The sequence below is a fragment of the Anguilla rostrata genome, chromosome 7 (assembly GCF_018555375.3).
Source record: "Anguilla rostrata isolate EN2019 chromosome 7, ASM1855537v3, whole genome shotgun sequence".
Taxonomy (NCBI): Eukaryota; Metazoa; Chordata; class Actinopteri; order Anguilliformes; family Anguillidae; genus Anguilla; species Anguilla rostrata.
In genome coordinates this window covers 41,824,015-41,949,502 of record NC_057939.1, presented here as the reverse complement: position 1 = coordinate 41,949,502, position 125,488 = coordinate 41,824,015, and the positions used below count along the sequence as shown (strand labels likewise).

Here is a 125,488-nt window from a genome sequence, read left to right as displayed (position 1 = left end):
TTATCAAGTCCGTCATGTAAAATGAAAGTTTTTCAAAAGAAACCTGCCTACACAAATAGTCCTGTTTGCTTGAAGGCTGTCAGAATTACAATAGTGGCCTGGACATTGAATGTGGTTCCATGTCTCCTCTGTATGCCTGAATGGACCACAGCATGGTGTTGCACAAGTAAAATTATTTAAAGTGAAGATGTAATACAAAAGATTTAAAGCTATAGTGTCATTTAGATTACCAGTATAGGCCCTGATGTTCTGGCAGCATACTGACTAATCAAAAGCTGTAGCTGCAGAAGTATATGGAGCAGAAATCTTAACCTGGCAAGCCATGTGCAACGCTCCCTTTGTTTCTCTCCGTGGAGTCATCAAGTCTGGGAAAGCCGCCTTTCAAACTGTTTGAACTATGGGCGTCGCCAATGGGTGTTGAAAAAATTGACTTTGCCTCACATTGTCACTGTTATGGTAATATTTGCCTGTTTAGCGATAGTCCACACAGACTTGATGGAAGGGTTGGGCTCAATTCTAAGCTGAATTGAGAACTCCGAATAAATCCACATTCAATTCTTGAATTTGAAATTGAATTGAAAATGGTGACAGGGCATCAAATTTTATTTTGAATGTAAACTAATTGAATTTAATTCCATGGAATTCCGAAGTGTAATTGTTTTAATGTATCACTTTAAACAGTGTTCAATTTAATGTATATGACATATTGTTACAAGGACTATGTTTAAAACATGATTGAAGCATTTGATTTTTAAACACTCAGTATTAAACTATGTTTGAAGCACAATAGTATTTTATTTTTAAAGATACGTTTTTATGTAGTTTATGATAATGCATTTCTATTTCGTTAAATAACTGAAAACAGCATTTCCCAGAGGTCATTTAGAAGATGACTAAGGAAGTACAAACTCAGGCCTTCTCTATCCTTTTCTTGTTAATCCATTAGGTCTCCATGATTCAAGGCCTGAAAAAAAAATCTAAAACGTGAAAACATGAAGTGAGGGCCAATGAGTTCTTGATTTTGGCACATTACATTAGCCATAGGCACTTGTGGTTTTTGAAAGACTTTGTAATGTCTGTTGAACACATTTTACCTTTGTCTGTGGATGCATTTCTGCCAGCATTTGTACTTCATTTTACTTGTTATCATTTAGACGAGCAACAAGGATGGCAAGGCTGCTTTCTGATATTGCTACAAAGCACCGTGTCCTGTTGGTCGACAAGACTGAGCTGCAGTAAGATGTCTGGACTGAGACTCGGTGAGTGAGAACTATTGGACAGCATTCAAGAGCCTGCACGGTCATCAGCTCCCACACGGAATGTCCTGGATCAAATGAACTGCTGGCTCTCCCAGGTCTTACTCATTTCATTCTCTCCCACAAGAATCACTGCTCCCCAGTCAGCGCTGCTATTGGCACGGCACGGGGTCTATGTGGGCTTCTGCATTTTTATACAGTGAGATGATCCCTTGGCAGGCCTGCGTATAAAGCACTGCGCGACTGTTCCCTTTTTCTTCTTCTTTGTCTCCGTATCGTATCGCTTCCTCTTAGGTATTCTTATGCTGGAAGTTGAATAATGGAACATAACCTTTCTGAGCAGTTATGACACACCATGGGGACATCATCAGAAAGTACAATTTACCGTTCTGTCATTGAGCAGACGCTTGCAGCCAAAGCAACATACAGAAGTGCATTTCATGTATAAGTAAACACCATACAGTAAGTTAGAGCTAGAGAGAGGTACAGATACAACCATGGAAGTGTTGCTGTCAAGGTGATTGCCTCAAGAACTGCAAGATAATAGGAGAGAAGCGTTAGAATTTTATTTTGTTATTTATTTATTGATTTATTGATTGATTGAGAAACATGAAGCTGTAGTTTGAAACGGTGATTGAAGGAGGTGGTTCCACCGACAGGGGGGTGAGAGCAGAGAAGAGCTGGGTCTGTGAGGAGGAGCTGCCGGGAGATCGAGGGGGCTGAGACAGCCTGCTGGCAGCACGTTGAATGGAGAGGAGTGGCTGAACTCTATGGTGTACTCGTTGTCTGAAGATAGGAAGGGGCAGTATCATTTGCAGCTGGATATGCCATGGGATGGGAGATTTGAATTGAATGCAGGCAGCCACCAGAAGCACATGAAGTGTATGTGACTTTTGGTAGGTTTTGTTAAATATTGCTTTATTTGTTAATTAAAAAAAAAACATTTCAATGTACCAAGGTTCGGCTAACATGGCGGAACACTTGTAATCTATTTATTAGAATTTGGCTTGGGGCATGAAAAGACAAACATAAATGAAACAAAACATAGAACTTCACGCCCCCCCCCCCCCTCCCACCACCAACTCCAGGGTCTATCATCACTCCAGAATGAATTGGTAACTTTTTTCTTAAATAAAATAAAATTAAATAAAAGAATTCTCATTCATTCCACCCTTAACTTCCTTACAGTCTGAATATTTTTTTTTTGTATTGATTTACAACTTTCTCTCTCTCCCCTGAAGGAGTTTCTTAAAGTGTCAAGGAATGATTTATTTAAAAAAGGAGGTACTCTGGAACTAGTATTGCCTGCAGTGGGAGAACGGCACTGTAAGTGTAAGATTCAGTAGGCGTCTACAGTAGAGTCAAGCACAGCAGGCACATACAGTTCCGGCCAACTATGAATAAAATGGGCTGTAATTACTACATGGGTCACCCGATATGGATGGAAACACCCTCACATTAAAGTCTCCACCTTCAACCTCGTATTCATTGTTTCATTTCAACTCCGATGTGCTGGAGTACAGAGCCAAAACAACAGAAAATGTGTCACTGTCCAAATACTTCCAGATTGCACTGTATGTTTGAGATGATGTGTTTGTGTTGTAGACTGTGGCACCTGTAGTGGTATAGATGTATGTTCCGAGATGTGGTATCTCTGTGTATTTAATTTCTTGGACACAAAACTTGATAACTCTGAAAACATATTTTTATTATGAAAAACACCAAGGTTCCACAGCCTCCATACCTTTGTCTGATACCATGAACAAGCAGAAATTCTTAGTAGTATTTGTTCATACATTTTAGGTTCCTTAAATGTAAGGTGTAGAGCAGTTTACAGAAGTGTGCCCCTTATCGGATCCCCCAAAGGAAAACAGATGGTTTACTGTGCTGACAGGGAGTCCGCAGGGTGTGATAAAGAGACAGTATTCAGTTGCAAAACACCCTACAGGATAAGCATTATGTAAACCTCAGGTTCTCCATAATACAGTGTAATCATGTTTGGTATTGTTGGAAAGCCGATGTCATGGGGAGAAAGTTGGTATCTCAGCTACAAAGGTTAACCCGGTGTGATAGGCTTAAAGAGGTAGCGTAAGCAGGATCATTGGCGTACTGTTTTGTTTTGATTGTGACTTGGGGATTCAGGGTTGGTTCAGGGAGACTCATCAATATAGTCATTTGCATACAGCCATTGCACTACGCACACCTTTACACCATTGTGTATTGCCATTATTGAACACAATACAATACTGTACAATAAACTGCATTCACTTTTACCTGGCATTCCTTTTTGACCGTTATGGCTGCACACCTAGCAGTTTCAGGGTCCTTACATAAATATATACACTATACACTAGTGCCACAGCAACATACACAATTGTATCTATGCAGGCTACACACACAAGAGGCACGTCCGCATCTACCAAAATAGACGGCGATCCGTAAAGAGACACTCTACTGGCGGGTCATCTCTTTCTGAGTAAAACATTTAGCACAGCGGAAAGGTTAAAACATTATTTTTGGGGTCAGATAACCGAGATATCATTGAATGAACCCCGTTCCAGCGGCAGCAGGTAAGACTACACACAATCCTATGCCGTTCAGATACTTTTGCTGGTTGGCGTAAACGTACTTCCTCGCGTACACCTAATGTTTGCGTTGTCTACGTACTCTATTTAGAAGAATACACTATAAAATGCATTTTATCTAATGTTTGTTTTTGGTATGGGTAGCAGAGGAAAGAGAGTTCCCCAGAGAGAGAGAGAGAGAGGTGGCTCAAGCATGTGACGGCCCTGTGGCAGCATATTGTCACTTGCTAGGAGGCACAATGAGATGCATTCCAGATGCAGGTTTCGCCCCGATTGTGTAATGGGCCACACCCGTAAGACTAGCTCCCGACTCAAACATGTTTCAGCTGCAGCGTTAGGAACAGGAGTTTCTGTGTTGCCATATATCAAGAATCAATAAATCACAGAAGTACTTTCAGGCATAATCATGTTCGCCATAAAGCAGCCAATGGTAATGTTTAAAACAAGCAAAATATGAGTCATTGTTTTTATTATACAATTTTTTTAATTCAAAATTTTGTCACAAACTTTTCAAGACCTTCAGCAACTTTGCACATTGACAGAAATGGTTTGCGCTTTTGTAGAGCTGAGATATGAGCTCACAAACACAGTATAATTTTACTGAATCGCAGAACTGGACATTTTACCAGCTCAAACCTCCTTTTGATTCTATGAGACCAGATTAGATTACATTTTGATGAAATGAGTTGATTGTAAGATACTGATCAAGTTCAAGAGAAGGTGTGGTTGTGGTAAGTAACTGATACTTTCTTCTTATGAAAAATTCCTTAAAGCAGGTTATTCCTATACCTAGGAAAGGACAGTGAAAAGGAAAATCCATGCGAAAGATGGCCTTCTCCTTCCCCACAGGTCACCTAAGTAGATTACTAAATGTCAGGACCATCAGGATAATCCGTGAAAACTGTAATCCATCCCTAGTACCATGAACACGGCTGGCTAGCTGTCTTATTTTATCACTCTGCTCCACCTGCTCACCCAAACATCCTTAGATTAATCTTTTACTTAGCCCTTTCTGCTCTCACTAGGTTCCCTTTGGATACAAGACGTGGAAACAAGAACAAAATGATTTAATATTTTTCCAAAACCCCAAAAACATTTTTAAGACGTTATTTGGTTAACTGATTACTGTTACATTGCCTCCACTCGAGTTGAAATCTCTTTTTTTATTGTAATCCACATAAACCTAAAAGAAGACTGTATGGTTTTTACAAATAAAAATGCACAGGCTGAACGCATTTGGACTTAAATAATTTGAAACACAATCATCTAGCGATTCGTTCCTAGTCATGTTGCTGTTGTTGGAAGTAGTTGTACTGATCCAGTGCGGAACCAGGTGTAACTGTACCTGTCTGGACCCACAGTGAGTTTCCTGTGTCCGAGTTCCACGAAGCAACAATAACAGATGATAATTTCATTGCAAGGTCAGCCGCAGAGATCTTAAAGAATGACTTAACCACTTTAGTTAAAGTTTAATGTAAACAAAAGATAATTAGCAGACAAAAAGTAAACACTGTCTTTGTAAATAACCGATATCTACTGGTCTCCCTAGCTGAGAACAGCTTATCCAGTGGTGACCCGAGGGACCGTGGCTCAATGTAAACCCACCCTTCCCATGACAGGATGAAGACCATTGTTTTTAGCAGTTGTGGAATTCTGGTCAAAGTTGGATAGTGACAGAGTCAAAGGTTTTAACCTGCTATGTCCAGATAGCAGGGCCTGGCCTTAGCTTATGTATTTTAACTTTAACCTTCCTCCAGTGTTCGGGTCAAATCTGACCGATTTACAACTTTCCTAAATCATAAATACTGTGTTTTTCATCTGATTGCCTCAAGACCTTATGTTTCCTCCACACTAGGCATTTGAACATGTAAAATTGCCGATCACCACTTTCACTGAATTTTGACTGGTTTAGTCAACTTTGTCACGCCTGTGGTGTTCCGGGTCTAAAATGACTGCCATAAGAAATGAATGGGTAAGACTATATTATGTTCATCCAGCAGATGGAAAACATCCCCATACACACACCCACTCACCCACACATCAACAACCACAACGCCCTCACCCCCCACCCATCCGCCCCCAACCCTTTCATCCATCCCCCCTCCACCTTCCTGCACACACACACAGGGGTTGGTTCTCAATGCGCTTATGTGCCCATCTCCCCACGTGAACCACACCTTCCAGACTATCTCATTCTCGTGCTTATGTGCCCATCCCCGCCACGTGAACCACATGGACCGAACATTTTAATTGTTCAATTAATACGCTTCCTTTTCCAAAATACAGCGCGGACATATTTCCCCATTAAACAAGGTGAAATTGTTTACGTGCAGTCATTTTGATTCATCATATGAAAGCAGAAGAGAAGACGGTTGGAGGGGTCTCCGTACGGCCAAGATTTTGAGATCCACCAAATTGGAAATTTGTCAAGGCAAGCAGCATCATGAAATTTAAAACATTGTACAGCAATATCAGGATAATCCACCCCTTCTCTACCCAAGAGGCTGTACTGTGCAGCTTCTCTACCAGGTCCTCGTAATCTGTCATCTAGACTATTTTACCTTTGTAGCACCTTGCAGGCTGGCAACCAGTCCAGAATGCAGCTATCTACAGTACCTGGTCTTCAACCTGCCTAAATTCAAACATGCTATTTCACTGTTTAAACACCCTTCACTGGCTTCTGGTGGCTGACCACATTCAGCACTGTTCATTTAAACCATTCACACAGACATACCATGCTGTAAATGGTACTGCCCCTTTCTATCTTTAGACAATAATCACACCATACACTCCAACCAGACCTCTCAGTTCAGTATCCTCCTGCCAGATAGCTGTCTCATCCTTAGACTACAAGCTTTTCTCTGTTTGTGGAACTTCCCAAAACAGTCGGTAAGGCCGAATCACTGGCTGTGTACCGCAAAAACGTCTCAAAACTCACCATTTCAAATGACACCTGAATGTTTCTATTTAATTCAATGTTTTGATCTAAAAAAGTATCACCTTGCCAGCTGGCTGTCCAACATATTTTTGCACCTGGCAGCTGCTGTTTTGGTCATTTGGCAAACATAGTCTAAATGTCTGCCAAATGACCAAACTGTAAATTGCAATAAACAAATGTTCTCTAATGTGTTGTTTGACACATTGGCAGATGTATGTATTCTTTAATAGTGCTAAAAGCTGGGTAGTAGAGAGTTGTTTGTGAATGAGTGAACAACTATTTTTGGTGAATGCACAGTCTTCTCCCTGAAAATCTGTTCATTTGTCTACCTATTTTACATGTTGTAGACACGCTTATTTATGTGTTGCCCAATGCCTGTCCCTCCTCTATTCCTCCAGTGTCCTAAATGATGTTGATGGCATACACAAAAACTATTTCAAACTCAATTTGAATATTTTATGTAAGGTTGTATTGTCTGTTTGAGCTAATTACTGTCACTGAGTCAAACAAATTATTCCAAAAGTCTTTCAATCATAATTTCACTTGTAGGTAGTTCCATGCTGCATGACTCCAATTGAATGAACATAATGAATGAACATTGAGTGTCAGGCTCAGTGTAGCTAGTAGAGCAGCAACCACAGGTTGGAGCAGCAGCATGGTGTGGTTCAGAGCAGCAACAACATGCTGTGCTGCTGCTTCAGCCTGTGGTTGCTGCTCTGAACAACAGGAAGGAGGAGCAGCACAGGCTCAGTTCAGAGTAGCATAGTCACCATCCAACTTTTCTTTCTAATCTTGTCCTACCATCTGCATTCTCAGGACAAATATAGAATTTTTATTTAGCGGCTATTGCTGCATACAGAGAAAAGTGTTCGCTTGTCAGCAGACGATTCAGTGTTTTCTAATGTTTAAAATGTTTAACATTAATAAAAATCTTGTTTTGGTTAATTTATTTAATAGAAAAATTTAGTATAATCATCCTCTCAATGATACAGATGATAAGGATAACTCACTAAAGAAAGATTCTTAAAAAATATCCACACTTGGGTATAGCATGACCAAACATAGCTACCTCCTTTTAGCATTAGAGCAGGCCAGGCCATGCCAACAGACAATTGGTGCTTACTAACAGGGTTCTTTGTACATACATTAAATGGAAACATGCATTCCAGGCTATCTGCTTAAATTTACTGAAAACTACATGCATCTGGTGAGGGTTTTCAATTCACTGCAAGTCCTGTAGTCGGACACCGAGAGACAGCATTCCTGTAACTGTGCTGATGATAAAATTTTCCTGTCACCCGATGCACTCAAGAACATTACAAATGTTAAGCCCCAATAGTCCACTGACAGTGTAGACTAGCTTGTTCTGCTGGAACAGTGGAGCGGCTTTATTGAGCCCAGACAGTCACAGATGACGCAACAGTGGAAAGAATAATGCAATGAATGATGACGGCATGCTATCCGCTGCCCGTGGCAGAAGGAGTGGCGTGCCGCATAGTTGAGGTTTGGGAGAAATGCAAGAGAGCCAAAATGGTCGAAACGCCAATGCTGTGTTTAGCTAGTTTTACTTTCAAAGGCGGTCACAACTGGACATTTAGCGTTGTGTGTTTCTGAGGGCTCAGACATTCCTTAAACTTTCCCAGATAGCAATGACAACCAATTCAGCAAAAAAAGAGATGCCTTTGAGATTCTGACTTGAAAGGTGATGTGTATTCTATCTCAACAAAAAATGTTTTCAACATGCAAAAATGCCAAGTTACTTATGCATACTATACAAAACACTGTCTATAAGTCAGTAATTAAAACTTACAAAATCTAGGCCTATCGTTAAAAGTATTGATATCAAAATGATTCCAAGTTGCAACAAACAATACTGGCTATTTTAGCTCAGACATATTAAGCAAGGCCTATTCCAAAACAATGCTCACCAATGTTTCCTAAATAATAATAATAATAATAATAAGCATTATTATTATTATTATTTATTTTTTATTTAATATTTTGTTAAGAAAATTGTGTTCACAAATAAGATTTTTAGAATTATTTTAATATTTGCTTTAAAATAAATAAAATTATTAAAACATTTTTGCTTATTTGTCTAAACTTTGTGTGACTCACAAACATACAGTCCATTAATGGGGAAAACACATGTCTGGATAGGTTTGTAAGATTCAGTGTTCATTTAATAGATCTAAATATTTGAGACTTTTATCTGTATTTAGTTATTCATCTCTGCATTTCTGAAATAGAGCAAGATGATGAGAACCCCTCCCCCACTCCCCAGTCAACAGTTTGTCTGGCAACCCTTCCAGCCCTCCAGGTAGACAGTTTCTTGGCATCCCTCATTTTAAGTGCAGATATGAATTATTGTGTTGATGGAGCAGAAACAGACACAGAAAGTGTTGTCTCTCCTAACCCCTTTATTATTTAATACATATTTTAATTTCCTGGTATCTGCATAATGGATGTGTCATCAGATAATTTATATTCAGCTTTCAGAATGTGCTAAAACTGGATAAACAGCACCACCAATTCCTCAGAAGCAGAAATGCTTACTTTGGTCCTATTCACCGTGCGCCTGTCACAGACACCCTGCCAAAAGTTTCTTATTAAAACAGTTTAATTACGAACTTGGCATAGAGATAAAGTGTTTCGCAGTGTGCTTTTATGAACTTTGAAAATGATTGACTGAAAAGTTTTATTTGCATCAGATCAGATCAGTGATGTTTCAAATAGCCTTTTTTCATAATGGTGGACAGTTCGATAGGGCAGACCACAATTAGGCCAACTGGGAAAAAATGTGCATGTACTAGTACGTTCAGGGGACATTGTAGTTTTAAACAGGATACCTCATTGTACAGTTTGCACAGGCAAGGTCTGAGGACCAATTTGGCAGGTCTTTGTGTTTGAATTTAAACTCTATTTGACTGTTCTATTGTTTTTACTGCAGTTAGCTATGGTATGAGGGCAATCAAACACTCCCCCACGTTGCAACTGTGAAAATTAACACCTCAGGACTGTGTCACTCCACCCTACCACGGTTTGTTTTCCTGCTACACTGTCCTTGGTGGTTTACTCTCTACACTCCTTGCAGTCATGTGACTCATAGTACGATCACCTGCCACATCTGTTTCATCTTATCTTTCTTCGCCCTTCATTTGCATGTTATTTGAGAGAGCCGCTTCCCTTGAATGCCTGTGTTCGTGCAGAGTGCATTGTTTGCGCAGGGCTTCTGCTATTTCTCGAAAATGAATAACTTCAGATAACTGCCAAGGGCCACTTTACGCTGAGTCACGCTCGTGCGTGAGTTCAGATACAATTATGTGCTTATCGTCATTTTAAGTATTCAAGCCTTTTCAGTTTACATGGATGTCCTTATCCAGGGCAACATTAATAGCCTGAATTTTATACATTTACCCTTGTATACATCTAGCTAAAACATTTTTTTAAGCCATTCATGTTGAACACATTCAAACATTCAAGAGCATTCCCCCGCCTGAGATTTTGCCGATGACTTTTTGGTCTCAAAAGCGAGTTATCTGATGACCATACCACTCAGCTGCATCCAAGAGCAGAACAATCTAGCAAGGCATTACCTCATAGCTTCCACATTTCTGTGGAGTTACCTTCCACAGGGTGTTGGAGCCAAGTGGAGCCTCACAGTCCTTAAAAAAGTATGAAGTAGAGGTGGGGGGGGGGGGGGTGGGGGTGCAGTACAAAACAATGATCACCAGGTCAAGGGCAGGGGAAACACAGCAATAGCATAGTAGATATAATGCCATCACTGCCAGACACCCACCAATTAATCTTTTGATAATTGATAATTGATTTTGACCACGTGACCTTCCTTGGCGATCTCATGTCACATGTGCAGCCATGCACCTGTAGCTATGAAAACAAAAGGTTTTACATAGTTATGGGGATAATCTGTCAATTATTTGATAGATTTTATAGACAATACTATTCATTAGATGCCATAACAGTACTGCAAAGAGAACTTGTCCATGGAAAAGGCTTGAATTTGGATTAATGTCCTTCATTCTTCATTTTCATGAAAAAGCTTTGATGAGCAAGACCTTGCAGCTTCCATGTGACTGACTAAAACACATCACATGATCACATGGAAGCGGTATGGCCTTTCTGCTGATTGGCTATCTTATCAACACCTAATAAATAAAAGTAATGATGTTTTGTCCCTGGAAAATTTCACAGAAAAGAAAAAAATATGAAAAGAAAGGCAATAGACCACATGGTGGCGATGATCATTATTGCATTTCATGTAATCTCTCTGCCCTATACAGTGTCCATAGATACACTACATGCATTTGGACACCCCTTATAATTAGTGGGTTTGGCTACTTCAGCCCCACCCATTGCTAACAGGTTCATAAAATCAAGCATACAGCCATGCAATCAAAGTTTGGTGTGGAAGAACTTGACTGGCCAGTTAGAACCCTGACCTCAACCCCACCAAACACCTTTGGGATGAACACCAATTGTGAGCCAGACCTTGTCACCCAACCTCAGTGCCTGACCTCACTAATGCTCTTGTGTCTGAATGGAAGCAAATCCCTGCAGCCATGTTCCAAAATCTAGTGAAAGGCCTTCCCAGAAGAGTGAAGGCTATTATAGCAGCAAATGGGGGGACCAACACCATATTAATGCCCATGGTTTTGGAATGACATGTTCAACAAGCACCTAATGGGTGTGATGTTCAGCTGTCCACAAATTTTTGGCCATGTAGTGCATGTCACTTTTCATTTGAACACAAGAAGTCAGAATGAATTAACATTGCTCGCTTGCAGATGTGCCAACACTGGCTGTGTATTGGTATGTAGCACATTCTTGGCCTTAAAATTTCCCCTTGTGGCCATTTAGTATAAATGCACTCTTTATGAAATGCATTTTGGCTAAGATCTTGGATAAAATGAAACATTCTGTCCAAAGTTGAATAGTTAAGCACTCCTTAAATATACTTCTCTTGAACTGGTCTTTAAAAAAAAAAAGACTCCTATTATTATCCCCTTCTGAAGTTTTAAATCACATGCATGCATTAGCTCTGTTCAATGCTCCAACTCAAATATAAGGGTACATTCAACTTTTCAGGATAAAAACTAAATAACAAAAAATAACTTCAGCGTTGGTAAATCATACTCTTTCAACAAATTGACAATATCTTGATTTGTACAAAATTTTGTGACTGATACCTTAAAGCTATTACAACTTTGATCTTTGAGATTATATATGAAGTTATTTCTTGACACTGCTATATTGACATATGTTTCCAGAAAATTAAGCAGTTAAAACACTGAACTGGAATTTGTTTACTTGCGTCAGAAACTGTTGAGATTGCTAAACTATTGTAAATAACAAAATACTGTACACGTACAAGGGTTCATGAACAGTGCAGATACATAAACGGGCTATAAGATGTCAGTATAAAAGCAATGATTACATATTGTGCTTATACATGACTGGTGTTAGTGCATATCCATACAAGTGATATGAATTTTTTCTAACTTTCTGTGTTCAGCTAGAAATTGATAAATCTATACAATATGTATTTATACACATATGTGGGTTTCAATCAATATAATACAATTGCAATATGTCGGAGTTTCATAGCTTATAGAAATAAACAATTTGATCTTCAACTCTTACTGCAATTAAGTTCTTCACAGTAGTGTATAGTTACATTGTGTTTTGCTTCAAAAGTAACATGATGCAATGTGATCACAATATATTTAGCCAAATGTTGATGGATACCAAATGTTGACTAATCTAAAATAAAAAATAAATGAAAGACTTCCACGTGAGACCACTGGCAGTTGGGCGTTCCTGGTTATGAGTGCGTGGCCCCTTAATTGCTGCTTGCAGCTATATTGTTATTTATGTATGACTCATGGTGTCTTCAATCTGTGAAGATTTAAGCATGGAGGGAAACTCCACACCCACTTTTTTCAGCAGCAATTAAGTTTTTGGTGTGCCTTTGGGCAACATGAGATCAGCAGTATTCACTGTTAGAAAATTGAAACAAAGAAAACTAATGAAAACTGCAATATATGGAGAAAGATGCTGAGGCCTTTTGTCTTGGTAATCATCTGCAACAGAGGACAGGAGAAGTGCCCAGGGCACCTCTACATGTTCCCATGGCACTCACTAGCCAATGGCTGAGCTACTTTCTGCCAGTGGCAGGCAGAAACACACAGAGACAGTGCTGCGAGCCAATCACAGCTGCCTGTATTAATTGGAACTCTAGGACAGGAGCGTCAAACTTAAGTCCTGCAGGGCCGCAGCGTCAGCAGGTTTTTGCGATTTTCTCTCAATCAGCGTCCAATTAAGGCACAGAGGTCAAGGTTTGTGGATTCTTTAGTCAATAAACAACTTCAATGAATATTGGTCAGGAGGCACTGCGGCCCTCCAGGCCTAAATTCTGACACCCGCGCCCTGCGGTATGGTTACAGTCACTCAGAATCTCCTTCGATCCTCAGATTAATGCCGACAGAACCTTGTCGTCAGATTTTTCAGAAACCTCGTCTGTCTTTTGCCCTTTTGTGGCACATGCGCATGGGAGACGTATCTTCAGGTTCATGACTTTTGCAGTTTGGGAAATGACATCAATTGAATAGATTTTCATTGTTGCGACAGTCCTGCCCTTCACACTGAGCAGCCATAAACTGGCTGTGACCTAAGGTGCAGCTACACATTGGCAGTTTGTGGTGAGGTGGTGAGAGGGCGGGGTCAGGCGCCACATTTTGGGTGTGTCTGGTATAGCTTGTCAGCATGACTGTTTGTGACTATGGTCTCTCTCTTCTCACTTTTTTCAGAACTTTTGGTTGTGGGGTATTAAGGATTGCTGTGTATTTAGCAAGTTGGCGACTTGTGCTTTATCATTTCTACTGTTCACAGTCCCTAACTTTGGGGTTTCCTCAGTAATGCAGTATTATTGGACAGGGTTGCTAGACATGCATGACTGTGATCTTCAGTATATTCTCAAACACAATATTTTGAGAAATTTGGACGAAATGATTTGTTCTGGAACCCCCGAGGGTGACAAATCCTCTTCCACAGCCAATGTGAATACTCATGCGAATATGGTATTTGGCTGCAAACAATATGAGCCCAGTTACATAACACGCGCATGTGTTCCATCAGAGTGGTCCAGAAACCACCACAGAATTCATTAATCGGGGATATTAGAAATCAAGCTGTGCCTTGCGGTGAAAAAAAAAAAAATGTTGAAAGCTGAGAGGGACGTGGAAAACGAACTCAACGGGAAGTGCTGGGTCAGACGAAGCTAGCATCTGCGAAACAGCCGAGTCGAGGCTGTTGACCTTGTGTGCTCCTGCACATCCAACCCAGCAGTCTCCCTCGGGCTACTCATCAAATCCATATTTATTTCCTCCCAGAAATCTTTCATCTCGGCTTTTGTTTCAGTGAATGGATGAAGAGTCATTTTGAATGAATGCCTGTCCTTAGGTAAACTGTCAAAGAGTTTCCAGACTAGATGCCCCTTAATGCGTAGGTCACCCAGAGGAGGTATTTCGTTGGCAAGAATATGAGACAGTGAGGTTGAGACAATGTACACCGGTAGACAGAGGGAGTGTGTGGTACACTGTAACAAGACTACAGTCTGTTAAATGCTTCAGTATCCACCCCACCGCCTCCTCTCTCTCCCTTTTTGACAGAGCAAAATAAGTGTAATTCCTGGAATGTTACCTTATTTTTAACTCAAATTATTGGCGTTTCGGGGAAAGGTTGAATGCCTTACAAACCCACGGCAGAACTGCACACAGTACATTTAGGAAATGCTTAGTATGAAGGTGGAGGTGGAGAAAATGTCTACAAATGTCTAGATTTGCATATGTAGCATTTTTTTTAACTGCCAAAACAGCCAGAGCACTTAAAATGCTTCAAAACTATGTTTTAAGGCATTGCTGAAAATACTGAAAAGCTCCTTAAATTTACTGGCTTCTATTTTCCTCACGTCTGACATTTTCAGTTTTATTGCCAAGGCCCAGTTATTGCAGTACTACTCCAGATGATCACGGTTCTGCTATGACAGCTATTCGCTGGGTGACAGAAAAACTGTGTTATCTGCATAGAACACAAATCAGATTTTTCTCATGATCTCTTTCTCAAGGAAATAATTATACATCAATATCAATAGAAGAAAAAAAAAACATGAAAATATTTTGGCATAATTTCTACCGTATATAGCGGTATACAGTATCACGTATGAATGTAATACACATATTTATATGTGATAGATTGTGGATTCTCTCTCTCTCTCTCTCTGTCTGTCTTGCCCCCTCCCCCCCTTTCTGCTTTGGGCTGTTTTGCTGCCACAGTTGGATTGATTCCACACAAATGTAAAAAATGATTTGTGAAGCCTTCGACTGTGTCTTGTATCTTGTTAAGTCTTCTCTCTCTCTCTCTCCTGTGACAGAAAATTATATCTGATAATTAATCATTGATTGACAAATCAGCACTTGTTGTTCAAGTGCCTTGGTTGGCAGATGTTCTGAATGTTTAACCACAAGCAACTTTACAACTGGGTCTGATAAAGAAAAGAAACAATATGCAATTAGCAACCACAAAACAAAATTGTTACCATGATTTCACTAATGAAGTGTGTGAAATGTATACACATTTGTGTACTACACTTGAGGCAGTAATTAAAGACAAACTTACACATGTTTTCCAAGTCATACTTCTACGGAACTTTTAAAGGCTGCATTGTTGGGGAGAGGACCTAATGTCTCTCAAACAAATACAATCACATACGTTGGAGAAGGACTGCTGCAAGGACAAAAAAATAGCCAAAAAGGTCCTCTTTGGAAAGAGGAGCAAATACCAATGTATCCAAAAGGGTTTAGTTCCCCAGTCAAAGTTGTGAAAAGTAAAAATGACAAACAAGTGGGAGTCTCAAGGAACTCTTAATGGTAAAATTAAAAGTCTTTATTTGAACACGGCGAGGTAGATTTAAAACATGCTGGAACTACATGTTGCGGTCTCTCACAGCCTTCATCAGGGTTTCGGAAGCACAAGGAGCGCAATGTTACATATTTACCACCATCTAGTGTCATTCACAAATTAGCTGAAGGAATAAAAAAGATTCAAAAAGGCAGCGGCAAGTGAAAAAAAGTGAAGTTAAACAAACGGATGTTGCAGAATAAAGCTGTGTGAACACGTTTCTCACCGACGTGGTCGCTCACGCACACACAGTCGCGTGCTCGACCACAGGACCCGAGCGGTTGGAGAGAACGGCTAAATATGACCAAGATAGTCAGCGTACAGCTGTGTGTGAGGAAGAGAGGAGGGAGGTCCAGTTGGAGGTTGGATCATTTTTTTTTTTAAACAATAATATACGCCTGTACACGCCTTGGCACTCTAAGGGATATATATTTATTGTGCATGTGCTGTAAACCAGAACTGAGGCGTTTAGTTCAGAACGGTTCATTAAGCCTACGTAATAGGCCTAATGGCATCGACCTTGACTACAGAGTATCAAAAAGGAAACAGTGGGGCCTCACCTACAAGGGTAGATCCACCATTCAGACTCCACTGTGGTTTAGATGCACAAAAGATAACTGATTGCAAATATCGGTTGCACAATCTGATCTGACGACAAGTCCCGTTTCCCTGGCACCCTATTCTGCTGCACAGTACGTGAGACCAGGAACTTGTTTGTGAGAGCGGTGTGCCAGGAATGCTTCTATTGTGCCGAGACAGGTTTTCTGAGCCGCCTGAACAGACAGAAATTAGATCTTAAGCTAAGGGAGGACGAACATCGAAACATTTTAGTTTTAAGAAAACCCCAGCAAAAATATCTAGGGAAAAAAGAAAAATACATTCATGTTTTATGGTCATCCCATTAAAGATAAAAAAATAGATTTAATCCCTCTTAGGAATTTTGGCAATGATGATAACATGATGGAGTTTTAAGCCTTTGAAGAACTGTTTTTTTGGAGTCTTTTTTTTTTTCTTCTTCAAAATTCTAAGTCAGTGTTCTACAACTCCATTGCTTTCACAATTAGCAGCATTGTGATTATTACATCAGCATTAGAATGTTCTGTGAAGAACATTTTAATAACATAGTTTGTGATCCAACACCTTGAAGGTGATAATAGTACGAGGGCGAGTAGGCGCCCGGGAAGATGAAAGGACGTCTGATAATTGGACAAAGGAACGTGGCGTGTTTGTGACCCACGCGCCTCAGAAGTCCCGGCTCTGTCACCTCAGCGCCTGCCCTGCCCTGCCCTGCCTTTGTTTTCAAGTGGCTTTGCACCGCTTGCATGCAATACTCCACGCGTCGTTCCCCACCCTCACTCACGCTCATCTGTTCATCTCTGAGGGTGTGCCCATTAACGGAAACTACCCTTCTCACAGCTTCTCGCGTCTTTCCCTTTGCGCTGCGCCGTCCCGCCCTTCCTCCGAACGTCGGCTCGTCTGTTTGTCTCAGTCCGGCCTCCAGCGCTCTCTACCTACCACCTGGTTCCTCATGGGGTCAAGGGGGAGGGGGGAAAAGAGAAGATAGAACAATTTGCTAATGCTTCCCTTTTTCCATTAAATGCTATCAGTGTGGAAAACAGAGAGAGGAAGATGGGGCAAAATAAGGGAACAAAACTGAACAGCACTTACCGTGACCCAGTGAACATTTTCCTGGTGAAAAGTCAGTGAAACACCATCTATGCTTTCAGGAGAAAACCTGGTTACATTTGGTTGAAATGCAAAAGGTTTCTGGCTGACTAGAGTGTAGTCAGGCCATATCTGGGTAGAGCCTGAGCTATATTGGGGTTAACATGGTCTGTTTATGTCGAAACCTCTCGCAACCTAGATTTCCACCCCTCTAGGTGTCTATATTCCAGCTTTTGCGCAATGGGGAGTTATTAGACTCAATTACAATTCCCAACACAAAATCAAATATTCAAAATCACTGCTTATGAACCAGCAGCTTTCCCAAGATATTAATTGAACACATTCCTTTTCTGAGCCTTCTGAAGGCATTTTATTAACTACTGTAACTAACTCCTTCCACAACAGTTTACATTATCCTTTCTGTAGGATTCAATTACTTGTTTTCCCCTTCGCGCACGAACAATACCTTTGGAGTGTCACTGACAGCCAACTAACACGAAACAATTTTATAATGAATTTATCATCCATTTACAAACAGCAGATTGACTTACTGTAAGTGTGTCCATATTACAGCACTACCCAGTTGAACACATCTACTGGAACAACAACTGTTTCACGACTGGTATAATTTATATTATGTCCAGTCTCAATCATTATTAAATACAATGTCAGCACAAAACAAAACAAAATTATTTAGCAGGGAACGGGAATTGAAGGTTTTCTTATTCTGGAAAACACATTGCAGCAAAATGAATTAAAACAGCAGAATCCAATGTGGGATAAGTCAACAATTTCTGCAATATTTCTGACTGAAAATTCTGATTGATTTCCAAAATGCATCCCACAGCAGGATAAAAGTTTGGAGCTGATTGACTAAAGCTGTAAAATCTGATATGTGTTTTCCCAAAGATGGGCCCAAGTGTCTCTAAAACCTCTCCAAACGGCAGCAAACCTCTCCAAATTGGAATATTGTGCGTATTTCTTCCCAGCCATATTCCGTTTCCAGAAGATAATTCTATTCTACTCTCTGGAACCCCACAAAACAAATATTCTTTATTTACCTGTACTCTCATTTTGGCTAAGCCCTGTATTTCAGACAAAAGGTCTCCTTCTGGAGAGATTCTGTGTACAAACTGTGTTCATAATGGTTACATATCACCCAAACTAAATTCACTTGGAAATTCAATCAAACCACCTGGTTTTACCTTGCTGTTCATTCTGACCAACACTTAGCTGTCAGGCTAATATGCATATGCAAACAGTGTCTGTATGAAATTAGGCAGAGCCTCCTAGAGCTTACAAAAGACTTTCACAGAGAAGTGTGAAGTGAAGGAACTGATGTCTTTCACCAGCAGCCTCACACACAACAGATACACAAGCACACACACACAAGTACGTGAGCAGACAGTGCTTTCTACAATAACAGTTTATTTGACTGTGCTGGCCTCTCACAGTGTGGTTAAAAACCTGCAAGAAGTTTCCTCCCTCTGGTGTGCCTCATAGTTTATAGCGTCCAACAGGTACACAATCCTCCTGAACACAACAGGGTGAGAGCCCAAAAGGAGGAAATATAAAATCAATTTGTGAATGATTAACAGTAATATAGTGCCCTTTATCTGTACCATGGTACCATTTATGCAAGCATTTGCCAATAAACAAAGCTCTGACAATCGATAATGAATATGCTAAGCTTCTGCTTGTGTACTGTGTGAAAACAGAAAGTGAAAACAACTTGCTACATAGCAGAATAGCTAAGGTTGAATTTCTGTAAACTATGTTTGAAAGCTATGCAAATAAGCTTGAAGAAAGTTATGATGGGCATGCAGATCACAGAGATGGTCAATTTTTTTCAGGTAGTAGCTTCATTTTAAAGCACAGGGATGTATAACTGAGATTATTGTTTGTTAGGTAAAAAGTAGCTTTTTTTTTAGAAGAACAGCACTTTTCATGTTTGAAATTCTAATTATGTACATAGGCTTACTCATTTTCAAGTGCTCCTAAAAACTCAGCTCAGTGGAAAAATGCATTGACCTTTCCTAGCCTAAGAGTGGACAGGCTGCTTCTACCTCAGAGAGTTATTTTTTAAGATGTCAATACAAATGTATTAGTGTTTTTTTTGGCTTGATGCGGACCATCATTTGGTTATTAAATAGCATAATCGTCAACCTGGGGTGTAAATTTCAGCCCGCCTTTGGGGAAAGGGGACTGCATTGTCATTTTTTTTTTTTCCTACAGTGGTTTTACTGATCAAGATGGAGTTTTTTGCATCAAAGTGCAAAGACCTTGTGCTTTACAATGGTATATGGGTCATAGCACTGCACTTTGAATCAGTAATAGGTAAAATAAATAATTTCAGTCAATGTAATTGTAGATGCCGGCATCTAATGTCAAGGCCATTGGCCTTTAAGGATTTAAACCCTACGCACATGTCTGTGTCTATAGGTTATTTTGTGCAGAAGTTAACTACAGCGTGTAGCTACTTTAAGTTTAATCACCTGAGAGAATAGGGGACTGCTGACTGAGTCATGCCCATGTAATTGTTGACCGACATTTTCTTCTGCCTGTGTCCTCTTCACATGAAGCCACGGCAGTCCGTGTGTGTGCGTGAAAGAGCAAAACAAAGCAAAGATGACAACAAGGTCAGGTGTGACATCATGTTATATAACTACCCGCTGGTGCCCACACAGCAATATGCGTTTGGCAATATTTTAGTCATCTTCCTTCACAGTCACAGCTAAATTGGAGACAAAAATGGGTCAAAAATGCTAAAAGGTCTATGTGCAAAAATAGGTCAGCTACTACGCAATGCGAGTACTCCACCCAAACTCTGTTCCATTCTGTACAAACAAAAATGTGTTATTTTAGCAATGACAGTTCAGCTTCATTGCGTATGTGAATTCCTGTGGCTGTCCGAAAAGAAAATGAAATCGCTCTGCAGTTCAAAGGAATTCTTTTAAGTGGTGCTTCGTTGGAAACGGCTATTGCCAGATTGAGGTAATAGAGTGTGGCAAACCTCTTCCAGAGAAATGATTACTTCCTTCTACAGAATGAGACAAAGGACAGAACACTTCACATTTTATCACGGACCATCCTTGTTCATGAATGGCAAATACGAACGCTGAGTACAACCCAACATTAATTTTTTTATGTGGTTACCCATGGCATGATGACACACTTGTTGAAGAATCTGTTCCATTTGTAATTGTCTACACACGCACACACACACACACACACTATTTACAGTAAGCATGTTTCTTTTTTCTATTTTTTCCTCTTGTGTTTTCATAGATGCGGACACAAGCCTGTAAGAACAGGAAGAAGAAAGTATTTCAAATGCCATCTTAAAAAAATGTTCTGACTAGACTGTGCCAAATAAACCATTGATGGTCATTTAAATAGACATTTAAAACAAAGTAAATATTTACAGAACAACTAAAGCCTTGTCCACCAGCACTGGTATTTTATAAATCCAAAAAAAGTGGGGGTATTTTTTTTTTTTTAGGTGAAATGGAAGACGGATTGATCTGTCAGTTGCAAGCAGTTTGGAGATATGATCTTGAATAGAAGTCCAAATGTCTCTGTTGACATCATAAGGCATTACAAGGAACTTCTTCTCTCATCCACCCAAAACAACTGGCCTCACGCCAAACGAGACAGTGACGCAAACCACTAGGCTCCGAGATCCGTACCACTCCTTGAGCAAACAAACAAAATTGACTCAAATCGGGTCCACAAGGAGTCATGTTCCCGCCCTTCTGTCAACATGACCCAATGAACTGCCACTCCCTAGGCCTAAAACCTGATCAGCTGCTTGATCGACCCATCCCTGTCCACATTCACCTGCGGCCATTACTGTCACACTGAGGGCAAGTTATTCAGTAAACAGAGCAAAATTTTGGTATAATTAAATTTGGTATAAAATCCGCCATACATTGTCATTTTGAATATACACACCATCAGATATTGTTGAGTTTTTGTTGTGTATTCCTAAAATACATTTTATTTTGTTAAAAAAAAAGAATGAGTTGAGCCTTTGTGTTTTTCTAGAATAAATCACAATGCTCATTTCACTTTCAAATGCTTTCATGTGAAGACATCTATTCATTTCAAGTTGTACTTGCACTTTTATTCTTTTTCATCCCTTTTTATGTATTTCATTGTACTGGATTTTATTTTCTCATTGTCTGTGCGTTTTATTGTATTTTATTTCTACTCCATTTTATTTAAACAGACTATTGCAGTTTTTTTTTTTAAATTGATTCTTGTTTTAATCTTTGTGAACCTCTTTGAGGCTTGCTTTGAGATATTGGGCTTTAAATATGCTTGACTTGATTTCTTTCTAGCTGATAAGTGTGATCTTCAATATTGAGCTTTTTCAGACACCCCCCCCCCCAATGTTCTTTAATGTGAGTTAAATGTTTGATTTTGTCTTTTATTCTTTTTCGTTGGAATAATGTATTCATAATGAGATGATACTGATGTAACTATTATTATGAGAACATAAGAATATTTTTCCCATGAACAGTACATTTATACAGCACTGTTTTTAACATGATTCTATTAAGAAGTCACCTAAAGTTAAAAATCTGTGCAATGATTCAACATAATGTCCACGATAAGCCAGGAAAGAAGGCCTTCCTCTTACAAAGCAAAAACATTATTTTTTTAGGCATTGAAGAGAAACCTAAATACTGACTCAGATTCAATTGTATACTTTCCCCCAATTCAAAAATTTCTCATTTTCAGGTCAAAAATCTGAAAAGGCAAGAGACTCCAAAACAGCTATTTTTGAGAAAAATACTTCTAAACTAACCTGCTAACCATCGCACTTAGCGAACCGGTATTCCTCCTAAGCCCATCCTTAGATGACCTGAATGATATTCTTGACCCACTTTTTTCCCTCTCTTACCCAAAATGAGGTAAGTGTTGTGTAGGTCACAGGTATGAACACAAATAAGGGTGGAGTAGGCATTCCCAAACAGTCTCTTTCAAACAGCCTTAAAAATCACTAGACTCTTCTTCCGGGTCTTATACAAACAAGTCCACCATTTCAACACTAATCCACAACCTATATGTAGTCACACTCATTGATTTGGTGGAACTCTACGTAAAATGGCTGCATGTTTACATATTTATAGAGAGCAGAACAGTCAGGGGTGCTCTGTCTTATACCTTAAACCAAATTTAGTTAAGTAAGCTAACAATGAATTCAGACTGCAGGGCAGTGTATGATTTCTACTAGACTTGTCAAAAAATTATATGTCCTAAACTTTTAATGTCATTCACTGAGAAAGTAACCTGTTTGTCCACTAACTAAGAGGAGCAGTTGATCTGCAGAAAGATGGAGGTGTTTCCAAACCAATCCACAGGGTTCAAGGAGCCAGGCTGCTGGCCTCATTCCAGCAACCCAATCAAAACATCTGTTCTTTAGTCACAGGTGCACTTACATTAAACGACCAATAATTCAGAAGTCAAAATAGTGAGAATTGCACCCTCTCACCGAAGGCAGGTGAGTCACAACTAAGGTCTGGTCCGGGCAGGGATTGCTATGATAATGGTAGAGTGCTTGACCTACTTTTTACAAAAGTGCCGTTTCTGTTTGAACAAACATTAGGCTTTTTTGGGACTCTTGCCAGCTAGATGTAACCAGCAATTTGTCAGAGGTGAGTATACATGTAGCAGTGAAGGAAGACGAGGAGCAACAGCTTGCTCAAACAGGTGTATTCTTTGAAGTCCCAAAATCTATGATTGAATACATGATGGCTTGCCCCACAGTGCACATACAATTTCGACACCTTTTAAAATATGCTGCAGTTAGTTCTAGAACAATGACATCAAGCAAAACTTCCCAGATCTTGCCATATTAAGACTGCAAGAATAAATAAATAAGTTAATTAATTAACTTTCCATTTTCACTTCATGAGGGGTCATGATGCAGGACATCTGAACAAACATTTGCTTAATGTATGAAACATTTAGTTAAATATTTAGATAAATGTTTCATGCATTTAGATAAATGTTTTGAACATTTAGCGAAATGATTTATTTCATACATTTAGTTTATGCTTTATTTAAAATGTCACCTGTGACTCCACATACTCAGTATGTTTCTTTTTTAAGCAGACCTATTTGTCTTCTTTAATTAAATAGATACTACTATCAGTACAGGGATAGAGGGTTTACAACAGCATCTTCACCTATGATATCATAAAAATAAAAATAATTGTATTGGAACAATTCATCTCTGCCAGCAGGCTTGACCAATAACCCAGTGAGCAAAAGCATAAACACAAACATAAGCATTTGGCATAAACAGACTAGGTTAACCCCAGTATAGGCTAGGTTTTACCCAGCTATCACCTGGCTATGTCCCGGTCGCTTTTCAATCAAATGTAACCGGGTTTCACCTGAACGCCTAGACGGCATTTCACTGTCTTTTCAGTGGAAGTGTTTGCTTCAAGTAACTGTTAACACTCTGTCATGTTCACTTAATTATAAATATGGTCAACATAGATGTTTATCATATTTTAAGAGAAATGTGCCCAGCCACTCCTAAGTGATCCGCAACATAAGCATAGTTTAAAGGCCTTCGTTGCACTGAGAAATTCAGAGATAAGTAAACCATATGGCATAGAAGAGAACAGCCATCGTCTGCAAATGCAGTTCAAATCGAACAGCGTCCTGCACTGTTAATGAGTAAGTACAACCGTCAACGTGTGAAACGACGCAGTAAAATGCATGCGTTATTGTAAATGAGCAGCTGCTGTTTTGTTTTATTTTGCCACTCCTTTGGAAAGTAGAAAACAAGCTGATTTAGTGTTGGAATGAGGATGTATTTTCCTTTTTATTATTATTCTTATCATATTTCACAATTTCTAGAACTAGAAAAGTTGACAAGTTTTTTTTATTAAATGCTCACTTCCATGCTTTTTGTATCAGTGATGATAGGAATGGTAATCTATGTGTTTAATAATAAGGTGCCTTAAAAGCATAATTGCAAATGGTACGTTCAGGTTTATACCATTTTTTGACAAACCAGCCGGTCTGTAACTCTGTTGCATGTATGCCTACGGCTTTCTTATACATGCCTTTATGCTTTCATTTTTAACTGGAGGGAAAATCTGGGGTGGTGGCCGTGCGTAATATATAATCTGAACTGTATAAAAGGAACAAAGCACACCCCTGGAGCTAATACCACGCGTTTTACATAACGCCGCTGCCACTGAACAATACCAGCTCATTGCTGAAATGCTATAACACACCCTGCCCCCGCCCCTCACCCTCTCCCCTGCCTGCACCTGCAAGAGGCATTCCAGTCACACCTTACCATCCAATCTGCCTGGGAAGATGCCACTCCCTCTACAGAAATTAGCCCATCCTTTTAAAAAAAAAATGACACTAGCTCTTATTGCTACCGTACCCACGTACACCTTCTGTATTTTGGCGGGAGAGGGGAGCTGTGCCAGAGGTCCCATGGGAAATGCCCGAGGACTTACAATCTCCAGGAGTTTTTTTGTGGCAAAGCGGGACCAACCCTTGTCGACCACACCCAGAGATCACGCATACACATATGTGCACACACGTGCAGGCAAACACGCTTCCCCCTTCACATGCAGAATCTAACAGTTTCAAGCCTTCTGCGAACCCTAACCATTTTATTACTCTTCTACTTTATTAGTAACAGACAGTGGTCATTTTAAGAGGCGAATTTTAGAGGTAACATTCATTATTTAATGAGCTCGTTCATGCATCATAAAGGTCTATAGACTGCCTCCCACATAACCGAGGGCCTCATTTAAATATTAACGTAATTTTCCTTGATCCAGACTCTGACAGTCTGGCAAAGTGCCAACTTTAACACGAGTGCAGTACAGTACATTAAAGGTATTTTCATACTTGTGATTTTGGTGAAAGCTAGGACTATTAAACATTCTCCACCCTATGTAATTGTTGGCCTATATTCTTGATCGTGCTGTGAAATGGAAACAAAATCATTTGAATTAAAAAAAAAAAATTTTTACATTTAGAAAAATGGCGTCAGCTGGTTAGCCTGACATGCCAGACATCCAACATCTCATTCAAAATTATGGCCTTTAATATGGAGTCAGTCCATCCTTTGCTGTTATAACAACCTCCACTCTTCTGGAAAGGCTTTATACTAGATGTCAGAGCATGGGATTTGCTTCCATTCAGCCAGAAGAGCATTAGCGAGGTTGGGCACTGATTGGGAGAGGCTGGCTTCCAGACTGACTTTCCAATTGATCCCAAAGGTGTTGAATGGGGTTGAGTCCAGGGCTCTGTGCAGGACAGCCAAGTTATTCCACACAAAAAACATTTCTATATGGACAGCACTGTGTGCCCAGGGGCCTTCCACAAACTGTTGGGGAAGCACAGAATCACATAGAATGTGATTTTATGCTGTAGCACTAAGATTTGCCTTCACTGGAACAAAAGGGCCTAGTCCCAGACCAAGGGGTGTCCAGATACTTAGTCATATAGTGTCATCTTAGAATGCACCACTATAATCCACATATGAGCATGTGCTTCTGAAAAATGTGTACATGTGCACCAGTGCCTTAACCATCTTGCTCCATCTAGTGGCCATTGAACTGCATCTCCTACATGACATGCATGTAGTGAGTGTCTATGACAAACCAGCTTTTAGGGTGTTTGTTAATGTTTTTTACAGTGCTAGGCCTATTAGCATGCCAAACATGTAAACTGATCATTGAGGACGAATCCAATAGTTTTACCACCTGGAAACACACGTGACATACTGTGCAAACCCCCAAAGCTTTGTTAATGTTTACAATGTATTACCTTTAAACAATGTCCCTCAGGTCAGGGCTCCCAAACCACGTTTCCGGAGATCCACTGTCCTTTAGGTTTTCATTTCAATCCTAATTCAACAAAGCCGATTCCAGTTAGCAGCTCAACAAGAATCTCTAGCCGTTAAATGAGGTGAGCTGCATTGGGGTTGGAGTGACAACTTACAGGATGGTAGATCCTCAGTAACAGGGTTGGGCAGCCCTGCTTTAGGCAAAGGAAGATGTAGCATTACCATAGGGTTTCCGAATCCTGTTCCGGGAAACCTAGCCCTGTTGGTTTTCAATCTAAGCCTTAAAAAAAAGCACATCTCATTCTACAGCTAGAGGCTTTGTTCACCTGCTAATTAGTAGAATCAGGGGTGTCAAATTAGTGTAGAAAAGAAAACACACAATGAAGTGGACCACCAGGAACAGGATGGGGCAGCCCTGCCATAGGGACTTTGTTTTAATACACCCATAATATTGGCTTTACATCAAAGATCAGCGCTTGCCATCAGGACATCTGGACATATTCCCTGACATTCAACATTGAGACACCATCCAAGTATTTGCTCTGCAAATCATTGCGAGATTAGAGTTCTTAAATTAAGAATTTCGATTTTTGTTTCACTGGAATTGAGTGGAAAAAAGTAACAAATGTGCAAATGTAACATAGAAAGCCATGGAACCAAGAATGAGACACCACATTGCCACCAGTTTTGCTTTTGTCATGAGTTGAGCAATGAACACCTTGGAACAATACCTGCTAGCATTATTTTTTGGCTCCTGGTGCCTTGGAGTCCAGTAGCTTTAATATAGCAATCATTGCAGATGTAGAAAGCACACGACTTACCATGCAATGTAAAAAAAACCTTTCGTCAGCCCCATTTAGAATCTTTGATCTAGTCCACATTACAGGTGCTACAATTCTGTAAAAGGACAAAATCCAAACTTATCCACCCTCCCATGCTGAATTCCATAATCACCATTTTATTCCTGTCACCATACCCACACTTGCCAAAATAAGGCAGACCAACAAGCAGTACTAATGACTACCATGGAACACATGGTCATGAGACATCCCCCACCTCCTCACCGTGCTCTTCCTAATATTCAATGGGTATTGAGTCAATAGCAACTAGAATGTTAAACTTATCCAGGGTTTATGCTCAAGTCTTCTGGTTTTATGCTTTATGACCATATCTTGAACTCTTGAAAATGGGTCACTATTACAGAGCATGCTAGCTCTACTGAATTTGACTGAGCTTAGTCAAAGCATAACTTTAGACTCATTGTAGCATGGCTCTTGAAGACGATCAATGAGAAGTGCAGAACTAACAAATCAGCAAACGATAGACTAGAGCACAGCTGTAGCCCTCAACACTACAGCCACCCCCTACCTGTAGCAAACGTGTCTGAAGAGAATTGTGTAGTCGGTCGATTAAGACCAGATTTTCATTGAGGATCAAGCTTGCCATCATTTCCTAGCCCCAGCAAGTCTACAGAAATCGGTTCTAGCTCGAGCCTGTGTCAATAAATTATAGGCAAATCTCAACCATTAAAATTAATCAATTTGGCAGGTGGTTCGTTTTAGCATTTGCGATATTGCCTTTAAAAATATCCTTCAACCCCGTGACATTCATTTCACAACATTTATAGACATTGCTTTCGATAATACGAAAAGATACTGTAACAATTACTGCATAGCGCATGGTCCTTGCACGCCTCGGCCAACGCCCCCTTTCAGCCACTGGAAGTGAGCACTTGAACAGGAATTGCATTCATAGCTTTATTAGTTTGTGCACTCAAGCATTTGTACAACTCGGAAGCCTTTAGAGACCACGAAGACCGTGAAGCGATGTAGCGAACTTCTTGTGAACTGGCTCGGCGTGGCGATTGCCCTTGTATCCATGGGTGTGTTCGGATGGTACACGCTCCACGGAACAAAAGATCTTCCGAGATGCACTCTATGCATCGGCTTTAAGAGGCCTTCTCCTGCTCTATAGCTACAAAGACAATGAGTAAAGAGAAACGAACGTTGAAGTTAGTTGGTGATTAATGTCATTAACGCAGATTCTCCAATACTAGCAAAAAGACCCAAAATTCCCTTTTGCTTTTTTAAACATGGTTACAGACAACAGTTCGACTAGCTAGCCAACATCACAACCTTTAACGCCACGGAATTATGAACTCACTCTCTTTGGTCGGCAATGTATTCTTTTCTGAGGTTTCGGTCTTCTTCAACTTGGTCTTGTCAAACGAGGTGACTTCACTGATGTCGGGTTTTTGATCCGACATGGTTGTAGTGTTCCTATGTAGAGGAAACGGACCCTCGTGAATTGTAATCATTTCGTATATCAAATAAACCGATGGTCAAAACTCCCATTTCGGACTCGGTGGAAAGGGGTAAAAATTGGGACACTGTTCCAACTACGTTCTTAAAGATGGAGAAAAAGACGACAAGCGCTCACTCATTAGGACAATCACGCATTTAGAAAGAGCTGCAGTTCATTCTATGCATTCATGTCAGTTGCCTACAATCGCACGGTCATATCATACAATATAGCCAAAGAGCAAATATTGCTTACTGCATTTGCGAATAAAACGTAAGACGGTACTATCGGAAACCTTAACAAATACAAGACAATAATTAACAAAGGATAAATAAAGCAATTACAATGTTGCAGGGTTGAGTTCAGCTCCGAAATGCAGGTCCACGCTGGTGTTGCTAGAACAATAGACAACCGTCTTGCTGAAGAGGCGTTTTATACAGGGGGAGATTGCGTCGTGACGTAATTCCTCTGCAAATTAGGCGCGGGTACAAGCCAACTTTCGCATTTTCAGTTTAATTGGTTGTCTTGTCGGCGCTTGTCAGGGATTTTGCACTTGAGGGACAGGAACGACTGCATGTCTCTCCGACGACAAAAATTCGTTTGTCAGTTTTGTCTGTTAGCCCGTTTAGTAGAAAACAGTTTTATGGATATGCAAGAAAGGTCTTTTTGAGGCATTTTGAACAATGTATGAATCAATACAATGTGTGTATTTAATCTTATTTTAGGAGGCACGGTTGCACTTAATTGTTGTTGTTGTTGTTGTTATTATTTATTAATGAATGAATTTATTTCTTATACTCTTTCTAAAGGGAACCACACTGACGAAGGAATTATCTTTTACTTTACAAGCTTGCAACTTAATATACAGTGCAGTTTGACCTCATATTCATTTTTTTATTCGAAATCCAATGTGCTGGGGTACAGAGCCAAAACAGCAAACATTGTGTCACTATCCCAATACATTTGCTTTTAACTATGAAACCAAGAATAATCTTTCAGCTAGGTGAATATTGACTCACAATGATAGGGCTCCTATGATGGATATATGTTGTATTCAGCATAAAGCAGCTCATTGAACAATACCTGTGAATGTTCAGTGAATGTTTCATTATGTCATTTTTGATGTACATTTCAGAATAGAAGAGAAGCCTTTTCTCCCTGTATAGCTACTTTCAAAAGCCCCATGTGAATGGCCAGTTGGTTAAAAAGCCTCATTGGTGGACCAAGCACACTGACATCAAAGGGCTGCATGATTTGAGTTTCAGCTAACTCCACAGTAGTTAGTACGGTGATGTCATGCTTCCAGAGGCTAGGCTAGAGATCTGAACCTAGGAACACCAGCATGACAAAAAATGTCTCGAGGGACAAAGCAAAAGGGAAACCTTGATTGCACTTTTAATGTGCCGTATTTAACAGGCAGCGGTGTCGAGTAATGGTAATTCATACTTTAACAGTGTTCTAACAATATACAAGCCCTATTCTGTACAATGTGGCCAATGAACATAGTGGATTTAAGATTTGAATAACTGGTTTTCAGGTTAGAGTTCAAATGAGTTGAATGTTTTTACTCCATGACAAAGTTCCAGGCTTTTCTTGAAGGATTTTCAAACCTGTTCTTCTGGTCTGTCATAAAATGTAACCTCCGAAGTGGCAGTAACTTGGTAGCATTTTGGACAAAGGCACATTTTTTCTTGAACTGGCCCTGTACTCCACAATTTTAGATTTGTAATCAAACATGATTAAAATGTGCCTTCTCAGCCCCTAATTAAGGGTATATTTTTATATGCTTTGGTTTCGCCATGCACTTTTAGAGCCCTTTTGATACGAAGTCCAGCGCATTTCAAGGCACCATAATGTGTTGGACATATTGACATTATGTAAAGGAAAGTAGTCATGTATAGTACTTTGTCGCATGTCCTTTGTATGCAATGACTGCTTGAAGTCTGTGGCCCATAGACATGACCAGGTGCTGAGTATTTTCTCTGGTGATGCCCTTCCAGGCCTATACCACAGCCATCATCAGTGCCTGCTTGTTTTGGCAGTTAGTTGCCTAGTATTCTATGCAGCATATGACACACGTGTTCAATTAGATTAAGATCGGGTGAATGACTTAGACAGTCAAAGATTTCCCAGGTTTTGGCTTTGAGAAAGTCTTTTGTTGCTTTAGCAGTATTATTTCGGATCACTGCTTGCTGTAGGATGAAGCGCTATCCGATGGGTTTGGAGGCATTTGCTTGAACTTGAGCAGATAGGATGCTTCTGTAGACATCTGAATTCATTCTGATGCTGCCATCAATACTTACAACATCAGTGAAGACAAGTGAGCCGGTACCTGGATCAGCAGTAAGAAACCCCTCTCATACACCAAACATCAAATAAACACAATCATCACAAAACAGTACATCAACAAACCTGCTTGCACTATCTCTGAAAGCATACCACACCGGGTTAACCTTTGTATGTGGCTGGGCACTGACCCATAGGTATCAAGATCTTCAGCACCCCACCATCAAAGACACCAATTTGTTCCCCATGACATTGGCTTTCTAAGGGGCACACTTCTGTAAACCACCCCACACACCCATACATGCCTAAATCATAACATCCCCACCACCTTGTTTCACAGATGACGGGGGGTGCTTTGGATAATGGGCAGTTCCTTTTGGACTCCACACTTTGCTCTTGCCATCACTGTGATACAAGTGAATCTTGGTCTCGTCTGTACACATGACCTTGTTTCAGAACTCTGCAGGCTCTTTTAGGTACTTCTTAGCAAACTGTAACCTGGCCGTCCTGTTTTTGCGGCTATCTAGTGGTTTGCCTACGGTAGTGTATCCTCTGTTGTTCTGTTTGTGAAGACACATCCACGCCTAACCCTGAAGCGTGTTTCAGATCTGTTGGATAGGTGTTTGGGGGTTTTTCGTCATTATGGTGAGAATTATTTGGGCTTCAATTGTAGAGGCCTTCCTTAGCCGATCAGGCCCTTTACAATTATTGAGCTCACCAGTGCTCTCTTTCTTCTTAATGATGAACTAAAAATGCTAAGGGTACATAAGGGAGAATGATGTTTTCTGAACCCATTTATGGGTGGACCTACCATAAACTGTCATTCACAAATTGACAGTAAAATACAATCCAATAAAATCACAGTCTGGGGATTCATTAAGATTCAGTTCATGATTGTGGCTCTACCTATAACGTTTTACTCACCCTGTTGCTGGCTCAGGGCTACTATCCAGGGTGGAATAAGACACCGCCTCAGAAAGTGAATTATGAGGTTATAACATGTTCGGTGTATTTACATATATTTAATAAAAATGAGGTCCAGAGGTTTTTTCTCAAGAAACTCTGAAGTGAAGATACATTTAATTATTCAATAAAACAGTGATGCGAAGACATGAAGACATGACAGTTTGAAATAGTTGCTTTGCCTCGTATATGCTATTCAGCTGGTTTGTGTCTGGCGCTGCCAGTGTTTCCTGTAAGACAGCTTCTCAGAGCTAAAGCATGAAATAATTAGTTTTGCTACAGAGGAAAGATCACTTTAGTTGATTTGTGGCTGTGACCCTCCCTTGTGGGTGGGGGAACACTTGAGCCCTGCGAATGAGAGTTTTCAAGCCAGACACTTTCAACCATCTGATAGGACTGGACCAATCACAAGGCAGCCTGGACCAGTCACATGGGCGGTCTTAGCCAATTCCTGGAAAGAAAGGAATCGCTTAGGGCTCATTTCAGTTGCTCAGTTTATCTGTCCTTGTATCCCCAGCCCTCGACTGACCTGGAAATCGATCAAGGTCCAACATCTTCAAGGACATTCCAACTCGTTAAATGCTCCTTGAAGGGGTTATGAGTGAGGATCTAGGAGGTTCCTGAAGGATGCTTGAACAAAGCAGCACGAGTGCATATATATATATATATATTTTGGAACATGTGATGTATAAATGATCAACCTACGGATCCACATCTTCCCATCTACCACTTGACACTGACACTGACTTGACAGCCTCACACATTTCCTGCAGGTTTTGCAGCCACACGTTCATGCAGCAGACCTCCCATTCCACCTCATTACAAAGGTACTTCATTGGACTGAGATCTGGGGACTTGGCAGGTCATTGGAGAGAACTGAAGTCACCGTCATGATTGCGGAACCAACTTGACATGACGTGTGATTTCTGACATGGCTCATTATTGTGCAGGAAGTATCCGTTCGATAAAGATTAGCCTGTGCCTATGAAGGGATGCACATGGTCAGCAACAATGCTTAGGTATGCCGCGGATTTCACGTGATGCTCAGTTGGTATTAATTGGCCTAATGTGTGTCAATAAAACATTCCCCACGTCATTACACCAGCAGCAGCAGTTTGTTGAATATTTCCCTAAGGGAACCCTGAATTTCCCTAAGGGAACTTCCCTACGGGATCAATAAAGTTTCTATCTATCTATCTATCTATCTAGTGTGCCATTCACGATCTGTAATATTCATCAGATTTTGCATCAGCTTTTGCTCACTGAGATTTAAGTTTTAAAAGTAAATTAAGTTGACATGTATATTCAACACATAGAGATCCAAGTGATTCATATCCAGGACCCTCATATGAAAAGTAGTAGCATTAAAAAAGTAGTAGTAATGACAAGGTCCAAGCTTCGATCTGCTCTAAACTAGATAAACGAGGGGCGACATAGCTCAGGAGGTAAGACCGATTGTCTGGCAGTCGGAGGGTTGCTGGTTCAAACCCCGCCCTGGGCGTGTTGAAGTGTCCTTGAGCAAGACACCTAACCCCTAACTGCTCTGGCGAATGAGAGGCATCAATTGTAAAGCGCTTTGGATAAAAGCGCTATATAAATGCAGTCCATTTACCAGATACAGTCTCTGCTAGACTCTTTTCTATTTCATCAGTTCACAAAGACACCACACAGGGGTGCCCTTTCCTTTGAGGACAGCTGACATGAAACACACAAATAAAAGAGATTTAGGGGGTGTGGTCTTCAGCGTTTCAAAAAAAAAAAAACCTGTGACAGATAGTGACGTAGAACTCTTGGCATAAAACAGCAAAACAAAATATTCCAGATGGTGAGCTATTCACCATTTTAAAAATACAAAGGTATTTACTGGGGAAGTTTCATTAAAAAATGTTTTATCCAGTAAGAGTGGGTGTCTTGCATGGGGAATATGAAAAAGGTAAGGAATTACTAAAGGGAGAAATACATGTACATTTATATATTTCTGTTTTGCTGAGGACCTGCTGCAAGTCCTTCACAGAACCCAGGTTGGGTACCCTGGTGTAACAGGCCAGATGGTCATGGGTTCAAATCCCAGCAAGGAAGACACTGTTGGCAAAGGCACCACCAGAGAAAAAAGCTGGCGTAAAAAAAGAGGATGCTTAGTTACTGATTGAAACCTCAACTGAATTTCATCAAAACAGTAGTAGTAAATTAATGAGAATATTGATGAACTACCCATTCGGTTTGTTTTTGTCGACAAAAAAAAAAAAGAAAGAAAACTGGGAAGCATGAGTGGAAATTGTAGAGGAAATATGCATTCAGACTAGGAAGTACGTAATAACTTTTTATGACACTTATTAGAAGCTTAGACCTTTGGGGTGATCAAAACAAGGGTTATTAGGGGTAGGTGCATTAGTTCATTAGACTGGATGTAAAGTTACTTGACTTTGTAAAAATGGATTGTAAGAAATGGCCTGTTCCGGTCATCAAATCCGTGTGTTCTTTTAAACTCATCTAACATGTGAAACACTGAGAAAGACATACATTTAGAGAAGAATTAGCAATACATCACTCTGTATGAAGACTACAAAACAAGCCAGGAACCTGGGTGTAATTATAGATTTAAACCTAAACTGCAGCAGTCACATGAATTCCGATACAAAATCAGCCTTCTATCAACTCAAAAATATAGCAAATACTAGATATCTTATTTTTATTATCATTGTATCTTATATTTTTCTTTTTTAAATAAAACGTTATTTGTTTTTTATGTTCTTATTAAAACTCATTGAATTGTCACTGGATATGGAATGTGCTTTATAAATAACCATGCCTTGCCTTGCCTTACAGTAACGTACTGCATGTAGCTGGGAGGGTTGAATACACTTCCGTAGACTGCTCACTGCAATACAATTAACTCTGTGTGTGTGTGTGTGTGTGTGTGTGTGTGTGTGCGTGTGTCCTGCACTGTGTGATGAGGATTCCTGTCCTTGATCTTACCAAATGTACAGTGAACAGTGAACCTGTAACCAGCATGCCTATTCAACAGACCTGGGTCAAATACATATTTGTTTTGGATTCAAATACTTTTCTATGCTTTACTGATCTTGTCTAGTGTATTAGAACCAATGAAATACTGTCAAAAGGAGCAAACCCCACCTTCTGGTCATATTGGCAGGCTCAATTACACCAGGCAAGATCAATGGAGCACAGAAAAGTATTTAAATCCAAAACAAATACGTATTTGACCCAGGTCTGCTATTTAATCATGTGCTCAAAAAAATACGCCAAAAATGACAACCACAATAATTTTTTTCATTAAAATTTGCTTTTCATTGTAGGAATACAGCAAAAAAGGCATGGTGATTGTCTTTAAAAAATAAATAAATAAAATAAAATCAATTCGATGAAATTTTTTCTTAACCGGGTATGGCTTTCAGCAGGCATTTAGTGTTATAAATGGTCACACCCTTCAGTGGAAAGTAATATTCAATTCTCTGCACATGCTCAGATCACCTCTCCCAATCAGTGCAGTATAAGGAAAGGTTTAGAAAATAATCGTCTGTTAACATACATTTAGTAGAATGTAAACAGCTCAAAGCTCAAATGACCTCAAGCATGCAGCATTTTCCATCATTCCAAACACCAGACACATGGCAGAGATATACCAAGTTATATTTAGTATAAGCACACAGTCAAAATCCTGCACCCTCTGATTCAGCCACTTTTTCCTGCTCGCTTGCATGAAAAAAAAAGAAAAGGAAATTAAGGAGAAACAGTCAAAGCCAAGCACAAGTGTGATTCCACACAGCTTTGAGGGAAAAGGTCACCTGAATTAAATTTATGGGGTGTGAGTTGTGCACAAGCTTGTCTTTGGGACAAATAAAGAAATCAACAAGCCAAGGGTAAGGCCTTACTTTTGAACTGTTGCACCCAGCAAGAGGTTGACCCAGATAAAATACAAACAAACAAACAAAAAAAAAAACATTACAACTGCCATTTTCAAAATGGCAGCAGTTACAACGCATTAATTTTTCAATCCAGAGAGATAGTATGTATCACCCTGACCATTAAGTATCCTTGAAATGACCTTTGTGGCCTGAGACTACCCTGGTCCATCCACCCGCAAAGGGTCAGTGAGCGTGAGACAGCTTCAAGGCCGTCATTGTGCTTCCTCTGGTCCCTTTCATAGTACCACTCACTGGGATTGTGCTTAACTGAGCCAATAAATCTGTATTCTCACATTTCTTGGACATATATCCCAGGATTTTAAGACTTGTTACCCTTCAAAACAGTGGCCATGCCTGAAACAGATAAAAAACATACTTCCAAAAGCTCAAAACTCTGATAGCTAGAGAGAAAATTCTACAACACCTTACACAGAAGGCACCATCAGCAACACGTGTTAGCATATTGAACCCAAGACACGTATACCTCCACTATTAGTACAAAAAGGTCATAATGGTACTCCAGAACATATTTGGATATACAGGACAGAATACAATACTTCTAGGGCCTGATCAAGAACTTCATAGGGTTTCCCTATTTTTTTCATAGCACATTTGCTGAGACTTGGATAGGTAAAACATTTTTTTGCTGGATCTGGTCGCTATAAGTGCATACTTTTAAAGCATGGAAATAACACACGGAATGAGACACTTGAGTAAAGGATGGCCGGATTTCAATGCCACACCATTAAAGAATCACTATGATGCCACGGTCACAGAATCTTTTTCTACAGGACACCAGTGAAACACCATACACAAAGCTACAATTTTGGCATAAGTCCGATAGATCCCATGGAATTAAGAGATGCCTATGAAAATGAGAAAATGTTTAGCACACTCAGAAAGTGAGTGATTTAACATCTTTCAGGGCTGACATTGCGCTAAAATATCTAATAATATGGAAGCCCACTTCACTCTTGGTTTATCAATTTCTCAGTCATCATCTGCACACATTTTACAGCAACCTAAATGTGATGGTAGCCTCAACCAATCTTGGCAAGGTCCTATGGATCTAGATGGACATACTCTAGCATGAACAGCCAGCTGCAGATACTTTTCACTCGGCAACCCAACTGCTGTGCCATCAACTGCACTGGCGTGCTGTGTAACTGAAGCAGGCTGGATTGACTTCCGATTGACTGGAGGAGCTGCCAATCAGTGATAAGGTGAAAGAGACTCTAAATATAGAAACCCACCCTCATTGGGTGATGCTGCGGCAAGTAATGCTCAGCTATGCTCGACTTCTAGCCACGGCCAGGACTACCTAGATCAGGAACTGAATTACACTATAAGGTGCATTACCGCCTTGTGATACACAGTGCTAGCTCAAAGGTCCCTTTGGAAAGCATAGTGTTTGATCCTAACCATGCCATCTTCAACTATTATATGTACTTGAGCCTTTTTGCTATTTGAAAAGCATATTAGCACTAAAGTCTGAAATAAAGTTCAAACTGCAAGTATATTCCCATCTAAGATATTTGAGAAGAGGTGCACACTGCCAGGTAATTGGGTTTTAATGAACAATATGCACTTTTGAAACAGCTGACAGCTTTACTTGCAAAAGCTATTTTGCAGTATTTTGCAGTGGGGCGGAGTGTGGCACAGTGGGTAAGGAACTGCGCTTGTAACCGAAAGGTCGCAGGTTCGATTCCCGGGTAAGGACACTGCCGTTGTACCCTTGAGCAAGGTACTTAACCTGCATTGCTTCAGTATATATCCAGCTGTATAAATGGATACATGTAAATGCTATGTAAAAGTGTGTAAGTCGCTCTGGATAGAGCGTCTGCTAATGCCTGAATGTATTAATGTAAGTAAAACTTCATGTGAATCAGGCAATGAACCAAATGAAAGTAGCACACATTTTATATCAATACGTTCTCACATTGAATTCCCTTGCTAAAATGGTAAGCTCTATAATAATTCAGGTAAATCCTATGGATAGACAGGTCATTTGGTGAAAACAGTTAAACTCCCAACAGTTACAGTAGACATGTTAACAGTCAGCAGTAAGATGACATAAGAACCGACTGAGGTAGTGTTTCCTGCCGTATATTTAGTGTTGTTAATTCATGGTTCTTCACTAAAACCATAGAGTACCTCATTGTTCTGGAGCTGGGCATCATAGTGACTTTGCATAATTAACTTCAATGGCTTTAGAGTGCACCAGGGGAAAAAACACTTTCAGTGCCATAGAATGTTACTCTTTATGAAACTAGATCTGCCATCGCAGAAATATTGCCCTTTAAGCTGAGGGAAATTAAGCATGGCTTTACGTTATGTCCGACCATCTTACTTACACTACAAAAAACTTTATTACTGGTGTGAGTGAAATATAACCCAAAAAACATAAACACTTTGACAATGAACTAAATTAATCAAATGTGTAAAAAGCCCTTCAAAAACACTCAGGACAGCATAACCCTTTTCTTCAATAAATATCCTGTTGTATTTAGAAATTCACGTATATACAAACGAGATTAGCTACATATCCTTCATCTATGATTAGTAATACTGTGATATAGAAAAAAGAAAATTTTTTCCACCGCAGTGCGACTTTTCCGGTGACGAACCGGCGCTCGAAAGAACAAACAACGTTCAGTCTGAGGCGGGAGGTAGAGAGCCATGCTTGGCAGACGCGTCGGCCCCAAAGGACAGTCTCTCCGACCACCATCGGCTTCAGCTGCTGGTTTCCCCAGCAACGGAAACCACAGAGCGATAAGTGTACGAAAGCAAAAATAAATAAGTAAATAAATATACTTTCAATTTTAATACACTCATAAATAAATATTCTGGTTTCAAGTGTGGGGGAGAACATGCAATTGCCTTTGTGGACAGCAACATCTGCTTTGCTGTGCACAAGTCCCTTGGCATATCAGTCTGTTCTTAAATGAGTTTTTGTCTGATAGTGCATGTATGTGCAGGTTTTTGGTATTGGTATGGCACAGTGCATGCATGTGTTTTGGCGCACATCATTTCTGGCTATGAATGGCTGCTCTCTTCTTTGCCAATTACAAATAAACCTGGACATGGCATGTGTAGCCTCCCCCATTGTAACAGGAAAACTTAAAGGGAGCACACTTCTTTGACAGCTTACATCACTAAGCAGAAAAAAAAAGTCTAAGTTAGGCTCCAAACTTGCTTCCATAGACAAGAAAGGCCTTTAGCACTCAGTGGCACAATTTTATTGATGCGACAAAGTGCTGTTTCAGAAAAAAACAGACCTCGGTTCGGGTGCACATGCGCACGAACACAGATTATTGCAAACTACAAATCACACAGCCCCCCACCTGCCAGATAATACCCACACAAACTAATTGGGTCAATAGAAGGCCTCGATCCTGGAAACAAATTGGAAGTAGATTGAGTGTTTCAGCTGAGTTACAGCTTGAGGGGACATGAGCCCCTCCACAAAACAGATTCAAAAGTTCCCTACCCCAATGGAGGAACTAACACATAGTGGTCTGAGTGAGGTATAATGGCCTTTCTCTGTTTCACAGATTGGCTACCGGGGTTCAAAGGTCAAAGGTCAGAGGCGAAAGCCAGAATCATAGAGAGGTGATGGTGCAGTAGAGCTGCGTGAGACAGAAGATGGAGGTGGTGAGGGCGGTGCACTGCCTGGCCAGGAGCTTGACGCTGAGGTCCTGGCAGCTCTCCCTCCCGCTCGCCCTCTCCGCCGCCCGGGCGAACTCCCCGTACGCGGCGGCGATGTCTCTCAGGGCGCCCAGGGCCTGGGCGCGGCTCCCCGCCCCGCCGGGCGAGCGCAGGCAGGAGCCGGCCAGGCGCACCAGGGCGCGGAAGCCGTCGGCCAGGCACTGCAGCGTCTCCTCGGGCGTCTGGCCCACCCGGGTCACCTGCTGGCAGCCCGACATTAGCCGGCGCGCCTCGGCGTGGAGGAGCCGCCCGCTCTCGGAGAAGAGGCCGTCGCGGGAGTCCCACTCCCACCGGTCCCAGGGCGGCCCCTGCAGGAGGGCCAGGAGCTCCTCCACGTCCCGCTGCAGGGAGGCGAACCCGCCGGGCAGCCGGTAGCGGCGGGTCCGCAGCTGGGTGAGCGCCTCCTCCGGGGGCGTGGGCGTGGCCGGAGAGGCCAGCAGGGGGCTGGTCTCGGTGCTGGCGGAGTGAGAGAGGACGCCCGCGCTTTGGAACGAGAGAGGGGAGCCAGCGGGAAAAGAGGGGAAGGAGGGGGAGGAGAAAGAGGAGGGAAGCGGGGACGTCAGGGGGGCCCCCTCCGCCCCCTGCGTCCTGCGGGAGAACTCGTGCACCGTCAGCTCCTCGTCGAACCCGCTCCCGTCCGCGTCCCCGCTGAAGCAGTTGGCGTAGACCGTCCGGCACCCGCAGGCCTCCCGGTGGGCCGGCTTCTCCGCCCCGCCTGACGCCGAGGCGCACCCGGGACCGGCACTTCTGCCGGGACAGGGGTGGGGCCAGGGATGAGGGAGGGGGAGGGGCTGCTCAGACTCGCACTGTCGGACGGCGCCGCACGCTTGCTTCGGGTCGCCGTTTTCCGCAGTCCTCGCGAAAGAGTTGCTGACCCCCGCATTTGACCCCTCCCCCGGCTCAAACTGTGACGCTGGCCCTTGGCATCCGAAACTTGGATCCGGTTGCGCCCGAGTCTCCGGTTTCAAATCCGCAGGGGAGGAAACCACGGCCGAGTCATCGTTTTTGACGCAGAGACTAGACTCCGACAAACGAGCGTCTGGTCCGAGGTGGGCACGGTCCTCCGAGCGGTTGCCAATCTCGCCGGCCTTCGCTGCAAATCTGCCGCCCCCGTCCACGGCCGCCGTGACCTCTGCGGTGCACAGGCTCGGCTCGGACGACCCTGACGAACTGCGGCCGTCGTTAGGGTTACTGTTGCCCCTGTGGGCGCTGTGGAGCTCCTGAGACCGGGACAGGTAAAAGGGGAGCTTCTGGATCTTACCCCGGAGCATGGAGGAGGAGAGGCGGCTCCCCAGCGTCGAGGAGCAGCCCTGCAGGTCCAAGCCCCTCTTCGGCTCTTTGGCCGAAGCGCCAGGCCCCCCGGCGGCGCCGGCGTCTTTAACACCGAGGGCCTCCATTTCGGAGCGCAGGAGGTTCTCGTAGCTCGGCGAAACGCCGTTCCTCAGGAGCAGGGCAAAGCAGCTGTTTCGCTTCCTGTGGTCCAACCGGAACGGGGGAGGAGGGGCGGCGGCCTGCTGGTCGACCTCCTTACTGCTCTTCCTGTCGTTCTCGGGGCTGGGGGTGTTGGGCGTGGACAGACGGGGACGTAACGACAGAAGGGGAGGTCGGGGCGGGGCAGGTAGCGTCGAAGAGAGGCCGCCTACGGGTTCCCCCGGCCGACGGGGACGCGAGGGAGACCGCCGCCCCGGGTTTCCTTCGAGGTGGCCCGCTTCCTGTTTTTCGACGAGGGGGGCCCTGGCGGCGCCTGCCCCCGAGTCCGCGGCGGCCCCCTCTCTCTGCCGTTGGTCGGCCGGCAGACCGTCCGCGGCCCCGCGAAGCACGTGATCGGAGGCGGGTCGCACCGCAGCGGGAGCGTCGCGGCGGTTTTCCTCGCTCTCCCGCCCGTCGGCGGCGCGCGTCTCGCCGCTCTCCGTCTCCGCGGAGCGAGCCACGGCCGGGGTGGAGAGGGAGGGGGAGGCCGCGGGGGGCCGCTCCGTCGCCGACCCCGCCACCGCGCCGGCCCGCTCTTCGCCCGCCGTTTCTGCGGGGATCTGTCGTGCCTTGCCGGGCGTCCCGTCGCCGCGACAACCTGCCAAGCGAGAGCAGGAGCTCGGCGCGGGCCTGGACGCCGGTGCCGCGAGCTCCGTCGCCGAACCGCTCGAGGAAGCGAAGCGAGGACGAGACGGCGAGTCCGAGGGTTTGCCGTCGTAGCGGCACGCGCCCTCCTCCCCGGCCGTCGGCCGATCCGACCTTGGGAAGGACGGCTGGCGTTTGTGGCACTTTTTCACGGAAGGTTCCAGTTCCGTCTCCTGCTGCCCTCCTCTTCTCTTGCTGGTCCTCTCCTCTTCCCTCGCTCCGCCGCTCAGACCCTGCGTCCTCACCCTGCATTCTGGGAGCATTTCTGTAGAGAGAGGTTCACACAGATTACTGCAATAAGCCCCCCCCAATCCACTCTAAGAGTTTGTTCAGTCCCTGATTTTTATTGGTTGGTCTGCTCATCATGTTTTGCTAACTTGTCTGTGATTCGTGTTCCTCTCCTCAAAATAAGACTGTTACAGGCTAATGAACTGAAGCGGCTCTTGCACTTTCTCCTGCACTTGTCATGTTGCACTAATCATATGTATAGTTTTGTGGTGTTCTTGTACTGTACGGTTGGGTTTGTTCTGTCTGTCTTTGTATGGCATATAGGCATTTAAATACATTATGTGCTGGTTTCATTGTCTGTCTTCGCGGGTGATCTAACAGTTAGTCTTGTTCTCAGAGCTACCAAAATGCAAATACCACCAACCCTCGTTGCATGGCAATAAAAGTATCTTGTATCCATTGTATTCTGAGGTATGCCAGCAAGGTCAAAACAATTCTCTTATTTTGACCTTGCCTCTCCCTGTTTCTCAAATGTTCTACATCAAAATAGTAATTAACATTTTGCTATTTCAAAAGAAAGTGCCACACCCACATCTTTTAGTTCAAACCTCAAAGCGTGCCATTGCTTCTGCTGTGTATACACTATACATAGGAGAATCGCCATCTTCTGCAATTTAATTGCTAGGAGGGCAGTGCAGTGGTTAAGATGCTGGTCTTGCAATCCAGAGGCCTCAGGTTAAATGCCCATGTTGTGCATTTCTACTGTACCCTTAAGCAAGGCCCCTAATAAGAATTGCTTCAGTGAACATGCAGCCTCACGAACAACTTCTATCAATCACCATAAATATAAGAGACCCAAACAGGTTATTGTGAATGCCAATGTGAGAGAATGTTAAAAGATATTCCATAAACATACAGGTTTAAACTTACATTTACAATAGATCCCACCAGCATTGCTGCTGACCAGCCAGCAGGATAGTCCTGTCAGGGCAATTCCTTCCATGAATGGGATGAGCATGAACAAGAGGTGACGTTGTATTTTTCAGAGATTCTGGCCACACAGAAATGGCCTCTTGTTTTACCAAGTGATACAAATGTGGTTTTAGACTGTCAGCTATGGAAGGTGTAAATGTGTACACTAAATAAATCATTGTTTAGGTTGTTGTTTATTAGTTAAATTTGAAAGAAGAACATGAGAATGTTAGATGACAGCAGGACAACAGGACATTCAACCCATGTTGCTGGACTAAAACTATTTTAAATGTCCAATTACTGACATTTTAAATGTCTGATTACCAAATCGTAATTTACCACTTTTATTAAGAGGAATGTTTTAAAGATTAACTGGGCTCACACAGACTGTGAGCACCGGGTTGGCCAGTGGGGGGCAGTGGTGTGCGACGACACATCATCATCCCAGCTGGCTGAAACACTGCCTACTTTCCTCCTTGCGTGATGTCAGCGGCAATTATGTGTCATCTCGCCAGGATGCCGGCCACAGCCCGGATTTGATACCAGACCGCAGGGCTCATCCACGCACTGGAACAGTGCCTTAACAGGGCGAAACCTCCAGCCAGCAGCCCCATTCCAATGGTTTTTCTTTTTAAAATAATTCAAACTGCAACTGTCATTTCCGAAAGAACGTATCAATTTTTTACCCATGAAAGTCGCAATTACAACACAATATGTTGTGTTTTTGATTAACTTACAGAAGAAAAATGGCAAATATGCAGAGAGTAGTCGAGACTTTTCTTCATGGACGACGCTTGTCATTTGTAAATGGGTCAGTAAAATCACACACGTGCTCAGGACGTTGCAGGAGTGCAGATAGGGCCGTGTGCCAGCTTTGACAATGAATCGAGAGACGAGCCTTCAAATCGGTCGTACCTCCGCAACCTGAACCGAACTCACTGCTTTTCACTTGCCGTAGCTAGCTTTTAACAAGATTAATGACCGTATGACTCGCTGTCCTAAATCTATGGATGTCCCAAAGCTCTGCTCAACTTTTATTTCTAATAACGCTTTAGATCATCAGCTAATGGACCGGTCCATGGTAATGTTTCAGTGTCCTGTACTAACAGTAATAGTTGTCAAGGACAGTGATAACACACATGGCTGGCTTCTGAATGAGAGCTTTAGCGGTGGCTAACTGGAGGAGCAGTGTGCAGCTAAAATACAACTGACTGGGACATGGTGCAGGGGATTATCGGTCTATCCATAATCAATATATTCAATATTTTAAATCTTACAGATAATGTTCTAATTTTTGGTTTAATATTTGAATATGAATTTAATATTCAACTTAATACAATTAAAATATTAAATATCACTGGAACCGGGATCAATATGAATTTAATACCACTGCCTGTCAGGCAAATCGTTTTTGATCAAGATGCCTGCTGTTAGCCCACTTATATTTGTTCTGTTGTTTTCTCTGCCAATATTGACTTTAGCTACACTATGAGAATTAAAACCTTCCTGAACTGCAGCATCAAATAATAGTACTATTATCAAATGACCAAGCCACAGGAGCTCAACAGGAAGGAGCTGTCGATAAAAAGACAACTGTGTAATAAAAGTTATATTTTATGAGGCAACAGCAGCACGCTGTCTGAATCATTTACCTATTTAACACGCAATTTATTGCAAAGTGTTGGAAAACGGGAACATTTTGGGGGCACTTTCCTGTAAAACTAAATTGTTTTCCCCACAGTTTCTGCTATGACTAGCAGAGATGGTGAGGTGGTGGATAAAGTACGCCACAGGAAGATCTAGCCTATTTCTTGGTCCTTTCTTGGTTCTTTGTGTGGACTTTAAAAAAAAAAAAAAAGCAATTGTTCTCTCAATTTTGTATTCTTCAATTTTGTGTCCCACCATACCCACCGTCAGGCTCTTTCGTGACCGATTTCGAGTTTGTTCATCCAATTTTCCCCAGAGACAAGATGGCTACTCAAATTGGTTTTCAAACACAAAAGTTTAATGTGATTTTAAGAGCGCACTTTTTTTTTTTTTTTTTAAACGGTTGCCGTCGCGACCCAGAAAGAAGCGTCGGATAAACCGAGGTAAAAAATACCTGAGGTGCTATCCGCCGCGGACACCGACGGAGCGAATCGGTCGGGCGCGTCAAAAAACTCGTCCTCCGAGCTGCTGTCCCCGAAAACAAACGAGGGCTGCACCACGGGGGCCGGGCCCGGGTCCTGGGGCAGGTCCCACTCTTCAGCCCTCTGCGAGCGGACGGGTGGCGGTTCGGACGGGCCGCCGGCTTTGGGGCGGACGTCGTAGCGGCACCGCGGTTTGTGCCTCCCGCAGGCGAGCGCCCGGTCCCCCTGCAGCAGGAGCAGGCTGCCAGAGCGCGCCTGCTCCTCCTCTTCCTCGCTGGCTTCCGGCGGGCTGGGCAGGAAGTCGACCATGCGGGAGAGCTCGGCGAAGCACAGGGACGGGTCGATGTCGGCGGGTCGGGGGGCGACGGGTTCCGCCTTCGGCTCCGGCCTGGCGGGCGCGTCCGCGAGGCTAGGCTGGCGGCCTGGCAACCCGTCGGAGGGACGGGGCGCGACGGGGTCCTCCGTCAGGGCGTCCATGGAGTCGCTGGAGAAGCTGGCGTCCACTCGAGAGTCGGTGTGGCACCAGTCCGACAGCTCCAGGAACAGGTCCTCGCCCAGGTGCCCTTCGCTCCTCCGTTCGTTGGCCCCTCCCCCTCCTTTCGCCTCCGCGCTGTCCCCGGCCGATGCCGCCGTGGAGGTCTCCTCCTCCTGCGCCTCCTCCTCCTCTCCCTCGTCCGCTCCTCCTCCTGCTTCCTCGAGCTTCTCTGCTTCGCTCTCGGGCGCGGCACCGGGCTCGTTTTCGAGGAAGTCCTCCGAAGCGTCAGCGGAGGCGTCCTCCTCAGAGGACTCGTCCGAATCGCTGCAGCCTCGAGACCCGTAACCTGCAAGCACAGCACAGCGGACAAAACGCTATTAGCACTAACTGAGCGACCGCATAAACATCCTATTAGGTTTTACTCCATAGAACATACGGTCTTGCCACACAGTAGCTTTTCAACCGTAACAAACCTATCTATGATAAATTGGGAGTTATCAGGCAATAAATATTTCAGTTCTTAGGAAAGTCTGGTTCACAGACTCTTTCTTTGTTTCGCTCCGTACCCTCCTCAGCTGAGATGCGATGCTCCCTGGGTTGGTTGGCCAATAAGAAGACGGCCTGGGCTCGCTCCGCCTCCAGCTTGCAGTAGCCACTCACCAGGCACGACAGGTCTTTGGCAGCTACAGGCTCCATCAGCAGAGTGACGGGCTGGAGACAGAAAGCAGTGTTACGGGAGGCAGGAGGTGTGGCTTCACTGTCATGGGGGTGTGGCTTAACCTTCACATTGACCATCATGTGAAAATGGGTGAAGAATGGTGACCAGTTCCAATGCTCTTGGCGCTTATATATTTGACTGGGAGGGAGGTTCATATTTGTTCCAGCTGCCACATACAGAATCTTCAACTGCCTCTTTGCAATATATTATTGTAATTCTTAACTGTACAGTTTCTGAATTTCACCCATGATCTGTGTCCATTTTCTCTGCAGCCCACACTTTCAATTCTCCACTGTATAATCTGCAGCTTATTTTTATAACTGCATATCTTTAGTCGACGCCTACAATATCTGTGTGAGAAAAAATAAAGGTCAGGGAGACTGGGCGCATGAAAAAAAATGATTCATTATCCTTCAAAGAACAATTGATTAATTGCTGGCTTGTTCAGCTAAATGCTTTCCCTGTGGTTCTTTTGAAAATATGGATCGCTTTTAGAACAGCTACGTGCTGAAAGTAAGTACCATGACAACAAGAGTAGTACCATGATTGCAGGTGGACAACACAGTGATTCCAGATGAACAGTACATTGGTTAGAAGTGAACGGTACCTTGATTGCACATGAATAGTACTTGCGGGTGAAATGTACTATGATTACAGGTGAACAGCACCTTCATTGTGGTGATCAGTGATCACGGCTGCAAGTGAATGGTAATGTGATTCCAGGGTAGCTCTATTGTGATTGCAGGGGAAAGGTACTGTGATTGCGGGTGAACCACATTGTGATTGCAGGTGTGTGGTACCGTGATTGCAGATAGGCCACATTGAGATTACAGGTGTGTGGTACTGTGATTGCAGGTAGACCACATTGTGATAACAGGTGAAAAATATTGTGATTACAGGAGAATGGTAATGTAACTGCAGGTGAAAGGTGCTGTGATAGCAGGTGAGCTATATTGTGATTGAAGGTAAACCGTATCGCGGTTGCAAGTAAACCGTATTCTGATTAGTGGTGAATAGTACTGCGACTGAAGGTGAATGGTACTGTGATAGCAGGTGAACCATATACTGATTGCAGGCAAACTGTATTGTGATTTGTGGTGAATGGTACTATGATTGCAGATGAACGGTACTGTGACTCCACTTCACCTTGAGGTCCGGTATATAGATCCTGACCAGGCTGACCTTCTCGGACTCAGGCATCAGCTCCACGCGGCTGATGCTGCAGAACTCCATCAGGGGGGACAGGAGGTTCAGCTTGTGGTTGACCACCTGACTGATTCCGTACCTGGCCCCCACCAGCAGGTTCACCAGATTCTCTCTCTCCTGGTACTGATGGTGTGCGGGCAGGGTGAGGGGAGGGGGGGGGGGGTATGTTCACAGAAAAGGGTATCCAGTTAACCTTCAACATTAGTGAAATACACCACTACAATCCTGCTATTTCACTTAGTCACTCCATTGAGAATTACCGAGCACTTTGGGCTGGAGACCGCTTTTAATTCAAATTTGGATAATAGTTTTGTCAGGCACATGGAGGAAGAGCAAGGCCGGTCATATTAAAATGGTGGCTTGAAGAAAATGAAAACTGGCAGCCATTTTCTTGCTCGCAATTGAGATAATGCGAGATTAATAAATTGGATAAATGCAAACGTATTGCTATATTCTTTTACAGTTTCACGGAAATTGTTGAATATTACCACTAATGCATTTTAACAGTGACTTCTGACAGGGATAAGCAGCTTAGGTGTAGGAAAGCTGCATAAATATACATTTAATTCTGTTCAATCCACTCTTAATAGCTCTACTGGAGCCACAATGTGCAGAAAAAGCTGGCATTAATGAACAGAATGTTTATTAATGCATGAAATAGCATACCCAGAAGCATAATATAAAGACCCTTTGGGTGTTCAAGAACAACTATGACACAGTGCTTGACCCAAAGAAGTGAACGGAATGACCCGTTCTAAACATACATTTAACATCTCATTATGTATTTTATTAGAAGTGCTCATTGTGGGTTCCAAGTAAAAAAACGGTAATGAAAGGCTACATCTCATTTTAATGTCAGGCATACTTTTGCAGTCACAGACTTGGCCTTCTAGTCAAGAGAACTGTCCTTAGCGAATCTGTCTGAGTGGCCACTCCCCTACCATCATTGTGGCTGTGAAGAATTTCCCCCCGTATGACATGAGATCCCCCAGCTGCTTCAGGTAGTTCAGACGGGCCTGGACTACGGACAGCACCTGTGCGGAACAAAGCAGGGAAAAGCTCCAGGTGAGAACCTATGTTACAGTGGCTGGGACAAGGCATGGCCCTCAACAGCATGTCTTCAGGTTAAGTAGAAAGTATGTACTAGGTAGGCACCACATTAGTGCAACTTTTTAATATTTTAAACTACAAGTTGTCAGACTTCCTGTGCCTCACACAGAATACTGCATCTGCATTCATTTGCTTAAAATAGATCTGATGAAGGCGGATTCTTATGAATATTTATTCTTTAGAGCCGTACTTTCTGATTTGAATCACCATGGATATGCACAGAATCTCTGTGACAACTGAGTTCACACTAAAAACCATGCTAACGACTCTACAGTCAGGGTTAGAAGAACTGAGGTTAGAATGTGTGTCAAAACACCTCAGGAAAAGACATAAAATTCAGTTTTTGACATAAAACGGACTTTCCTTCCCCCTAACAATATCAATGATTTGACATTATTCTTATGGTATATGTATTGCAGCATATATGAACCCAACTAGAAAATCTTCTGGTGTCTTACTTGATCTGGATCAGTTAAAAGGATTGAGTAACATTGAGGATGCTAAAGGGGAAAGTGGTGGGACAGGTATGTGGGGGATGGGTTACAAATTTGAACCAATCACTATCGTGTAACAAATAGAAGGTGTTGCGGGCGCAATTAAATGGTCCAGGCCCTCCTTTTCCGATATTACTCATGTAACCACTGTAGGCAAAACTCTCGAAGCAGAAGAAAGCACTCTAGCCAGACCAGAGAGGAGCACAATGTATGGCTTGGGATCAGGATTCTCTGCCAAAACGGCTTGTTCTTCCACTTTATCTTCTATTAAACATTCCATTCTATTCATTAGGGTGAAAGGGGAGGGCAGGGCTCTGGGGAGGACAGTGGTAATGCAGGGAAAACGCAAGCTCTCTTCTGTGTCTGTTACCTTCTGCCTCGGCTCCATAAGACTCTGAGTCTTCTTCATGTGATAGCTGATGGCTTTCCTGAGGTCCTTCTCCTTCATGTTCCTCAGCAGGGTTGGAGAGATGAAGTTCTCAATGCCCCATTCTTTCCTACCAGAGGACAGGATTCCAATCATACTTAGTAAACTACGGACAAAAAGTACACTGAGATCTTAATTGTTGTAGTGAACAGCTGTGGTTGTGTATTACAGTTTCGTGTAGAAATCTAGCATGTCCACTTCTTGCCTTTTTAAACAGTTCATATCAAGCTCAGAATTCAACAGCTAATTCAACTGGATCAAAACACGTAATTGAACCATTACGTTGCATTTGAAAAATTTTCAGTGAGCTTCAGCTGGAGTTTAAACCTCAGGTTTAAATCCCGAGACCACGAAACTGCATTAAAACTGGAACAGCTATTCAAATCTGTGAAATACGGATTAGCTGTTCCGGTTGTAATACAGTTCCGTGGTCTAGGAGATTAGACTCCAGATGAGCATGCGGCAATTGACCTAATGTTTTTATGATGTCTCTGAGAATACATGTCGACAATAAATATGGTCAGAGATGAACTTGAATGCTTTCAGTGAGACACAGCCTTTCTGGAAGCAGAACAAAACTGCCTGAATCCTCTCCTGACCGCGTGTCACGCGCGCCGGTGCACAAGCAGACGGGGGGGGGGGCGCTCACGTGATGCTCTTGACGGACGTCTTGTGCGTGTGGCCGCAGCTGTGCACCCTCTCCTGCATGTGCAGCGCCGCCAGGCACAGGGCCGTGTTGCACTTCATCTCCACGGCGAAGCGCTCCCGCAGCACGTCGCTGACGCTCTGCGGACGCAAAGAGAACGTGCGCGCGTCAGCCTCAGTCGCGCCCCACTTCCTGTTATTCCTGTCTCCGATTGGACACCATCTCCTAGGCTGAAACCGTCTGTAGGGTTTGGCTATACCAGTAGAATTCTCTGTGATCCATGCTAACCGTATTCCTCTGGCTAGCTGGTCATACTCTACCGTAGCTGAGCAGTCGACGCACTCACTGGAGGCGATTGCTAAACCATGCTCTCATGATGTCCAGACGATTCTCCGATTCCCACCATCTCACCGCAGACAGGGACTCATACCTCACCTGCAGACAGTGTACTCTGCATACACCACCGCGGTAGAGTGACTCCACTATACTACCTGCAGACAGGCACTCTACTATACCCCACCTGCAGACAGCGTATTCCATATACTCACACCTCAGACAAGTACTCACTACCTCACTGCAAACAGAGGGACTCCACTATACTCACACCTGCAGACAGAGGCACTCTACTATACTCTCACCTGCAGACAGCGGTACTCCACTATACTCACACCTGCAGACAGAGGTACTCCACTATACTCTCACCTGCAGACAGATATACACTATACTCACATGTGCAGGTAGAGGAACTCCACTATACTCTCACTTGCAGACAGAGGTTCTCTGCTATACTCACATGTGCAGGTAGACACAGTCCACTATACTTTCACCTGCAGGCAGAGGTACATCACTCTACTCTCTCCTGGAGGTAGAGGTACTACAATATAGTCACAAATGCTGCTAGAGGTACTCCACTATACTCTCAACTGCAGACAGAGGTGCCTGACTGTGCCCTTGTTAATGCGCTAATATATTCAACCATGCCGTTTTTGCAGGGTAATGTACTCAGCCATACGTGTCTTTGCAGGTTAATCCCAACCACACTCTCACCTGCAGATATAGATACTCGAAGGCCACAGGGTCACACTGAAGCAGTTCCAGCGGATCACGGGGCAGGAAGCTCACTCGAAACAGACAGCGGTAGTCATGGGAATCCTTCTTCTGCACAACCTGGGTGGGGGGGAGGAGGGCAGTCAGTGGCTTAATTCCTGCTTTCTTGGCCTCATATCAGATTGTACCAGATGCAAGTCTTTAAACCTGTTTTGTGTGCATTAGTCAAAGCGTGCATGTGTATCTATTTGTGTGCAGATACTGTATTTTTGTGTGCGAGTGTGTGTGTGTGTAGACGATACTTTGTGCATATGACAAAACTTCTGGATTATCTCATACCGGATGTTTATTTGCGAGTGCATGTGTGCATGTGTGCATTTGTGTATGGATATTCCGACAATACTCTGTGTGACAGAGCGTTCGGGATTCTCATATCGTATGTTTATTTGTGAGTGCATGCATGAATTTGCGTATGAGGATGTCAAAAGTACTTTGCGTGTGTGTGATAGAACCTTCTGGATTATCTCCTCCTCGTGCAGCAGCAGTAGCCTGGTGGTAGTGTACTGCTGCTCCAGGACCAGGGCGAAGTACCCAATGCAGCGAATGGACAGCTTCTCCTTCAGCGTGTCGAGGATGTCCTGAGACATGGAACGACAGTCACAGTCACAACAAGGTAGCAGCTCAAGGGAATTATACACACAACCTCACTTATTTCAATTTAAACACCCACAGCAGGGTCCCCGGGTCCCGCACTTCAAATTAAAAGTCTGGATTTTACCACTAATTAGAGTGTTGTATCAATGAAATGATTTGTGATTCTCCTGCTTATTCAATACACCCCAAGTGGAAGATATACGCTATACACTGTCAAGTGGGGAAATCCTTTCTGGTGCAGAGCCAGCTGTCCAGTCAATACCACAATATGACATCATTCCAATACAATCAGAGGCCCCAGGTGCTGACATGGCTATGTCTTAGCATGTTCGCCAAAGATGTAGAGGGAAGGACAGAATGCTTAATGGATTAATACCTTCACTGTGGTCGTGGCCCCAAACTTGAAGGCCTTTGTTTGGCCATTTTCCAGGTACACCTTCAATACATTAGGGAGGAAGAGAAGAGAGTTTCCCTAGAAGAGACAAGATGCAATCACAATGATGAGTTTTTCAGGAGCTACTTAAAATATATACAGCAGTTGCGTGACAGATATTTATAGACACATGGGTACACACACTGGGAAATGTAGTGTTCGTTTCCACAGCGTAATTTTACATTTAATTGCGCATGTATTTATTTTAAATGTGGACTCTCATTTAAAATGTGGAAAAGTGTGTGAAGGTGCACACATTCATTGGTGTGAACTGCATGTGCTGGTATGTGTGTGATGAAGGGGAAAAAATGTGAGAGATGAGAGATGGAAAAGTGCTGTTTTACAGTCATACCTGAGCGTGACCGTTGACCACCACTTCCTCTGCAAAGCGCACCTTCACCGGATTGGACCTCAAACGTGCCCTCTTTTCTGCGGTCATGAAGGAAGACTTCGGGCCCTACGGGACAACACAGCACACACCGTCAACTGCATATAATCCCAGACTGACCGTATATATCGTCAACATATGTAATCCCAGACACGCATGCACACGCATGCACGGAAATACACACAAACACACAAGCACATACTGCATACACACGCACATACATATATGCACACATGCTCACACATGTAAACACACACACGCCCACACCACTTTTCTTTGAGGTTTTCCAAAAGCTGCAACAGCTATGGGTTCAGAAGAGTTGTGGACTTCACTGTGTATTACATTGCCAGAAAGCAGGGGCAATAATATACCCCAAAGGCCAAAGAGGGACAAATATGCCACACTCTTTGTGGTTTAAAAGCCCGAATCCATACTTTTAAGCAAAACTACTTGTAAAATCACAAATGGTGGTTCATATGTGCATGTAAGGACTTCAGACATAGTTAATAATAAGTTTCATTTTAAACTGCTTAGTTTGTTTTGTTTTTACTGTGAACAGCCATCTATGTTCTTATATTTGCAGGCAATGACATATACTTCAGAGGAGATCTGTAACTACAAACAGACATTCGAAATGTACATGTGAACATCAGCACCATCTCTCAGAGACCCCAAAAGCAACTGTGCACCAAATCAAATACCAAAGCAGACCCCTCCATCTGCCTCGGTCAGAGCACCGACACTCACCGAAGATTGTCTGAGGATGGTCATGGTCACTGAGTCCGGCACCTCACTGGAAAGACACACAAAAGGGAGAGATGTAATTGGACAATTTCCACTGAGGACGGCGCCATCAGTCTCCTGAGCTGCAGGAACACTGTTATTGGACTAGGGGGCTGCACATAACTCCACAGGAACACGGGCGAGTAGCCGCATATGAGAAAGTTTCTCTTCATCTTTTCATTGTTCCAGAAAGGCCACATAAGCATGAAACAGCAGTGTCCCAGTAGACGGTCCCAGCAGCGTCGCTGCAGCAAACTACTAAATGAATCAACTGTTTTTTACAGAGTCAGCAGGGATTCAGAATGCAGTCTCGAGGATGCAGGGAGATATAGCTGGAAAATATGGCAGGAAAAACTCCTGGGTCGTGGTCAACTGTTTAAAACAGCAAAGTATATGCACACAGAAACTCATTACTATAACAGAGCATTTATCAGTGCTCGAAAAGCCTACGTTTCCTCATACATTTTGTTAACTTAGAGCAAGAGTGACAAAAAATCCAATCAGGTTGGAAATGTCCTAAGTCAACCTGTCAACCCTGCGAGGGCATGACTATAGTATATGAACAAATGAGATGAAGCAGTAATGCAGCAAGGTCTGCCAAGCCAGCTTCCTTGAATTCCTGGAACTCATTTTTAGAATGGACAGGTCCCACAGCCAACTGCCCACCAAGGAAATTATGACCGGTATTTTCCGACAGTCAATTTGCTTATTTTCAAGAAGCGAAGAGGACTGAATTAACCCTATGGCTGACATGCCTGTCTTCAGTCGCTTTAGGTCCAGTATTACAAGGCACTGTCGTGATTATTATAAGAGAGGAAGGCAAGCACTGAAAGCTGGAGGGATCTACCTTCACTGAAAGACACATTCTGCAGTTCTCTCCACTTTATTATAAATTGTAATGCGGCGATGGTAACCCATCCCACGCCACTTCAGCAACAAAAGTGCTTGTGGCGTGAGAGCACAGTCTATGTGGGGCACGTAATGACAAGAATTTTAGTTTATTTTGCTTGATTAAAAATGTGCCAGTTGAACTGAATGATACCCCTGGAAAATAACCCCAAGGTTTCTCTAGTTGTCCTACCATAGTGTACTTTCTTCTCAAGTTAGAGATGGTTGCTAGCTGACAAAACAGTTCAATTATGTAAAATATGTTTATTATTTAAATGAATGGCCATCATTACGGGAAAAATCCATCCCTAAATGTACCACACTGTGCTAATAGCACAAAACAAATTTTAGTGCTTCTCAGAATATGTTTATCCAAAGAATTCATCTCTACGTCATGAATATACTCTGAATTCAGGCAGTGAGAACTCATCATACATCATAGAATCTGTCAGTCCCCCATTGACTTGAGACATGACACCAATGCAAAGCAAGAGTATGGACAACAGAGGAGTTTACTGAATGACCTCACAATTTGCAAGGCTGGCTAACCTGACAAGCTCACAGAGGGGTGTGGCTCACCTGATGATCACACAGTGGGGCATGGGAAAATGGGAGTGGCTTACCTGATGATCTCACAGAGGGGTGTGGGGAAAATGGGAGTGGCTCACCTCATGATCACACAAAGAAGTGCAGTAAGTGGGAGTGGCTCACCTGATGATCAAACAAAGGGGAGCGGGAAGTGGGAGTGGCTCACCTGATAATCACTGCCGCTTGCTCAGGGGACAGGTCGTCTGTTGCGATATTGTTAATCTTCAGCAGCTGATCGCCAGGGACCAGTATCCCATCTGCCGGGCCGCCTAACGCACACACAGAGCACACAAACGATTGGCCTGCGCATTCACCCATGCGCAGACATGCCACGCGCCTCTGATGCAAGACTACCGACAGAACAGCAATATGCACTGCATTAAGCCAACCGCCTCCTCGTACACTTTTGAGATTTATCACGGTTTTGCGAGATTGCGACAACTCACCGCGGCCCTTAAATCATGTCCTCGTCCAGTTTCCGGAAACACAATATAGAATAAGAGATAAAAGTGTCGAGCTGTGCGGAGAGGGCTCTTGCTTGGAGCCGTTTCAGGCGTCCGCGCGCATTGCCTATTTATAACCGCTTGTCTGCGGGCCAAGACGCAGACACCGCGAGGCCCTGCCTTGCCAAGGCCTCCCCGGTGCGGCTCGCCGGCAGGGAGAATCTTAATTACCAGACAGCGGAGCGCCAGGAGCTCCCGCAGGGAGGCCCGCGTGCCGATTTGCGGGGAGAGCGACGGGGCTAAGACGGCGCAAGCGGAACTCTCGAGACGACGCGGGACCAAGAGCACCCGCGAGAAAAAAGCGACGACAAAGGACATTTTTGTTTGTTTCGTTTGGTCATTCCTCCCCCCCCTCCCCCTCCTTTCGACACACCGGAGGCAGAGGGTGCCGAAAGGGCGCTCGTTCGCCGCGCCCTTACAACCCGCTCGATGGCGGATTTACGGGGGGAGCAGATGGGAGAGGCCGCCGCAGCCGCTCCCCAATTAGCGCCGCCCCCGTCGCAGGGAGAACATCCTCTCTGTTTGGGCTCCGTCCCCCCCGGGGACGACCCCCCGACTCTTGCCAGCAGTGTACTCAATGGAACACAGTGGATTTACAACCCCCACAGTTCACAAGCCACAAAGGCTGTGCCCGTGCACACAATTGCACACAGAGAGCGGCCAGGGGTCCAGAAATTCAAACCAAAACATTTGCACAACAGGGTTTTAATGCGCAATGTCAATATACCTTGGAATTACTGGTCCAATTTTTTTTTAACGACTCCATTTCACATACTCAATAACACCTGCTTTTCTCACACCAACTGCTTCGTATTCTAACCACCCTAATAACAAGAGCCCCACCCTCTGTTTTAAGACAGCTCCACGGTTCATCTCGTCCCAGTGGTTCATCTCCTCCCCATATTACCATTAAGCGAGCGAACGACGCTTTCAACAGCAGCCCCCCCCTTGACCGTTGCTCGTCAGATACAGTAGCTAATGGCGAGCCATTTGTACGAAATATTGATTTTTGCTAAAGCGCGTTAGTGCCTTTGGTTATTCATTGCTGGTGGTGATCACGGACACTATCTAATTGATTTTAACTGCCTGACTTAATAAACAAAAGACACAGCCGGATTACCGTTCTCAGAATCAATTAGGTTTTCAAAACGCTCGTACGGAAGGCTTTTTCGAGGTATGGCTCATCCTTAACCTACTTAATCCTTAACCTAACAGTCTAGATCTCCTTAAATCAGGGTCTGTAACCCAAGGGCACAGATGACTATAATTCAGCAGGTTTCCCATGCTCCGTGCGACAGTAACAGCCTGAGAACCAGGAGAGGAAGCAATCAATATCGGTGTGATCCTTGGGTTTTCTGATCTCTTAATGCTTGAAAATAGTATTGTCTTCTGAGTAAGAAGGGTTTCACGATTCTGACTGCTGGCCCTGGCACTCAAAACGACTAAATCATGTGTTTTGTGACTTCCAGTCGGAAGTGGTCCGGTTTCTGATGCGTCTCCTTTAACTCGCCCAAAAGGTCATTTTTCACCCAGCAGCTTGTGACGCAGTGTGCTTACAGGCCAGCACTGGCACACAAAAGCATTTTAATAAAGAGAACCTCAGCACATCCCCAAGTCAGCACAGGTATGTAAGAGAGCAAATTACACATAAAATGCAGAAAGACAAGTATGTTTCACACAAGGTGAACCACTTCTGAGAATACAAGGGTGGGAGCGCGTACTTGTTCATATAGGGCGGCAGTGTAGTATAATCGGTAAGGAGCTGGTCTTGCAACCATACATACACATATCCATGTATAAATGGTTGCAATGTAAAAACGCTATTTAAAATGTTGTGTAAGTCGCTCTGGATAAGTGACTGTAATGTAATGTAATGTTCAGTGGAGAATGGGGGGGGGGAGAGGGAGGAGTACCTGAAGTCACGTCCCTCACTTGCAGGGGGGGCCGGTCGGAGACGCTGAACCCGTGAGACTCCAGAAGCGGGTCGCGCAGGATCTGCACCGTCACCCGCACGGCGACGCTCTGCTGCCCGCAGCAGCCGGCCCCGCCCGACTTCCCGTCCGGCGACTTCCTCTCCCTGCGGGTCGGCGGAGACGACGGAGGAGGTCACTTCGCGGTCATGGCACGTGGGGCCACACAGGCAGCGGCCGGGCAGGGGCCACCCGCCGTGTGCCCGCCGCCACATTCAAACCACGCAATTGCTTGGGGCCCCAGAGACTTGGGGGGCACCCCCTGCTGGCCACAAACGGCAGCTAATATATTAACCTTAAATATCGGTAAATATATCAGTTCTACAAATTATGCCTTCGGGCAACATGGCAAAATTTTAGCTTTATGTACCGTTGCTTTTAAAGCAAATAGCTTCGTGGGCATAATGTCGGGAGGAGTTTTCTGGGCCCTAAAATGGAGCCTTGATTCGACCCCAAAAACAGATACATTTGCCACTGCCCTCTGCCTTTCATTTGGTGGAAGGAGCCCAACCAACACGAAACACGTGCCAAGGGCGAGGAGCTGATCGCTATCATAGCCATTACATCGATTAACTGACACCGTTTTCCTGAACTGCCTGAAATACGTGCAAGATGTGATCAAATATCACAATCTAAAATTAGATTAAAAAATAAATAAATAATTTATTTTAAAGTTAAATCATGGTGACTATGCAAGTACTTATATATCCCCATTGTTGTGAAAATGGATTCTGTATGGATAGCATCTTGGTACTGATATGAATAGGGATACTTTTACATGGAAACACGTAATAAATGTCTTTGAAAAAAAGTCAGGGTACAATATGTTGATTTGTCAGTCATTTTAAACAACAAAAAAGGTTACATACTAAACTACGTGCTTTAGAGAGTCTGTAACGTTAACAAGATGTGATTTTGTAAGCAGCTTGCAGATTTTACACTGAAGGAACATGGATGCCTATTCATACAGACATGTGTGAACCTTCCAATCACACGTTCCTGTGCCACAGGTCTGATGTTAGCACATTGCCTTTTTAACATGCAGGGGTGTCAAGACAGTGTGCAGCGAGGAAAGCATCCCCTATCCTGAAAATAGCTTTCTTTTCAGCAGAACCAGGCAGGAGAGCTCTAATTGCGCTAGCAATTAATTGTGCTCACAGACCTGAACGGCACAGGCCGACGCCCACACCGAGGCTCGGGATTTAACCACGCCCACGTGCCTGTGACGGGCGGGCGGAGCGGGACCTCACCTGCTGATGGAGTCCCGAGAGCGGCGAAGCCACCGGCCCACCACCTGCTCCACCCGCTTGGCTCGGGACGGGGACCGGCTCCTCTCCTGCTCCTCCATTTAACTGCACAGCCAGGGACCGGAGGTCGGGGAGGGGGGGAGGAGAAGGGATTGGGGGTGGGGCACAGGAGAGGCAAGGAAGGATGACAAAGCAAAGTCCTTCCTGTCAGTTCTCATTTCTCCAGGCATTCGCCACACGTGTGTTTTTTTAACACCGCCCGGACGAGACAGGACACGGAAAGGTCGTTAGGTTTAATTAGATCTCAGACGGGGTGGTCAGCAGTCCTTGAAAGCAACCCTCATAAAATTACAGGCAATATCTCGCTCAACAATCATAATAATGGGACTTGATCATTTAACTACCCGTTTGCGGTGGTTTCTATAGGTTTTAGTCTCTGTCCAACACCACAGGATCTCTTCCAAATGGCTGCCGACTTGGCTATTCATAAGCTGACTTGTCACCCAGCATGCGTGTTTTGACCTGAAACTGTTGTAAAAAATGAAGAACTGCATTTCAATATTAATAATTCCCAATACTGCCATGCGAAACTACAAACTAAAAGTAAGAAAAGAGAGATGTGCAGCAAACTACCATATTTGTTTTCACGGACTGAACCCTGCTTGTTCACTTTGTTATTAATAAAAATTGATTAATTGTAAGGCAGTGCTTCCCCTGTGTCCCACAGTCTGTCTGGACCAGCATTAGACATCATCAAATACCTGCATAAACCCTGGAGTGACGGTACAGAAGAAATATGTATTGTCATTTTTGTTTTGGTTGAAAGTATTGGATTACTGAAAACGAGGAGGTTTTTAATCCAATTTCCCACAATGCCATTCACCTCCTGTCTCCGCTTGAGGACAGGAATCAACTTTAATGAAACAGGGAGAGGCTAAGAGTCACGCAGACCAGCAGGATTTTCAGCAAGTGCTCATTAATCTTATTCTTGCGGCATGAATGAAGATACAGAGATATTTCTGAAGACCCCTTCTAGCTTTAATATAACGATTTGCTTACATGCACTTAGGAGACATGCAAATGCACGCAAACATGCAAACCTGCACATGGAAATGCACTCTCAGAGATATATTCATGGATGTACACAGACAAATTCTCTCGCTCTCTCACACAGACACAAACACACACACACACGCGCACACACACTCACACACACACACAAACACAAACAAAATGCTCGCGAATGCACGCAGCCACACTAATCAAGCTCTGTGGGCTAAATGGGATAAAGCTGGATATTCGGTCGCCTCTCGAAGGGCTTTAGTGCGTCACCCCCAGCTGATCCGGATCAGGGCGGCTCACCTCGGCCGAGGGGAAGTCCGAGCACCCGCGCCATGGCCCCGCCCTTTCCAACCTCGCCGCCCGCCCCTTTTGGCCTCGAGTGACACACCGCTGATGAGAACCAACCTTGCGAGGTAAAACCATTACTCACTGCGACTAATCTGAGGGATGTTCAATGTTACCGGAGCTTTGTCTTATCTAGTTACAGCTACACAGTTCAGGGCATAAATGCCTTCAGAGTCTGTTTTATCTTGAAAATTCTCATTATGAAGATATTCTCCCCTTGTGGCAGCCTTTATGGCTGAAGCGCTCCCTGATTTGCTTTGCATCGCACCGGAGGGGCATCCACTCCAGCGGATTTAAAACCAAGAGCGGTTTAATCCAAAATATTCTAACCGAAGCGCCGCACGGCGAATAATAATCTGTGCCTTTCTGTGACTTAGTGCAAAGCACCTCAAGAGCCATGAAATGGGAGCAGATTACAGGACGGCTATTTCTATTTTGGGATTATCTTTGTTTTTCGATTATGATTCATACAGTTTACAACGATTTCGGTGTGCTTGAGCATTTTTCATGGTTTTAGTTATTTCAAGCACCATTCTCAAAATATATAAATAAATGTCAGCATTCCACTTAAAACTGAATTAGAGCATGAAATTTATCCTGGGTTTTCTGGGAAATGTTAGGAATTATTTCCAAATAAACCCCAGGGAAAGGTGCCTGTTTGTCAGTGAAAGATGGGCACATCCAACATTTTCTTGTAAGCCCTCATATTAAATGCCTGTTCAATGTCCTGCTTCTAATAAGTCCAGTTCTGACTGGCCTAAAATAAAATGCATGCCCCGCCCCATCCTCGTCGCTTTGAGATGTGACTGGATTAGAAGAAGGCAGTGGTGTAAGGCCTGAAACATAGCCTACGCAAGTACGCGAACAAAGATGTATGCATAGTCGGTTTCACGCGTTGTTGCGGTCAAAAATGTGTCACCTGAAATTCTTAACAATGCAAGCATGAACTGCAATGTCAAGCATTGCGCTGAGGGGCACTATAGCAGGCAACCACAGGATGAAGCAGTCTTTGATTTGTGCTTTCTTCTGCTCAGACTTTCACAACTGTCCTGAATCGCCTCCTTGAGAGGTCAGGTTAATTACAGTAGCTCCACAGGGGCTACTGTAGAACCAGGACATGCTTTTTCAGTGCGTCGGCCTGGTGTTGTCATTTGCGCTTGCGCACTTACGTAGGGTATGTTTTGGGCCTAAAGCTGCATTCTCACCAATTTCGGGGAGGACGCATGGGGACGGGCGGGACCCCCAAACTGTCCGTATTATGGGCGGTCCTATGTAAATAAATCCATAAGATAAATGCCTCTATGGGATCAATACGAAGAGGTGACATAGCCTACTACAGAACTATTTCCGGCACCTGATTGGATAGATGCTTTAAAGTGCTTTTTAAAAGTGATAAACTTTATCTTATTTCAACTAAAGAGTCCGCTAAAACATATACCTGAAAACATGCGAGGCGAGCAACAGACAATGCAGTTACTTGATTCATATTTAATGTGCAACGTCTAGTTTGAGTTTGTTCCAAGCTGCAGGAGGCAGAGTGAGCTGCGTTGGACGCATTCATTTGCATAGAATAAGGGCAGAGCATGTCCTACGCAAATTCAGAACCAGCGAAAGCACCACACCACTCGGCAGACTGCATCAGCCTCGCAGAGCGCGGCCTCTGTGTAGAAATCGACTAGAAAGCGTCGAGCGACGAAATCGGTGCGAACGCCCGGTAACACACGAGATCCCGCGGGACGCGGCGAACTAGCGCGGTTTCGCCACGGTTACGGGGGGGTCAGCCGCGCGGCGGTCCGGAGCAGGTGGGCTTGGAGACGCGGGCCGTGCCGCAATGCTGAGTCAGGAGGGCCGGCTGCTCGCCGGTTTGGCACCCGCCGCCCCTGCCGACTCATTAAAAAACCGGGCGGAGTGACACGTAGACGCCGCGGCCGCCGATCGCCTATGCATTAATGCATGAGCCGCGCGCGGGGCCCGAAGCGGGGCGGGGCCCGAAGCAGAGCGCGCGTTTCTGCTGAGCTCGGGGGGGGGGGGGCCCCGACGGCTACGTGATTTAGCACGCGAGGCGCGCGCACGCTCAGGAAGCGCCGCTCGACGATCGCGCCGCCGGAAAGCATTAGCGCGTTTTTCAGCTCTCCAGAAAAAAAAGAGAGCTCTATTAATCACGGCGTGGCGCGCGAGCGAAGAGGCTCGGCGAAGGACTGAGAGCCTGACCGCACTCTTACGACAACACGAGACTGCTCCATCATCTCTGCTAATTTATGAACTCTGCACGCTGCTTCGAGAGACTCGGCTATCTGCGTGTGTTATTAAGAACTGAGGACCGCAACAAGCTCAAGTTTCAGTCCTGCTGGATTGGACTTCTACTCCCATCTGATTCAGACAGAAAACGTATTTTCACACACTCGCTACCTAACATGCACTGTGCGATATAATTAAGCGGCGTATGCACAGTGTTTACGATGGATGTACGCTGTATTCACAGTTGTATTGAGGAGGGACACAACTTAGTTCTACCTATCAGAGCCAGGATGGCTTTAAGTCAGCTAAGTCCCAAAGATGTGACATCACTAGTCGGTGATACAGTACTCATCTCCTCCAGGCAACACTACATCTCTCCTGTAGAACAGTGTGGCCTTATGTGAAAAATTGTCACTGGCTCATATCTGAGTGCATGAGAGGATTGCACTCACTTCAGTCACAGTTCTGCAAGTGCTGGTGGTGATCCAGATGTACCATTGCCAATTCAAAATTGAGGGGGAAAGGAAAATACGCTATTATAAAATCTGTGTATGTGCACTAAATAACATGGACCTGTCACAAATAAAACATTTGCTTTTACTGTCAAAAGCTTTTTACTTTTGTGTCGACCAAAAGTCAGGAGAGAGATGAAATGTGGTGGCAATTAATCCATTTTTAATTTCCTAAATGGATAGACGGGATTAATAAAGATTCTTTTTTTTTTTTGCAACAGTCTGAATGTGCTCCTCTCACCAAAAAGAACCTTCTGGAGAGGCGACTCTTGCCTTTGTCTGTAGATTTTAAACGGTGCAAGGTCTAAATGGTGTAGCTCATAGTCCCTACAAAAGAACAGGGCTATGTACTGACCATTGTTATCACATCATGAGATCCAGACATCACCAGGTTTTATGCAAGTTAAAGGGACAGCACACTACAAAATGAATGCTACTGATTCATTTTTTTTACACATAGATGTCTTTGGACCCAGTAGTCACAGGCCTCCACAGTGTCTTCCTGCAGATTTGTCTGCAAAAGACTTCACAAGATGTAATTTTTAAATGAATGGAAGTCTATGGGAAAGGAAGATCCAGTTAAGGTCCTCATTTAAAATCCCTTCAAAATACCAAAAGCAATAAAAAACAGTGTCTTCATGTGAGATACCTAGTCAAATAGAAGCTATATGGTTACAATGATATCCATGAAGATGGAGCCACTTAAATTATCTTGTTTTTTTTTTACACTATCTTGCGTATTAATAACTGTCTCATAAGTTGAAGTGGCTTAGTGTTACATTTTTGTATTAAATATATTCTGCAGCAGATCCTTAACTGGATATTACTCATTCTTCAATTTGTTTTTTTGTCAGAATGCATTTATTTTCTTCATTGGAACTGTCCCTTTTCCTCTGGCTCTGCCCTCTCTGGAAACTGTGACGGCTGGTGCTAAATCAAGGTGACAAGGAGTTTAGCACGCGCAGGTGCAGATTCTATAAAAACTAATCCGAAAAGTAATTGGTAAACGGAGCTATTTTATCACAGCTCACTTCAAATCAATCAGTCAGCAATGGATGCAGCTCTGAATCTTTGGAAAATATAAGAAATGAGCTGTTTGGCTTGCGAGTCAGTCGTAGAAGAATACACTCTAGACCTTTATCTGGGGCCTTGTGAGCACCACCTGCTTGAAGCCCAGTACTACAGACCAAGAAATGCTGTTGACGGCATTTGCTCACCTCAGCACAGCCTGCCAGTGCAGGTCGCCCCAACACAAGCACCGCCTTGCTGCGTCATATGTCAGCTGCGTGCACCCATGAGGATTGGCCAAGGAGTGTTGGGGGTTGGCCCTCGCGCTCATTCAGACCAATCAGGAGGGCCCCTGCAGAAGAAAAATCCCACAGTCAACATCAGCAGTGTCCAACCCCAGGTCCAGACGACATCAGATGGACATCAACATAAAACAATATGATTATGAAAATAACTGGCTTTTGGACTAAATAGATATAAAGGTGACTTGGTCAGCACGAGGGAATACCCTGCCATTCGAAAGAGTTTAACACGTGGTACGTCAGCACTAAACCCAAGACAAGTGACGATCGCTCAGATATCATTCACATTAATCTGAGACTAATGCTCAAAGTTTCCCCAAGAGAGTCTTTACCCCTGTACAACAAAAGCTCCGACTTAATACGATTGTCATTCAACACGGAAGTGCAAATGAGACTTCCTCCTCCGCCGCGTCCACACCCTACTGAGGGTCTGGTCCTTCATTGGAGGAAGGAGCGAATGGTGAGAGAGCGGGGAGGGCACTCAAACGTGCGAGAGCACTCAAAAACCGCTCGTCGCGCTCCGCAGAGCAATACCCTCCGGCTCTCCGGCTCTACCGCCATGAATACTTGATGCCGTCTCTTAAAAACATCACGAGCTGGTGGAGAGAAGCGAGACCCTTTTTCCCCCCCCCCCCCCTGTCTTCACCGTTTGCTTCCTCAAAGAGAACCTTCGAAACCGAAGCGGATTTTTTACACAGGACCATCCGGCTTCTTGTGCTCGGGACTGTTCTGGGGTTTTCCAGTTAGTGCCAAAGAAAAAAACTTGGCTTATTAAAGCACATTCATAAAAATTATCTATTTATACCCACAGCCATGAACAACACTATTGTGGGGCTACAGGCAAACGCTTTATTATTAACAGAAAGACCAACACTCGAGCTCAATACCCAGTTTCATGAAGCAGGACTAAGAAGTTAGCTGGATAACTAACAGTAAAAAGACCGTCTCCGGGTTTAACTAACCACAATTACCCACCTAACTAGGTAATCCTGCTTCGTGAAACACCCCCCAGGTCTCACTAATGGCGCTTCACTTGCGTGCCTGTCACCGGTCTGTGTCTTATATTGACATGTGTCACTATAGCCTTATATAAGCCCTGCAGTACTCTAAGAACACCCCAGGCTAAAATCACTGATCTATGTTCTAGAGTGACCGCCCTCTACACACACTACCACAGCCAGCTCCTTATCATTTTGCTTAATGTCTTTTTAGTTTATTTTTAAATGATCATCTGGAGTGGAAGCTAGCTCTTTAAAGGTCTTAACCAATTGTAAGGTCAGCATATAGGCTACAGGCCAATCTAAAAGGACCCAGGCCATCCAGATCTGCAATTGTCCATGGTTGTTTGAAACAGAACTCCAAGGACACATTTTAAAGATGAGATTTTAAAGTGATTAAAAGAGGTTTTCAAACATTTAACAGACCAGCAAGTGGCTAGTCACACCCAGTTATCAGCAAACCCAAATACATTACCTAAATATCTGTATTTTTAAATGCAATGTATAAAGTATATACAAATACATGGCCACATGTAGCCTACATTCCATATACCTCACAAAACAAACACTTGTATTTTAAAGAATTTTCAAGTACTTCCTTAAAATGTTACTGATATTTTCAAATATTTCGCTCCATGTCTCGAGTGCTACGAGCAGATTATTACAAATTCCAATGTTTTTAGAATAATTCTATTGCTGGATGAAATTATTTGCTCCACTGAAGCAGCCATAAATGCTGTTTCAATGATTTCAGATTCCTCTGTCCTTGCTGTCCTACTGCAAGCCGTATCAGGCATACATGGAAAGCCTGTGAAATTAATTACTGAATGCCAATCTCTATTGACAACGTATTCCAAAAATAATTTAAACACTGCTTAAGCATAGCTTCATCTTGTATATATATATATAGCCTATATATATATACACATATACTTACTATACATACTATATATATATATATATATATATATAATATATATATATATCATATAATATATATATATACATACATACATATATACACACACACACACACACACACACACACATATAGATACATTGCTTTTAGCAGGCCTAATGATTCTAAACTGGGATCTTGCCTGCTGGCAGGCGCTTTCAATCGGCACCCAAGCATACCTTGCAAAGGCAGTCACTTTGTGTAAGTAAGCAAAATAACATCCTTTAGGTTCAATGTAATTGTCACAGCCTTCTTCTAGAAGATGCATATATATATATATATATATATATACACACACACACCCACACACACACACACACACACACACATACACAAATATGAAAACAAAATATAGAGATCTAAGAGGGAGGCTAGAGGCTAGAGGCTAGAGGGCCCTGAGGGACAGAACTCCAGAGGGCCAAATGTGACCAATCCCGGCAGATGTTGGGGTGAAGTGAGCCTCATTTATCAGGCCCAATCCGTGCTCCCATAGGTCCCTGCAAAGCCAGCAGCCGAGCAGGCGGGGCTGACCCACAGAAGGCAGGGTGCATCAATAATGCATGCAGCTGATGCAGCTACACCTCCCACAGTTTCCCAATATCCCGGGCCAACAAAGGGGGGGTGGGGAAGTCGGAGGAAGAACAGTGTGCACCCAGAGAGAGAGAGAGAGAGAAAGGACAGAGAAAGAGAAAGGCCTTATTCAGGGAAGGGAGAAAGGAGTAAAGAAAGAAGAAAGCAGATGGAGGAAGGAAAGAAGGACATGGGGGGGGGGGGGGGGGGGGGAGCAAACCAGAAGCTGATTAATTTACGCCTCGTTGTGAATTCAAAAGAAGAGACAAAGCCCTGTGCCTCCGCAGCGTTGCCACCTTGCCATATCCACACAGCTGCCTCGTAAGTGAATTAGAGAATGTGCGGGTACAAGCAGGAAGAGTGAACAAGGTATAAATGAACAGATGAATAAAAATGTTTAGCACAGTAGCCAGTAGAAGGGCATAGGAAGAAACCAGGAGGGCCTCAAAGGCTGTGCTGATATGGAAAGCATTTTACCTCCTCAGGTAAACAGCAGCTGAACAGTGAAGCCACCCTTAAGCAAAAAAAAGTAATACATTATATTTTCAAATGTAAAATCCAAAGTAAACGGGATGAATAAAACATAATAAAGTGTGTGACAGTGGCAGTGATTAATACATTTTCCCTTTTAAGTATTGCATAATAGATGCTGCATATTCTTCTATTTTTTCATGAAGCATTACGGTGTTCTTTTTCAAAATTGCAGGAGAGGAAGCAGGCCCTTGTGTTAATTAAAAATTCTAAGAAAGTGCAGTGAGTCATTTTCAAAGTACACATGATTATCTGGATCATAGGGGTCAGCGTTACATAATTATGCATTTTTAAACCCTATTTGAAATACTTGACACTGCTTAAAACCTTATTCAGAATGACTTACAAATGTCCCTTTCATTCATTCTACATTCGCTAGCACTTTTAGAGCTGAATTTGACTGACAGAACAGACAAGATTTTCAACTCGACCGTAAGTGTAACTGGGGTTAGGTACTGTGATAAAGGGCACAGCGGCACTCTTAAGGATGTCCCACAAGAGGTTCAAACCAAAGGCCCTCACATCTGTAGCCACCACATCACATGTTCTGCTATGCGCAAGCTCTTCCCATATGTTGGAAACTCATAATCAACAGACCTGTCAGATTTCTGGTGTAATATAGCCTACACTATGCCCAGAAGCAAAAAAAAAAAAAAAAAATCTTGTGTCCACTGCATCCATGTCTGGAGTCCTTTGTCCCACAGATCTAATCAATACTGCCATGTCCTGTTTCTACACATAGCTTTCCTATCAGCAAAAAGAATGTGCACTGAAACTTAGGAACCTGACAGGCACAGTTCTGGACACTACACTCCAAAGTAACCCCCATCCATCAGGCGCACTGCTCACTGATGATTAGGTATATAAAACACAGTATTTTTTGATGTGATTTTTTTCCTTGTGGCATTTTCTATGACTAATGCTTTCCTTCTATGGCGAGATAAATTCAACAAGTCACTAGTGGTCACATTCAAAGCACCAGGCAAAAAGATGGCCATGCCAAGCAGGAAGTGGCCGGCGGCGGAACCGGTACAACGGCATAGCGTCAGATCAGAACTGACGACTGAACGTAGACATTGGGTATTACCCAACGTGCTCCTCTGTCCGGCCCCAGCACTGGTCAGTCAGGAGACGGTCAGGGGCGGTAATCGGCACAGAGAGGAGGATGTTAGACGGGCGGCTTTGCCGAAGCTGTGGGGGATTTGTCAGTCAAAACGAGGCAAATCCGTGTACTGTCTGATCGCTGCCCTGCAGTACACCGTCAGTAGGATTTCTCCCTGCTCAGATTTTGGCTCACGTCTCTTAATAGTGCAGAAAAGACTGGACCGTGAACTCAATAGCAAAACCTTTAGTCAGTCATAACTGCATGACAGCATACAGGGCAGTGATTTCTATGAGAAAAGTGTTTGTCAAACTACTGGATGGAAAAAAAATGCAAGAAGTACTGAATAGTTAGATGCAATTGTAGCAGAAATATCGTAGCGGTAATAGATTAGAAATGAAACAGTGGCCACATTAACCAACAAACTAAATAAGATTGTTTCTCAAAATAACCAACCAAATGAAGTAATTTCATGAAGTCATTTCACCATCAAATTTTGCTTCAACATGTAATGTTCAATGGAAAGTGTATACTATGAAGCCTTGAAGCCAAAATGTGGAGTCAACTGTGAGAGAAGGCTTCATTAACAGAATGCACAATTACTTAATGAGGATTAACTGAAAACTGTTTTTTGGTATTTATCCTCTTATATTCTGCAACAATCTGCATGGAATGGTCTTTGCGGCTGACTGCTGTGCGTGCCCTCATAGAAAAAATATGTTCTACCAGGGCAGCAATGATTTATTACAACAGTACATCCATAAGGTTCCGAATCAGAAATGAAAAGAACAACAGCACTTAAAATGCAGACATTCTGGGCTAATGAACCTAATGATTGGTTATTAATATCAGCATCATTTTTGTAGCATCCCATCGCAAGCGACAAGCATAAGCTATGAATAAACAACACGGCAACACCCGGCTTCAGATGTTAACGGAATACCTCTGTAGCACATCGGCACAATCCTGTTTCTCTCCGATCAAAATCGTTCTGAATGAAAAAAAAACTGCCTATGCAGACTCCTGTGGTGCATGTCATCAGACCTAGATTAAAACCACAGTCACGATGAGTTAATCCTTTAAACCGTCCGCCACCTCGCACTCCATTTCAGGAGCCAGCGATGCCAACCTATGGGCTCAGCAGAATGGCCTCCTGGCACCACCCACACTTGGCCAGGGGTAGCAACGTTTCTGTTCCTAAGGCCCATCGCTGCACATTAATGGGCACATTAATTTCACGCAGTTGCAGAACAGTTCTCGTTGGCAGGAGTAACTGATCCAGTCCAATCTATTCATCACACCATCATTATTAAGAAAGGAGCAATGATGGTTTGATGCCTGACAACAATGTGGAGGACTGGACAAGGAGAATCACTAATTATATAAATCAGCCAACAGGACATCATTATGATTTTTTTTTTTAAAAGAAAAGAAACTTCCCTTTTCACCCATTTACCACGTATGCAACTGACATAGTCGCAAACGTGCCTCCACTTTCCCCCTCGTGTTTAAAAATGTAAAAAGCCAAGTATGTTGTACAATACCTACTCAAAATGACCATACCAAATCTTCCTGTAGTGGCCAGTATAGCAACTTTGTGCTTTCAGGACAAAATAACTCATGCTAAATGTCTGCCTAATAACATAAGCTAATGGTATTTGTTTTCTTTTGTTGTTGTTACATAACACAGCTTTTATAAATGATGATTTTGACAGCGCATAATCTTACTGCAAATATATTATACATCCAGACAGCTGAGAATTGACAGCACTGACCGAGGTGACAGCACCAATGCTCCACCTGTAAATCCTTAACCTTTGGGGTCCAAGCCCATCCACCGCAACTCCACAAACTTTCGCTGAACTCTCAACGCTCACACGCCGCTCGTTTTGCCCCCGTAATCACATCCATCCATTTAACGCCATTCACGAATCCATTCTTGTTCTCCGATGATCCAGAAATTCCTCCTCCCACCAAAGGCCCTCCGGGGAAAACCGGACAGTTGAGTTCAGCGCGGGCCGGCTCTCCATCACCGGCTGTCAAAACCGCTCAGCTACCCCGCTGCCGCATTTCCCCTAAACGTAATTAAATCTTCTCCGCTACTGCCAGTTCGTCTGCCGAAGCAATCAGCGTAATGACGGCGCCGTTCTTTTCGTCTCGGCGAACAACTCCGGGGGATGTGTTCTCACTGCAGCATTACACACGGCCACCATTTGGAGATTAAATACCTGCAAAGGGTTTTATCCAGTGACTCGAGGGAATTTCCCAGAGAAACGCCATCTGGGTCTGGGCTGCATGAGACTGAGCAGTCCAGCAAGATGCTCTATAGATTCCACACCACTGTGAGTAAAGATTTTTCCTATTGGAATAGAGAGGGAAAGGTTGCGGTTGAATCCAAGCTACGAAAGTAATTCAGTCCCAGTGTTCCCAGCCATTCAGACAGGGGTGATCACACGCAGCTTCACTGTGAGAGGTGGTAATACAGCGAAGGGGGGAGGAGAGGGTTGGGGGTTGTGGGGGGTGGGCACGTCTTTCTTGAAGTGCCAGTACTGCCTGTTGTAGTTCTCCTCTGACCCCGTGGAGCAAACAGGGCTGTCGCCACAAAGGCCCATATGTCGCTCACCAAGCAGGCTCCCGCCTGCAGCTTTTCCCTGTGACCGAGCTAATCAAACCCTCAGGGCACCAAGTGTGTGCGCCTGTGCATGTTTCTGGGGGTATGTGCATATGTGCATGGTCCCAAACTCACTTAATTGGTGCATGTATGTTTTACGTTGTGTATCTCTGAACATAGCCTATAAAATGGTATATGCTAGGTCTAACAAAATAATTCTAATTTAAAAAAAAAACACAGCACATGAACTTGACATGGTTGTTAACACAAGGGAATAGCCCCTCATATTGCTATGTTGTTGCACTGAATATTTACTGTAGCGGGCCAGATGAAGAAGAAAATTAAAAAAAACCCGGAATTATTTATATTAGTCACAATTTCTGTACTCAAAACAATGTAATACAGTATCCTACCTGACTGTATCGGTACAGATACAGAGTCAATTCGTCATCCACTTCGTTAAATCATGGCACGTCACACTGAGCCACCCCGGAGACATGTGTCACATGGTCTGAAGATCCCAACTTCTAATTCGATGTCATGTCAAAGCACGGGGTCCTTTGTTGTTTTCTTGAATATGGGAAAAGATGACTGTATCCTGAACAGTTACCGTTCTGTGATGGACAAAATATGTCAAACATTTTTTTTATGTAGGCTACCGTAGCCTATGCTATTTTCACTAAGATTGCAAGTAGCAAGTAGGCTATTATTAAAAGTAGAGCTGCTGACAGATCGCGTGCTGTCCCAGTTCCAGACATAGTGTAAGCGATAAACAAGACGTACTTAAATCATTAATTGCGCATACATCCACATTGCATCTGTAGTGTATCTGCCTATAAGAACACATTTTTAATATCAATATCTACATCAGTTTCAGACATTCTGACAATTTATTTTGAACAGGCATCGATTTACCAACACACATATTTTATTTTAAAACAAGCTGAAATCATAACAATAATAGTAATAATAATAAAAAAGAAACCTTACACTTTCTTCAGTTTTTCACTACTCGTGGATGTTCGTCCGCGATATACAGGACAATTTATACCAAATTAGTCTTGACACAGACAAAGGAAATGGTCATCCTTTGTCTATCACCGATTATCTTATTCCGTTATTTAAAAATAAATAAATAAATAATCAAAACCCTCTTCGACATGGACAAAATGGACAGACGAGTCTGTTCCGTCCGAGAGATCCGCAATACAAAAAGTATCTGAGGTAGGTTAATATTATAAATCAGTCTATCTAGATAACCGGTTCCCTAATTCGATTAGGAAGGGCTGCACCAGCCTTCGCTCATTTGGTAAATGACGTTAAACTCCGTTTGAAATAAAACAAACATATAATCTTAAAACGAACTCACCTCGTGTTGCTGAAGGAATCGGATCCTATAACAGCCAGCCAGTGTAGTAGAGGCAAAAGAGGGGAAGGATAGATCCTAGATTGCCAAATCTGTAGAAGCACAAACCGGGACGGGGAGGGTTGATGGCAATGAGTGCAGACAACTTATTCAAGCTTCAGATCCATGCCAGAACGAGACTAACAATGCCGTACGCAGGCTACTACGGATGCAAACGATCAACAGCACGTGTGTTCGAAACGGGTATTGTTATTTTCTCATTCACGTTCATTAAAAATCAAAATGTATATAATATTTCGGTAATCTTGAGGAAAGTAGTGAGGTCAGCATAAATCCGATTGGTCAGCATATCGTAAATGCCCCGTTTTAAGAAATTTAAAGATACAGCTCAGTTTAATAGGCAAGCCTGCTCTGCTTAAAATTGATTCATTGTGAGTTGTTCTAAGTGTAACCAGTATGCAAATTAAAATGTTTTAAAAATCCAGTGTTACGATTCTAAGCCTAGTTATGAACCACTCTGCATTACATGACATTTATTTACAAAATGTGCCAATGCCGATATTATCAAAATGCAGGCAATTCATATATTGTAACAGTAACTGGCAGCTCAGACATTTCAGAAATGTGCATGTCGTAGACTATTGCACGTCGATCAAGGCTTTGTTTTAATAATATTGTATTATTATTATTATTATTATTATTATTATTACGAGGAGGAGGAAGACAAACGAGAAGAATTATAGGCTAAAACATCAACAACAGCAATAACGACAGCAACAACAAATTGTTTAAACGCCCTACACGAAATTTAGGCAAATAGGCAAATGATGAGAAAGTATCGCCATCTGCTGACGCAACGTAGTATGTAAATTTAGATAGCCTTTTTAGACGTCAACTCATATCAAATTGATTTACCACTGAAATCTGGGTCAGTTTAACACATGTGGCATATACAGAATAAGCGACAAAACCAGATAAAATATGATGCTGTATTCTAGCCACGTGAACAATGGGATACTTTTTTTTTTATTTGGATGACGCCTTTGCTTGCAACATTGCCTCTATTTTAGTTGAGTTTATTTTTGAGTGATACAGTAAAATGAATTTGTTTAAAGTTAAAGTGTTTTAACCTGGAACAGAATAATAGCAACATTTACAAAGTTGCAGTTATTTTTATATCGCGCTTGTTTTTACGTCTGGTGTTACAAAATAACGGGACGTTTTAGTAGAAAATATGCAAAATAATATACCTACACTGATGTCTTTACCACCAGTAAAATGGAAGTAGTCAATGTAATTCTGCATATGATATCACAAATAAATATATGAGTGGTCCATAATTCACACGCGTGCTTGTATCCTCCACTAGACTGGCCGTGGCTTGAGTAGTATCCAATTACAGTCATCTCGCCTGGTCTCAGTCCGTGCAGTTTGTGCCTCTTGACGTTCTGTACAGAGCTGGATGTCATCCATTTTCGATGACGCAAAAATATGCGTCCTCGTCGGCGCAGCATACCGATGCCGCAGACAAACCTATGCACACGAGAGTATTCATAGGCTGAAGTATAGCTAGCCTACAGTTAGGGATAGTTATGGATGACATTTATTAAATGGTGCATCATTTTGGCTTTTATTTATTTCAAATAAACCAAACAATTGAACGTACTTTTGTATGGATGTGGTTTATTAATCTTGACAGTGTTATGTTTTATTTGAACAGTTTCTATTGGTCATATATACTTTTTTCAGTATTTGTGGAATAGTTTAGGAACACATTTTCTTGAGTTTTTTCCTTTTTTACTTTGTAAAGGCAATTCGTTATATTGTATGCACATACAATGGGAAAATGTATTATTTTATAGTAAAACAGTTGCATTGAGACAAAATACTTTGCCAAAAGGATTTATGTCACACATATTCACAGCCCTAAATGATTATTCAAAATAAATCCCAGCAAAGACAATGTGCATTAATATGTTTCACTGGGATGCAAAATGATAGCCTATTCATGGCTGTGTTCCATTGTGCATATTCTGCCGTCCGTTAGCATGGAGCAATGCAAAGGACTTTCAGAAGAACTAACATAAACAGTTGTTGACTGTCACAAAAAGGAATTTATTCCAAGGCAACAGTTGGAAATGTACAAAACCTGATTCCATCTTTGGGACATGGAGTCTCCCAAACTATCATCAGATGCCACCTCCATTAATGCATAATTTGAGAAAAGTCTTTTTAAACTTGATTCCACTTTATTATTAATATATTTATTAAGTCCAGTATTTCCCACGTTTGGAAAAAAAAAAAACCTTTGTAGGCCTACCCGTAGCCTATTGATAATGTATAATATTAATGAGCATGATTAACTGTGGTCCAGTATATTAAATTACATTGGCACCCTATAGGTCCCAAATGTAGGCTATTTTGTGCAATGCCTGTATTTGGGGGTATTGGGGGGTGGGGAAGAGGTTGAATAAAACTGCATAAATATATTGGCTAATCAATCCATAAACTCCTCCCTCCGTCATCCTACACTCAAACACAGTCATCCATGCTTAGTGTTGGTAGGACCGACTTATGCGTGCAGCAACATACAGTACCGCGTATTTTTTAGTAAATGGGTATTTTTCATCTAAAATCATCTATACTGTTGCCAGGAGCCTGAACCGGAAAGACACCGAAGTGGAAAAGAAAACCTGTTGGGTTTCATCCAGAGACTGTAAAAAGGTTTCATCTGACGTTGACGCAGCGGTTTATGCTTTACAAAAAAAAAAAAAAAAAAAAGAAAACCTTCATTGTCGGCTTCTTTAAAGCTAGGATACAAAGCTGCAGCCGCCGTGCATTTATATGTCAAACAGCGGCATGAAAATAGGACGGCGGTTCTTTGTGAAACGTTATGCTGGACTACAACAAAGGACCAACGACGACATCTGCCGACACCAAAATCAACAATATAACTGTCAACAACACCACGGGAAGATACGTAGCAGCGATGTGAAGAGTTTGCCCGTTTGGAAAACAAATTAGATGGCTGCTGATATCCAGTTAGCTTTACAGAACAGAATAAGATACCGAAACCACAGGCTGCCTCCTTCTATAGGGCATCCCCCACCCTGCTTAACCCAACCGAACACGTATTTCCACGCTTTTGTGGTAAAGGAAAGGGGATGGCGCTGGAGCAGAGGACATGGTCTTGACTTCTTTATCCTGACGTTTTTATGTTCGGGGAGTATTGTGTTTGGGTTCCGAGAATAGAAAGGAATCAGGAAAATATGAGAATGCATTTGTCACTATTAAAAGGTAAGATATATTTTCTGTTCATATTCACTAGTCTTTTGGTCTTTCGAGGCTGGTTGGAAACTTGGCACATCTGCAAATATTTGAGAACGACATCGGTGCCATCAATTCCAAGGTTACGGAGGCATGCGAAGCGCAAATGCTTTGGCTCAGCAAGCATCGAAACCGAAGTAGTGTATTGATGACGACCGCCCTACAATGTCATTTTTGTATTTTTGGTGTAGCTGACTATAAATTCACAAGCAATTACTTCAGAATTGTTTCTGGAACAAAGTTTCTCTCATCAGCACGTGTCATAGAGATACTGCGCATCTAATAAGTCCCATGACCAGGTTTGTTTATGTGTAGCAAAACCACGAACCAAATATCAAGTGAATTTGTAAATAAATGTGATGTGGACCATCATTTCTTTGCCGAATTTACAAATATAGTTGAATGTTGCTCTTCCCGTACACGCTGTAAGTATAGCCTAATTGTTGACCTGCGTCAAAAGGGAAATACAGTGACATTTTTGTATCGAACCAAATATATATATAGCCTGAAGTGCCACTGAATAAATTAGCCTAATGATTTATTTATCTCTTGCTTATTTTAATGCACTGCCTTCTGAGGAACTCAAAGCATTTGTTGTTAAAACGTCTTTCATGATTGTGTGCTTACACACACACACCCTTGTGTGCAATAAAAAATAAAATAAAAGTATCTTACTGATTGCGGTGCTGGTGATTATAATTCTAAAATAATTTGTCAGTGCACAGTCTACTTTCATTAGCGTGATTGACTACAACACATTTCCACAGACAAAGGTCCCAGGCACAGAAACACAGTGCAACAGTTGCATAACAATATACATTGTGTGTGTGTGTGTGTGTGTACGTTTGTATGTCTGTGCATGTATGTGTGCGTGTTGTGACTCAGTACTTGTATTTTACCTCAAAATGGTGTGTTTCGTCAACTCAGTCATTCTCATTCTCGTGAGATATTGCAACTGCATTCCTAAATCTGACTCCTAAACCCAAATCCCCGTTTTCAGTGTCTGGGGCAGGACGGGCGTGATATGGAGGTGGCCGGTCTGCCGGTGGAGCTGTGGCGGGTGATTCTGGCCTACCTGCCCCTGCCGGACCTGGGCCGCTGCAGCCTGGTGTGCCGGGCGTGGCGGGAGCTCATCCTCAGCCTGGACAAGACGCGCTGGCGCCAGCTCTGCCTGGGCTGCCCCGAGTGCCGCCACCCAAACTGGCCCAACCGCCCGCACCTGGAGCCCCCGTCCTGGAGGGAGGCCCTGCGCCAGCAGGCCCTGGCCAGCCGCACCTGGACCCGGAACGGGCCCGAGCCGGACTCGGCCGCCTGCCTCTACCTGTTCCGCCGCAAGAAGGACCGGCGGACGTGGCGCGTGGGGCCCGGGCTGGAGCACGAGACCCTGCGCGGGGCCCTCTCGGCGGCGGGGGCCTACGACCGGGTGGTCCTCCACCCCGGCGTGTACGAGGAGCAGACGGAGGTGGCGCTGAAGGTGCCCGTGGAGATCGTGGGCAAGGGGAAGCTGGGCGAGGTGGCGCTGCTGGTTAGCATCGATCAGCAGTGCCCCACCGCCCGACTCTGCAACCTGGTGTTCATGCCGGCCTGGTTCTCCCCTGTGGTGTACAAGGTCAGAGTTGGCACTGGGAGGGTCGTGTGTGTGTGTGTGTGTGTACGTGTGTGTGTGTTTCTGTCAGTGTGTTCAATGAGAATGCTGCCATGTCATCTTATGTGAGTTCAGAGAATGATTTCAGGGTTAGCGAGCTAACTTAAGCTTTAACTTTGGGTTTTCCGTATACCCCCCATATAGATGAGTAATGTTTTTTTAATGTTGAATGCTTATCTGTTGTTGTCCCTGGTGCTCTGCGGAATGGATTTATATGCCCCAAATTGTCAAGTCTCTAAGCTTACGTCATAGTTTTAAGTCTTGAGTGAAGAAAGTGACTTAAAACTTTTTTATTTTATGTCTCTCTCTGCCTCCTCTCAGACATCATCGGGTCACGTTCAGTTGGACAACTGCAACCTGGAAGGGGGCCAGCTTCAGGTCCGGGGCCCTGGGACCTGCCAGGCCCGGTACTGCTCCTTCGGCCAGGCCAGCGGGGCCCACTTCCAGGGCGTGGCCCTCAGCCTGCTGGAGAGCTGCGACTTCTCCGGGAGCGAGACGGCCTCCGTCACCGTGGAGGGCCCGCCCGTCTCCGACCGCAACTGGGCCTGCCGGCACCTGGCCGCCCTGGCCAAGTCGTCCGCCGCTCCGTTTGCCGCGGCCGCCGCCTCGGGGGCGGGGCCTGCTGCTCTGGGGGCGGGGCCCGCCGCGGCCGACTCGGACGCCGCCCGCCCGGAGAGGGCGGACGGGCTCCCCGGCGCCCCGCCCCTGGGCGTGGCCTCCACTCCGGAGGACCCGTGGAGGAAGGGGGGGCGCTGGTGCGGGGACGGAGGCGGGGCGGCGGAGGACTGCGGGGAGGGGACCGTGATCGAGGACGGCTGCAGCGAGAGCGAGCCCAGCGAAGAGGAAGACGAAGGAGAGGGGGAGGAGGAGGGTGTTGACCAAGAGGAGGGCCAGGAAGCCTCCGGACCGGAGGCGTACAAGCTCTCCTACAGTCGCCACGGCCTGTCCCACCTCCTGGGGCCGTCCCGCGACTCCTCTTCCGCGCCCCCCGAGCCGTGCTCCCTCCAGCAGGAGCTCCAGAGGGACCGCGAGGCCCAGGCGCTGGCCGGCTCGGTCCAGGGCTGCCTGCTGCGACGCTGCCTGTTTCGGGACGGGAAGGGGGGCGTGCTGGTCTGCAACCACGGCCAGGCCTGGCTGGAGGGCAACGTCTTCCGCGGCCTGACCTACGCCGTGCGCTGCATCCAGAACGCCAAGGTGCCCCCTCCGTCCGTACGTCTCTGTGATAATGGAGACGTAATGGGATGATAGTGCCTGTCGCGCAGAGCAGATGAAAGGACACTCTTGCGCCTTTCTTGTAATGGGCTTGGCAGAGATAAAGTGCGCTGTAATGATCTTGACATCAAAAGGCAATAATAATGACCTACATCCAGGCACCTCTTCCGTCTGAGCTGTTTGAGCTGTCTTTAATCATGTTACTGTCGGCCAGAGAGCAGCGTCTGGCTACAAGGACAGACATCGCTCACTGACATCCATATTATTCCATTTCCTTGTCTGACAATAAATAAATACATAGACACACAGATAGATAGATAGATCAATAGATAGATAGATAGGCAGGTAGATAGGCAGGTAGATAGGTAGGTAGATATATAATTTTTAAAAATGACCTTGTGCAAAACCTCACAGTCCAACTTGAAACGTATGGTACTGTGGAAAAATACACCTAGGGAAAGTGTTTGAATCAGTGCTTTGAGAATATATTGATCTGCCTCGTTTTGCCTACTGGCTTGCTTTGTACTCGTACATACTTGTTTGCAGGTTCATGAACCTAGTCTAAATATGGTCTGCTTGTTCAATGAACATTTTAAGGTGAATTTACTAAGATTCTTTATTCAAAGAAAGCTATGAGTCCTTTGAATGCCTGATAAGTGTTCACCTCACGTATAGAATGAAAATATGACTCATTAAATCATTTGCACATCGATCAAATGAAAACCGGACAGTGAGAACCAGAATGTATCTTGTTAGTTGATGTTGCAGTATACCCACCCACCCAGCACCTTATATAAAATAATACCTGAATAATTTTGGGCAGTTTGCGCTGTGGGTGGGAGCTGCTGTACCACAGAGACAAGAATGTGTCTTGGATCTTACAATGGATTTTTTTTTTACCCTACTGTAATTTATGCTTTTTGGGGACTTTTATTTTCTTGCCTGCTCTTGCCTGATCGTCGCGCTGCCTTCCTTCCTGTCAGATCGTCATGCTGCGGAACGAGGTGTCTGGGTGCAAGGGGTCCGGCGTGTTTCTCCGCCTCTCCGCCCAGGGCCTCATTGCCGAGAACAACATCCACTCCAACGCAGAGGCCGGGCTGGATATCCGCAAGGGGGCCAACCCAATCATCCTGGTAGCGTATCCCCGAGGCTAGGCTCCACTGTCGGACAGCGGATGCTAGTATATTTTCAAGTGTGAGGTGGGGAAGTTCTGGAGCAAGGGTGTCCAATCCTATCTGAAAAGATGTATTGTATTATTGTGCTTCAGTCCAGAGACGTACATGTCGGCTAATTGGAGACTCTAAATTGTCCATAGGTAAGAGCGTGTGAATGAATGGTGTGTGTGCGCCCTGTGATAGATTGGCGACCTGTCCACGGTGTATTCCTGCCTCCCCCCCCAGTGCAGGCTGGGATAGGCTCCAGCACGACCAGGAGTAATAATATTATAGATGATGGATGGCATTTGTCAGCATACGCACGTGGATACAAAAAAAAAGCTGTGTCAACTTGTGTTTGATAAATCTGGCGGAATTTGTTCATTTGTTTCCAATTACGTGTAAATGTACACACGGTTTTATGAAAATGCTTGTAGGCATATTTGCAACTTCTTTCTTGGTAGAGCGCCCTACAGCATAACTGATTAGGGTATCAGCAAGATCCTGTACCATTATTATAAAGCAAAGCTCAGTATTTTTTATGCACTTAGCCTCTTTCTTTATTTGTTCTTTTACTACTTAAATAATTTAAAACGCACTTAAGATAACTTTTTTTGGGGCGATTTGCACTTCCATGTTCCTTTCAGCTGCCCTTTTTTTTCTTTTTTATTTAACCTTAGCAAAAAGTAAAAGTTTTCTCTGTCTGCTTTTGGCAGCAGAGTTTTCACAGAGCAAATTAGTCCGAACTTAAAATGTCTCAGAGTTCAGTGCCCTAATTCATTTGAATTACACACAAGAAACAACAAAGACAAACTTGACCTCAAACTCAAAAGTCCTCCAAGCAGCCGGTGAGAGTGAATAGGAAATCAGTCAAGCAAGAGCACTGTAATAACAGAACGGAATAATTAGTGCCAAAGTAACGCTCCACTCGGGATTGGCTAATGTCCATTTTGAACTGCTTTGTTTCTTCAATAAATTACTTCAGTTCAGTTCTGTATTTGTAAGGAACCGTGTGCTTTTGGCCTTCAATTTTTATTTTTATTTTCTTTAGAAATCTTTGAAAACGCTCCACCTCAGTGCTGCCTCTCTCTTTTCCCACAGTGTAACAGAATACACAGTGGCTTGCGTTCCGGAATCGTCGTCCTGGGAAACGGGAAAGGTTCCATCCGCAGCAACCAGATCTACGGAAACAAGGAAGCGGGCATCTACATCTTGTACAATGGGAACCCGGTGGTGAGGTGTGTGTGTGTTTGCGCATGAGTGCGTGCGTGTATTCCTGTGCAAATGCCTAATTGTAGGGCTGTCAACCTGGAAAAGGGAAACTTTTCTGTCGTGTCGTAAAGAAATGGACTGTTCCGTTTGATATTGAAATTGAATTGGGTTCTAACCTTAATATGAGTCAAAATGAAATTCTGATACAGACTTAATTTGGTTTGGCCTGGGCATGTTGCATAATATCATGAGCAGCCCAAAATATTTATTTTAATATTTATATTTCTTTTTTTGTGCTTTTCAGTGGGAATCACATCTTCCAGGGCCAAGCAGCTGGCATTGCCGTGAACGAGAATGGGAGGGGCCTGATCATCGGTACGCATTATTCTTTAATGGCAGTACTAGATACCGGTCCCTGTGCCTCAACCCTCTCCTCTAATAAACATGATGAAACTGAATGAATGCTGAATAATGAATGCTGCATCACCATTAATCTCATTCCTTTTCCAAAGTTGTTTAATTTCATTGATGGAAAAGACATGAAAACCCACACACTATATAAAATGCTCCCAAACGGTTTTATAGCTTATCTTGATGCAGATTGTTGCAGGTTGGCTGTGCCTTTAAAAGCGTTTGAGGGCATTTACCGCATTGTTTAGGTATCTATTTTCCTCAACAGTCCACCTCATAGTCTCAGCACTCTTGGCAATTATTCAGAAACTCCCATTGTAATGCTGAGCTGTAATACCTTGTCCCCGGAGGCCTGCAGTTCATCCCAATTTACAGCTCTTTTAACTGCTAATACCTTCAGAGCTGGGAAAGGATGCAGGTTGTAAACTGAATCAAGTTTTCCGTGCTTTGGCTCTCCAAAACCAGACCTGAGCGTTGTTTTACTTTATACATTTTCAAAGTGAAAATTTAGTACAGAGAGTGGTCAAAGAGCTTGGTTTACATTATTACCATGACCGCATGGACAACTCGACATTATACAGCACAGGCTTATACAGGCTTCTCAATTCCCAATGATAACCTGGGTATATTTGACCCAGGCTAGCAGTTTCACCAGTGCTAATAATTAAACAGAACAAAAGGGTTAACGGCCATATTATATGGATTCATGTACTTTATTGCATTTTTGATCCTCTGTCAGAAAACGTGATCCGGGAAAACCAATGGGGAGGTGTTGACATCAGGAGGGGCGGCGACCCGATTCTGAAGAACAACTTCATTTGCCACGGCTACTCTGACGGAGTGGTGGTGGGAGAGAGGGGGCGGGGCGTCATTGAGGGCAACCACATCTACTGTGAGTCTGCAACCTGACCTGCGCCTGCCCACTTGACTTTCTGTCTGTCTATCTGTCTGTCTTTCAACCAGCCTGCTTGGTTGTGCTCATGTATGTGCCCTATCTTTCTGTCTGTTTGTCTGTCCACCTGTCTGCTTGTCTGCCTAGGGAGAGATGTGTTCATCAAGGGCAGCTACTGTGAGTGCACCACCTGTCTGTCCATCTGTCTGTCCCATAGGAGCTCACAATAAGCTCCTGCATCTGTGAGTGCTTTAATGTCTGTCTGTTTGCTCGGAGAGTTCAGTTGGGTAGTGTAATGGGGATATTCATCACTGCAGTGTGTCCTTCAGTGCTTTATATTTAAGGTGGGCCACCTTAAAAAAAACAATGGTTTCACCTTAACTGAATAGGTGGGAAATCTGAAAAAATCCATTGAGTTATTTGTAGAGCCAACAGTTTATCTCCACCACCTGATCTTCAGGGATTTAAACTTGTATTTCAATGGTTATCCTCTAGGGGTCCCCACGGGCACTTCAACCACACAGTCAAGAAGCTGATTGCACAATTTAGTTTTTAATTGAGCCATTTATAAAAACAATTTGTTTATGTATTATTGGGATCAACTAATTGTTTTTATCAATGGAAAGCAAAAGTAAACATGGATGGATGTTTAAATGCTACGAAAAGCATGTCTGAGCGAACAAGTGAAGCTGTATCCACCTGGTACACTGCATAACGATGAACTGAATTTGTTTTGCACAACTTGAAATTTATCAATAAATCCCAAGGAGCCAACAATAGACCACCATTTGAAAAATGAATTAAGGCCTAAGCTCAACACAGAGGGGGAATACATCTGTCAGCATTGGAAAAGACTTGAGCGGTGATAATGTCATTCAAGATTTAACAGATGCATTCGTAATGACAAATTCTGTCAGCTCGACAGCTTCCACAGAAATATGTACAGCAGACCGCTACTTTGCATAAAATAAAAATTCAAGAAGTGATTGAAACAACTGATAGCATATCTGTGGTCACGGACGAACCAACAGATGGAACAGAGAATTCTGTTTTACATATATTATTTGTTCAAGAGAAATCTCTCACAATCGTTCTGAAAGTTCTCCTTGTTGACAGTGTACCTACTTGTAACTGACATAAATCAAGTAATATATTAAAAGCATATAAAGACATCTTGAAAAGTTTGTTGCCATATTCACTGCATTTAACTTTCAATGCTCACATTATGGCACTAGTGAGTAGTGCTTGTCAATTAATTTCCCTGAAGTTGACAAACTTGTGGCCACTGTCAGTAAAGTTTTTAAACAAGGGGAGATAAAACTGGTGGCCCTACTTATTTGACTGCAGCCCTCCCAACGTAGCTATTTTTTCAGCCATGTAAAGTTCGCACATTCATTGAATATTGCTTTCAAGGTAACAGCGCAGTGAAAGTGAAGTAATTGCAGTACACAGCCACTGCTCAGCTCCACACCACCACTTTAACTAACAGATTTACTACAGGAAACACTGTACTGTAATGCAGCTGTCTCTTTTTTAAACTTTGTATTTGTTTGTGTGCCTCTGTAAAATCCTGGACGGGAAGGGGAGGAGAGGAGTTGAGTGACAGGCCGCCCTCTCTGTCGCCACAGGTAACAGGGGCTGCGGCGTGTGGGTGATGTCATCCAGCCTCCCCCAGCTCTCCAGGAACAGCATCTCGCACAACCGCATCTACGGCGTGGCCGTCTTCTGCCGCAAGGACAGCCAGGGTGGTGGGCGGGGCGACGGGTACCCGTCCGGGCAGGGGGCCGGGGGAGGGGGAGGGGCGGGAGGAGGGGCGAATGAGAACTTCAATGAGGAAGGGGAGCTGCTGGCCTGGGAGAGCGACCTGGACAGCGAGGACGAGCGCTTCTCGTCGCGGCGACCCGTCACCGTGGCGCTCGTGGAGGGCAACAGCATCAGCAACAACGGAGGTGAGAGATTGGGGAGCGGCCATTTTGAAAAGAGAAATTTGGAAGGTCTGCAGACAGACAGACTGAAAACTTGAATATTTCCATTCCTCAGATTAGGAAATGCACAAACGATTTAGGACAGAGCCACCCTGAGGCAAATAGTCTCTCACTGTATGGTGACAGGATTAAATATGCATTATTATTATTTGTATTATTATTATTATGTTAGGAAAATAAAAGGAGGGGGTGACAGTGGTGCAGTGAATAGCACTGTTGCCTTACTGCAAGAAGGTACCAAGTTCGAATCCCTTTCTGTGGAGTTTGTATGTTCTCCCTGTGTGTTTATATGTTCTCTTTCCACCTGGTACTCTGGTTCCCACAGTCCAAAGACATACAGTGGGCTAATTGGAGGCTCTAAATTGCCCATAGGTATGAGTGTGTGAGTGAATGGTATATGGGTCCTGTGATGGATTTACAGCCTGTCCAAGGTGTATTCCTGGCCCTCACCCACTGCATGCTGGGATTTAGCTACCCCCACAACCCTGACTAGGAATAAGCAGTTTAGAAAATGGACAAATGGAATGAAAGGAATAAAATATTGGCAGGTGAGGTGGTGGGAGAGGGTGTTGGGCTAAGAGTGTAGTGTGATTATGTTTCTGCCTGTGCCAATCTCCCCCCACCCTCAGCAGTGGGGCTGTACGTGAAGAGCAGCGAAGCCCTGAACGCCGTGGGCAACGTGTTGCGCGGCAACGGAGGCGCGGGCGTGGCCTTGCTCCAGAGCGCCCAGCTCTCCCGGCTCGTCGCCAACTGCATCTGCGGCAACGGGCGCGCGGGCGTCACCGTGGCGGCCGGCTGCCGCGCCGAGCTGCGCGGCAACGGCATCTACGACAACCGGGGCCCCGGCGTCAGCTCCCGCGGCGACGGGCAGATCGTGGAGAACGACGTGGTGGGGAACCGGGGCTGCGGGCTACGGCTGAGGGAGTCCGCCGACATCAAGGTGGGCGGGCGACGCGAGTTCTATTCGGTCGTTTTTTTTTGGCACGGCAAAGGTGTAAAATCCAGGTTCAGAAAGTAAAAGTCCATCCCAGAAATTTGTTCCAATCGCTAGGGCTAATTGGCACAATTGTTCAGCCAGCAGGTGGAACTACTTAGTGAAATCAGCTGGCTGAGTTCACGGGTGGAAGAAACACGTGGAAGGACTTTTACTTTCTGAACAGCTGGACTTTTCACCTCTCGGGTGCAGAGGTGAAATCTGAGTCCGTTGCTCTCCGTCCTTCCCCCAGGTGTTGAGGAACCGCGTTCAGTCCGCGCGCGGGTGTGGCATCGTGGTGCTGGAGCAGGTGAAAGGGGTGGTGCAGGAGAACCTGGTGTTCCAAGGTTGGGCCGGCTGCACCAAACCTCTGCTCCATCGAGATCCTGGCAACAACACCTGTGTGCTGCTCAACAACACCTTGCTAGCGCGTGGCAGAAAAAGGCAAGCATACACACTACTGCCATATTGCAGTGGATGCTTTACCGTTGTAGTGTAGTTCATGTATTTGTATTGTCTGACTTTCCCTGAGACCACTAAAAAAGTCATTAAATTATTAGTATCCATGACATTTCAACTCACAGGGAGAACGTACACACAAAAATATGTCTGTGTTCTGACTAACAAAGCAATCATAAAAGGAGAAAGATAGTTGCACACTCTACTGTGCTCCCAGCTAGTAATTTATTACAAAAAAAACCCCAAGATTGACACAATATCTTCTTTAGGGTGTAAGGTTTTACATAAAAGAGGAATGATAGTCGCACACTCCTCAGCGTGAAGAAGACACTGTGTCGAAATCTTTTTGTACTAAACTACTTGGGACCGTAGCAGAGTCTGCAACCATCTTTCTCCTTTTATCCTCCTCTTTCCCTCGTCTCTTTCAGTAACAGGCAGACAGACCCCCCTTGGGCCTTGGAGAACCCCCCTCCACGCCCCCAACCAGAAGGCCAGCCCACCAGTGCCCCCTCTGGCCCCCCTGCCCAACGTAGCATCGCCATCGCGACCAGGATCACAGCCAGGGTGGAGAGCGGCTGCCATAACAACGGCAGCATCTTCTGCACCATCCTTTGAGTTCTGCTGTCCCTTCCCAGTACGGTCACACTCCAAGGAGGAAGAGAGCCCCGCTGCAGTCCTTGTGCACTGATATGGAGCTACAGTAGGCTTCTGTGACCTCACAAACACCTCTGAACTCACCAGTCCTCTGAAAATTACAGAACAAATCTGGGCCATCCAGACCTTGGGTGTTTGCGTGAGGCCCGACTATCTGGGTCACTGCCAAATCTGACCAGGAAAGCCCCCCTATGCCCAGTAAGAGTCACTGTACTGATGAGGGTGTGGTGCCTAGGGTGCCAGAAGTGCCTGTCTATGACTGCTTCACACAGTTCCGGTGCAGTTATGTCACATGTCCTTCTCGCCTCACTCTTCTCAGTACCCATGATGCAACTCTCTGAGCCTGCCGAAGTTATAAGTAAAGTTAATTATACACTGTCAGACCTAAGTAGATATCATAAACCACTGATACAGCCATCAGAAGTTTGCCACTGTGGGCTATGCTTTGAAGATCCAGTTGACTCATAAAAGCTGGTACGCATTTTATAACCAAGAGGTGAGACTGCCAATGTTTCATATTGATCTGGTAATAGTTGGCCTTATTGTACTTAAGGGGTTAAAAAAAGAAGGAAAAAAAAACTGCTTTAATGCTCTGCAATAACTGTACTTATATGTATTTAGCATTGCTATTCCTTGTCTGTGATCTTAACCAACATCAACTTTATGTTCCTTTTTTAGAATTTCAGTTTCGGTTATTACCCCTTATCATGAGCCCTTATAAAGCTTTGAGAACATTTAATTTTACATTTCTTCTTCAATATCCTTTATCAGTATTAGCAGAACCCAATGCTATATTTCTGTTGACTTTGTTATCACCATTATACACTTTATTTCACAAGACATTTGAGACTGAAGGGCATATGCCAATACAAAGGGCAATCCTTTGTTTTAATTGTCTCCTGTAGTTTGTCTGCTGTAGTTTTTCAGCTAAATACAGATCTGATACAGTGTGTTACATAATGAAATAATTTACACAATTAATTTACTTTAGTACATGAACTCATTAAAGCACTTTGATGTTTGATATAGAGATTTGAAAATGCATTGGTTTGTTAGACGAAGCTAGCTTTCATGTTCCCACGTTTGATATTTTTTCAAAAAAATATTCCGTGTGATAACCAGAGCTGGGCTGCCATGCTGATTCTGAGATTTGCGATATTATCAGTGTATGTGGTCACTGATATTGCTTGTTTTTGCCCATTTCTTAACTAAACTTATTCATTCACCACCATCTCCCAGCTATGAATGATAAAGATTTTAATAATTATCACTTTATGAAACCCTCACATATTTGCATGTACAATTAAAAACTGGACTTAAATCTTCAATATCTAAATTTCTAGTGGCCTGACAACTTAATTGTAAGGCATCAAGTAAGCCAGGATTGATATGTAAATACTTGGCATTACAACATATTATGGTATTAGGCTACATGGAGATGAACCCGGATGCAGTAGCTTGCTCTTTCATTTGGTATATAATCTCAACAAAAACAAGTTTTTAATGTAAAATGCCAAGTTACTCACGCATACTAAGAACTGTCTATAAGCCATTCAAAACTTGCAAAGGCCTTCCATTAAAAGTATTAATATTAAAATGAGGCCAAGTTACAACAAACAACATTGGCTGTCCTAGCTCAAAATAAACAAGCTCTATTCCTAAGCAATGCTGCACAATGTTTCCTAAATTAGTGTTTTTTCCTCTTACCATCTGATGAGAATCACACAAACCTTTGCGTGCGCATCCAAACAATCAACATCTCTATCACCTATTGGTTTTTCTTTTGTTCAGCCTTTTAGAGTAGACTGTGCTGTGTATGTCAACTGGAAAGGCATTCAAGACAGAAGCAGGAACATTTGCTTGTGACCCCATGCCCTCAGAAAGCCTCATTGAAACAGGTTCAGTCCAGTGACAAAATTCCACTAAATTCAAGTCCTGTAATAATTTCTGCAATTTACTGGTTTACTAAGTGTTTCAGACTGGTCCAGGTATGTTTCATCAGAGCATATACTATTCTGTAAAACATCTTGCAAACATATCTTACCATCAAAATTCTTAAAATTGGCCTACATTTTTATTTCTATTATATTCCATTAATTTCTATATAGTCCAAAACCAAATTAAATTAATTACTGGCAAGTTAACAATGTTCAGCTATTAGCAAAAACTTGCTTTATACCCACTGAAGCAGCTAGTGCTCCCCAGAAAATGTAACGGTTCTACATTAGGAAGTTGAATGAATCCAGTGACTCAAAAGGGATTTGTTTTCCCGTCCGTAGTTAGAGTGGGGCTGCTTAGGCAGTCTGTTTCCCGTTCCGTTTGTCCAGGTTTTGCAGGAAAGGGGAGGGGGCTTCCTTCGTTGGATATTCTGTTTTGACTCGCAACCCTGTTCATCCGGAGGTTATGGAAACTGGGTGATCCTCCGTTTACCCTCCCGAGAATATCTGGACAATGCGCCGAGTCTGACCACCACGCGGCCTTCTGAGCGCCGAAAACGAGAAAGACGAGAATCTGTCAATCGGCGGAAACGAACGTTACAGGTGAATGGGTTATTCTAGGAGAGACTTACAAATTACAGACCCGCTGTCTGTGTGTATTTCTCTCCAACAACTGTCTGTAACCTACAACACGCCTGCGTAGAGACAAGCTTTCCAATGCAACGACAGAATGAATAGATCGCATTCAGGCAGCTAGTTAGCTAACTTCGCTGCTAGCTAGCTACAGTGTAAGCAAATAGAAAGGGCAAGGGAGCTAGTTCAGTGTTTTGTAGCCAGTTTTCACAGTTCAGTTAGCTGACGTTGGCTAGGAAGCTATTCTAATGCAATTCCACCATAATCTGGATACAAACCACTATCAGTCGGATATAGCTTTATTTCTTTCGGCCTTGTTGAGACTTTTGTGTGGGTTTGACGTTAGCTAGCTCAAGGTAGCCAACTAACGTTTGGGTTGGCTAGCTAGTTAGCCAGTTCATGCATTTTATGTTATGTTAGCTATAGTCTATGTATTTTAGTTATAAGATGGTTTACAAAAATGCGTTTTATTTCTTTCCAACAAGAACATAATTGTTCTTGCTAGGTTGATACATAAACAAAATGTCGCTGGCGGTATGGGAACCGCTGGAACTGGCTGGCTAACTTTAGCTAGGTAGCTAGCCAGCTAGTTACTAATACTGACGTGTGACAATGCCTGTGGTGGATGTCGCATGGCGTTTGCCAGCCATCTACAGTTGTATTTACCAAGCGTTGAACAAATTATAAATTTTGTCTTGTTTATTCAAAATGTAGCCTAAACGTAACGTATCTAGTTGCGGTTATTATAAGTTACCAGTCTACATCATATATCTGAACTGTCCAAGCTGGCTACAAAGAATGGATGGTCAACAACAGACACAATCAGCTGGACTATCCCGCATTGCGTGCTATCCGCAGCATTTTACCATTATTTCCCCATGTCGTTTTGTAAACGATTACTGTCCACATTCCATATATTGTCTCATTTTCTCTTACTGTGTAACGTTAGCGTCAGCCATGATGTACCATTGACTTCGATACTTGCAGCTAGCGTAACATAACATTACACAGAGAGTTGTCTGGAGGGCGAGGTGGCGGCGCCCAGACTCAGACACGTTACCTTGAATGAACCGATTCTGGCTGCAGACACACAGACTACCCGGTCTATACCGCCTTTGTTGGGTTAGCTTGCATTAATTCGGGCGACCACTTTATCTACCTTTGCTATCGGTAGGACGTAAGAACAACAGCAATCTCATTCTGCATTTTATTTGGAGTAACGGTTTCCAAATGAGGCGTGGTTTTGAGCGAGTGATTGCCTGAAATGAATGGATAGAATACGTCACGGCGGCGAATGTGATTAAATTAAGGGATATTTGCTTGCACGTCTACGCTGATTTATCCTGTTTCAGTGATTTGTTTGTTTTGTATAGGACACGTTCATAACTGCTCCTGGTTTGATAATGAGGCTTGCAAAAATAGTTAGCTAACGTTACTGCAATTTATCATATCAAAGAGACGCATTTTCTTTTCTGTGTAATTTCTAACCTGGTACTTCCTGGTCCTCATGGAGTAGTCTAGCCTACCCCCTTATATGTTGTTTAATTCTAACATTAACTAATTACTGAGGTGTTAGAGCTGTTAATTGGACACTTGTCTAATGAGGGATGGTTTACTGTCTTAATGCCGCATTGTGTTCGGTACAGATATTCATTTTTAAAAGGATGAATACTTCTTATTCATTTGAAGACTTTTAATCAGTCAGATGAGTTCTCTTACAACTATTGCTTCGTTTTCTCTTATGAGCTCTGGCAAATTATTCCTTGAGAGGTTACATCTTTCCTTGACGAGTTGGTACACCTACAGCTGAATTCCAAAACCCTCAGTGTGGAAACCTGTATGTATGATAAAAAAAAATAAAAAAACACCAATTTGAATAATTTTACCAATCTGCAACAAGATAATAAATATAAATACTTTCATGCCACCTCTAAAATTAATATATTTGTGAATACCATTTATTGGTAAGATATATGTGCAGCAAAGCTTGATGCAACATGTATATTTGTGAATATTGTCATGGTTGTATTTACTCGGCTTATTTTCAGTATTCATTTCCTATATTTCCTATGTTATAATATGATGTGTTTATGCATTTATTCATGCTAAATTATTGTATTTTTTATCGCTTTATTCCTGTCTGCTGCCGTTTCTAGGGCATGGATTTCCCCGGGCACTTTGACCAGATCTTCCAGCAGCTGAACTCCCAGCGGCTGCACGGCCAGCTCTGCGACTGCGTGATCGTGGTGGGCAGCCGGCACTTCAAGGCCCACCGCTCGGTGCTGGCCGCCTGCAGCACGCACTTCCGGGCGCTCTTCACGGTCGCCGAGGGCGACGGCAGCATGAACATGATCCAGCTGGACAGCGAGGTGGTGACGGCCGAGGCCTTCGCCGCCCTGGTGGACATGATGTACACGTCCACGCTCATGCTGGGCGAGAGCAACGTGATGGACGTGCTGCTGGCCGCCTCCCACCTGCACCTCAACGCCGTGGTCAAGGCCTGCAAGCACTACCTGACCACCCGCACCCTGCCCATGTCCCCGCCCACTGGGGACAGGACCGCCCACCACCACCACCAACCGGACCAGCAGCAGGGCCCCCCGGCCGGCTCCGCCTCCCGGCTCCAGCGCTCCTTCCTGCTGCAGCAGCTGGGCCTCAGCCTGGTCAGCTCCGCCCTGGGGGGGATGGACGAGGCGGGGCGAGGGGGAGGGGGAGGGGGAGTGGGAGGCGGGGGGACGGTGGAGCAGCGCGCCTCCTTCCCCATCCGCAGGTTCCACAAGCGCAAGGCCTCCTCCTCCTCGCTGATGACCCCCGAGGACAGGCAGAGGCAGAGGCTCCGCCCCCTCCTGGACCCGGAGGACCCTCTCCTAGCGAGGGCGGGGGAGGGGGGCGGGGGGCTCCTCTCCCCGGACTCCCTCAGGGCGGGCGACGAGCCGAAGCCGGAGACGGGCGGCGAGGAGGAGAAGTACGGCGGGGGCGGAGCCCAGGAGGACGCGCAGATGCCCAGCCAATCGGACGGCGGGCGGGAAGGCGGGCCAGGGAAGGAGGAGCCGGGCGAGGGGGTCGTCGTCAAGGTGAAGGAGGGCGCGGAGGACGAGGAGGAGCCGCAGCACGTGCGGGTGGTGGTGAAGGCCGAGCCCCTGAGCTCCCCGGAGCCGCCGGACGAGGCCAGCGACGCCGCCTCCCAGGCGGAGGGCAGCGACCACGCCGAGCGCGGCGCCGACAAGATCGAGCTGAGCCCCGAGAGCAGCGGCCGCAGCTCCTCCGGCCCCCAGTCCAGCACCGACCCCCGCGCCGGGGACGGGGGCCCGGGCAGGGAGGGCCCCGGCGAGGACGGCGGGCGCAGGGGCCCCGGGGGCGGGGCGGCGACGGGAGGCGACGGCGGCCCGGACAGGAGGCAGGGCTTCGGCGTCTCCGGCTTCCTGTGCGCCCAGGGCTTCGGGGAGCCGGGCCCCGGGTCGGCCGGGGACGACAGCCTGCCCAACACCACCACGGCGGAGTGCCGCCTGGACGGGGAGGCGCGCGGGTTCCTCCGGAGCCCGGGGTCGCTCAACGGCCCGTCGTCCTCCGCGGCGCACCCCGGCGCGCTCCACGCCCACCAGCACTTCCTGTCCGGCGAGCCGCACCCTTTCGGCGACGTCCACCCCGACGCCCTCTTCCTGCGGCCCGTCGAGGACGGGCTCGGCTACCGGCGGGTGGGCGGGGCCGACCAGTTCGCCCTAGACTTTCAGCGCTCCAGCCTGGGCTTGCACTCGCTCGCCCGTTCCTCCAGGGGGGGCGGGGGCGGGGGCGGGGCCAGCCTGGGGTTCCCCGGCTACCGTCGAATCGCCCCCAAAATGCCCCCCAACGGGGGAGGGGGTCCCCTGCACGCGGACAGCGGCCAGCTCCCGGACGCCTCTTCTTCCTCCGGCGCAGCGGGGGGCGCCATGCTCATGAACGGGGTCGGGTACGAGGGCGCCGGGGGGGCGCAGGCCGCGCCCCCTCAGCTGACCAGGGCGTCGGCCGACGTCCTCTCCAAGTGCAAGAAGGCGCTGTCGGAGCACAACGTCCTGGTGGTGGAGGGCGCCCGCAAGTACGCCTGCAAGATCTGCTGCAAGACCTTCCTGACGCTGACGGACTGCAAGAAGCACATCCGCGTGCACACGGGCGAGAAGCCCTACGCCTGCCTCAAGTGCGGCAAGCGCTTCAGCCAGTCCAGCCACCTGTACAAGCACTCGAAGACCACCTGCCTGCGCTGGCAGAACAGCAACCTGCAGAGCTCCATCCTCTGATCCGCCCCAACCGCACCCTAACCCCTCCCCTCGCCAAAAAAAAACGGTTACGTCTCCCCCCTTTGGATCACAGGGTCCATTCGCACGATGAGCAGTGAGTAAATGCGTTAGAAACGGCTCGGAAGTCCTACGCGATTCGCCGAGTTCTTTAAAAGAGGCGTCCATCCAAGATGGCGGGAAAAAAAAAAAAAAAAAAAACACGGTCCGTTAGATGGTAGCAGGTCCAATGTGAAGCACCTTTTAAACGTCTTTGCTGGAGACAGGGCGACACTGCAAGCTATTGGCACTTTGCCTTTATGGTTTTTGTAATGATGTTGCTGAGTCATAATTGTGAATTCTAAATGTATTTTTTGTACACACGGAATCACGGCCTACAAGATAAACGGGGGACTTTTTAAAATTGTGGGCAAAAAAGAAAACTGACAGAGGCCCCCATTCCCTGAAATATATCCTCTCTGGATATGCTTCAGTCTGTGGCTCTTGTTCATTAATTTAAAAAGCAGTTTCTGATTTTTGTAAGCCCATTTGTCCAAATATGACGGAGCAACAGGACGGTAGGAGAAAAGAAAAAAAACGTAGCAGTGTTCTCATTTGCACAGTCAGCCTTTCACGTGGAGGAATTTGTATGCCTTTTTGAAACCCACAAGCTTGTCTTCGGTTATGTGATCCAAAATAACTTTGGAAAGCGAGAGATACGTAAATTTGAACTTTGTGAGGTCGCCATGATAGAAGTCATGATAGAGACTACAAACCTTGGGTTTCTAATCACCTTGTTCTTCCTTCTCAATGAGGTCACTGTTGACAGGAGAATAAAATTTTGCCTGTAATGGCAAGGGTAAGTGTGAACGATCTTGACTTAAGTGTGCAACCTACTTCCCCTGTAAATCTAGATGTGTAAGTACTGCACAAGTCTTCTGGATGCTCTGTTTTGTTCCTGGAGAGAAAAAAAAAAAAAAAAAAACGTTGTTTCGTTGTATTTGTGAACATTTTTGTTAACCGTGTAGTGTCGTAGTCAATAGACCGTGAGCTTAACGTTTTGCTAAACCTAACACCAAAAAAACACAGTACTGGATAACTTTCTAAGCAGTGATTTAATGCTAGTTTTAATCATTTTGTAAGGGTCGTATAAGGACTGTTCAGAACATATGGAAATATCACCCAGCCGTTTCCAGAATTCTCCATTTTCAGTGCGTTGGACTGTTCTGTGTTCTTGTGCATTTTCCTCTAAACTCATTTTAGTTTCATTCATTACTTGACTGACAATTGTACATAATTCTCTTTCAGAGAACAAGGAACCATTATTCATAAGTCACTGAATTACGGCTATAACGGGTTCAGTCTGAAGCAAAAAGAGGATGTGAAAGATTCAGTCAGTTAACACAGGCCTGGAGTGAAGGTGTGGAGACTGGTGAAGTAAGACCAGTCGTCTCATTGTATATTTGTCTGAATAAAAAACAAGGACAGGCAGCCCAGAGAACGTTTATATTTTTATTTAATTTTAAGGAATGCAAGACTTGGACATTCGCTGGCCGATATCAATAGCCGATATCAATCTGGCCGATGTCCCTGTTTTACATTGTAACGCAAATACAGACTGCAACCAAGTTTCTTACTTATGAACGAAGTATATCTTTGCAGACATCGACCAATAGGTTGGCCAATTAAAAATAAATCCCAAATAACAATAAGGTTTTGATGACTGTGATCGGGCTACTTTTCGAGCGTGATATTTGTCCCACGACGCGCTGGCAGGACTGTCGCCGTGGGCTATGCGTGGCAAATTGTGGTCACACTCACTCACTCACTCACGGACGTTTAGTCGGACGCATGCGCAGGTGGTGCCAGCTAAAATGTGTCTGCGGAAGTGAGTTGCGCCGTGGGCCTGGACGGTTCCGTGCTTGTTACTTATTTTACACCGCAAGGCGCGCCTTGAAGGCATCGCATGTTGCGTACCATATCGGCCATAATCATATTTTTTTGTTTGTTTTAAGCTATTCGCCGGTACCTACAAAACAATGATATTATCATTAAGCTTAATTTCCATCTCCTTCATTTTCCTTTATATCCTTACCATCAATCAGCTCAAGCCTTCATTACTGTGTGTTGTCGCACTGGCAAATGTGGCTGCTGTACATTTACATCGGATCGTTCTGAGAAGGTTCTTTGCGGAAATCTGAGAAAAAGAATGTATTTGAACTACTATAATTATTGTGTCTGAGATAAGCTACGTTATTAACTGCTGTTTGTCAATTGAAGGTCTGTGTCTTACCCGCCACTAAACCAAATCGTGTTTGAGGCAAGCGAAATAACGACACGGAACACACAGCTTATGAATCTGGACTGCGATCTGTGACTGTTGTTGTGCCGGGTAGTGTTTCAATTCGTTCCAGAACTTCACTTATCGCAAACCGTGTTGCTTTTATTTTTCGGTTTTCCCGTCTTCGCTGTGACCCAACCAAAACGTTGGCTGCCCGATTTCCTCTCCCGAGTTGCATTGTTGTGTTACTCCCATAATAAATACGCGTGGCAGTTCCTATTAAAGAAGAGTTTACCGACAGATCACCACCTTTTAGGGCTACATCTTTAAAGGCTAATTCTTCTTATAATTGGAATCTGTGTATTTCTCAAGAATGTCTATGCTTGAGAATTGGAACTATACTGGAGCTTTCAGAAACGTACTTTCCCGTTTTAAAACCCTCACATAGTACAAAAATTAGTCGGTGTTTAACAGTTAATGGCAGTAATTTTTTATGATTTTATTTTATTCTTTTTGCTATACGAGCTTCTGTGAATGGGAGTGCACTATCTGATGTATTTATACGAGCACTTATAAATATGGCTTCAAGTTTTACGGAAGAAAATTAGGTTGGTACATGAATTTGACACTGCTTACGGAAAGTTATTGCCTTACAAATCTCTGGGCTTCTAAAGCTTAGAGGTGTGAAATGCCAAAAGTGAAGAACAGAATGCGGTCTCCTGCATACAGTAAGTGTTGTTTAACTCTTAGAGTATTTACATGTTTACTTCTTTGTAGAAAAGGAACTAAATAATGCAAACTATGTATTTCATTTGTTGTCTAAATTGGAATAAAGTTTCAAAATTGCACAGTTCTCTTTCAGCAAGTGATTGTAGTCACCAGCCACCCCACATCCATCCATCTATTATCTAACCTGCTTATTCTTGGTCAGGGTCACAGGGGGGCTGGAGCCTGTTCCAGCATGTGCCGGGTGAGAGGCGAGAATACACCCCAGACAGGTCCCCAATCCCGTCGTAGGGCACACTCACCAATCACTCACACGCACATACCTATGGGCAACTTAAATGAGCCTGACCTGCATGTCTTTGGACTGGGAGGAAACCGGAGGAATGCCCCTGCGGACACAGAGAGAACTCCACACAGAAAGGCCCTGGCCTGGATTCAAACCTGCAACCTTCTTGCCGTGAGGTTCTATCCAATCCACCACTGTGCCACCCCGTGGGAATTAGGCTATATCAGAGCGGTTTGACAGGTAGAACAAAGACAGCAGGTTCAATTTGATTTATAAAGATCTTACAAGTGCAAACTCCTGAACATAAAGTAATCGGTGAGTAATCGGTCAGCTGGAGAAAAAAAGGCATTTACCACAGGTTTTTCTGCTATAACTGCCACATGATTGTTATTGCTAACATCGAAGAAGATTGAACAAATGTAAAGTGCACCCTCCACATCCTGCTGTGATTGACTGCGAGTGGGAGGTGTCCTGTGTTAAAGTGGAGATGTCTGATTGGTTGGAAATCTAGTAGAAGGTGAGGAATCAAGAAGTAGAGGAGTTAATTCAGGGAAGAACAACTTGCAGACTGACCCAGTATCAGACATTGTACCTGCCTCAGTCTGCTGGGTTATTCAGCGTGGTCTGGGATAATGTGAATGAGACAGGGATGTGAAGTGCTGCACGGTAATGATTAAATATCAAAGACCAGATGAATACTGATGTCCTGATGTGCAGTGATGGACTTCCCTTATGGTCCATGCAATTTAGGCCATCTCCCTTTAGTAAAGACAAATTACCAAGAAAATATTTAGCACACACTGGAATAAAGTCTTTTTGACCTATTTTAACTTTGAAATGTTAAAGGAAGCCAAGGAATATATAATCTATATCTTAAGAATATAGACCTGTTTGATTCCAATTACCATATCTAAAATACAGTTAAATTGATTTTATAATTAGGTAACTAGAAAATATCTGTAATCCATAATCTTAGATTAGTAATCAAACAATTCATTTGTGGTTAAAGTACAGATTCTCAGCTTTTATTAAAGGCAGTGGCTTGCATCTTGCAGTGTAACCTCTATAGTTGTCACTGACACATCCACGCCTAATCCGTGAAGAGTGTTTCTTTATTATGGTGGGAATTATTCAGTTATAAACTGTAGAGTTCTTCCCTAGCCTATCAAGCCCTTTGGAATTACTGAGCTCAACGGTGACCTCTTCTTAAAGACATTGCAAATGGTTGATTTTGGAAAGACTAAGGTTTTTCCTATGTGTATGAGACTGCTTTCTCAGCCTCATAATTACTTCCACTGACTTTCACAACTCCAGTCCTTATGCTGACAAGCTCCAATAACAGATTCCAAAGGCAATCAAAAGCCTAGAATCAAGACGAGATAGTGAAAGCTCTCGTCTTGAAAGTGTGTTCAATTGCACACTAAAGAAGCAATTGAACACACTTGACTAATCAGAAATACCTACAAATCCATTATGGGGGGGGGGGGGGCACTAGGTATGAAAAATGCAGTTATTTCTACTTGGTGAAACTGAAATGTATTAAAATACACTTTATTTTTGGTTGCAAATATAAAATTGTGGAGTACAATGCCAAATCAAGAAAAAATATGTTTTTTGTCCCAAACATTATGGAGCTCACTGTATACTTGACACAACCAAGCATCTTCCTGTATGATGTTTTTTTATTACAAACTTACGATTTTGAAAAAAATACTAGAGTGGAGCAGGTACAATCGGGTAACCCCTGGTGTGTTTTCCCGGACTGTTGCTGGAGGTGGACACTAGAGGGCGAGCTCACTCGGCATGGCTTTGCCCGTCAGCCCTGCTAGCAGGTTGGTGGCCGCCAGCTCTGCCATGGTGCCGCGTGTGGAGTAGGTGGCGCTCCCAATGTGGGGCAGGACAACTGGGAGACAAGGCAGGAGAGACCCAATCAGCACCAGCCATCATCACAGACGGACAAGGACACTTAGAAAGCTAACTTAAAGAGTCACCCTGGGCTTCTACAATGGGGAATAAATCCAAGAAAAATGCTTTGTTAAATGCACTTCTTATGCATCTGCCTGAAGAGGACCCAATGTAAAGTATGTCCAATAAGCACTTTTCTCCTGGTTCACAAATACATATGGACATTTTTCACTTTATATAGACCTGATAAATATTAGGTAAACTATAAATATGTTTTCTCAAAACATCCCTGCATGACCTTTAAAGAACTGAAAATGCAACATGATATTACAAGAAGAAAATATATTAACCATTATTCCATCCAGTACAACTTACCGCAATTTTTGAGAGTCAGCAGTAGGTGGTCAGTGGGCAGGGGTTCGGGTGTGGTGACGTCCAGTCCAGCGGCTGCAATCTGACCGCTGGACAGAGCTTCGTACAGGTCCTCCTGGTTTACCAACGCCCCCCTGGATTTGGGAGATGTCAGCATCAATGCACTGGGTTGGGAAGTTATCGTGGGGACTAGCACAATGTGAAGTGAAAAAAGCTTCATAGGAAACCTGCTGGTGTTGACGAAGACGGCGGTCCTCTTCATTTTGGCGAAGAAAGCCTTGTCACACAAGCCCTGAGTCTCGGGGGTGAGGGAGCAGGCCACCACAACAAAGTCGCTCTCTGATAGCAGCTTGTCCAGGATCACTGCTCATCGGGACAAAGTACCACAAGTCAGCCGAAATGCCACTCACCACGGAGCAGGGCTGGGCAATGAGGGCCATTATCTGTTTCTGGTTTTGATGCCAGCCTCTGTCCTTAATTACTGAAATAGCCCTAACATTTACATCACCTGGCATTTCTTGATAAGCAAATGATGCCAAAGTCTGTTCTTGTGTCCCTATATGAAACATTTTACTATGATGTAATTTCTTCAAAGCAGTGTTAGTGTATACAGCCAATTAGCTCATTTAGCCAGGCTAACAGGTGGAAACAAGAAACTGCATACACACTGGCCCTCCAAGACTGGAAATTCTCACTCCTGTCACAGAGTAACTCCCCCCTGTCCGCTACTTCACTCCTCCACACTTCCTCACCATACTCGCCCTCCACCTCCATAGCCTGGGGCTTGGGAGCTCGTCCAGTGTAGAGAAGCTTATTCACTCCAAAGGGCTTCAATCTACGGGCAATGGCCATGCCTAAGGAGAGCCATCACACATTTCAGTAATCAATACATCAGTGCATAAAATGCATGTGACTTTTCAAACTAAACTGCCAGGAATATTTGCACTGCATTAATTTAGCACTCCCCAGAGATACGTATAATGTAGAACATAAGTATATTAATCTGAACTGCATAAGCAATAATGACAGACCCATTTAAGAACATTCCCAAAATCAAAAGTACATATCCCTCGCCATTAAAAGATTAATGCACATTAACAATGCAAACGAGGAATCAATATACAAATCCTGAATACGTCACACCAATTAATTAACATTTGTGCAGTGAATTCTCTAGAGAAATGCTATGTGCAATTTTGAATGTAGTCAATTACTCATGATGAGACAGCACTTTACCTATGCGTCCAAGTCCAATAATGCCAACGGTGCTACCATTCAGACCATAGCCACACATCCATAGTGGTTTCCAACTGCTCCACCCACCACTGGGAGAAACAGAGATGGAGGCATAATGAGTGAGGAGGCGTCAGCGCCATCGTACATGCAGAGAAAGGTGGTAGTAATTCTAGGGGCCCAAAGCCCCCTAGGGGCCCATTGCATTATCCTTTCAGGGTCCATAATTCCAGGCTACTCCTCTGGGATGCAGAAAATAAGGCATTGATGGCCTTACAGCCCCAGAGTTGGAAGAGGGGGTAGGATACTTGTGAGAACACCTGTTTCAGGACCTGACCTCTTGACCTCTTGCACACCCTCGAGCAGTCGTCGAGCAGTGGCTAGCAGCAGCGCTACGGTGAGCTCAGCTGTGGCATCGGTCAGCACGTCTGGAGTGTACCCCACTCGTATTCCACTGGACAGAGAAAAATGTTTTGGTTATACACACACATTGCAAAGGGCTATGGAAGGTCTCTATAACTGAAAGAGAAAGAGATTCTTGATTTCTTCTATGGCTAGGTGGTCAAATCCTACAGACATTGTGCTGATCACCTTCAGTTCGGCACCTGGACAAAAAAAAAAAGTAATTAAGCATTTAACTTTAAACATTTCTAGAAAATACTTTTCAAACTGCAACACAATAAGGTGAGTAAAAACCTAATAATTTACATTTTAAAATGTAGGAAAGTTGATATGTGATCTAATTTAAGCGACTGTTTCAACTCTATTTAAAACCATGACAAGAAAGCAACCAACCTGCAGCATTCAGCACCTCAGTGTCAATACGGTCCGTAAGCAAACACAACATGCCATCGACTCCAGCGACGCCCTTCAGGAGCTCTGCGCGTGGCACTGGTTCGTCAGACTCCCACACTGACACCTCAAACCTGGTCACCAGAGATAATAGGATAACCCTTGATTTATATTTTTATTTTTAAGTGTAGCAATAACTTTCAGCGACTATACGCGAGCTGCACTTTAATAAGGTAGGCTACAACGGCAAATGCAATGTGAGCATATTTTCAAATCGGAGTAGTGGGATTTTGACTCTGCTTGAGTTTAAAGACGTGACTTGGAGATGTCCATGGGGATTCTGAACTCTCAACTTTGACTTTTAGTAACATACACTGGGAAACATGCATGCGCGTCCGCAGAGTGCGAAGGTCAACTTTAACAGTAGCCTACTCAGTCTCTGCTCGTAACACTGTACGCAGCAATAAACTTTTTAGCAGTTTCTTCTACGATACTGTAGATTACACGTGAAACATCCAGTTCGTTACTGCTGAAAAAATATACAGCGTTCCCTCTTAGAAGTGGGCATGGTAGGTCAATCTCTAGAACTAACAAAGGCAGAATTACTGTCTCTGACAAAAACAGCAACACTACGAACACGAACATATACAATTTTCGCAAATGACCAGATCAAGATCAAATGTACTTACGCGCCAGCATTTGACAGAACTCGTATGCCTTCCTGTGGAATTCTTCTGGTCACAAATACCTTCATAGGTCGCGGGGCGCCCTGCATTTTGCTTTTAAATAAATCCAAAATACTATATAAAATGTTCCATAAAACAAAGGGAACAAGCTTTGATCCAAAGGAATCTCACCTCAACAGACACTGACATATCCCCCGAATAGGCAGTGTGCAGTGAAATAAGCAATCAGGTGACCACTGAGCCCTCTTCGTGGTGGTTTCAGAGCGCCACCTTGTGTTATACAGTCTTCTCATAGTAAGTAAAGCAGAACGCTTCAGACCTAGACTTTTGGAGGAGTGTTCTCTGATCAAACAAAAAATTGAGCTGTTTGGCCATAATAATCAGCACTATGTATAGAGGAAATGGGTGAGGCTTTTAATCAGAAGAACACCATCCCAACTGTGAAGCATGGGGGTGGCAGCATCATGTTGTGGCGGTGTTGCTGGAAAAGGGACTGGTGCACTTCAGAAAATAGATGGCATCATGAGGAAGGAGAATTATCTAGAAAGTCTGAAGCAACATCAAGACATCAGCTAGAAAGTTAAAACTTAGTCGCAACTGGGGCTTCCAGCAGGGGCTTTTTTGTGTGGATGTGTACAGTTGTTTGTGAATTCTGTGTTTACATTAGGTCAGAAGCTACAGAAGTGAAAGTTCTGAAGGGCTGAGAGTCTGTGGTCATTGTGGTTATCTCTGTAAGAAATCCTGAAAAGTGCCAAACTCTCAGTGCTTAATAGGTATGGGCCACACCTCACGAATGTGTACCTTGGCAGATGGCATACCTACCATTCCAATATCACTGTTTCCATGGCAAAATGGCGATTCTTATGTAAATCAACAGCTAAATGTCATAGTGAAATAATTTGACCAGGAATATTTTGCAGTCTACTTTTATTGACCCCAAACAGTAGAGTTCTGCATCGTTGACCCTGTAAATATAAGAACAAAGATTTCTGGCCTTCTTTCACATAAGATGTGATACACATAGATTATACTGATCTGTGGTCTGTCAGTTTGCATTCTGTCCTTCATTTGTTAGGATGGTATTTACCTACAGCTTCCCAAAATGTGTAGCAGTGTAGTATTTTTTTCAGACCAAGGTATGTAGGAACATTCCCCTTGTCAATTCCAGGTCATAAACATGAGACCTGTGGTCAGTGCAAAGAGTATGCTGTGTTAGAAATGGGTTGTTTTGAAGAACTCTTTCCTTTCCCATCCAGCTGCCTGTCGATGGTTCCTTTGTCCGGTCTGGGGGAGTTTCTCATCCAAGACGCCCGAGTCTAGGGACAGAAACAGGTGGTAATGGGACAGTAAGAAAGCATCCTGCTGTTGCTTCCCAATTCTGTGGTATAGATTTTCAGCCCTCTTTCTGTATCTGCATGTTTTTTGCTGAACAGAAATGACAACTGCTAAATAAAGTACATTGCATCCTATGCGTATTATAGCTTGTTCACCTTTCTCAAGGATGTCTGGATCAAGGTATTCATTCTCCTCCTCCAGGGGCTTTTTGGGTAGGGGCCGGCTTGTTGTGGCGGGTGGGGCCAGTTGGGTGCAGATCCTGGGTGCCACTCTGGCCATTGGTGGTCTCAGTTGCGAAACAGGTGAGTTAAATGGCACCTCTGTCAGATACAAACGTGACATCACATGTGGTTTGATCCCAAGGGAGTCATTTATGGGGGGAAGAAGGGTTACAACCCCCAATGTAATAAAACAGGTCAAATGTTGCAGTTCTCAGAATCTATGCATTTCAACCCCCCCAAAATTTAAACAAAAGTTACACCCTTGCCTCAGAGCGAATCAATCTGCACGTGGGAACTGAGCCACCATCTGAAGAAAAAAATGAAACCTTTTCCGAGCATTCAACATAGTAATTTGCTTAATTTGTTTAGCGAACTACTGAAGTGGTTCCATATGATATGAGGATTGGTTTTTATCAAAGGTGGGACCTTTTCTCACCTATGCGTGTGTCGTAGTCCTCAGCTTGGCTGTAAGGTCGGAGGTAGAGTGAAGCTATTTTCACAAAGTGGTCAATAACATCGTTGAGACTGGGCACCGTCACCTGATCAGACAGACAACATAATAAGTCTCTTATTGTGTGAGCTGAGGACTCCTGTTGGGTTTTTCTCTAAAAGCAACAGCGGCAGGTTACCTTTTAGCCGTGATTTAAATAACATGAGCTTAATATATATTTGAAATTGACTTGGAGTTTTTAGGATCAAATCCATAGGTAATTGAAAATTAAGCCCTGTGTTTCATTGCATGTATTTCTGAGTAGCTGCTCTACACAGTATTTCAAACAGAATAATTTAGTACAAAATGTCTAGCTGTCTTTGGAATGAGTGTGGAAAAAATATGTTGAGAGATCAGGAGTAGAATGGAAGGATGCACACACCGGCTCATCCAACTCGATTACATATCCAGACTTTTCTGACCGCACCTTGTAGTGTTTCATAACTGGGCCACTAAAATACAGTAAGAGCACAAATCATTAATTAAGGCAACTAGGTATGCAAAATATACATATTAAGAGAAATATCAATACTTCATTTAACAAAAAAATCACAAACCAGCATATGTCTACAACAACAACTGACATTAAAAATGGGCAGGGAGCCAGAACACAGCGTCAGTCGTGTGTGTGCACGTGTGTGTGTGTGTGTGTGTGTGTGGTGCACTCTGACCTGTTGAAGGCCTGCATCACTGTGATGGCGTAGTTTACATTGTCATTGGATGGACGTAGGATGATATTCCCATTCTTTGGATTCTGTGCCAGCATGTCCTCTGCCTCATGACGGGACACAGAGAAGAAACAGCTGGGGGGGGGGGGGGGGGGGGGGGGTTAGAGAAAGTCTTTTTTGTCGTTTTTGTAACTTTTACCAAGTTTTCAACAGCCAGCAAAACAAGCACAACTGGCAATTACTATGGCACAAATAAGTAATTACTAAAAATACATTGCTCAAAATCTTCTCTCTATATGGCTTCACAAGCAACACAGTACCAAGCCTTTAGTATCTGATGTTATGGGTTACAACTCCTTAGTACGACAGCATGAAATGCCAGCAGGAGAAGCCGCCACCCCTCCGACAGCGTGCACTGGTCACGTGATGAGCAACTTCACATAAAAAGTGCATGCATAGAAAAAAACTGTTTCTGCGCTACTCACGGGGGGAAAGCGGTGACGACGTCGTCGTAAGTCTCAGTGGAACCGGAGGGTGCGTGGGGACGCAGGCAGTGCTGGAGGCAGCTCGGGTCACTTGTGATTGGCTGGAGGGACGGGGCGGTCCTCTGGCGCTCTTTCTCCAGGACCTCCTCCAGTCTCAGCATCTGGCCCGGGAGCAGCTGCAAACTGCGGGGGATCTCCAGCTGAAAGACCACAGTTAGTCAGAGTTTTTTCCCCTCCTTTCCCTCCATCTTCTCCTCTTCCTCTTTCTCACAATCAAACTGTACATGTTTTATGGCACCATAGCCAACAGAATTTCCTGTTCTGATTATAAGTAATCGTGCAAGCAAATATATAACCAGGAACTGGCACAGAGCTATTCATTAACTTGACACTCAACTATTTTTGGGTCATAAATTCAAAGACTAGGTGGGTTTTTAGTCTTCTTATCATGATAAGCATCAAAATCAGTGACTAGGGTTGATTGATAAGAAGATAGCACTTCTATAAAGTAACCATGATAGTTATACAGGAATGGTTGGCAGGTGGCAAATATTCTGGAACGTTCTATTCACAACACAGCGATGCTTTTTCAAGACAGCAGTGTACGTTAAAATTTTTCATACATACTTTTGCCACAGTCATTATGAAGCCTCGCCACTCTTCTGCTGTATCTGGGTTATCAATCTACGAACAAGAAAAAGTGGTTCAAGAGGGAAGGGTTAATAAATCACAGCCTTTACTATAAGCTGTGAGACGGCTATCATTTCTTATTTGTGTGTGCTTTTTGGAATTGTGTGATTACATCAAAAATACTTGACATATTCCTATTGTCTTAGCCACAAAACACAGACCAATACTTAACCTCAATAAAGTGCACATCAGTTGTATCAATTATAAGACTTTGTAATTGATAAGCATGCTTATTTAGAAAAGCAAGTGCACAAAAGAATAAAAGATTTAAACTACGCATTGCGACAGCTGGTTCCCCAATAAGCAGCAGACATTGATGGGATTTTTAGGAACTAAGATGGCTTCTGACCTTCAGTTGGATTTCTTCATGAAGCAGTGTTAGGGTAAATATCGTAAGGTTAGTCTTGGTTTTCGTTGTGTCCATTGCCAGCAGATTTTGCAGTTCCACCCTCTCAGAATACTGAAGTAACAAAATATTGAAACCATACAGAACACATCAAGAAGGATATAGACACAGATGTATTAAAGGACAGTTGATATATACATCAGGGAATTCAAAGCTATTTGTCATCGCTGGAAAAGTGTTATGGACTATATTGAGCATGAATGCTTAAAACGGAACTTTTGAGGTCTTGATCCATTATGACAAATGACACTCAGCCCTTACTGTGTCAAGGGTATCATCTGCGTAAAGGAAAATTGTGGATCCTCGTATCTCTCCAAAGAACCTTTTGAAATCCTACAAAAGACCAAAATGAACACAACATTGTCAATAACATGAAGTACTAACATCAAAAGAGAAAACACATTAGTAAATCAATATCAAAATAAAATATGAAGTACATTATGCAAATACATTTGAATTATAACTCAAATAACAGTATGAGACATCCTTTAGCCATTTACTTATCACTTATTGCTACTTATCATTACTTGTCACTTAATACGGACACTTCTTCAAAGAGAACTGAAATATAAATGCTTTTTCATAATTTATACTTGGGAATACTGTAAGTTCATTGGAGGAATAGCCGAAAAGATATAAAGAATCCAACTTACTAGAAACCTCAGGCACACTTGCGCGAAAGAAAATATTTTAAAAGCCTTTATTGTTCGGCATGTCTGACCGGGTTTGACCTCACAGGGTCTTCATCAGGGTGTAAAACAATGGTTTGTGCTACCTGGAGTTTAGCAACTTAAAATATTCTGTGGCAGCACTCCTAAAGGTCATAGGTTTGATTCCTAGGTAGGACAGTGCCGTTCCTCCCTTGAGCAAGGAACTTAACTTGCATTACTTCTGTATATATCCTACTGTATAAATGGATGAAATGCATCATCAAGCCTCAGTTACCTTCTCTCCAATGTACTTCTTCAGTAAATATCCAGAATAGTAAAGGGGCAAAGCAGTGATTTTCTCTCTCCTCTTGATGACAAATCTGGAAACAGGGCTAATAGCTTCCATGGTTCTTCTTTACTGGTCCTGTCTGCAATGCCCTACCTAAACAAAATCACCTGTGTTATGACCAAAACAAGTGGTTCTCATTCTGGAGTTCCTGTATAATTTATGGGTGTGACCGTAGATGCCGGTGATTTGATGGGGCAGTTTAGCTTCAAGGAAATAAGGAAATAATTCATAATCATGAAGAGGGAAAGTACCTTTTGTGACTGGGACTGCCCCTTCTATCTGATAAAGTTTCCAAAAGGAGTGTTTGGAAACAAAATACAAAGGTCCTGCCATACTTGTAAACCCAAGGATATTTAGAGTTCTATAATTGGACAATCACAATATGATCTTGAAGAGTGCCGTTCAAAAAAATATTTAAAAAGGTACATGATATTAAGTTTCAAAATGCTGTGGTGTTTCTAGCTGAGGGTAAAACTTAACTCAGAGGTCCAATACTGTGGATGTATGTTAGGTTGTGCTCCAGAACACAGACTGCAGGGTAGGATGATGCCAAACCAAGTGCCCCCTGGGGTAATAGGCCATCTGGGTGTTATTCTCTTTCAGTACACAATATGGCAAAACCCCAGCACTTCTATGAAAAACCTATGACATCAATCCACTTAAAAAAATGAGGTAAGTTCAATGAATTTTTTTGTCACATTAAACCCCTGCAGATTTATGTGACCAGATGATCTTGAAAAGTGCAGCTCAAAAAAATATTTAAAAAGGTACATGCTATTAGGTTTCAGAATGTTATGGTGTTAAACTTAACTCATAGGTCAACTATAGATGTATGTTAGGTTGTGCTCCAGAATGCAGACTGCAGGATAGGATGAGGCTAAACGAAATGTCCTCAGCACTCTTGAGGATGAGGCTAAATCAAAGCACTCTTGCACTGTGTGTGTGTGTGTGTGTGTGTGTGTGCTTGTGCACATGTGTAGGTGTATGTCATAAAGGGAGCAGGAAAAGTTGGACAAAGAATTTTGTGTTGCAGATTAACTATTGCTGTTTTGTGTTTGCTATAATCCTCCCAGTACTGTGGTCAGATTATCAGAAATCTCAAAAAATACCTATAAGAACCGCTAATATCTGTCACACGTTTATTAACGTGGACTTACTGAAGGATGACAACTTGGGGGAGCGATGGCTCTGAATCCTTGAATGATGCTCTTGAAGCATTGAAAAAAGACAGCTTATTAAAAGCGCACTTTTTATTTATTTATTTTTTTAACCTCATTATTGGTGTATTGATGTAAATAAAAAAACAGTATGGGTGGGTATAGGGTTCTCCTTGAAGCACTTTTTTTCTTGGATTTTAATCAAAACAAATTGCCCTTATAACTTCTTTTGACACAAAATGTGTTACTCCATCCAAATACAATAAATAGACATGCACTTCTCAAATAGTCATGCTTTTAGCCAGTCCTCCTACGCTAACTCAGTGTACACCATGTTTTGTTTGGGTCCAGATTCTGGTTGATCTGAATGATCTCAGATCAGTTGGTTTGTTTGGGCATACAGTATCCGGACCAGAGACTGTAAAAAATATCCGGACATGGGGTACGGGCTCCTAGGGAGATCCGCTGACGCTGTAGTCGATAACGAGGCTAGTGGGCAGCTCCATCCGGAGCGACCGTTGCTGAGGCTTCAAGATGGCGGAAGCCCTGACAACTCAGGAGGAGCTGGTAAGATCTGAGTAATGGAATTACTGATAATCTTCTTCACCAAATCTTTTGCGCTTTGTGGACGTTTAAATGTACATATTTTCTCATATCGCAGGCAGTAGGTAGGTGTGATTATGCTGTTCTGTACAGCACGATCTTGTCAGGGAGGGACAAGGATGGTGTCAAGGCCCGTGCTCTTGCCTCTGATTGCCTGAATCTCTGTCGTCGGTGTCACAGAGCGCAATGAAATGCTTCGGGGTTGTAGATAGCAAGCTAGCTAGTATGCTTAACGCTTTCCCATACGTTACAATGGTCAATTGAACGGAAAGGGGTAGTTTGAAGACTTAACTAAATATTTGTTTAGTTCCATTATTTAAACAGCTGCTGATATGTTCTTATTGATTTAGTTACATTTGAACTTGATAGCTAACGTTAACTAGCTAGAATGGGTAACTTGACAATGCGCAATACGGTGGAATGTCGGCTAACCTTAGCTAGCTAGCAAGTTAGACTATTTTGTCACAACTAGAAATCGGATCCTACCTACGTTATGGTTAATCATTTTTGTTTTGCAAGTGAACATGCTTTCTCAGTGTACTTCGTGTTAATGCGGCGACGGGGTTTATTATGAGCAACAGAGAGGCGTTTGGGTAGTTAATGCGTTTTATTCAGAATATCGATTAGCGACTTGCCTAAATTATTGCCTATGAGTATGAGATTGGTTATAGCTAGGTATGTCTCAGGTGTAGCTAACGTTAAACGCTTTTTAATAGCGTCAGCGTTAGTCTTATAGACAACTACTTACTTCCCTGGATCGGTGTTAATAGTAATAGCTAGGGGTTAACTGTACAGTTTACAGCTGTAAAGTGAATATCATATTTTAAACTGGAGCTGAGTTGCAGTAAGAAAGCTAGTTCGCAGGTTGTATTGTTGAACGTGCCATAGCTTTCCAACGTTAAAGCACTCAGTGGCTTGCTGTCTGGCCAGCCAGCTAAATTGAGTGCATAATTACCCAGCCCGCCTGAAGATAACAGATGAGGATAAAATTGGACTCGTTAAATGAAGTCTGTTATGGGATAAATAAAACCAGATCGCTCCCACGCATAGCTAGGCAGCTAGTTGCTCCCACCCTTTTCTTCCTGGCTAGCCAGAGAGTGACTGGTAACCTTAACTACCATTTCTGTTCACCATTTGTTTTATTTATTCATGAACTATTTTCTTATAGCTGGTACTATTGGTAATATTGGTTATATTGTCAATGCATATATATAGGAGTGAGTATCTAAGTTTTCACTCAAGCATTTGTGGAAAATCCTCTAAGTTTGAGATGTCACTTTTTTCAAAATCAGAAATGGGCATCTCTTCACTTCATGTGGCTGTTGTCACCCATCCACAGTGGCAGACGAAAACATTTACACCTTCCATTTGAAACCCTGAGATGCATACACATGTCTGGCTGGCTTAATATAGCTTGTGCAGACTAATTTTATCCTACTGCCTTTACAGAGATGGTTCCAATCAAATGGCTATTCCTAGGTTAATTTCTTCGAGGTCTGATCATAAATCAAATCTGTAAGCGAGGAAAGAGAAGTTGCTGCTCTTTGAAAACAGGGTGTTTGGTTAGGTAATTTGTTGTGTGCGTGGTTTGTGATGTGACTGACTTTGCAAATAAAACTTCCTTGTGTCTGCGCATGTGCACAGTTTAATGTCAGAGGTTAAACATTTGTCTAATAGCCTAACTCTAATTGCACTGAAGTGGCCGACGTGTGACAAGGACAAGAAAATTGGGTTGAACTTCTGAAACGAATCTTTCAGATTTTCTTTCCCATAAATACTTTATTAATATACTTTCTGGTTGTTGGAAATTTAAGATTTTAATTAATGGCTGAACCTGTGGAGCTTGGCAAGACTAGAATTGTCCTGGAGTTGATTCCTGTTCTCTGTTTTGCAATGACAGGGTTTGTACCACTAAGTCAATACATTAATTATGTGTGCATATGTAGATATGTGTGTAGAAATATATGAAATATGGTCGATGAATTCTGTTCTCTAATTGGAATTGAGTTGTTGATGATAATAAAAAAAGAACATGAACTATACTACACTAAAAGTATGGAAAAATGCCATTAAACTGAATTGGATGCATATTGGTGAAGACTAAAATCATAGCATTTACCAAGATGTGATGGGAATAAAATGCTGAACATTCATTAAAAGTCAAATGGTGATTAAAGAAGAATAATGCATGTAATAAGTGGCAGTTAGAAAAGATGTCTGAGTCACAGCCTTTGTGCTGGGTGGGCGGCAGTCACATTAGGGGTGCTGGGGCCTGTGTCACGAAGCAGGATTACTGAGCTAGCTGGATAACTGCTCTGAGTAAAACCCGGAACAGCTTTTTTACTTCAGTCCATGTTCCAGATTTGGGAGGGTTCTGGGTTTTGCTCGGTGCAGTTATCCAGCTAACTCTGTAATCCTTTGTGATACAGGGTCACTGCAGTTCATTGTACAGGGCCCTGGGCAACCAGTGAGAGACGTCATGGTAACAGAAAGCACAGAGCCCATTGGGTCTTGGTGTGAGCGGTTTGGATTTAGTCGACCGGAGTGGCTGTTGAAGAGCACAGGATTCATCAGAGCCTGCTTTGTGTTTGAGAATTCTGAAAATTGTCTGAAATGATATTCGCCAATTGCATTTATGGTCTGAATATTAACTTCACTGCTATCAGTTAAATTCTGGTACACTGCTTTGCAAAGGGTGTATTTAAGCCATTAGGATGTAGGCTATGGCTTGTACTTGATGCGTGGATCAGTGGTAACCAGCCCTGTTCCTCGAGGTCTACCGTCCTGTAGGTTTCATTCCAACCCTAACAAAGCGCACCATTCAACAGTGAGATCTTGTTGAGCTGCTAATTAGCAGAGTCAGGTGTGCCAAATTAGGGTTGGAATAAAAACTTCCAGGAACAGGGCTGGTATAGATCATTACAGGCATTTAGCAGACACTCTTATCCAGAGCGACTTACACAACAATTTACGTAGCATTTAGCCTACATAGAGTCCATTTATACAACTGGATGAATACTGAAGCAATGCAGGTTACGTACTCAAGGGTACAACGGCGGTGAACCTACCTGAGAAACGAACCTATGACCTTTAAGTTCCTTACCCATTATAATACACTGCCGCCCCATCAGATGATAATGGTTATACTTTAGCAAGGGCCAGATGTTTACTTAATGTAATATGGCTTTATCTGGTTATTTATTTATTTATTTTAAAAAATTGGGGTTTGGCATCTTCTGAGCTGCCTAATCTCTCTCGCCCTGTGAGGTTTCCTTGTCGGAGGGCGGAACGCACGGAGTCGTCGCCCTGTCTCCACAAGCGACGGCTTATCGCCTTGAAGGCTCTCCTTTCACTCACGTGAGAGCAGCGTGCGCCGACTTGCCGCGACCCCCGGACGCGAATTCGGGAAGCTCTTCGGTATTCTCCGGGCGTACTGCGCATTCCTCTCAGTTTTTCTTTCTTAATCGAGTGGAAACGATAGGCGGCAGACAATCGTCGTCCTTAACTTAACGTCAGCTCGACTGAATTTTTGGCGTACTTAAGAGTGGCGCTTAATAAAAATTGAAATGCATCTTTTAATATTGCGTTCCCCGTCTTTAAATAGCCGGGCTGAATTCTTTCACGTCTCCAGTTTATTCCATCAACGCCGGACTGCCACGCCTACCCCCCCTCAAAGTGTCCTTAGCACTCATGTAACGTATAGGCCGTCCTGCTATTTTAAACTGAAGGAACTGCATATCAGGTTATTACCGTGGAAACGTCCCTTCAGTGTCATACGCTCTGGTTGGGAGGACTTGGCGATAATTATGTGGGTGACAGTCAGACAGACTGCTTGTGAAGCTGCTGCTTCACAGATTCCTGTGATGAAGTGATGAGGGTTTCATTTTCGGTTTATGGCGACGTGAGGCCCAGTCCCACTTGCTGCATCCAGCTGTGTTTTCATCCTCCCCTTTTCATGTGCTAAGGAAAGCTGACAGAAGCTCCGCACTTTGACTACAATTCCCATCTCCCTTTGTTGACCATGCCAGATGCTCCGCCCTTCCCAAGTCACTCAGGGTGTCCCTGTTCCAGTGGCAACCGTGCAGGCTTGGGAGGAGTTATCTCTGATGGAATCGCATTCAAAAGCACAAGGTGTTGAGCAGAAGTGCTGAAGATAGAGCTTTTTTTTTACCTCAAAAATTGGCGTGCTATGAAAAACGCAGGGAAGGCAGAGGTTGTGGTTGGCACACACTAATGCCTTGTATTGTTTTCTCCTCAGAATGAATGGTGAAATGCTATTGCCGTCATTGTTGAACGCGTGCGTCTCTGTGTTGCCTTAGGCTGTGGAGGAGTTCCTGGTCGAACTGAGGAACAGGGAGCAGCACGGCGTGGTGCTCGTGACCCAGAGCACCGCGGTCAAGTTCCTCATGGCCCGCAAGTTCGACGTCTCCAGAGCCATCGACCTCTTCCAGGCGTACAAGGTAAAGCAGGCCTGCCTCTTTTCCTTCCTCTCTTACACAGCTTTTCAGATCTCACACCTGTTCTGGAAAATAAACAGACGTACAGTTGATATTGCACGCTTTCCAGTTTCTAATTAAAAACCATGTGGGGCGAGCCATTGAAATGCATCCGAGTTATCTCTGCTGCTCACACTGACTCGATAGTTTTAAGGCTAATCCCAGTACATATTCACTTACAGTTATTTTCAGTTATTGGTATAGTTCTTATCTAGCATACTGCAAGTGCAAGTCTCCTATCTCTCTCTCTCTCTCTCTCTCTCTCACACACACACACACACACACACTCGGAGGTCTTGTAGTGTGGTGCCTTAGCAAGTCTGGTTCAACACGTCTCCACGGGTACACAGTCTGCTTCTGTAGACCTCCTCGTTTCGTCCAATCTGCAGTCAGTTAATTTATCGGTGTGCGTATTTCACGCGTTGCTTTTTCGCCTTTTGATTTACGATCAAACGGAATTTTTCCTGCGGGGAAGATTAAGTGGATCGAGAGTTTACGCTGCACCAGCGCTCTCGGGATAAGTATCTTGGCAATTATTCTGCTCTCATTTGAAAACCTGCAGGCCCAGCAGGATCTGGTTCCAGAGTGGCCCTTAATATTCTCAGTGATGTAGAGGGAAAAATAGCCTACCAGACTGGAATCAGCGTCAGCTGTGTGGCTGTAATGTTGCGCTGTTCTGTGGTCCGGGGGTCATCCAGACCCGGAGGCCTGTAGGATTCTGTATTTCACTGGGGAGCAACAGCTTATCGTTTGTCCTGTCGGATCGTTACATTACTAGAATGTCTCATTGACCACAGGATTGGTAACTGATATCTTCATTTTCACTGATGTCAAGCTGAGGTGCATTTGAATTGATAGCAATGTGTGCGATTAAATGATTAATTTGTACTGAGGAGCGTACTTGCACAATTATAAGCATTCTACTGATATCAGTCTGTCGTAATATATTTAAAGTAGACTGCTGATTAAAACACGTATTTGTCTGCAATTTTTAAATGTTAAGGATGTCACATCTTTCTGTGTCCTTCCCCTGTCAGAACACCAGGATAAAAGAGGGGATCTACAACATCAACCCAGACGAGGAACCGCTGCGGTCCGAGTTACTGAGCGGGAAGTTCACGGTCCTGGTAGGTGCCCTCTGCTACTGAACAGCACGGCCCCAATTAAGGCATTTTTATACCTAACACTGCCTCTGAAAATTCTCCATGAGGTGTCACAAAACAAAACGCCGGAAGTTTTCTAGGAACAGTGAGGTCCCCTGTGTTCGTTAAAAGCACTTTGAAACGGTCTGTAGGGCTTTTTTTTATTATCGGCAGACCTTGAAGGTGTTCCGTCTGTCCGTCGTGGCGTCCCTCGCTCCTGTGTGTCTTTTTAAACGGCTGCTTCGTTCTCTTACAGCCCCGCCGAGACGCCAAGGGGGCCGCCCTGGCTCTGTTCACCGCCCGCCTCCACCGGCCCGAACTCACTACCCATAAGTCCGTGCTGCAGGCCATCATCTACCAATTGGACAAGGCCATCGAGAGGTAACCCCTGAGACTGAGCCTGATTCAGAACAGTCGTATCAGTGAAACACAATACAAAGCATAAGCAAGGTAGAACATATTTATTTCTGTCTACATTCATTTTCTTTAAGCATTTAGAGGTTGCCAAATCCTGTTCTTGGAAACCTACCGTCCTGTGGGTTTTCATTTAAACCCTAATTTGGCACTCATAATTCTATTAATTTGCAGCTCAACAAGAATTTGTGACGATAAATGAGTGCACTTTGTTGGGGTTGGAGCAAAAGCCTACAGGGCAATAGATGTCCAGGAATAGAGTTGGGAATCACTGTTTTAGAGTGTCCTAGATTGGAGAACTGGGCATTTTGTATTTGTGGCATAGACCTTAAAGAGGGTTGTTTTGATGGTTGAACGTCATTTGTGTGGTTAGTTGAAGTTGTAGTTGAAGTTGTTTGTCTGTTTGAACAAAGTTCCCAGGTCTCCCTTTATTGACGCCCCGCGTGCTTCTTCTCTTCCAGCATTCAGACGCAACGGGACGGCCTCGTCTTCATCTACGACATGACCAACTCCTCGTACGGGAACTTCGACTACGAGCTGTGCGTGAAGATCCTCAACCTGCTCAAGGTGCGGTGCTCGCGCCCGTCTCTCGAACAGATCCGCCCGAGTCCTCCGCCGGTAGAGAAAGCTCCAACGTGGGGGCCTGCTGGGTTGCCTGTTCAGGCTGTTTCAGTGTGTGGAAGGCCTCCACCATCCGGTGTCAAATCTGTGCCAGCATCAACTGTGGATCGCAACCCAGCAGGGCAGCGCATAAGTGGTTGTCATTGGTCTGTTGAAGAGGGATTCAGAACTCCAGTTGGACATTCAGAACGAAGCATCAAACACAAAATTCACAAATCCAAAGGTTCAAAATAACAGCTTTCAAGTACTAGTACGAAGATCATTGGGTGTATAAAGATATTTAGTTGTATAACAATTTTTTTTGTGATGTCACAAAAGGTCACTCATGGTAGCAGACATGTCCCTTTGTGAAATGCTTTGTTGAAGTGAAGTGACTTTTTTCAGCATTGGGATGTGTGCGGTTGTGTTCTGACCGCGTGTTCCTCTTCCTCATGGCGAAGGGCGCGTTTCCCGCACGGCTCAAGTGCGTGTTCATCGTGTCGTCTCCGCTGTGGTTCCGCGCCCCCTTTGCCGTCCTGCGCCTCTTCGTTCGGGAGAAGCTGAGAGAAAGGGTACGCCAGCGGTGAACCTCGACCTCCGGTTTCCCTGTAGCTCCCACTCCCTGTCTCTTTCTCTTTATCTCGCTGTCTCTCCCCCTCCCTCTCCACTTTCGCCTCTCTCTCTCCCTCTGCATCTCCCTCTCTCTCCCTCCTCCTTCTCTCTCTCTTTACCTCCCTCTCTCACCCTCTCTCTCTCCTTCTCCCTCACCCTGTCTCTCTCTCCCTCTCCCTCTCTCTCTCTCTCTCTCTCTTTCTGTCTCATTACAGTCTTGAAGTCTATGATTTGTCATCGTTTTAATGATTGAACTCTCAACAGTGTTTCAGTTATATAATTTTTTGCAATTATTACTCATTCTTCTGCTGGCCCATACTTTGATTTGCCTTTCTTGTAAGTGGGTGGGGGGGCAGGTTCTGTATATTTATAGTATTTAAAAGAGCTGTTTTTCTTCTCTCCATGCCATCCCCTCCCCCACTCTCTCTGCCATTAGCACCAAGAATCGGTGAGAGTCAGGTGATGGTAGCCTTAGTCTCTTTTTTTGTTTTTGTGTCCCCTGGTTTAGCAGTACGTGGTGACGTAGCGTTTCTAAGCCCAATCTGTCAGCTGTAGACCGTAGGGCAGCTTGGCTGTCTCCGACCTTTCCCTGCAGGCAGTTAGCGTGTCATGCTAAGAGCAGGTGGCGTTGCGCTGCAGCGCGGCTACTTCAGCTGCCGTTTCCCACGTGTTCCCGTTCTCTCCTGATTAAGTTCCCGTTCTGTCGCTGGTGTGAAAGCTGAGGAACCGGTCTGTTCGGTCCAGCGCTTATCTATCTGTGTGTGTGCGCACGTGCGCGTTTATTTATCTGTGTGTGTGCGTGTGTGTGTGTATGTATGTATATTTATGCGTGTGTGTGGGCATGTTCATTTATAAGTGTGTTCTCTCTCAGGTGTGCACAGTGAAAGCCCCTGAGCTGTGTGTGTGTGTGTGTGTGTGTGTGTTTATAAGTGTGTTCTCTCTCAGGTGTGCACAGTGAAAGCCCCTGAGCTGTGTGTGTGTGTGTGTGTGTGTAGTTATGTGTGTGTGTGTGTGTGTGTGTGTGTATTACGGTGTGTTCTCTAGTGTGCACAGTGAAGCCTGACTTGTGTGTGTGTGTGTGTGTGTGTGTATTTATGAGTGTGTTCTCTCTCAGGTGTGCACAGTGAAAGCCCCTGAGCTGTGTATGTGTGTGTGTATGTGTGTGTGTGTGTGTGTGTGTGTGTGTATTTACGCGTGTGTTCTCTCTCAGGTGTGCACGGTGAAAGCCCTGGTTGTTGTGTGTGTGGTGTGTGTGTGTGGTTGGGGTTGTGTGTGTGTGTGTGTGTGTGTGTGTGGTGTGTGGTATTTACGCGTGTGTTCTCTCTCAGGTGTGCACGTGAAAGCCCCTGAGCTGTGTGTGTGTGTGTGTGTGTGTGTGTATGTATTTATGAGTGTGTGTGTGTGTGTGTATATGTGTGTGTGTGTTGCTGTGTATTACGTGTGTTCTCTCTCAGGTGTGCACAGTGAAAGCCCCTGAGCTGTGTGTGTGTGTGTGTGTGTGTGTGTGTGTATTTACGTGTGTGTTCTCTCTCAGGTGTGCACAGTGAAAGCCCCTGAGCTGTGTGTGTGTGTGTGTGTGTGTGTGTGTGTGTGTGTGTGTGTGTGTGTGTGTGTGTGTGTGTGTGTGTGTGTGTGTGTGTGTGTGTGTGTGTATTACCCGTGTGTTCTCTCTCAGGTGTGCACAGTGAAAGCCTCTGAGCTGTGTGTGTGTGTGTGTGTGTGTGCGCGTGCGTGTGTATTTACGCGTGTGTTCTCTCTCAGGTGTGCACAGTGAAAGCCTCTGAGCTGTGTGTGTGTGTGTGTGTGTGTGTGCGCGTGCGTGTGTATTTACGCGTGTGTTCTCTCTCAGGTGTGCACAGTGAAAGCCCCTGAGCGTGTGTGTGTGTGTGTGTAGATTAGTGTGTGTGTTGTGTGTGTGTGTGTGTTGTGTGTGTGTGTGTGTGGTTCCGTGTCTCTCAGGTGTGCACAGTGAAAGCCCTGAGCTGTGTGTGTGTGTGTGTTGTGTGCCGTGTGTGTGTATTACGCGTGTGTTCTCTCTCAGGTGTGCACAGTGAAAGCCCCTGAGCTGTGTGTGTGTGTGTGTGTGTGTGTATTTATGTGTGTGTTGTGTGTGTGTGTGTGTGTGTGTGTGTAGCGTGTGTTTCTCTCAGGTGTGCCAGTGAAAGCCTGGCTGTGTGTGTGTGTGTTTACCGTGTGTTCTCTCTCAGGTGTGCACAGTGAAAGCCCCTGAGCTGTGTGTGTGTGTGTGTGTGTGTGTGTGTGTGTGTGTGTGTGTGTGTGTGTGTGTGTGTGTATTACCGTGTGTTCTTCAGTGGCAGTGAACCTGAGCTGTGTGTGGTGTTCCTGTTCTCTCTAGGTGTGCACAGTGAAAGCCCCTGAGCTGTGTGTGTGTGTGTGTGTGTGTGTGTGTGTGTGTTGTGTGTGTGTGTGTGTGTTGTGTGGTGATTCCTGTGTTCTCTCTCAGGTGTGCACAGTGAAAGCCCCTGAGCGTGTGTTGTGTGTGTGTGTGTATTTACGCCTGTGTTCTCTCTCAGGTGTGCACAGTGAAAGCCCCTGAGCTGGCGTGCCACATCCCCACAGAGTCCCTGCCGGAGCACCTGGGCGGCTCGTCGCCGTACAGCCACGTGGCCTGGATCCAGTCCTGCGTCAACTCCAGCCCGGCCGTCCCGCGGAGGGACGGGGAGGGGGGCGACTGCATGGGCAACCTGCTCCGCTCCTACTCCCTGGAGCAGAACCCGCCCCCCGCCACCACCACCACCAACACCAACACCGCCACTGTCACCGCCACGCCCGGAGACGGGCCGAACTCCTCCAACTGCAGCCCCGCCGACAACGGCAACCTGCGGCACGGCCGCCCCGTCCGCCCGGGCAGGACTAGCGGCGAGCCCAACGCGGTCGGGTGGTTCCACCGCAGCTGGAACGGGTCGGGGCCCGCCCGGGGGGCCAGGACCGCGGGGGCCGGGAGCCCCGGCGCCAACGGCAACCGGCCGGCAACCGGCCGGCCCCCGCCTCAGTCGGACACGCCCCCGGACACGCCCCCGTACCGCAAGCCCTGCGGTGTGGGGGTAGGGGTGGGGGTGGGGGTAGTGGGGGCGGAGGAGGAGGAGGTGGGAGGGGCCGCGGACACGGGGGGGCGGGGCGGCGGGGAGGGCGGGGCCGAGGAGGAGGAGGCGATGGAGGCGGAGGCTGCAGAGGAGGAAGAGGAAGAGGAGGAGGAGGAGGACGTGGTGGGCGGGGTGCCGCCGTTGCCGCAGAAGTCGGCGCGCCCAGGCGCCGCCCAAGGCTCCGCCCTCTCCGACTCGCCCGGCGAGGGGGAGGAGCCGTCGGTGCACATGCCCGAGCCCGGCGGCATGACTGTGAAGGAGCTGGTGCAGCACGTGAAGAGGAGGAGGAAGAAGGGCATCTACCAGGAGTATGAGGAGATCCGCAAGGAGCCTCCCTGCGGCACCTTCCACCACTCCAAGTGAGAGCACCTCACCCCGGGCGGGGGGGAACCAAGGGGGGGTCCTGAGGTTCTGTGTTCATGGACCTGGGACTAGGGCGTTCACAACATGGCTACTGGGCCTTCTGCATACTTCTGCTACCCTGGTCCTGGTTTTACATTTATACTTTAAAATAAATCACCAGGAAACTAGGGAAAGGCAGCTAACTGTAAAATCAGCTGCTTTATTTGATCTATTAAACCTTTGAAGTGTAGGCTTTTTAGAATGTTTTTCAGCATTCTAAGTCCGTATTCTAGAACTCCACTGCTTTCAATTACCAGCAGTGATTTGTTACATCACCATTAGAATGTTCAGTTAAGAACATTCTAATCACAGATTTGTGATCTTGACCAGCTGACCCTGTGGCTCTTCAGAATTTTTTGTCTTAGCTCAACACTACCACACCTGATTCTACTGATTAACTAATCATGGTCTTCAATCAAGACCATGTGAAGTAGAATCAGGTGTCTTTAGTGCTGGGTTAAAACAAAAAACTTGCATCCACTACTGCCCTTTTCAGTTCTACAGAATGGGTTGCAGGCCCTTGCCTGAGGGAAAGGGGAAAACCTACCTGTAGTTAATAAATATAATGTTAATAATAATAATAATAATAAACATAATAATAATAATAATAAACATAATAATAATAATCATAATAATAATAACAATAATAATAATGTTTTTTGTCATTTCCTTTGCTTGCACTACTGCATGGCCTAGCTTTTGAGGTTCTAGCCTGGACTAGCCTGTTTCTGAGGTTTGGGTCTCAGGAGCGGAGCAGAGAGGGCAGCTCAACCCCAAACCCTCAGCAGGTCCGGGTTTGGGTGACCGGTTACGGTCTGGAAGCTTAACGGCCTCCACTTCCTGTCCGTCACAGTTCATCACGCACACTCTGCCCGGCGCGTGTATTTTTTTTTTTCCCCTGCTGGTCTGACACGGCGTCTCTCATGTCTTTTCCAGGAAGCCTCACAATCAGATTAAGAACAGGTACAGCGACGTCCTCTGCCTGGACCAGTCTCGGGTGAAGCTGAGCGCGCTGCAGGACGACGACGACGACGACGAGGTACGGCGAAGGACGCGGTTTTTTTTTTTTCCCGCAACGTTATGTCAGTCAGTTTTTATCGCACATAAACTGGGGCTGGGCGTTGTTTGTTCTTGGAATTCATTTATCGTCCTCGCGTGAAGAGATTTCTCGTAGCCGACAGAAATGCGTATACAGAGAGTATATGCCCACACGTGCTGCGTAAAATTACGTAAAGCACTGCAACGTGACAGGATTATGTAAATGTACGTGTTTTACGCACAGGGCTTCATTCGAAACGGGCAGCGGAGCTTTTAAAAAGCGGCGGGAGGTCCGTGTCGTTAGCGGGGACGCTCACTTTAGCCCTCGCAGCTTGCTCTGTTTAAAACGGAAACGGGTTCATTGCGTAGCACATCGCATGTTTTACGCTGGCTGGAGTCTGAACCGGAGTATGTGTCATTGTGGACCCACAGGACTAAGAGCAGCTGCCTTTTACTTATTGTCAGAAGTAAATGGTTTTCAAAAGAAATGGGAGATGACGCGTTTGTCGTGTTAAGAATGGTAACGTTAAAGGGTGTAATTATGCAGTGAGTCACTAGAGGGCAGTCAGTCTCTTAAGAATGAAAGCCTCAGCGTTCCCTCCTAATACCATATGGTGTGCGTGTCTGCCCCTTTGATATCAGATTGACTGATGGGTCTGTTGTTGTTGCATCACTGCAGACGTCCAGCTCGGATTACATCAATGCAAGCTTCATGGATGGGTACAGGAGAAGCAATGCCTACATTGCCACTCAGGGTGAGTAGCGTTGCATCAACCGGCGGTTGGGTACCCGGACTTGCACCAGAATGTTGTTGGCTTAAATCCCATTGGCGTTAAATAAAATTTTCAGTGCTGTTTTATCATTTGTTCTTGTGAATATTCTTGTCAGTATATGTGCTATAGATAGCCATTAATCTTGGCAGTGTTGGTTAATGGCAACTCCATTGCCATTAACGCTGTTAGTGGTGCATATTGTAGAGGAGGCAAGGAATGTGCTAGAAGATCCCATCCACTCTATGTTGTCATTTCATGAAACATGTCGTTTCTGTTTCAGGGCCTCTGCCGAAAACGTTTGCCGATTTCTGGCGCATGGTGTGGGAACAAAGGGTTTTGATCATCGTCATGACGACAAGGTAAAGTCTCCTCCCTCCCTGACCTGGAGTGGCATTAATGCTTGTGAATGTAATTAAATGACCCAAGGACGAATCAGATCTCTGGTCTGCAGATGTAGAAGGGCACTTCAATATTTATTCATCCTTAATATTACCCAGTGGAGTACCGGTGAAGTAAACAAATCTCCTGTTCAAGGGAAAAAAATCCAAGGGGTTCCAGGCCACTACATAAAATACAGCACAGAACAGTACATAATAAATTAATATTTAAACAGCCATAAAACTGAAACCGCATGAACATCACCTTATCTGTCACAATAAGAACATATTTTAGCTTGTACAGTCTATAAAAAATTGAGGGTACTGGACCTCAGCTTTTTTTGTAGGATATTAACTGCAACCCTCTTTCCAAATTCAGAGGAAGGATGAGGTGCAGTAAATGAGATGGTAGATGAGCCAAGATGAATTAGCTGCACAAATTCCGTCTTAGCTTAGGAGGTCAAGCTCGCCCTCTTTGTGTGCAGTGCAACAGGGCTGCCCAGTCCTGTTCCTGGAGATCTGCCGTCCCGTAGGTTTTCTTTCCCACCCAAACGTGGCCCACCCGAGTCCGATTAGCACCTCAGTGAGACGTCTAGCCGTTGAACGAGGCGTGCTTTTTTTTTGGGTTGGAATGAAAAAGCGGTAGGTGTTCCGGGAACAGGATCGGGCAGCCCCGCTGTACGCCCCGGAAACTAACGGGGAGCACGCGGTTGCCGTAGCAACACGATCAGCTCTGTAGGAGGGGCTTGATTGGAAAACGAAGGTGCTTTTCGGTTTCAGGGTGGTGGAGCGCGGCCGGGTCAAGTGCGGTCAGTACTGGCCGCTGGAGGCGGGGCGCTCCGAGGACCACGCCCCCTTCCTGGTCCGGAACGTCCGCATCGAGATGTTCCAGGACTTCAAGATCTCTCACCTGGAGATCTGCAACGGCGAGGTGAGCGACCGTGCGAGGAGACGCGCGCCGTTCGCGCCGCTAGCGACCAGGGAAGGTAGCCACACCCAGGCTAGCTGCCCGTAGGTCTCTCACAGTGAGTGGGTGGGCACATGGTGATGTCAGAAAGAGTACAATTCTGAAGCTCTGAGGAAGGCCATAGCACCCAAAAGTTAATAAAAAAAAGTAATAAAAAGATTTTCTAAGTATTTCCTAAGAGCTAGCGTCGCGCCTTTTCCAGCACCTTCTGAAGTATGATTTTAAGGTAGCGTCTCATCTCCAGCTGCTTGAGCTCAGAACTTGAAAACGTGCAGTAAAACCAATTAGCGGTGCGGCTCGTCACCTCACCACTAGATGGGGCTGTAGAGCAGTAGAGCCGTGCAGGGAAGCCCATTAGAAGCGAGTCGCTGGCAGAGGTCTCTCCCAGAGGTTTGATGACGGAAAATTATCGCGAACCCTGGCCCTCCGGGGCCCATCCACATCATGGATGTCAGCGCAGGTTACGTTTTTCTGTTGAAATCAGGGACCCACGTGAAGCCTACGAAAAGACTTCCAGGGAATCACCTCAGAACTCCCTCCCTCCCTTCCTTTTGGCTTCGCGGGAGGGTTTCCACATTAAAATCGCGCGGTGTTTGTTTCTCCAAGCCGTGGGAAACGGGCTTTTTTAACATACTAGGTTTGGACCGCGCGACGCGGGCAATTCATTATTATCGGGTTCGGTTTTAGTTTAAATGTTTCCTCAGACTCAAAATAGCCTTTTCTCCAGAGTGAAAACGATGCACGTAACGGGAACGCGCTGCTCGAATAAAGCAAATGCGTTTCTGTTTTGCCTTGTCTTGCGTTTATTATACGCATCGTTGCCTCAGTGGGAAAATATTTTTCCACTCTGTGTCTTATTGTAAGCAGAATTTTTACTCACTACAACGAGGAACTTTTCTAATTACAGTGAGATTTTGTCATTATGAGGAGATCTGTTAGTATGAACACAATCCTTTTGTTGGTGTACTGTAATGAGCTATGCTGGTATGTTGTTATAACAACATCATTTTGTCATTATAACAAGGTCCTTTTGTCATTATAACAAGGTCCTTTTGTCATGATAACAAGATGTTGGCATGTTATTATAGCAAGATACTTTTGTTGTTATAACAAGATGCACGTTGCTCAAGAGATACAAGAAAATGATCTCATTGTTATGAGGTACTGAGTGGAAAATATATTTTTAACTGTGAAAGCAATGCACTGTTGTGTCATTATTGTAATAAAGGATTATTTGTGTTAGAATTTTGGAGAAGTAGCTTTAGTTTATTGTGTGTTGTTTCTTTAGCTTTTTAAAATCGGCGGTCGTTCAAGACCGTTTAAGATGGCGCCCCGTCCTTTAATCTCTAGTCATTATTAATCACCGCTGGCGTAGCGCTGGCTGTGTTTCAAACTGTATACTTGTGTTCTCGCAAGAACACACTTCCACGTTCACTTTCGAGAATGCTCTATCAAAGTGTAAGAATGCTTAAAATCCATTCAATTTTAAATGTACTTGGACATCATCGTTATACTTACGCTTGTACACAAAATACTCCTGCTTTCTATCGTCCATTTTTTTTGGCTGAGTAAAAAAAATTACTTGCTCTTAAATACAGAGCAGAAAACGCAATGGCTACTGGGAAGGGAAAGGATGTAAAAGTGTACCTAGACGCGGACACATACTTTTTTTGCCTTCTTGAGTTAGGCACGCGCTTGATCACATGACCCTTTTACTTCAGTACCTTCTGTGCGCTCTAGATAGAACACGAGTACGCAGTTTGAAACCCATCCGCCGGCTCAGCCCGGCTGGCGGCGCCCCCCCTTTTCCGGCTCACGACTCTCCCGTTTTCCCCCCCCCCCGGCGAGCAGACGGGCGAGCGGCGGGAGGTGGCGCACTACCTGTACATGAGCTGGCCCGATTTCGGCGTGCCCAAGTCGGCCACCGCCATGCTGGACTTCAGGGCCCAGGTGAAGCAGCACCAGGAGGCGGCGTTCCGGGCCGTCCGCGCCCAATGGGCCGGGCCCTCCGGGGGCCCCCCGGTGGTGGTCCACTGCAGCGCGGGCATCGGGAGGACAGGTACTCGACCACCGCCTTCTCCATCGAAATTTAATTTCATTATGTTCCAAATATTTTTTTTTAATTGTGGTTTTATAAGAACGAGCTTCATGTGTGAGCTTCCCTGCAGTCCAGAGGGGTATTTCGCAAAACAGGATTACTGAGTTAGCTGGATAACTATGCTGAATAAAACCCGGAATGGCTCTTTTTACGTCAGTCCGTGTTCCAGGTTTGGGAGGGTTCCAGGTTTTACTCAGTGCAGTTATCCAGCTAACCCAGTAATCTGCTCGTGAATTGAATAATCCCTGGTAAATCTCCTAAAGTCTGAGATCATTTATTAAATGTTGCCTGTGGTGAGCAAATGAGTTAAACCTCGTTCAGCTAGCTTAGCACAGTTTGTGTAAAGCGTTTGAGGAACTGGTCTTATAACCTAAAGGTCACAGGTTCGATTCCCAAGTAGGACACTGCCGTTGTGCACTTGAGCAAGGAACTTAACCTGCATTGCTTCAGTATATATCCAGCAGTATATATATAAATGGATGTAATGTAAATGCTGTGTAAAAAGTTGTGTAATTCTCTCAGGATAAGAGCATCTGCTAAATGCCTGTAATGTAATGTAATGCTACCTCTCCCTGGACAGGCACCTTTTGCACTCTGGACATCTGCCTGTCGCGGCTGGAGGACATCGGGACGGTGGACGTGAAGCAGACGGTGCGGCGCATGAGGACGCAGCGCGCCTTCAGCATACAGACGTGGGACCAGTACTACTTCTGCTACACGGCCGTCATCGAGTACGCCCAGCGCCGCGGGCTCCTGGCGCCCGTCGAGTGGTCCGACACCGACCCGGAGACGGACAGCAGAAGACGAGCGGCGGAGGGGGGGTGGGGGCTGTGGCGGGCGAGGCGGAGCACGAAAGAGGAAGGACTCGGGGGTGGGGCAGGGCGGAGCATTAGAAAAGGTCTCTTTGACCTTCAGGATCCCGATTGCTGGAAGGCGAATGAGGGGGGCGGAGCATCAAATGAGGAAGAACTTGGGGGTGGGGCGGGGGGCGGAGCATTGAAAGAGGAAGGACTTGGGGGCGGGGTGGGGGCGGAGCCATAGAAAAGATTCTCTTTGGCTTTTAGGATCTCATTTGCTGGAAGTCGGATTGAGAAAGGGGAGTTGATGTGCATTCCCCACATAATGGAGACTGGAGAAGTGGATTAGTCCCCCAGCTTCTCCAACTTGTTTTTAGGTGGAAGCAAACGCATCTTTTGAGTGTCGGTGTTTTGTGTTGACTTGCACACATGGAATGGCGAACTTGAAAATCGACCCTCTTTTAACACTGCATCTCCTCTCCCGCCCATCATTAAAACCCCGCCTTTTTATGGAGATGTGCGTGA

The 125,488-nt window shown here is 44.4% G+C and overlaps 6 protein-coding genes, 1 long non-coding RNA gene and 1 pseudogene across 14 annotated transcripts; 3 read left to right on the top strand and 5 right to left on the bottom strand.

Annotated features, from left to right (window-relative positions):
- Positions 1-24,340: 24,340 nt before the first annotated feature.
- On the bottom strand, positions 24,341-26,963 carry LOC135259715 (uncharacterized). The gene is made up of 3 exons (XR_010331359.1): positions 26,415-26,963; positions 26,241-26,320; positions 24,341-25,717 (listed from the first exon to the last, which is right to left on the bottom strand). It is a non-coding gene; the product is annotated as an uncharacterized LOC135259715 (long non-coding RNA).
- Positions 26,964-28,002: 1,039 nt separating this feature from the next.
- On the bottom strand, positions 28,003-29,063 carry LOC135259714 (thymosin beta-12-like). Its single transcript, XM_064344362.1, has 3 exons — positions 28,905-29,063; positions 28,423-28,538; positions 28,003-28,233 (listed from the first exon to the last, which is right to left on the bottom strand). The coding sequence occupies exons 2-3, from the start codon at positions 28,523-28,525 to the stop codon at positions 28,208-28,210; spliced, it is 129 nt and encodes a 42-aa protein (XP_064200432.1). The 5' UTR covers positions 28,526-28,538; positions 28,905-29,063; the 3' UTR covers positions 28,003-28,207.
- A 9,895-nt stretch (positions 29,064-38,958) lies between these two features.
- LOC135259710 (FERM and PDZ domain-containing protein 1-like) lies at positions 38,959-72,211 on the bottom strand. Of its 4 annotated transcripts, none has more exons than XM_064344352.1 (18): positions 72,071-72,211; positions 71,115-71,315; positions 63,839-63,981; positions 58,468-58,569; positions 57,161-57,324; positions 54,911-55,013; positions 53,233-53,278; positions 52,450-52,554; positions 52,041-52,136; positions 51,502-51,648; positions 51,011-51,130; positions 49,967-50,103; positions 49,261-49,387; positions 48,228-48,320; positions 47,227-47,409; positions 45,929-46,073; positions 44,860-45,708; positions 38,959-41,823 (listed from the first exon to the last, which is right to left on the bottom strand). In XM_064344352.1, exons 4-18 carry the CDS (start codon positions 58,563-58,565, stop codon positions 39,338-39,340), a joined length of 4,899 nt encoding a protein of 1,632 aa, XP_064200422.1. In that variant the 5' UTR covers positions 58,566-58,569; positions 63,839-63,981; positions 71,115-71,315; positions 72,071-72,211; the 3' UTR covers positions 38,959-39,337. The 4 variants fall into 4 exon arrangements, with proteins under 4 accessions (XP_064200422.1, XP_064200425.1, XP_064200423.1 ...); XM_064344355.1 differs by having other exon boundaries at positions 51,523-51,648; XM_064344353.1 differs by lacking the exon at positions 72,071-72,211 and adding an exon at positions 71,692-72,000.
- LOC135259711 (F-box only protein 10-like) lies at positions 72,171-87,653 on the top strand. Of its 3 annotated transcripts, none has more exons than XM_064344357.1 (11): positions 72,171-72,310; positions 76,395-77,003; positions 77,361-78,233; positions 79,235-79,384; positions 80,507-80,643; positions 80,922-80,992; positions 81,768-81,920; positions 83,549-83,869; positions 84,535-84,845; positions 85,132-85,322; positions 85,766-87,653. In XM_064344357.1, exons 2-11 carry the CDS (start codon positions 76,419-76,421, stop codon positions 85,950-85,952), a joined length of 2,979 nt encoding a protein of 992 aa, XP_064200427.1. In that variant the 5' UTR covers positions 72,171-72,310; positions 76,395-76,418; the 3' UTR covers positions 85,953-87,653. The 3 variants fall into 3 exon arrangements, with proteins under 3 accessions (XP_064200427.1, XP_064200428.1, XP_064200426.1); XM_064344358.1 differs by lacking the exon at positions 72,171-72,310 and adding an exon at positions 74,502-75,364 and having other exon boundaries at positions 84,538-84,845; XM_064344356.1 differs by lacking the exon at positions 72,171-72,310 and adding an exon at positions 74,505-75,364.
- Positions 87,654-88,127: 474 nt separating this feature from the next.
- Positions 88,128-95,937, top strand: LOC135259712 (zinc finger and BTB domain-containing protein 5-like). Of its 2 annotated transcripts, none has more exons than XM_064344360.1 (2): positions 88,128-88,531; positions 90,718-95,937. In XM_064344360.1, the coding sequence occupies exon 2, from the start codon at positions 90,721-90,723 to the stop codon at positions 92,830-92,832; it is 2,112 nt and encodes a 703-aa protein (XP_064200430.1). In that variant the 5' UTR covers positions 88,128-88,531; positions 90,718-90,720; the 3' UTR covers positions 92,833-95,937. The 2 variants fall into 2 exon arrangements, with proteins under 2 accessions (XP_064200430.1, XP_064200431.1); XM_064344361.1 differs by lacking the exon at positions 88,128-88,531 and adding an exon at positions 88,555-90,398.
- Positions 95,938-97,636: 1,699 nt separating this feature from the next.
- LOC135259713 (glyoxylate reductase/hydroxypyruvate reductase-like) lies at positions 97,637-101,315 on the bottom strand (annotated as a pseudogene).
- Positions 101,316-102,000: 685 nt separating this feature from the next.
- Positions 102,001-106,482, bottom strand: LOC135258616 (signal-transducing adaptor protein 1-like). Of its 2 annotated transcripts, XM_064342068.1 has the most exons (10): positions 106,330-106,482; positions 105,646-105,717; positions 105,328-105,438; positions 104,916-104,972; positions 104,289-104,488; positions 103,807-103,938; positions 103,518-103,587; positions 103,082-103,184; positions 102,580-102,744; positions 102,001-102,405 (listed from the first exon to the last, which is right to left on the bottom strand). In XM_064342068.1, exons 1-10 carry the CDS (start codon positions 106,438-106,440, stop codon positions 102,302-102,304), a joined length of 1,125 nt encoding a protein of 374 aa, XP_064198138.1. In that variant the 5' UTR covers positions 106,441-106,482; the 3' UTR covers positions 102,001-102,301. The 2 variants fall into 2 exon arrangements, with proteins under 2 accessions (XP_064198138.1, XP_064198139.1); XM_064342069.1 differs by lacking the exons at positions 102,001-102,405; positions 102,580-102,744 and adding an exon at positions 102,753-102,952.
- Positions 106,483-107,971: 1,489 nt separating this feature from the next.
- LOC135258637 (tyrosine-protein phosphatase non-receptor type 9-like) lies at positions 107,972-125,207 on the top strand. Its single transcript, XM_064342080.1, has 13 exons — positions 107,972-108,107; positions 112,463-112,603; positions 113,677-113,766; positions 114,038-114,162; positions 114,657-114,762; positions 115,257-115,367; positions 117,942-118,870; positions 119,850-119,952; positions 120,631-120,706; positions 121,005-121,083; positions 121,882-122,032; positions 123,920-124,127; positions 124,747-125,207. Exons 1-13 carry the CDS (start codon positions 108,075-108,077, stop codon positions 125,205-125,207), a joined length of 2,613 nt encoding a protein of 870 aa, XP_064198150.1. The 5' UTR covers positions 107,972-108,074.
- Positions 125,208-125,488: the final 281 nt, after the last annotated feature.

What these genes read in the sequence shown, in the direction of transcription:
- LOC135259710 (XM_064344352.1), bottom strand. Translation starts at nt 58,565, where the DNA reads ATGGAGGAGCAGGAGAGGAGCCGGTCCCCGTCCCGAGCCAAGCGGGTG. An exon ending in GGGCCACGACCACAGTGAAG is followed by an intron (nt 51,649 to 52,040) that starts GTATTAATCCAT and finishes TCCATGTCTCAG; the next exon opens with GACATCCTCGACACGCTGAA. An exon ending in TTATGGAGCCGAGGCAGAAG is followed by an intron (nt 48,321 to 49,260) that starts GTAACAGACACA and finishes TGTTCCGCACAG; the next exon opens with GTGCTGTCCGTAGTCCAGGC.
- LOC135259712 (XM_064344360.1), top strand. Translation starts at nt 90,721, where the DNA reads ATGGATTTCCCCGGGCACTTTGACCAGATCTTCCAGCAGCTGAACTCC.
- LOC135258637 (XM_064342080.1), top strand. Translation starts at nt 108,075, where the DNA reads ATGGCGGAAGCCCTGACAACTCAGGAGGAGCTG. An exon ending in TGGAGATCTGCAACGGCGAG is followed by an intron (nt 122,033 to 123,919) that starts GTGAGCGACCGT and finishes CCCGGCGAGCAG; the next exon opens with ACGGGCGAGCGGCGGGAGGT. An exon ending in CGCGGGCATCGGGAGGACAG is followed by an intron (nt 124,128 to 124,746) that starts GTACTCGACCAC and finishes CTCCCTGGACAG; the next exon opens with GCACCTTTTGCACTCTGGAC.
- LOC135258616 (XM_064342068.1), bottom strand. Translation starts at nt 106,440, where the DNA reads ATGGAAGCTATTAGCCCTGTTTCCAGATTTGTCATCAAGAGGAGAGAG. An exon ending in TAATCGAGTTGGATGAGCCG is followed by an intron (nt 103,185 to 103,517) that starts GTGTGTGCATCC and finishes CTGTCTGATCAG; the next exon opens with GTGACGGTGCCCAGTCTCAA. An exon ending in TCCAGACATCCTTGAGAAAG is followed by an intron (nt 102,406 to 102,579) that starts GTGAACAAGCTA and finishes TTCTGTCCCTAG; the next exon opens with ACTCGGGCGTCTTGGATGAG.
- LOC135259711 (XM_064344357.1), top strand. Translation starts at nt 76,419, where the DNA reads ATGGAGGTGGCCGGTCTGCCGGTGGAGCTGTGGCGGGTGATTCTGGCC. An exon ending in GGGCCAACCCAATCATCCTG is followed by an intron (nt 79,385 to 80,506) that starts GTAGCGTATCCC and finishes CTTTTCCCACAG; the next exon opens with TGTAACAGAATACACAGTGG. An exon ending in TGGGAGGGGCCTGATCATCG is followed by an intron (nt 80,993 to 81,767) that starts GTACGCATTATT and finishes ATCCTCTGTCAG; the next exon opens with AAAACGTGATCCGGGAAAAC.
- LOC135259714 (XM_064344362.1), bottom strand. Translation starts at nt 28,525, where the DNA reads ATGTCGGATCAAAAACCCGACATCAGTGAAGTCACCTCGTTTGACAAG. An exon ending in TACATTGCCGACCAAAGAGA is followed by an intron (nt 28,234 to 28,422) that starts GTGAGTTCATAA and finishes TTGTCTTTGTAG; the next exon opens with CTATAGAGCAGGAGAAGGCC.